The 121,896-nt window shown below is 35.5% G+C and overlaps 25 protein-coding genes and 1 long non-coding RNA gene across 35 annotated transcripts in view; 12 read left to right on the plus strand and 14 right to left on the minus strand.

The window, feature by feature from the left end:
* LOC106345646 overlaps positions 1 to 298 on the minus strand; it is a 639-nt gene extending 341 nt beyond the window's left edge. The window contains exons 1-2 of the mRNA XM_022702954.2: positions 165 to 298; positions 1 to 91 (exon numbers count right to left, since the gene is read on the minus strand). The exon at positions 1 to 91 is cut by the window's left edge and continues 52 nt beyond it. Of these exons, the coding sequence (XP_022558675.1) occupies positions 1 to 91; positions 165 to 258 (185 nt within the window). The 5' untranslated portion in view covers positions 259 to 298. The remainder of the gene's footprint in view (positions 92 to 164) is intronic.
* Positions 299 to 13,567: 13,269 nt separating this feature from the next.
* Positions 13,568 to 15,018, minus strand: LOC106453052 (REF/SRPP-like protein At3g05500). Its single transcript, XM_013895274.3, has 3 exons — positions 14,878 to 15,018; positions 14,468 to 14,692; positions 13,568 to 14,228 (listed from the first exon to the last, which is right to left on the minus strand). The coding sequence occupies exons 1-3, from the start codon at positions 14,914 to 14,916 to the stop codon at positions 13,755 to 13,757; spliced, it is 738 nt and encodes a 245-aa protein (XP_013750728.1). The 5' UTR covers positions 14,917 to 15,018; the 3' UTR covers positions 13,568 to 13,754.
* Positions 15,019 to 17,663: 2,645 nt separating this feature from the next.
* LOC106345645 (protein RALF-like 22) lies at positions 17,664 to 18,296 on the minus strand. The gene has a single exon (XM_013784817.3). The coding sequence runs from the start codon at positions 18,124 to 18,126 to the stop codon at positions 17,767 to 17,769; it is 360 nt and encodes a 119-aa protein (XP_013640271.1). The 5' UTR covers positions 18,127 to 18,296; the 3' UTR covers positions 17,664 to 17,766.
* Positions 18,297 to 19,505: 1,209 nt separating this feature from the next.
* Positions 19,506 to 22,586, minus strand: LOC106453051 (cell cycle checkpoint control protein RAD9A). Its single transcript, XM_013895273.3, has 10 exons — positions 22,368 to 22,586; positions 21,731 to 21,850; positions 21,553 to 21,661; positions 21,141 to 21,392; positions 20,954 to 21,066; positions 20,803 to 20,867; positions 20,406 to 20,653; positions 20,176 to 20,317; positions 19,941 to 19,981; positions 19,506 to 19,857 (listed from the first exon to the last, which is right to left on the minus strand). The coding sequence occupies exons 1-10, from the start codon at positions 22,470 to 22,472 to the stop codon at positions 19,736 to 19,738; spliced, it is 1,317 nt and encodes a 438-aa protein (XP_013750727.1). The 5' UTR covers positions 22,473 to 22,586; the 3' UTR covers positions 19,506 to 19,735.
* Positions 22,587 to 26,116: 3,530 nt separating this feature from the next.
* LOC125587967 (formin-like protein 11) lies at positions 26,117 to 29,788 on the plus strand. The gene is made up of 4 exons (XM_048759441.1): positions 26,117 to 27,994; positions 28,077 to 28,267; positions 28,623 to 28,858; positions 28,938 to 29,788. The coding sequence occupies exons 1-4, from the start codon at positions 26,694 to 26,696 to the stop codon at positions 29,655 to 29,657; spliced, it is 2,448 nt and encodes an 815-aa protein (XP_048615398.1). The 5' UTR covers positions 26,117 to 26,693; the 3' UTR covers positions 29,658 to 29,788.
* Positions 29,789 to 29,915: 127 nt separating this feature from the next.
* On the minus strand, positions 29,916 to 31,631 carry LOC125587968. The gene is made up of 2 exons (XR_007324359.1): positions 30,534 to 31,631; positions 29,916 to 30,222 (listed from the first exon to the last, which is right to left on the minus strand). It is a non-coding gene; the product is annotated as an uncharacterized LOC125587968 (long non-coding RNA).
* Positions 31,632 to 35,325: 3,694 nt separating this feature from the next.
* LOC106453049 lies at positions 35,326 to 36,628 on the plus strand. 2 transcript variants are annotated; one of them, XM_048759443.1, is made up of 4 exons: positions 35,327 to 35,473; positions 35,516 to 35,698; positions 35,774 to 36,142; positions 36,354 to 36,628. In XM_048759443.1, exons 1-3 carry the CDS (start codon positions 35,405 to 35,407, stop codon positions 36,134 to 36,136), a joined length of 615 nt encoding a protein of 204 aa, XP_048615400.1. In that variant the 5' UTR covers positions 35,327 to 35,404; the 3' UTR covers positions 36,137 to 36,142; positions 36,354 to 36,628. The 2 variants fall into 2 exon arrangements, with proteins under 2 accessions (XP_013750723.1, XP_048615400.1); XM_013895269.3 differs by having other exon boundaries at positions 35,326 to 35,698.
* On the minus strand, positions 36,453 to 38,927 carry LOC111206552. The gene is made up of 6 exons (XM_022703725.2): positions 38,669 to 38,927; positions 37,923 to 38,082; positions 37,771 to 37,849; positions 37,461 to 37,675; positions 37,219 to 37,368; positions 36,453 to 37,088 (listed from the first exon to the last, which is right to left on the minus strand). Exons 2-6 carry the CDS (start codon positions 38,064 to 38,066, stop codon positions 37,017 to 37,019), a joined length of 660 nt encoding a protein of 219 aa, XP_022559446.1. The 5' UTR covers positions 38,067 to 38,082; positions 38,669 to 38,927; the 3' UTR covers positions 36,453 to 37,016.
* A 3,271-nt stretch (positions 38,928 to 42,198) lies between these two features.
* Positions 42,199 to 47,163, minus strand: LOC125574946 (acyl-CoA-binding domain-containing protein 4). 2 transcript variants are annotated; one of them, XM_048759445.1, is made up of 18 exons: positions 46,895 to 47,163; positions 46,465 to 46,535; positions 46,012 to 46,075; positions 45,844 to 45,915; positions 45,548 to 45,739; positions 45,375 to 45,452; positions 45,138 to 45,245; positions 44,900 to 44,966; positions 44,745 to 44,806; positions 44,333 to 44,472; positions 44,067 to 44,193; positions 43,874 to 43,988; positions 43,625 to 43,713; positions 43,371 to 43,454; positions 43,105 to 43,287; positions 42,858 to 43,004; positions 42,703 to 42,762; positions 42,199 to 42,630 (listed from the first exon to the last, which is right to left on the minus strand). In XM_048759445.1, exons 1-18 carry the CDS (start codon positions 47,051 to 47,053, stop codon positions 42,448 to 42,450), a joined length of 2,001 nt encoding a protein of 666 aa, XP_048615402.1. In that variant the 5' UTR covers positions 47,054 to 47,163; the 3' UTR covers positions 42,199 to 42,447. The 2 variants fall into 2 exon arrangements, with proteins under 2 accessions (XP_048615402.1, XP_048615401.1); XM_048759444.1 differs by having other exon boundaries at positions 45,548 to 45,742.
* Positions 47,164 to 47,695: 532 nt separating this feature from the next.
* LOC106453047 (psbP domain-containing protein 7, chloroplastic) lies at positions 47,696 to 49,357 on the minus strand. The gene is made up of 3 exons (XM_048759446.1): positions 48,855 to 49,357; positions 48,548 to 48,758; positions 47,696 to 48,066 (listed from the first exon to the last, which is right to left on the minus strand). The coding sequence occupies exons 1-3, from the start codon at positions 49,171 to 49,173 to the stop codon at positions 47,754 to 47,756; spliced, it is 843 nt and encodes a 280-aa protein (XP_048615403.1). The 5' UTR covers positions 49,174 to 49,357; the 3' UTR covers positions 47,696 to 47,753.
* On the minus strand, positions 49,293 to 54,150 carry LOC106453046 (sugar transporter ERD6-like 12). 2 transcript variants are annotated; one of them, XM_022703613.2, is made up of 17 exons: positions 53,675 to 54,150; positions 52,390 to 52,452; positions 52,141 to 52,230; positions 51,969 to 52,028; positions 51,809 to 51,874; positions 51,631 to 51,696; positions 51,479 to 51,554; positions 51,299 to 51,363; positions 51,142 to 51,234; positions 50,946 to 51,026; positions 50,753 to 50,837; positions 50,637 to 50,680; positions 50,500 to 50,562; positions 50,206 to 50,319; positions 49,943 to 50,002; positions 49,720 to 49,834; positions 49,293 to 49,552 (listed from the first exon to the last, which is right to left on the minus strand). In XM_022703613.2, exons 1-17 carry the CDS (start codon positions 53,801 to 53,803, stop codon positions 49,500 to 49,502), a joined length of 1,323 nt encoding a protein of 440 aa, XP_022559334.1. In that variant the 5' UTR covers positions 53,804 to 54,150; the 3' UTR covers positions 49,293 to 49,499. The 2 variants fall into 2 exon arrangements, with proteins under 2 accessions (XP_022559334.1, XP_013750719.1); XM_013895265.3 differs by having other exon boundaries at positions 49,293 to 49,618; positions 53,675 to 53,967.
* A 3,854-nt stretch (positions 54,151 to 58,004) lies between these two features.
* Positions 58,005 to 59,710, plus strand: LOC106345644 (probable methyltransferase At1g29790). 2 transcript variants are annotated; one of them, XM_022703614.2, is made up of 2 exons: positions 58,005 to 58,182; positions 58,262 to 59,710. In XM_022703614.2, the coding sequence occupies exon 2, from the start codon at positions 58,306 to 58,308 to the stop codon at positions 59,698 to 59,700; it is 1,395 nt and encodes a 464-aa protein (XP_022559335.1). In that variant the 5' UTR covers positions 58,005 to 58,182; positions 58,262 to 58,305; the 3' UTR covers positions 59,701 to 59,710. The 2 variants fall into 2 exon arrangements, with proteins under 2 accessions (XP_022559335.1, XP_013640270.1); XM_013784816.3 differs by having other exon boundaries at positions 58,266 to 59,710.
* A 137-nt stretch (positions 59,711 to 59,847) lies between these two features.
* Positions 59,848 to 65,863, minus strand: LOC106453045 (protein ALWAYS EARLY 2). Of its 2 annotated transcripts, none has more exons than XM_013895264.3 (19): positions 65,637 to 65,863; positions 64,921 to 65,036; positions 64,750 to 64,848; positions 64,604 to 64,669; positions 64,450 to 64,527; positions 64,044 to 64,221; positions 63,704 to 63,963; positions 63,326 to 63,611; positions 63,141 to 63,212; positions 62,760 to 63,022; positions 62,611 to 62,667; positions 61,971 to 62,309; positions 61,710 to 61,888; positions 61,350 to 61,626; positions 61,094 to 61,267; positions 60,872 to 61,015; positions 60,732 to 60,809; positions 60,371 to 60,649; positions 59,848 to 60,220 (listed from the first exon to the last, which is right to left on the minus strand). In XM_013895264.3, the coding sequence occupies exons 2-19, from the start codon at positions 65,020 to 65,022 to the stop codon at positions 60,056 to 60,058; spliced, it is 3,096 nt and encodes a 1,031-aa protein (XP_013750718.1). In that variant the 5' UTR covers positions 65,023 to 65,036; positions 65,637 to 65,863; the 3' UTR covers positions 59,848 to 60,055. The 2 variants fall into 2 exon arrangements, with proteins under 2 accessions (XP_013750718.1, XP_013750717.1); XM_013895263.3 differs by having other exon boundaries at positions 61,971 to 62,312.
* A 585-nt stretch (positions 65,864 to 66,448) lies between these two features.
* Positions 66,449 to 70,968, plus strand: LOC106453043 (aminopeptidase P2). Its single transcript, XM_013895260.3, has 13 exons — positions 66,449 to 66,849; positions 67,953 to 68,078; positions 68,163 to 68,282; positions 68,483 to 68,758; positions 68,866 to 69,038; positions 69,106 to 69,339; positions 69,427 to 69,578; positions 69,678 to 69,868; positions 69,948 to 70,056; positions 70,136 to 70,290; positions 70,374 to 70,466; positions 70,546 to 70,626; positions 70,743 to 70,968. The coding sequence occupies exons 1-13, from the start codon at positions 66,541 to 66,543 to the stop codon at positions 70,812 to 70,814; spliced, it is 2,091 nt and encodes a 696-aa protein (XP_013750714.1). The 5' UTR covers positions 66,449 to 66,540; the 3' UTR covers positions 70,815 to 70,968.
* Positions 70,969 to 71,025: 57 nt separating this feature from the next.
* LOC125587969 (pentatricopeptide repeat-containing protein At3g05340-like) lies at positions 71,026 to 74,237 on the plus strand. The gene is made up of 2 exons (XM_048759448.1): positions 71,026 to 73,813; positions 73,895 to 74,237. The coding sequence occupies exon 1, from the start codon at positions 71,141 to 71,143 to the stop codon at positions 73,091 to 73,093; it is 1,953 nt and encodes a 650-aa protein (XP_048615405.1). The 5' UTR covers positions 71,026 to 71,140; the 3' UTR covers positions 73,094 to 73,813; positions 73,895 to 74,237.
* On the plus strand, positions 73,572 to 75,811 carry LOC125587970 (microtubule-binding protein TANGLED-like). Its single transcript, XM_048759449.1, has 4 exons — positions 73,572 to 73,813; positions 74,200 to 74,342; positions 74,446 to 74,504; positions 74,584 to 75,811. Exons 1-4 carry the CDS (start codon positions 73,721 to 73,723, stop codon positions 75,627 to 75,629), a joined length of 1,341 nt encoding a protein of 446 aa, XP_048615406.1. The 5' UTR covers positions 73,572 to 73,720; the 3' UTR covers positions 75,630 to 75,811.
* A 142-nt stretch (positions 75,812 to 75,953) lies between these two features.
* LOC106345642 (cyclin-P3-1) lies at positions 75,954 to 77,765 on the plus strand. Its single transcript, XM_013784815.3, is given in 4 exon segments — positions 75,954 to 76,354; positions 76,446 to 76,480; positions 76,483 to 76,687; positions 76,778 to 77,765. Coding segments are annotated over 4 exon segments (639 nt in total). The 5' UTR covers positions 75,954 to 76,181; the 3' UTR covers positions 77,004 to 77,765.
* A 10,321-nt stretch (positions 77,766 to 88,086) lies between these two features.
* On the plus strand, positions 88,087 to 90,044 carry BNAC05G46470D (O-fucosyltransferase 23). 3 transcript variants are annotated; one of them, XM_048759450.1, is made up of 2 exons: positions 88,087 to 88,171; positions 88,557 to 90,044. In XM_048759450.1, the coding sequence occupies exon 2, from the start codon at positions 88,602 to 88,604 to the stop codon at positions 89,877 to 89,879; it is 1,278 nt and encodes a 425-aa protein (XP_048615407.1). In that variant the 5' UTR covers positions 88,087 to 88,171; positions 88,557 to 88,601; the 3' UTR covers positions 89,880 to 90,044. The 3 variants fall into 3 exon arrangements, with proteins under 3 accessions (XP_048615407.1, XP_013750710.1, XP_013750711.1); XM_013895256.3 differs by lacking the exon at positions 88,087 to 88,171 and adding an exon at positions 88,192 to 88,337; XM_013895257.3 differs by lacking the exon at positions 88,087 to 88,171 and adding an exon at positions 88,195 to 88,379.
* A 4,606-nt stretch (positions 90,045 to 94,650) lies between these two features.
* On the plus strand, positions 94,651 to 96,422 carry LOC125587971 (protein YIPF1 homolog). Its single transcript, XM_048759453.1, has 6 exons — positions 94,651 to 94,826; positions 94,931 to 94,970; positions 95,244 to 95,318; positions 95,441 to 95,630; positions 95,693 to 95,960; positions 96,044 to 96,422. The coding sequence occupies exons 1-6, from the start codon at positions 94,764 to 94,766 to the stop codon at positions 96,248 to 96,250; spliced, it is 843 nt and encodes a 280-aa protein (XP_048615410.1). The 5' UTR covers positions 94,651 to 94,763; the 3' UTR covers positions 96,251 to 96,422.
* A 454-nt stretch (positions 96,423 to 96,876) lies between these two features.
* Positions 96,877 to 100,237, plus strand: LOC106453038 (filament-like plant protein 3). Of its 3 annotated transcripts, none has more exons than XM_013895251.3 (4): positions 96,877 to 97,026; positions 97,272 to 97,422; positions 97,912 to 99,678; positions 99,774 to 100,237. In XM_013895251.3, exons 2-4 carry the CDS (start codon positions 97,312 to 97,314, stop codon positions 99,888 to 99,890), a joined length of 1,995 nt encoding a protein of 664 aa, XP_013750705.1. In that variant the 5' UTR covers positions 96,877 to 97,026; positions 97,272 to 97,311; the 3' UTR covers positions 99,891 to 100,237. The 3 variants fall into 3 exon arrangements, with proteins under 3 accessions (XP_013750705.1, XP_048615408.1, XP_048615409.1); XM_048759451.1 differs by having other exon boundaries at positions 97,016 to 97,047; XM_048759452.1 differs by lacking the exon at positions 96,877 to 97,026 and adding an exon at positions 97,072 to 97,152.
* A 430-nt stretch (positions 100,238 to 100,667) lies between these two features.
* LOC106453036 (glucose and ribitol dehydrogenase homolog 2) lies at positions 100,668 to 102,689 on the plus strand. The gene is made up of 4 exons (XM_013895250.3): positions 100,668 to 100,853; positions 101,060 to 101,433; positions 101,832 to 102,190; positions 102,510 to 102,689. Exons 1-4 carry the CDS (start codon positions 100,740 to 100,742, stop codon positions 102,530 to 102,532), a joined length of 870 nt encoding a protein of 289 aa, XP_013750704.2. The 5' UTR covers positions 100,668 to 100,739; the 3' UTR covers positions 102,533 to 102,689.
* LOC106453035 lies at positions 102,651 to 104,442 on the minus strand. Its single transcript, XM_013895249.3, has 7 exons — positions 104,301 to 104,442; positions 104,055 to 104,149; positions 103,891 to 103,970; positions 103,743 to 103,798; positions 103,445 to 103,557; positions 103,282 to 103,343; positions 102,651 to 103,141 (listed from the first exon to the last, which is right to left on the minus strand). Exons 1-7 carry the CDS (start codon positions 104,407 to 104,409, stop codon positions 102,838 to 102,840), a joined length of 819 nt encoding a protein of 272 aa, XP_013750703.1. The 5' UTR covers positions 104,410 to 104,442; the 3' UTR covers positions 102,651 to 102,837.
* Positions 104,443 to 104,924: 482 nt separating this feature from the next.
* Positions 104,925 to 106,649, plus strand: LOC106453033 (putative pentatricopeptide repeat-containing protein At3g05240). Its single transcript, XM_013895247.3, has one exon. It carries the CDS (start codon positions 104,973 to 104,975, stop codon positions 106,647 to 106,649), a length of 1,677 nt encoding a protein of 558 aa, XP_013750701.1. The 5' UTR covers positions 104,925 to 104,972.
* A 7-nt stretch (positions 106,650 to 106,656) lies between these two features.
* On the minus strand, positions 106,657 to 108,001 carry LOC125587972 (signal peptidase complex subunit 3A). Its single transcript, XM_048759454.1, has 6 exons — positions 107,755 to 108,001; positions 107,575 to 107,622; positions 107,326 to 107,388; positions 107,160 to 107,213; positions 106,999 to 107,085; positions 106,657 to 106,905 (listed from the first exon to the last, which is right to left on the minus strand). Exons 1-6 carry the CDS (start codon positions 107,878 to 107,880, stop codon positions 106,780 to 106,782), a joined length of 504 nt encoding a protein of 167 aa, XP_048615411.1. The 5' UTR covers positions 107,881 to 108,001; the 3' UTR covers positions 106,657 to 106,779.
* A 650-nt stretch (positions 108,002 to 108,651) lies between these two features.
* On the minus strand, positions 108,652 to 111,405 carry LOC106453032 (heavy metal-associated isoprenylated plant protein 34). Its single transcript, XM_013895246.3, has 3 exons — positions 111,091 to 111,405; positions 110,907 to 110,982; positions 108,652 to 110,470 (listed from the first exon to the last, which is right to left on the minus strand). Exons 1-3 carry the CDS (start codon positions 111,118 to 111,120, stop codon positions 108,840 to 108,842), a joined length of 1,737 nt encoding a protein of 578 aa, XP_013750700.1. The 5' UTR covers positions 111,121 to 111,405; the 3' UTR covers positions 108,652 to 108,839.
* Positions 111,406 to 119,318: 7,913 nt separating this feature from the next.
* LOC125587973 (DNA excision repair protein ERCC-1-like) lies at positions 119,319 to 121,606 on the minus strand. The gene is made up of 9 exons (XM_048759455.1): positions 121,299 to 121,606; positions 120,838 to 120,946; positions 120,663 to 120,766; positions 120,487 to 120,586; positions 120,335 to 120,411; positions 120,160 to 120,259; positions 120,013 to 120,084; positions 119,870 to 119,938; positions 119,319 to 119,780 (listed from the first exon to the last, which is right to left on the minus strand). Exons 1-9 carry the CDS (start codon positions 121,559 to 121,561, stop codon positions 119,484 to 119,486), a joined length of 1,191 nt encoding a protein of 396 aa, XP_048615412.1. The 5' UTR covers positions 121,562 to 121,606; the 3' UTR covers positions 119,319 to 119,483.
* Between the last annotated feature and the right edge of the window lie 290 nt (positions 121,607 to 121,896).

The following is a 121,896-nucleotide window of genomic DNA, read 5'->3' on the forward strand; positions in this document are numbered from 1 at the left end:
TAACCCAAACCAGTTCCAAGACCCAGTCCAACAGAGGTGTTAAACATACCCTTAATCACATTGATTCCCGACTTCAGCACAACGTCAACATCTGAAACAGAGTGAACAAGGACCATTCAGCTTCTTTTTCTTTGTTTAAATCCATAAAAAAAAATGAGATATACTATTGTAGAAACTATGCGGCGAAGAGAAATCACGACGACCAAGTGATTTTCCTCGGCGATAATACTGCGTAAGGACGGGTCTCACAAACAGCATGACAGCAAAATTTAGGGTTTCTTCTTCAACAGTTCTTCTTTCTTTGTGTCTCCTCTTTTCTTAACCCGGGCTTAACATCTGTACTATAGGCCTGTTTTGGTGGGCCCACCTAGGCTGTTCTTGGATAATGGTACACATACTCATGTTCCATCATGTTTTCGGTTTTTCGCGTTCAATAATAGGATAAACTAATCATCGACATTTCGGATATTGATTCGGCTCGGTTTATTTTGGTTTTTGATCTAGAAATATAGGTTTAATTTAGATGTTTAAGAAATTTGATTCGGTTTCGGTTCGTTTATTTCAATTTTTTATTTAATTTATGTGACACAGTTGGAAACTGTAAATATTCAAAATGATTTTGAGTATATAATTCGGTTCCAGTTTTTCAATTAATTCATGTTAAAATGTTACATAATTCAAGTACCATGAAAATGAGTTTAACATACATTAATACTAATGTATAATGTGGTTATAAATTTTAAAATAAATTTAAAGATTATATGCTTCAATATATAAAGCATTTACCAAAAAACTTAATATTTTCATAGGGGTTAACACATAGATTTTGAGAAAAAGTCAAAATATGATAATACAGTTTTAATACATAGTTGAATCCTGCAATAACATACGATGAAGGTCAAAGAGGTTTGGAACTTTTGTTGTCTCCGTTTCTCAAGAGAATAACAATTTTATAGTGGTTCGTCCACTAATTTAGAAAGTATATGCAGTTTTACTAAATTAATTGATAAAAAATTAGAACGATGTCCATATACCACGAAAAGGAGTTTAACATACATTAATACAAATTTTTAATTTGGTTATAAATTTTAAAACAAATCTAAAGATTATAAGCTTCAATATATAGAGCGTTTACCGAAAAACTCAATATTTTCATAGGGGTTAACATATAGATTTTGAGAAAAATTCCAAAAATATGATAATACTGTTTTAATGCATAGTTGAATCCTGCAATAACATATGATGAAGTTCAAAGAGATTTGGAACCTTTGTTGTATCCGTTTCTCTAGGGAATATCAATTTTGTAGTGGTTAGTCCATTGATTTAGAGATTATTTGCAGTTTTGCTAAATTAATTGATAAAAAAATAGAACTATGTTCATGTACCATGAAAAGAAGTTTAGCATACATTAATACAAATCTATAATGTGATTATAAATTTTAAAACAAATCTAAAAATTATAGGCTTCAATATATAGAGCATTTACCGAAAAACTCAATATTTTCGTAGGGGTTAACACATAAATTTTGAGAAAAAAATCAAAAAATATGACAATATTATTTTAATACACAGTTGAATCCTGCAATAACATATGATGAAGGACAAAGAGGTTTGGAACCTTTGTTGTCTCCGTTTCACAAGAGAATAGCAATTTTATAGTGGTTCATTCACTAATTTAGAAAGTATATGCAGTTTTACAAAATTAATTGATAAAAAATTAGAACTATGTCCATGTACTATGAAAAGGAGTTTAACATACATTAATACAAATGGGTAATGTGGATATAAATTTTAAAACAAATCTAAAGATTATAAGCTTCAATATATGGAGCATTTATCGAAACTCAATATTTTCGTGGGGGTTAACACATAGATTTTGAGAAAACTTCAAGAAATCTGACAATACTGTTTTAATACATAGTTGAATCCTGCAATAATGATGAAGTTCAAAGAAGATTGGAACCTTTGTTGTCTTCGTTTCTCTAGGGAATAGCAATTTTATAGTGGTTAGTCCACTAATTTAGGGAGTATTTGCAGTTTTGCTAATTTAATTGTTAAAAAATTAGAACGATGTCAATGTACTAATAAAAGGAGTTTAGCATACATTAATACAAATGTATAATGTGGTTATAAATTTTAAAACATATTTAAATATTTTAGGCTTCAAAATATAGAGCATTTACCGAAAAACTCAATATTTTCATATGGGCTTAATACATAGATTTTGAGAAAAATTCAAAAAATATGACAATACTGTTTTAAATCATAGTTGAATACTGCAATAACATATGATAAAGGACAAAGATGTTTGGAACCTTTGTTTTCCCCGTTTCTCTTGGGAATAACAATTTTATAGTGGTTAGTTCACTGATTTAGGGATTATTTGCAGTTTTTCTTAATTAATTGATAAAAATTAGAACTAGGTTCATGTACCATGAAAATAAATTTAGTATAAATTAATACAAATGTATAATGTGGTTATAAATTTTAAAACAAATCTAAAGATTATAGGCTTCAATATATCAAACGTTTACCGAAAAAATTCAATATTTTCTGGTAAACACATAGATTTTGAGAAAAATTCAAAAAATATGACAATACTGTTTTAATACATAGTTGAATCTTGCAATAACATATTATGAAGGTCAAAGAGGTTTGGAACATTTGTTGTCTCCGTTTCTCAAGAGAATAATAATTTTATTGTGCTTCGTCCACTAATTTAGATAGTATATGTAGTTTTACTATATTAATTGATAAAAAAATTAGAACGATGTCCATGTACCATGAAAAGGAGTTTAGGATACATTAATACAAATTTATAATGTGGTTATAAATTTTAAAACAAATTTAAAGATTATAGTCTTCAACAGATAGAGCGTTTACCGAAAAAAAATCAATATTTTCGTAGGGGTTTACACATAGATTTTGAAAAAAATTTAAAAAATATGACAATACTTTTTAATACATAGTTGAATCCTGCAATAATATATAATGAAGGTAAAAGAGGTTTGGAACATTTGTTGTCTCCGTTTCTCAAGAGAATAGCGATTTTATAGTGGCTCGTCCACTAATTTAGAAAGTATATGCAGTTTTACTAAATTAATTGAAAAAAAATTAGAACGATGTCATGTACCATGAAATAGAGTTTAGCATACATTAACACAAATTTCTAATGTGGTGATAAATTTTAAAACAAATCTAAAGATTATAGGCTTCAATATATAGAGCGTTAACCGAAAAAAAATCAATATTTTCGTAGGGGGTTAACACATGGATTTTGAGAAAAATTCAAAAAATATGAAAATATTGTTTAATACATAGTTGAATCCTGCAATAACATATGATGAAGGGTAAAGAGGTTTGGAACCTTTGTTGTCTCCGTTTCTCAAGAGAATAGCAATTTTATAGTGGTTTATCCACTAATTTAGGGATTATTTGCAGTTTTACTATATTAATTGATAAAAAATTAGAACGATGTTCATGTACCATTAAATAGAGTTTAGCGTACATTAATACAAATTTCTAATGTGGTTTTAAATTTTAAAGCAAATCTAAAGATTTTAAGCTTAAATATATAGAGCGTTTACCAAAAAGCTCAATATTTTCGTAAGGGTACACATAGATTTTGAGAAAAAATTCAAAAAATATGACTATATTGTTTTAATACATAGTTAAATCCTGAAATAACATATTATGAAGGTCAAAGAGGTTTGGAACCTTTGTTTTCTCCGTTTCTCAAAAGAATAGCAATTTTATAGTGGTTGTCCACTAATTTAGGGATTATTTGCAGTTTTGCTATATTAATTGATAAAAAATTAGAACGATGTCCATGTACCATTAAGTAGAGTTTAGCGTACATTAATACAAATTTTAAATGTGGTTTTAAATTTTAAAACAAATCTAAAGATTATAAGCTTCAATATATAGAGCGTTTACCAAAAAACTCAATATTATCGTAGGGGTACACATAGATTTTGAGAAAAAATTCAAAAAATATGATAATATTGTTTTAATACATATTTGAATCCTGCAATAACATATGATGAAGTTCAAAGATGTTTGGAACATTTGTTGTCTCTGTTTCTCAAGAGAATAACAATTTTATCGTGGTTCGTCCACTAATTTAGAAAGTATATGCAGTTTTACTAAATTAATTGATAAAAAATTAGAACGATGTCTATGTACCATGAAATAGAGTTTAGCATACATTAACACAAATTTCTAATGTGGTTATAATTTTTAAAACAAATCTAAAGATTATAGGCTTCAATATATAGAGCGTTAACCGAAAAAAATCAATATTTTAGTAGGGTTTAACACATGGATTTTGAAAAAAAATTCAAAAAATATGACAATGTTGTTTTAATACATAGTTGAATCCTGTAATAACATATGATGAAGGTCAAAGAGGTTTGGAACCTTTGTTGTCTCCGTTTCTCTAGAGAATAGCAATTTTATAGTGGTTTGTCCACTAATTTAGGGATTATTTGCAGTTTTACTATATTAATTGATAAAAAATTAGAACGATGTCCATGTACCATTAAATAGAGTTTAGCATACATTAATACAAATTTATAATATGGTTTTAAATTTTAAAACAAATCTAACGATTATAAGCTTCAATATATAGAGCGTTTACCAATTAACTCAATATTTTCGTAGGTGTACACATAGATTTTGAGAAAAATTCAAAAAATATGATAATACTGTTTTAATACATAGTTGAATCCTACAATGACATATGATGAAGGTCAAAGAGGTTTGGAACCTTTGTTGTCTCAGTTTCTCAAACGAATTCGATTTTATATTGGTTCGTCCACTAATTTAGAAAGTATATGCAGTTTTACTAAATTAATTGATAAAAAAACTAGAACGACGTCCATGTACCATGAAATAGAGTTTAGTATACATTAATACAAGTTTCTAATGCAGTTATAAATTTTAAAACAAATCTAAAGATTATAAGCTTCAATATATTGAGCGTTTACCGAAAAACTTAATATTTTCGTAGGGGTTAACACATAGATTTTGAGAAAAATTCAAAAAATATGACAATACTGTTTTAATACTTAGTTGAATCCTGCAATAACATATTATGAAGGTGAAAGAGGTTTGGAACCTTTGTTTCTCCGTTTCTCAAGAGAATAGCAATTTTATAGTCGTTCGTCCACTAATTTAGAAAGTATATGCAGTTTTAATAAATTAATTGATAAGAAATTAGAACGATGTCCATGTACCATTAAATAGAGTTTAGAATACATTTACAAATTTCTAATGTGTTTTTAAATTTTAAAACAAATCTAAAGATTATATGCTTCAATATATAGAGTGTTTACCGAAAAACTTAATATTTTCGTAGGGGTTAACACATAGATTTTGAAAAATTCAAAAAATATGACAATACTGTTTTAATACATAGTAAAATCTCGCAAAAACATATGATGAAGGTTAAAAAGATTTCGAACCTTTGTTGTCTCCGTTTCTCAAGAGAATAGCAATTTTATAGTGGTTCGTCCACTGATTTAGGGATTATTTGCAGTTTTGCTAAATTAATTGATAAAAAATTAGAACTATGTTCATGTACTATGAAAAATATTTTAGCATACATTAATACAAATGTATAATGTGGCTATATATTTTAAAACAAATCTAAAGATTATAGGCTTCAATATATAGAGTGTTTACCGAAAAACTCAATATTTTTGTAGGGGTTAACACATAGATTTTGAGAAAAATTAAAAAAATATGAAAATATTGTTTTAATACATATTTGAATCCTGCAATAACATATGATGAAGGTCAAAGAGGTTTCAAAACTTTGTTGTCTCCGTTTCTCAAGAGAATAGCAATTTTATAGTGGTTCGTCCACTAATTTAGGGATTGCTTGCAGTTTTACTATATTAATTGATAAAAATTAGAAAGATGTCCATGTACCATCAAACAAAGTTTAGCATACATTAATACAAATTTCTAATGTGGATTTAAATTTTAAAACAAATTCTAAAGATTATAAGCTTCAATATATAGAGCGTTTACCAAAAAACTCAATATTTTCGTAGAGGTACAAATAGATTTTGAGAAAAAATTCAAAAAATATGACTATATTGTTTTAATACATAGTTAAATCCTGCAATAACATATTATAAATGTCAAAGAGGTTTGGAACTTTTTTTTCTCCGTTTCTCAAGAGAATAGCAATTTTATAGTCGTTCGTCCACTAATTTAAAAAGTATATGCAGTTTTGCTAAATTAATTGATAAAAACTTAGAACGATGTCCATGTACCATTAAATAGAGTTTAGCATATATTAATACAAATTTCTAATGTGGTTTTAAATTTTAAAACAAATCTAAAGATTATGGGCTTCAAATATAGAGACTTTACCAAAAAACTCAATATTTTCGTAGGGTATACATAGATTTTGAGCAAAAATTCAAAAAATATAACAATATTGTTTTAATACATATTTGAATCCTGCAATAACATATGATGAAGGTCAAAGAGGTTTGGAACCTTTGTTGTCTCCGTTTCTCAAGAGAGTAGCGATTTTATAGTGGTTCGTCCACTAATTTAAAAAGTATATGCAGTTTTACTAAATTAATTGATAAAAAATTACAACGATGTTCATGTACCATGAAAAAGAGTTTAGCATACATTACCACAAATTTCTAATGTGGTTATAAATTTTAAAACAAATCTAAAGATTATAGGCTTCAATATATAGAGCGTTAACCGAAAAAAATCAATATTTTCGTAGGGGTTAACACATGGATTTTGAGAAAAAATTCAAAAAGATGACAATATTGTTTTAATACATAGTTGAATCCTGCAATTACATATGATGAAGGCCAAAGAGGTTTGGAACCTTTGTTGTCTCCGTTTCTCAAGAGAATAGCAATTTTATATTGGTTTGTCCACTAATTTAGGGATTATTCGCAGTTTTACTATATTAATTGAAAAAAAATTAGAACGATGTCCATGTACCATTAAATAGAGTTTAGCGTACATTAATACAAATTTCTAATGTGGTTTTAAATTTTAAAACAAATCTAAAGATTATAAGCTTCAATATATAGAGCGTTTACCAAAAAACTCAATATTTTCGTAGGGGTACACATAGATTTTGAGAAACAATTCAAAAAATATGACAAATATTGTTTTAATACATAGTTGAATCCTGCAATAACATATGATGAAGTTCAAAGAGGTTTGGAACCTTTGTTGTCTCTGTTTCTCAAGAGAATAACAATTTTATAGTGGTTCGTCCACTAATTTAGAAAGTAAATGCAGTTTTACTAAATTAATTGATAAAAAATTAAAACGATGTCTATGTACCATGAAATAGAGTTTAGCATACATTACTAGAAATGTATAACGTGGTTATTAATTTTAAAACAAATCTAAAGATTATAGGCTTCAATATATATAGCGTTTACCGAAAAAATCAATTTTTTCGTAGGGGTTGTTAACACATAGATTTTGAGAAAAATTCAAAAATATATGAAAATATTGTTTTAATACATATTTTAATCCTGTAATAACATATTATAAAGGTCAAAGAGGTTTGGAACCTTTGGTTTCTCCGTTTCTCAAGAGAATAACAATTTTATAGTCGTTCGTCCACTAATTTAGAAACTATATGAAGTTTTACTAAATTAATTGAAAAAAAATTAGAACGATGTCCATGTACCATTAAAGAGAGTTTAGAATATATTAATACAAATTTTTAATGGGCTTCAACATATAGAGACTTTACCAAAAAACTCAATATTTTCGTATAGATTTTGAGCAAAAATTCAAAAAATATAACAATATTGTTTTAATACATAGTTTAATCCTGCAATAACATATTATGAACGTCAAAGAGGTTTGGAACCTTTGTTGTCTCCGTTTCTCAAGAGAATAGTGATTCTATAGTGGTTCGTCCACTAATTTAGAAAGTATATGCAGTTTTACTAAATTAATTGATAAAAAATTACAACGATGTCCATGTACCATGAAAAGGAGTTTAGCATAAAATAATACAAATTTCTAATGTGGTTATAAGTTTTAAAACAAATCTAAAGAATATGGGCTTCAACATATAGAGCGTTTACCGAAAAAAATCAATATTTTCGTAGGGGTTCAAAAAATATGACAATATTGTTTTAATACATAGTTGAATCCTGCAATAACATATGATGAAGGTCAAAGAGGTTTGGAACCTTTGTTGTCTCAGTTTCTCAAAAGAATACGATTTTATAATGGTTCGTCCACTAATTTAGAAAGTATATGCAGTTTTACTAAATTAATTGATAAAAAAAACTAAAACGACGTCCATGTACCATGAAATAGAGTTTAGCATACATTAATACAAGTTTCTAATGCGGTTATAAATTTTAAAACAAATCTAAAGATTATAAGCTTCAATATATAGAGCGTTTACCGAAAAACTTAATATTTTCATAGGGGGTTAACACATAGATTTTGAGAAAAAGTCAAAAAATATGACAATACTGTTTTAATACTTAGTTGAATCCTGCAATAACATATTATGAAGGTGAAAGAGGTTTGGAACCTTTGTTTTCTCCGTTTCTCACTAGAATAGCAATTTTATAGTCGTTCGTCCACTAATTTAGAAAGTATATGCAGTTTTACTAAATTAATTGATAAAAAATTAGAACGATGTCCATGTACCATTAAATAGAGTTTAGAATACATTAATACAAATTTCTAATGTGGTTTTAAATTTTAAAACAAATCTAAAGATTATGGGCTTCAACATATAGAGACTTTACCAAAAAACTCAATATTTCCGTAGGGGTATACAAAGATTTTGAGCAAAAATTCAAAAAATATAACAATATTGTTTTAATACATAGTTTAATCCTGCAATAACATATTATGAACGTCAAAGAGGTTTGGAACCTTTGTTGTCTCCGTTTCTCAAGAGAATAGCGATTCTATAGTGGTTCGTCCACTAATTTAGAAAGTATATTCAGTTTTACTAAATTAATTGATAAAAAATTTCAACGATGTCCATGTACCATGAAAAGGAGTTTAGCATACAATAATACAAATTTCTAATGTGGTTATAAGTTTTAAAACAAATCTAATGAATATGGGCTTCAACATATAGAGCGTTTACCGAAAAAAATCAATATTTTCGTAGGGGTTCAAAGAATATGCCAATATTGTTTTAATACATAGTTGAATCCTGCAATAACATATGATGAATGTCAAAGAGGTTTGGAACCTTTGTTGTCTCAGTTTCTCAAAACAATACGATTTTATAATGGTTCATCCACTAATTTAGAAAGTATATGCAGTTTTACTAAATTAATTGAGAAAAAAAAAACTAGAACGACGTCCATGTACCATGAAATAGAGTTTAGCATACATTAATACAAGTTTCTAATGCGGTTATAAATTTTAAAACAAATCTAAAGATTATAAGCTTCAATATATAGAGCGTTTACCGAAAAACTTAATATTTTCGTAGGGGTTAACACATAGATTTTGAGAAAACGTCAAAAAATATGACAATACTGTTTTAATACTTAGTTGAATCCTGCAATAACATATTATGAAGGTGAAAGAGGTTTGGGACCTTTGTTTTCTCCGTTTCTCAAGAGAATAGCAATTTTATAGTCGTCCGTCAACTAATTTAGAAAGTATATGCAGTTTTACTAAATTAATTGATAAAATATTAGAACGATGTCCATGTACCATTAAATAGAGTTTAGCAATACAAATTTCTAATGTGGTTTTAAATTTTAAAACAAATCTAAAGATTATGGGCTTCAACATATGGAGACTTTACCAAAAAACTCAATATTTCCGTACGGGTATACATAGATTTTGAGCAAAAATTCAAAAAATATAACAATATTGTTTTAATACATAGTTTAATCCTGCAATAACATATTATGAACGTCAAAGAGGTTTGGAACCATTGTTGTCTCCGTTTCTCAAGAGAATAGCGATTCTATAGTGGTTCGTCCACTAATTTAGAAAGTATATTCAGTTTTACTAAATTAATTGATAAAAAATTTCAACGATGTCCATGTACCATGAAAAGGAGTTTAGCATACAATAATACAAATTTCTAATGTGGTTATAAGTTTTAAAACAAATCTAATGAATATGGGCTTCAACATATAGAGCGTTTACAAAAAAAAATCAATATTTTCGTAGGGGTTCAAAAAATATGCCAATAATGTTTTAATACATAGTTGAATCCTGCAATAACATATGATGAAGGTCAAAGAGGTTTGGAACCTTTGTTGTCTCAGTTTCTCAAAAGAATACGATTTTATAATGGTTCATCCACTAATTTAGAAAGTATATGCAGTTTTACTAAATTAATTGATAAAAAAAAACTAGAACGACGTCCATGTACCATGAAATAGAGTTTAGCATACATTAATACAAGTTTCTAATGCGTTTATAAATTTTAAAACAAATCTAAAGATTATAAGCTTCAATATATAGAGCGTTTACCGAAAAACTTAATATTTCTGTAGGGGTTAACACATAGATTTTGAGAAAAAGTAAAAAAATATGACAATACTGTTTTAATACTTAGTTGAATCCTGTAATAACATATTATGAAGGTGAAAGAGGTTTGGAACCTTTGTTTTCTCCATTTCTCAAGAGAATAGCAATTTTATAGTGGTTCGTCCACTGATTTAGGGATTATTTGCAGTTTTGCTAAATTAATTAATAAAAAATTAGAACGATGTTCATGTACCATGAAAAGGATTTTAGCATACATTAATAGAAATTTATAATGTGGTTATAATTTTTAAAACAAATCTAAAGATTATAGGCTTCAATATATAGAGCGTTTACCGAAAAACTCAATATTTTCGAAGGGGTTAACAAAGAGATTTTGAGAAAAATTTTAAAAATATGACAATATTGTTTTAATACATAGTTGAGTCCTGCAATAATATATGATGAAAGTCAAAGAGGTTTGGAACCTTTGTTATCTCCGTTTTTCAAGAGAATAACGATTTTATAGTGGTTCGTCCACTAATTTTGTCAATATATGTAGTTTTACTAAATTAATTGATAAAAAAATAGAACGATGTCCATGTACCATGAAAATAAGTTTAGCATACATTAATACAAATTTATAATGTGGTCATAAATTTTTAAACAAATCTAAGGATTATAGACTTCAATATATTGAGCGTTTACCGAAAAAAAATCAATGTTTTTGTAGGGGTTAACACATAGATTTTGAGAAAATTTCAAAAAAATATGACATTTTGGTTTACGAGTTCAATCATACGATAAACTAAGCATCAACATTTTGGATAATGATTCGGCTCGGTTTATTTTGGTTTTTGATCTACAAATATATGTTTAATTTAGCTGTTTAAGAAATTTGATTCGGTTTCGGTTCGGTTATTTTTAATTGAGGTGACAAAGTTGGAAACCGTTAATATTAAAAATGATTTTGGGTATAATTCGGTTCCATTTTTTTGATTAATTCATGTTAAAATGTTACATAATTCAAGTTTTTGATTAAATATAAAAAAAATAGATTTTCAGATATAAGTATCAAATAATTTAAATTATTTTTGATATTTTGAATAATAACATTTGAGTAATTGGTTTATCCTATAAACAAACACAATAAAGATTTTATAAAATACTCCAAACATAAAAGTTTACATTTTTTTGGTATTACTCAACAAAATATTCAATGAAAACAGAAACACGAAGAAACAAAAGAACCAGAACCAGAACCAGAACCACTAACTTAGAAAGTATATGCAGTTTTACTAAATTAATTGATAAAAACTTAGAACGATGTCCATGTACCATGAAAAGGAGTTTAGCATACATTAATACAAATTTCTAATGTGGTTATAAATTTTAAAACAAATCTAAATATTATGGGCTTCAACATATAGAGCGTTTACCGAAAAAAATCAATATTTTCGTAGGGGTTAACACATAGATTTTGAGAAAAATTCAAAAAATATGATAACACTGTTTCAATACAGAGTTGAATCCTGCAATGACATATGATGAAGGACAAAGAGGTTTGGAACCTTTGTTGTCTCCGTTTCTCAAAAGAATATCGATTTTATTGTGGTTCGTCCACTAATTTAGAAAGTATATGCAGTTTTACTAAATTAATTGATAAAAAATAAGAACGATGTCCATGTACCATTAAATATAGTTTAACATACATTAATACAAATGTATAATGTGGTTATAAATTTTAAAACAAATCTAAAGATTATAGGCTTCAATATATATAGCGTTTACAAAAAAAAAATCAATATTTTCGTAGGGGTTATAGATAGAGAAAATTTTTAAAAATATGACAATACTGTTTTAATACATAGTTGAATCCTGTAATAACATATGATGAAGGTCAAAGAGGTTGGAACCTTTGTTGTCTTCATTTCTCAAGAGAATAGCGATTTTATAGTTGTTCGTCCACTAGTTTAGAAAGTATATGCAGTTTTAATAAATTAATTGATAAAAAATTAAAACGATGTTCATGTACCATAAAAATTAGTTTAGCATACATTAATACAAATGTATAATGTGGTTATAAATTTTAAAACAAATTTTAAGATTATAGGCTTCAATATGTAGAGTATTTACCGAAAACTCAATATTTAAAGAATAACGATTTTATAGTTGTTCGTCCACTGATTTAGGGAGTATTTGTAATTTTGCTAAATTAATTGATAAAATATTAGAACGGTGTCCATATACCATGAAAATGAGTTTAACATACATTAATACAAATTTCTAATGTGGTTATAAATTTTAAAACAAATCTAAAGATTATAAGCTTCAATATATAGAGCGTTTACCGAAAAACTTAATATTTTCGTAGGAGAAATATGACAATATTGTTTTAATACATAGTTGAGTCCTGCAATAACATATGATGAAGGTCAAAGAGGTTTGGAACCTTTGTTGTCTCCGTTTCTCAAGAGAATAACGATTTTATAGTGGTTCGTCCACTAATTTTGAAAATATACGCAGTTTTACTAAATTAATTGATAAAAAAAATTAGAACGATGTCAATGTACCATGAAAAGAAGTTTAGCATACATTAATACAAATTTATAATGTGGTTATAAATTTTTAAACAAATCTAAAGATTATATACTTCAATATATTGAGCGTTTACCGAAAAAAATCAATATTTTCGTAGGGGTTAACACATAGATTTTGAGAAAATTTCAAAAAATATGACATTTTGGTTTACGAGTTCAATCATACGATAAACTAAGCATCGACATTTTGGATAATGATTGGGCTCGGTTTATTTTGGTTTTTGATCTAGAAATATATGTTTAATTTAGCTGTTTAAGAAATTTGATTCGGTTATTTTTAATTTAGGTGACAAAGTTGGAAACCGTTAGTACTAAAAATGATTTTGGGTATAATTCGGTTCCATTTTTTCGATTAATTCATATTAAAATGTTACATAATTCAAGTTTCTGATTAAATATAAAGAAATTAGATCTTCAGATAAAAGTTTCAAATAATTTAGATAATTTTTGATATTTCGAAGAAAATTATTTGAGTAATTTGGTTTATCCTATAAACAAACACAATAAAGCTTTTATACAATACTCGAAACATAAAAGCATACATTTTTTGGTATTACTGAACCAAATATTCGAAGAAAACAGAAAGACCAAGAAACGAAAGAACCAGAACCAGGGACCAGTCGCGAACCAAGATCCGGTTCACATCAAACCAAACAACACACTACAAACACACAAAAATCAATCAAGAGGATGAAACTCCAACGGCTTAGTCTCAGTCTTCTCGTCCCCGAAGATCTTTGAGATCCTCTCTGTTGGAACCAAAGGCATGTACGATGTGAACCTGTACCCTTTCTCTGCAGCCATCACCACCGTATCATTATACTTCTCAGAGCAGAAAGCAGCCGTTGGTACAGCTACCTGAGCCAGCCTCGGGAACAGAGGAAGCTGGTTCAGCTTCTTCCAAGCCGAAACTGCACACTGCTCCGCTTTCGGCTCGTAGCTTGCGTACAACTCCTTAGCGGCAGGCTCGTACTTGGTGTAGACGGATTTAGCCACCCCAGATGCGGTTTCCACAACGCCAGCACGTCGAACCTCAGTGGCTAAAGCACGAGCCAAGATGGGTGCTATCTGAGCAGCTGAGATGGCTTGTGCAGACACTTGTTTGACCGCTGGTGGGACGCGGCGGTCAAGCTCACTCACAGACACGTCAACCTGCAATGATCAAAGACGGTTCAATAGATATTGTCAGCTCAACGACTCTGCCACGTCATCGATCCTGTGTTTTTCCGTATCAAAATGTATATTATAGACAATTCAAATTTTCGGATTATATATCAAAATATTTGAATAAATTAAATATTTCAAATAAAATATTGGCTAATTTGTTTATTTAGAAAAGAAAAAAAAGAATAATGTATATAATAACCAGCAAAATTAAAACTAGGGATTACCTTCTGATCCATGTATTTAAGAACCTCGACGGGGACGTCGTGGTACTTATGGTAGACAGGACCGACCACAGTCTTGACAGCTCCTTCAACGGATTCAACACCTGGTTTCAAAGGACCAGACTTGTCCTTAGCCTTTGCGTAAATGAGAGCAAAGCGAAGCAATGCTTCAACAGCAGCAGCTTGCACGAACTCCAAATACTTCAACCTCTCTTTCTCCTCCTTTGTCTGAAATTTTCACATATTGTAATTAACCAACAGAGATTAGGTTTCACAATTAAATTCGTTAATCCTAATCTTCTCCACATGCATGATAATTAATATGAACTACGATCCTTAACAATCAAATCCTAGAAATGATGAACCAGATATTTGAGACGAGAATCGATAAGACGTTCAGATTAAATAATTACCATGTCTAGTTTCGGCTGATTGATATCGGTTTGTGCCATGATCGTTCGTATGAAGAGACGACGATTCTTCTTAGCGAGATTTTTTTAAGTTGAATTTGACGAACAAAACAATGTGATGGTGATGAGGAATTAGCGTGCTTTAGGTTTGTTTATATAACATGGTTTTGGCACGTGTGAATGCTGTAGACTACGCGTGCACGCGTGTGTTCGGTTTCGTAACCATCCATGTCCTATGGGCGGGCGTTGACGACGTGTGGGTTAAGTAAACATATAAGCTAAGAAAAGAAAAATTATAAACTGTTTTTATATTGACCAAAAAAAAAAAAAAAAAACTGTTTTTATATTTGCCGAAAATGGATTATATAATCAAAATTTTATTAAAAGAAGAAGATTCTACATGTGTATAATAGATCATAAATTACATAATCGTAACGTGTAGGATTTTTTTGTTTCATAACCGCACATGTTTATAATGTGCATCAAAACAAAAGTTGTATTGCTTTCTCTACAATGACTAAGAAAAATGTTACTGAAGAGCATGAAGTATACATGAAATGTTACTGAAGAGCATGTTAGTAGATACAAAAATAAACCACTAGATAAAATTATAAAAACGAAGAATACATATATACTAAGCTTTGAAACCATCCGATCTTTAATGAGATTTTGTGAAGATAAAATAGATATTATGTCTCAGTCAATTTAGAGAAACAGATCAGACTTTGTTTTGTAAACATATTGATGAACCATCAATCCTAAAAATATGGAAGCATCATTATGAGCTACTATAAGAAATGTGTTGTTCCATTTTTTCTGACCCGTCTCTCCGACATATATATAGTAGTGTACTTGAGGTTTGGTTTGCATGATAGAGTAACGGGTTGCTTCACACAGGTTTACCTGCTTGTTTCTCTCGGGGGTGTGTGTATCTCAGTAATAACCTACCAGTCCAAAAAAAACTATATCATGCATGTTTCACTGTTCAGAAATGTTAATCTTCGTGATATTTAACTTTGTGATTGCGACAACAAGTAATAAAGTGAAAAACGGATTTAGGACGTCACACGAACTAGGCCTGGGGGTTCGGAGCCCGTAGGTTTCGGTTGGGATGATTCGGATTTTCGGTATTATGTTCATAAGTCCTGTTTGGGTTTTACTATTTATCAGGTCGGGTTCGGCTCGGTTCCTTCTGGGTTCGGTTCGGATCGGATTGTAACCAGTGTTTGAAATCGTCCAAAAATGTATATTTTAAACCTCAAAAATTGACAATTTTTTTCAAAATATAAAAATTATTCATAAATCTAATTTAAAACTAGTTAAACTATCTAAATTAACTAGAAAATGTTCAAGATAATAAATAAAATAAACTACAAAAATATTTTGAATACTCTAAAATATCTAAATCACCTTAACATATATAAAAACATTAAAATATTAACTAATTTCAGATATCTTCGGATCCTAGTTTGGATTTCGGTTCGGTTCGGATTATAACCAAACCCCAAAGTACTAAGCTCATAAGTCCCGTTCGGATATTTTTGTATAACAGTTCGAATCCGGGTTCGGTTTTTCCGGTTCAGGTTTAAGTACATACTTCGGGTTGGCCTAACACCTTAAACACGAGATACCGACTTGATTAAGTGATCAACGTAGCCCATAATATGGATAAAAGGCCCAATAGAACATACAACCGATTATTTACGCATGTTCGTGAGTGGTTGTTTATGTCACTTTTTTGTGTTGCTAGGAATGGTATCAATCAAAAATAAAAATGTGTAGGTTTTACAAATTGTATTAACAAACTTGTTTAACCTATATCCTGTCCTATGACAAAAAGATGAAAATATAGAAGCAACATCAATGGGTGCTACGTGTGCACCATAGGGGTTATTAAAGAGCATTTTTATACTTGCGAAAAGAATGGTCTTTTAAACAAAAAGTACAGGGGCTCACAAAATAACATAAACCGTATGCCCAAGTCGCCAAATAAGAGACGTTTTCAGTGGGTTTTTTCAACTTGTCGCGGGTCCACTGACACGTGACGGTCCGCAATTGGTTCTTTTTTATTTTTTAATCAGACAAAAACGAAAAGAAAAAAAACGAAAACCCATTAAGGATTTGTGCGATAATAATGTTCTAACACCGCCAATGTAGAATATGCGCAAAAGACTAAAACATGACTCAAAGAAAAGCCCCAATCCAACAAATATCTCGATCAATTTTCTTATGAATGTATGTTTATAGTGTGTACTTGACATTTGCATGCCAAATTGCTAATTACGCATATTTTTATGTTTATGCATTCGTAATCTGGTTAATCTTTGCCTATGGAAAGCCTCAATGTTTATAAAAGTATCCAACTATGGATACTAAAATGTATTGAAAATCCAAAGAACAATGAACTACAGAGAAACGAAGTTTCCAAGAAGCTAAATAATACAATATGAATGAAGAAAATGATTTGAATTCAGCGTGTTAGGCTGTGATGGTCCCATCATTACATTATTAGCAACATGCCACCAACAACTATTAAAGGAATTCATTTCTGTTTCCAGACTATACATAATTAATCATACAGTCGACATATTAATCCTCTATTCCAGAACTCAGATTCAAAATTTTAATTTAAAATGCCACAACACAATACTACGCGCAGATCTCGATAACTTCTTGGACTAATAACTATCTTTAATCTACGCAACTTTGAATTATTTATTTGTACGAACAAGAACAACCAAACAATAACCATTTTGTTTCAAAACGAAGACTATAGTTTCCATTGTGTATAATCAGACTCATATTATATATATATCCCGGAAAATAAATTAAAAGAACAAATAAATCGAAACACAAAAAAAACCAAAATAGGAATTTAAATTACTTTCTCCTTCAACGTCTGCACCTTGTGATGGTGCTGCATCCACGGCGGTAAGGATTCGCCTGAGCGCCACGCTGGCAGTTGTAATACGAAGCTCCACGGCGCGAGCAAGGCACACTGTTCTTCCTCATCGCACCGTAGCTAACGTACTTCTTCTGCGCTAGAATGCGCCGGCTGATATCGGAGTCGAACTCCATCTCCTCTTCCTCAGCTATACACTCAGCGATGGATCCTTTGCATCCGGAGAAGAGCGAAGAAGATCCGGCTCGTACGAAATCAAGGGAGCCTCCGAAGTCGCCGACGCTTGCGTTGACGGTTGAGATTACGATCGCGAGGATGGCTACGACGGCGTAGATCGCCCGAGAGTTCATCGTATTCTTTGACCCAAACCTTTTGTATAAATCAGAGGCTCTGCAGAGTTCTTTAGTCGTCTGGTTTGTTTTCCTCTCTCTCTGTCTGAAACTTGATTCTAAGCTGAAGACAACAAGTTAAGCATTGCTGTCTCGTTTCTTATAACATGAGAAATTTATTACAACAGGCTTCTGTGTGGGTATATTAACGAAAATGCCATTTATTTATTTATTTTTTAAGAACAGGTACGCGTTTTTTCTTTTGTTTATTACTCATGAAAATGATTTATACGCAATTGTCGCATATGCCTTGTATTAATAAAATCATAGGCTTTGAAATATTCGCTGGCTTAATCTCAAGTTTCATTAGATATGTTTTCGTGCACCCATGACTTGTCTAGTTAATTAGGACGGCTTCAACATAAAATCTGAAAATTACAATTTGGTTCCATTGCAACAGTTAACATCATTCTTTTAACAAATAATATGCATTTAACAATAGAAACTTGAGTCTTGAATGGACAAATTATTTGTTATGCAGAGTGTTATTACATGTTTCAAGTAACCCTCACAAATGTTTAATTTGTTTTGTATCAGAGAGCCGAAAAGCTAGATAATGCATTTTACGTAATTAAGGGCATCGCCAGGCAGCAGATGGTTGACCGGTTTGTCCTTTTCATTATCGCTCTATCGGCCAAGATGCAACTTGGTCTTGCAAGTAAAAAAGCCTATGTGAGTGAAGACATGTAAACCACTCTTTAAAAATATTGTCACAGATTATTTTTTATACACTTTGCCATTCATGTGTAGCACTATTTCTAGGTGATTTTTTTTCTTATGAAATCAAAAGGTAATCAATGTGTGCGAGTCAGAGACCGTTAAATGATCCAGAGCTCTCACCCTTTCTGCAGAATGTATTATATAAACATTCTTATCACATAAATTTATGTTAGAACGTTAAAGAATGGTATGGAGAATCTTTACCCAATACCAAACTCATTTTTCAAATGAGCGAACAACGGCTAGCTTGTCTTTTTATTAGGCTATTATCTATCTTTTCCCCTCCACGTCGATGGCGCGTAACATGCGCCGAAACCGTTAAGAACAAAAAGTGGGTCCAAGTCACAGATCACCAAGGCCGGCGCTTACGCGTTACCAAGTTTATCCCAAAAGCCAACTGGCCCATTTAACCAAATTTTATAATCTAATGCTGACAATAAACATTTTGCTTTTATTCGATTGCGTTTTCAAATATTTTTGATAGATACTAACAAATCATATGGTTATTATTTATTTTTTTCAAAATATCGTTGTTAAACATTTATAAAAGTAGTAATGATTAGAAATGACACGACAAATTTTTATACTTTTTTTTTTGGAGAAACATAACACAAGATGTAGATAGAAACTTATCATACGTAATAATTGATGGAATCGACTAATTAGCAAGGAGAAAATGTGATGCAGAGGTAATGCTCCTAAAACAAAGATTCCATGATTACATTTTGTTTCTTTGGATTTGTTGGCCATCTTTTACTTATCTAAGCGTATAAAGAGAGAGATAGTGTTTGGTACCTTTTGAAGAACATTTAAAATGAGATGACTTACAAGGGGGAATAGACTTTTGAGTTTAATAATCTTCATTATGAGGTGGCGTCGCCTCAACACCGTCGTCCTCGTCTTCATCCTCACTTGCGTCTACCCAGTTACTAGGATGGCGCTGGGAGAAGCTTTGGTTGTTCTCAGCTCGTACTGAGGAACAAGTGACAGAGAAATAAATTTTTTTTAGGATAAGTAACAAAGACAAGACTATAGAATTGTTTTTCTGAAGGTACCTCGAGATCCTTCCGCGTGATCCATCTGTGTGGGACGTTGGCTGACAACAAGTCAAAGATAACAAAGAATATACAGAAAGAAGAACAGTCACAAGAGATATGGCTAAGAAGTGCAACTTAGAAGTCAATTGCAACTACACAATTAGATATTAGCTAAGCGGTTATGGACTATGATTTAATGGTTAACAGCTAAACAGGCCAAGTACTGTAGGGTAATCGTGATTGTGAAGGATACGAGTTAGAAGGTCCGGGAGCATTGTCTCCAGCTGGTCCATCTTTTGATATTTCCATATCTCTAATTCTTTGGATATTCACGTCTGGTTGTCCCTGAGCCTGTGGCCTCTCTCCAGAACCGCTAACGCTCTTGGTGCCAGTTCCTTGTGAAAGGCATCGATGTTACTAAGGTGTTAGTTATCAGACAAAACGATGAATACAAATAATCACAACCATTAGATTAGTTACTACCTGAAAGTTCAGACCAAACTCGTGTGTGATCAGATGGATGCTCAAATGCACTCTGTCTAGACCGTTCTTGAGGCTCTGATCCTACTTGCTCGGCAGCAAGGCCGCCTGTGGAGTTCGCTGCCTCCGGAGGTCCTGCCGGAACCCCTTCCTGAAGCTGAGACACAAGCATCGTCGCGAGAACGAGTGTGGCATCAAAACTTGAGCTTGACCCATCACCCAACCCAAATTTTGGAGCCATCAGTATTGGCCTAGCAAACAAATTACATGGCTAATTCAGCTAGCATGTTTGAGAAGCACATCCACTCGTTATAGACCATAAACATTTTGAAAATTTAAAAGATATCAAGGTAACATAGAAAAATGGATTAATTAATGATGGAAAAGAGATGGTTCTTACTCGCCAGCTTTTTCAAAAAAGAGATGAATGTCAGCTTCACAGCCCTCGCAGAATGAAAGAAAGGCCTGAAATTTATTGAAGACATTTCTTCATCAACACAAAGAAAGTTGGATAAAATTCAAACCAGGCTTCAGGTGGAGGAAGGTTATACCTTTAGTTCCTTCAAGGAAAATGTGATGTCAATAGGATCACCTGCGTGAGTATACTGCAAAAATTCTTCCGATGGATCTATCCATAGCTTAGTATGCAACAAAGAGTCACCATCTGCGTTTGAAAAAAAAAAAAAGACAATTATTAGCAGCCTTACACTAGGAGCCTGAGTATTCCATACTCCTAACCTTTGGTTGGATCCACATAGCTCCGAAACTCAACAGCTTTCCCACCAATTTCACTTGCAGCATCAGAGGGAAAAGAAGTTTGGTCTGTAGCGATTATTGTAATCTCTTGGAGGGATGACTGGAAGTTCCCAAGCAACTTGCTCAGATTCCGAGGATGCACAACTAAACTGCTAGGAAACCTACTCCTATCAAGCGACAGATGCTGAATATCTGGTTCCACATTGCAAGTAATCCAATATGTTTTCTTCATACCTGGAAAGAGAAATTCAAATTAAACAAATTCAAACAACGCTCCACACAAATCAACATCATAATCATAGTCTTAAAGGTAATCTCTAAACTGCTAAAACGTTACAAATTAGATAACGCTATTACTATCTAATAAACATGTGTAAAAAACTAAGGAATGTACCACTGTAACACTCCAATGCCCACTTGACCTTAGACGCGTCATGATCTGGCAACTGCACAGTCATATGATCAATGCTGGCGACAGGTGTCCTAAGAACAGAACAAACAGCCTGGAGAAGTAATATCTTAGACCAATGAAATCATCCATCTCCATCCAAAAAAAAACTTCATGAAAGTACCTTCAAAAGGACGCTGAAATGAGCTTGAGGCCCTTGAACAGCATAAGCATCAAAGAAACTTGACTCGAGTGTGATAGACTGATACGCAGAACGCGAAGCGTTCAAAGTGTGCAATCCCAACTGCATAATCAAAAGAAAATTAGTCGCAATCTGAGAATTTATAAACAATCAATATTAGCCGGTTTAGATTGGTTTACTGTACATGTAATTTAATTATGGTTTAGTCCGGTTTAGTACTTTACTTTATATATTTGTAAATGACTCATTTGATAACTAACCAGATTGAATAATATTATCTTTTACATTTCTCTCTGATGATGTTCAAACTCTATTATCATTTACAAGTACATAAAGTTAAATTACTAAACCGGATTAAACCATAATTAAATTACATGTACAGTATACCAATCTAAACCGGCTAATAATCAAACCTATTCAGCTTAACTCTCTACGTCGGCCTCACATATCCCAATTGTAACCCTAACCGTCTGTACTAACTTACGAAATCAACATCTAGTCAAATCAAATTGCAATCGGCTCACCAATTGCTATCCAAAATCGTCTAAATTAGAGTTACGATCGAACGAAAATCGAATATAAACGAACAGGGAAGAGACAGGTCCGGATCTGGGGGCACCTGTGTGGGGGAAGCTTGAACGACGAGCTCGTTGCCGACGCGAGCGAGGCAGATTATGGATCTAGCGAAGGTCTTGAGCCCGTTGCCGCTTATACTGAACTCCATCTCCTATCTCTGATCTCTCTCCCCGTGAAGGAAATCAATTTTGGTTCGGTGATTTTATGGCGGGATTGCCATGGAAGCCTGAAAGCTGCGGCGAAGCGCGAAATGTATTAACAACAAACCAACTGTCTACTATTTATAATGGGCCTTTATTAATGGATATGGGCTTGTAACGGAAACCTTTAATTAGGCCCGTTTATGGATAGTGGCACCATTGTTGGGTGAGCACTCTTAACTAGCATTTATTAAAAGAAAAGGGACAGATTCTATCAATTGCGTACGCGTGAGTCGTGACAGAGACAAATCTCGCAATTGTACTGTAAACCCTTTACCCAATCACGTCTCCTTTTTTTTTTTTCCGTCAAAGTTTTTTTAAAATTAGATAAATGGGACAGACCCAGTAAACGGCCGAAGCCCGATTACAGCAAAAGACGGCTACAAGCCCAAAAGATTACGGACTAAATAAAAAAGCTAAACGGGCCCTCGGCCCAAACTCAGAAGCCGCACGACCCAGTCGGATAGCGTGTCGAGGAGGCTGGCTCGACACGTGGAAAAATCTGCTCCATTAACGTGTCACGCGTCGTAACCGCCTCAACTTGACCACCTCCACTTCTACGCCGCCGGAACAACACCATCGAAATCCTCGTTCGTCGGAGCTCAGTAACTGACAAGCCTCCAACGAACCCATAATCGTTCTTCACCGCATTGTCTTCACGCCGGCGAGTTCAATCGATCACCGAGATCTCCACCGACTTTGAATCACTTCAAACCCTAGACAAGCGAACCGAGAACCACTGCTTTTCTTCCCTTCAAAGTCGTCACCATCGCCGGAGAGCTTCATCGTCTAACGATATCTCATTCGCAGTGACCCAAACACCCACCTTAACGGCAACCTCACCGAACTTGACACAAATCAAACTAGTAACCTTAACCCAAATGACACCGGGTTTCTAAGCGGCAACGCGGAGATTTGCAAGCCTCCACTCTCCGTAACTAAAAGCCGGCGAAGGCGGAGCTGAAGGAGACTCCCCTTCCCGGAAGCTAAAGACGGCGACAGTAGATCTGAGTAAGCCTCCACCTCCCGCATAAAACCGAAGACGACGGAACTAGATTAGCTTCCATCTCCCGGAAAAACACCACAATCGAGCATGTAAGGCGCTCCCTCTCCACCGTGGACCTCCAATCGAGCGCGTCATTACTCCAAGAGCCGAGCCACTGTTAGGGATGGTTGCGGTACCAGAGCTCGGACAAGACGGTCGTTGACAGGACGGCGGAGAAGGAGATAAGAAGAACAACTTCGGCAAAAGAGAAAATACTCCGGCGACGGCACAGGCGCTCACGCGCAGGCCGTACGCCGGTCCCAAAATAGATCTAGTTTCTCTCTCTTCTCTCTGGATTGGATACTTAATTTCACGTCTCCTATATTCGGCAATTATTTAATTTCGATTTTAAAAAAAAGTAATAAATTGATTATTTTATTATTATTTTCTGTCGAATTGAATCTACAACCTCTAGAGCAACCATGTGATACATCCGACAATTCATTTGGTTAGTATATTTGTATTTAAAATTTTGTTTGTTTCTCTGAAATGTTTCTTTACTTTATTCTCAAGACAAAGTAGGTACAAACAACTCTCTGTAAATATGGATTTCCTTTTATTTTTATACTAGATATAGACATAACATAGATTGATAAACTCTTTTGAAATGGCTCTGTTAAATGCTGACAAAAAGTTGTAACTTTCCGCTATCAACTTTTAATTATGACAAAAGGTGAGATACTTTTTGCAAAAATCATCCCCGAATCATGGTTTCACAAGTCACACTGGTGTTCTCGATACGTTGACTTTAAAATCTTTTGACTTCTAAACTCGTTTAGTTTATTTGATTGATAAGTAACACCCACATTTTGAAAAAAATGTAATGACTCACGTTATCATTACGTGATCTACGGTACCATGACCGCGTAGGATGAATGTATCGTCGATTTAGTTCTTATGCTACATAACGTAGATATATATTTGTTAGAGAATCACGTAGTCGAATATACTTATGATACACATATATAGCTGCTAATTATTATGACCGGGAATATATTTTACATTAAATTGATGTTATATTTCTGGTTTATACTATACTGGTGTTTTCAGTTGTTGGTCCCATTGTCTTTTTAATCTTGAATAAAATATACAGTTGCATTGTTTATCCGCGATCGACAGTCTCAAGTGATCTACTTTTATACCATGAAATACGGAGCTAATAAAGGTTATTTTGACTTAATGCAAGTTCAATGTAAATATTTTTGTGATAAAAGAATATGTATATACTTTTTTGAGGTTTGTATATGTTGACGAAAAGAGAGAACCGGGTTTGTATAATATTCGTCGGAAATCGGAAAAAGTATGTATACTATTCCAATAATAACAAATTATTGTATATACGTTGAATATCATTCAAGACAAGTCCATCCAGCTTTTGGCCCCACGTAGGTCAAAGTTGCTGACACAAAGTAGTTAACTGAACCAAATAATAAAAGTGAAAACAATTGGTAACAAACATGGTATAGAAATCTAGTGATCTCAGTTTCAATCTCAATAGTTAAATATGTGGATCTACTACGAATAATTACATTCCCATGTTTAGACGTCTATCATTGAAGTGATGAGAGATTGGACTGAAACACAATTCTCAGAATCTTAACCTCTTAATTTTTTTGAAAAAGTAAATACATTTCTCTAATCCAATCTCTCATCACTCCAATGCTTATTTCGTAGGACACACATGTCATACGATATGTTAGATACCAAGCAATCATTTATCTTACTTCGATCATTTATTTAGAACTATTCTTAAAAGCGCAATCAAAAGCTACCTTTCTAAAAGCAGTTCATTATGTTAAACTAATAGTATTAGAACATCCCAAAGGAAATCAACATCATATCCTACCAAACAATCTTTCACACCTACATTGTGAAACTATGAAGTAACCATCTCACTTTGGGAAGCTTTTTCAATTATTGTTTCAATTATATTTCGTCACCACCCACCTATTGGTCTGTTATACCAGAACCCAATTAAAGTTCTTAGTTTTTTAATTCATCAGAAGCTTCGGAAACAGAAACCGTAAGAATAAATGTAAGATTATAATACATACGGGTGAATTATTTATCTTCTCTTATTGTCTCTGTAGTAAGATATCAATCTTTCATATAGGACTGAGAGAGCCAGAGAGGATGTGCCCAAACGAGACACAATAATATCTTATAACATACTGTTTGATAACTATCTTGTTTCTATACAGAAATTTATGTTCTCATTTAAATATCTTACATATTTCTAACAATATTTTCCAACTCTTAAGTTTGACCTGGAATGCCAAGTTACACATTCTGTCACTAAACTACCACAACAAACAGCTTTCAAAGAGTTATTAAAAACCCCCTTAAATAACTAATGAGAAAAACATATGAATGTAATTAGGTATGTGTAAGAAAAACATGTGAATGTAATTAGGTATGCGTATACACATTCAGATTTTTTTATGAAAAAATATACACATTCATATACAACACAAGAATAAATTCTATACAATAAATACAAATAAATATTTATTGTATTTGCCTCATAAAACAATGGTGGGTTGAGAGGAACAAGGAAAGCTTGTACAGTAAATTACCAAATGTTTCTACAAGCCAACAATAGCCAGGACCCACTTCACACCAACACCTCCATGCTTCTCTCTCCTTTGCTTATCAGATTGTCTCTTTATAAAACTGTTTTTAATCTCCTCCTTAAATAGAAGAGCAGCGTTCAACTTAAACTAAAAAGCTTCTCACTTTAACACACTGCAAAATGCCAAAATCTAATGATGTTAAAACTGACATTAGTCCATTTATTCAATTTGTTTAATAACAAAAGTAGATATTTTTTTATTTAAGAGATTATTAAACTGGTGGGTATGTATAAATTGCAAAAATTAGCAAGTGTTACACTGCAAAGAGAGTTAATGGAGAAAGAAGGTGTTAGCATTACCAGTACAACTACAGTTGCAGAGTTCAGGGGTTCCTTGGAGTAGCATTAAAGTCTGAAACAAAAGAACACCAAAGATTTTATAAATAAAAAGAGTGTTTTGTATAATAAATTGGTTTCCTTTTTGTGATTTATAGACGTGAAGATTTGTCCTTTTTATTACATAAGAAAAGATCTGTAAACAGAGCATAAAAGATGGTTTACTTTCGTCAGATCTTTCTCATGATCATTGTAGTGGCAATATCATTACAATGCTGTAGCATTTGTGCAGATGAGAGATACCGGACCCAGATCGGAAAACTCGTCGGAGAAGACGGTGGCGGGAAGAGAAAGTTCGCGGTTTTTGAAAAGTTCAGAGCTTTACTCGATTTGATCAAACCCTCTACTCCCCCGCGAAGAAACCTCGCCACGTCTCCTTGGCCGGCTCCCTCGCCGTCTCCGTTTCCAAACGGTGGTCCAGTGGAGTCTCCGGCGTACTCTCCAGCTCCTCAGCGGCCAATCCCGCCGCATCTCGGCCGTCCGCTGCCTCAACGGACGCATCCGCCGGGACAACACGAGACTCAGAGTCGGAAACACGAGAAAGGTGGAGTTTTTGTACCTCTGGTCGTTTCAACGGCTTGTGGGATCGGTTTCGTGGTTTGCGTAGTTGTGGTGCTCTGTCTCTGCTCGAGAGTCAGAAAGAAGAACGGTAAAACGCTGTCGTTTAAACGGAAACAGAGGAAGTCTCAGAAGGTTAGCATAAACCCGACTCTCGACTTCTTGTATTTAAACTCGGTCGGTGTCGATTTGGAGAGACAGAGCTCTGTTCCCGTTAAAGAAACGGAGAATAATGATGAGTTGCGTGAAGAAGAGGTTAAGACAAGCGTGGAAACGGAGATTTTATTAGATTCGGACAATGCTGGTAGTTACTCAACGAAAGAGATTGTGTCGGTGCAAGAAAATGGTGATGATAAAACAGAGCACTCTGTTTCTGCTTCAGAGGAGGATGATGAGTCTTTTCATTCAGTTGGTGGTGGCTCTCAGTATTCAAATCCAAGACTCTCGAACGCTTCTTCTTCCTCTGTCTCTGGTATTGGATCCTCTCAACGCTTCTCAGAACGGGAACTAGATATTCCTGAGCATTCAGGAATATCTCATCCGCCGCCGCCACCACCACCACCGCTTCCGCATTTTTCAAACAGAGGACTTCTTCACACTCTGTCTTCGCAGGAAACGGCTAAACCGCAGACGCTTTCGTCGCAGTTATCAGCAAAAGTTTCTGCTTCATCCTCTAAACCTCTGCCGCCACCACCGCCGCCGCCGCCACGGTCGCTACAACAACCTCAAGTAACGAACAAGACGCCGCCGCCTCCTCTGTCTCTTGATTTCTCTCAACGTACACCGTTAGGTAAAGACGGAGCTCCGTTACCTAAGCTGAAACCACTTCACTGGGATAAAGTGAGGGCTACACCGGACAGAACCATGGTCTGGGATAAGATCAGAACAAGCTCTTTTGAGTAAGTTTTACAACTTTCTTTTGGTCCCTTAACCACAATCAACAATGTTTGATTGTGTATTTTGTCTTGTGGGATGACACAGATTCGATGAAGAGATGATCGAGTCTCTATTTGGGTACACAATGCAAACCTCCTCGAAGAACGAAGAAGGGAGGTGTAAGACTCCATCACCAGGGAAACACCTTCTTGAACCTAAAAGACTTCAGAACTTTACCATTCTCTTGAAAGCTCTAAATGCAACAGCTGATCAAATCTGCTCTGCCTTGGGGAAAGGTAAACTAAAATCAGCTCAGATCGATCTCATCGAACTTAATACTCCCTCCGTTTCATATGGATGTAGTTTTAGAGTTTAAAATTTGTTTCATTTTAGTTGTCTTTTATGTCTTGATACTTTTTATAGTTTTTTCAAATTTTACATATATTCTTTTAGCTCATTAATTGACATAATCAAATAAAACAATGTACTAATTGGGGATAAAATATTAAATTTAGTAATTTTTTTAATTTGCATGAAAAACTTAGAACGACATGTAAAATAAAATGGAGGGAGTATTATTTAAAAAAATCTGACTTCCAATAGGACTTAGTGCAGACTTGGTCTGATTGTCAACCGTTTCTTTTGTTTCAGGGGAAGGCTTGTGTTTACAGCAACTAGAAGCGTTGGTGAAGATGGTGCCGACTAAAGAAGAAGAATTAAAGCTGTGTAGCTACAAAGGAGCAGTTGATGAGCTTGGCTCGGCTGAGAAATTTCTCAGGGCGCTTGTGGGAGTTCCATTTGCGTTTCAAAGAGCTGAAGCAATGCTTTATAGAGAAACGTTTGAAGACGAAGTGGTTCATCTCAGAAACTCCTTCTCAATGCTTGAGGTATTACTTCATTTATCTTTATTTGTTGATTGCTTGCATTACAAGGTAGGGTGATTAATACTAAAAGTTACCTAATTAGGAAGCTTGCAAGGAGCTGAAGTCAAGCAGATTATTCCTGAAGCTTCTAGAAGCTGTCCTCAAGACTGGTAACAGGATGAATGTAGGAACCATACGCGGCGGCGCAAAAGCCTTCAAGCTTGACGCTCTCCTCAAGCTATCTGATGTCAAGGGCACAGACGGAAAGACAACTCTGCTCCACTTCGTCGTGCAAGAGATATCTAGGTCCGAGGGAATCAGGGTTTCAGACAGCATCATGGGACGGATTATGAACCAGAGACCAAACAAAAACAGAACAGCCGAGGAGAAAGAGGAGGATTACAGAAGGATGGGGCTAGATCTCGTCTCGGGTCTTAACACTGAGCTACGTAACGTGAAGAAGACGGCAACGATTGATCTTGAAGGACTCGTTAGCTCGGTGTCGAATCTGAGAGACGGGCTAGAGCAGTTGAGGTGTCTAGCGAGCAACGAAGAGAACAGAGCGTTTGTTAGTTCGATGAGCTCGTTCTTGAGATACGGAGAGAAGAGCTTGGAGGAGTTGAGGGAAGACGAGGAGAGGATTATGGAGAGGGTTGGAGAGATCGCTGAGTATTTTCACGGAGACGTGAGGGGCGATGACAAGAACCCGTTGAGGATCTTTGTGATTGTTAGGGATTTTCTTGGGATGTTGGATCAAGTCTGTAGAGAGCTGAGGTGTGTTAGGGTTCCCAACAGCCCTAGCCCTTTGGCTCCATTTCGATGAACAGAGGTTTGAATGTTTGGTTTCTGTAGGATTTTATTAATGAAGTTGTTTATGATGATGACAGAGTAATGTGAAGATCGTTGCATGGATTTGTATATGCTTAAATCTTGATTAAAAAGAATATTTCTACACTGTGGTATTTTTTTCCTTTGAATAAAAGATTTGGTGTGTTTGAAATTACAATAATCTTTGATTACTCGTAAGTAATATTATTATTATGAATATGAAATATCATGTAATTACAAATATGAGAGTAAATACATTCACATTTTATTTAATAAATATCCTATTAGACCTTATCCAATGCCTTAGTTCTATTAACAATTTGGGTTCTCTGGATTACAGGGTTTGACGCAATTTGGATCATAATACGGGTCACAAGGCGGGTCGTGATAGTTCCCGTCGGCTTTATTTGTATCCATGTCACCTTGTTTCATGGCGCAATTTGGATTCTCTGGATTACAAGGTTTGACGCAGTTGGGATCATACGGGTTACAAACCGGGTCGTGATAATTCCCGCCGCCTCTATTTGGAACCAATGCCCTACCCTCCACGAGATCTTGTCCTACAAATGTGATAATATGTTAGCCAAGCAAAAAAAAATTATAAACAAGAAAATACAAAAAGACTAATTAATCTCCATCAGAAGATTTCACATGTAAAACGTGTTTCAAAAAAAAAAAAAAAAAGATTTCACATGTAAAACTTCTTGATCGTAACCTATCACATGAATTTAAAAGATAACATGGATTTTAATTGCATAGATTATCATTTCTTCTTTTTGTAAACATATATGATTCCATCGTTAATGTATTAAACTACAAAGTGAAGAGTGTTTACGAAAATAGCTACAGGCTGGGAAGTAGATTTACTTACGAAAGACAAGAGAAACAAGAGCAACCAAGAACATAAATTTGAAGGAAACGTTCTTCATTCTCCAAAGAAAATATTATAATTTTGCTAACAATTCTTCATCGTTCTTTATATAGTGCAATGGTACGTTATGGTTTGACCAGATATCTTGAAGAGTTAATATTAGATTTGATTTGACCATGAATTTAATCCAATATGGAAAGCATGATTAGAATATGGAAATGTTTGACCATGACTTTGACAACACAAGTTTATTACATTTCAAAAATTTATAAGCTAATCCGTATAGATCTCTTTGGCACATTTTTGGCAACAAAATCTCTTTGGTTTTAATAAGATAAATAAATATTTTCAACCTTTCCATAATATCAAAGCATATCAAGTTGTCACCATTTAATATAGAATTTCGAATATTATAGTGCATCTAAACTTTTTGTTCTTATCTTTGTACTAGATATATGTGACATTAGGTGAAGAAAACAAAACTGTAATACTATATATGTTTTGCACATATAATTAGCCTGCATTGCTGAGATTTTCAAATGTTTGATTTGGATTATTATTATTGATAATTTTATCTTACCATTGTGCTGGTTGGAAGCGATGGACGCTATCCTTTAAAAGAGGTAGCCAAGCTGTTGTATGATTGTAGACTTGTAGTGTATCTACTATCTTGATTTGTACTGGACTAGACTTGTAGTGTATCTACTATCTTGATTTGTACTGTGTTCTATGTCCAAGAAAGACTTGTGTACTACACTAATTTAAGTATCAAGTAACTAAGAATCCGCACTGAGTTTAGATGGAATTTAAGTAATGAATACGATTTATTCACAGATTATGGTTTTCTTTCAAGCATATACATTTTTTAAAAAATTACTTCCGATCCCAGCATCACAATGTGGAGTATCTGGTTCACAGGGACTTACACAATTTAGATCACTTGGACTACTACTAGATCTTTGGAGAAATTCACTTCAACTCATTTTTCATGCCTTATCTTTTCTTCATGATAAACAAAAAAAAACAAAACCAAATAAGTTCAAACTGAAGCAAGATTCCTATATTATGTAACACGTGTTTTGATTCCAAAAAATCATTCTCTTATTTTTAACATACAAATATATGATGTTATATAGTAGTAAACTACAAAATGAAAAAAAATGTTGAATGAAGACTGGAAAATAAATTGCACTTACGAAAGACAAAAGTAAAAAGATAAAAATAGTAGCAAAACTAATCAAGTGGTCTTGCCTTAGTGGTAAATGGGTTTCAGTTGGAACTTTCGTCATGGATTCGATTCCTCTTGGTCACCCATGAACACTTTAAGTGGCAAAAAACCCGGATTTCTATGGACTTCTTAGTGATTAATCATTGGGTCTAGAAAGCCTTTGAGATCACACCAAAGTTATAAAAAAAAAAAGTAGCAAAACTTGCAAGGAAGTGTTTTTCATTCTCTTTCTGAAAATAAATAGTAACTCTGAAAATAAATAGTAACTTTAACGGTGGAGTTTTTTAATTTTCGTCTAATGTTGAAGTTCAAATATTCTTGGTCGCCTTTTGTAGTGCGATGTAGTCATCGAGGGTGATTGGTGTTGGATGCTAGTGTTAATTGAAGCAAACAAGTTTTATTAATATTAATAAAAACTAAAGCTAGTGTCCAAAATTTTTTTAAAAAAATATAATGGCTCTAAAAATTAAATTTTCTACAATTTTATGTTTAGTGTTTTTAAAACTTTGAAATAAGCCTACAACAATAAAATTTAAAGTTAAAATCACAAAATCTACAACTTAAATTTTAAATAAAAAAATTTAAAGCTACGACATTTACCAATCAACTCCAATTATTTGCTAGACAAAATTCAGCAAAAAGATTAATACTTAATATAATAAGATTTATGAATAAAATTTTCCTATTAATACATTACACATTATATCAAATTGTCTTAATTTGGCAATAGAATGGGTTTAAAGAAAAACATCTCTTAGATTTGTTTAATATATATATATATATATATATATATATATATAACCTTTAATACATATTTTCTAACATAGTACATCGATCATTCCATTCTATTTAAAATTGTTTTTGTATATTTTATCTCACAAAAGAAACTCAAAAATTCGTAAAGTGGAAACCCAACCCATATTTTCACACATCCTATCTAAACCCCAAGTTCTAGTCTTCTAGATATGATGAAATATCTTATTTTAATAGCAGACAATAATTTAAATATTAGATATACAGTGAAAATTTGATTTTTATTATATTTGAAAACTAATGCAAGCAAATTTAATTTTACAAAACTCAAATATTCACGACGCATATTGCCGAAGCCACTATTAAGCTAATAGAGAACCAAAAAATGGATGAATGAAAATTCCATAAGTATCACTACTTGATACATATAAACAAATATATGTATATATATATATACATATATACGCATACTCAGCTTATATAAATTAATGTTATTATATGATACAACGTGACATGAAGTAGAAAGTGATGGCATTACCGTGAAATTGTTTTCCTCTTTTTACAAGGAAGAATTGAACGTGCTAAAAATATGATAAAGGTAGGTTGTTATGATCTGCATGTGAAAAGAATTAGGGTTTCACTCTACAGATATGTGAATAAAATACGTTTATATTTATTCAATAAATAAGTTCTATCAGACATATTTGCCACCGTCAATAAATAAATTCTATCAGAAATTCAAATATTTTATAATTTGTTATGGATTTTCAAATAACGTAGTAAACCCACTTTTTTGTTCTTATCTTTGTACTAAAAAAAATATGACATTAGTGAAGAAAACAAAAGTTTAATATAGATTTTTGCACATATAACTAGCTGCACTGCTGAGATGTTTCAATGCTTAGAAACACAAGAGAAGATACTGTTATATATCCACGAAGCTCTCACAACACAATAAAATCTCTCTTCAATCTTCAGCTTGCATAGATGATAGAGCATGTGTTGCTCAAAAAAAAAAAAAAGATGACAGAACATGTATATGATGACATGATTTTTTCACTTCAGTTGTTGCGTTATTTACAATGATATAATATTTTTATTTTATCTTCCAACAGTGACCATCCCTTTGATCCAATCAGGTTGTCACAAACTCACAATAATGGAAAACAGCTAGACAATATTTCGGAGTACAAAAGTGACTACTCGTTTCTACGTTAGTTTTTACATGGAGAGTATTGTCAGTTGTCACATTATCCAGGTCGCTCATCATAAGCCAACATTAGTCGCACATCACAAACGTATATATACATAACATTAAGAGTATCTCCAAAAACCTATTTATAACTTCAAATATAAAATTTTATGTATTTCAAAAGCAATTTTAAAACCTTATTTTTTTTTAAATATTTGTACAGTGAAACATCAAATAATGTTCTTTTTATTTAAGGTTCTTTGTTTTTCTAGTCCTTTTATTTGTATAACTTTCAAATAATGTTAATAATCTTTTTGTTAATCCTTTTTGATACAAAATATTTCATTAATACTAAACCAAATATTATACAAAGGCTAAATAATATTATTACATGGTATAATAACATCGTACATTATTATGCATAACATTATTATTAAAGATAAACGTGATATCAAGTTGCCTTAATTGATTATATATAAGATCATTATGGAAGTAATTATAATAAATAACTATTTCGTTTATTTAAATTTTAATGAATTATTTGGTATGTTTTTATTTAGTTACAGTATTTTACTATAATATAATTTTTTATTTACTAATTTCGTTTATAATACTTTTCTTGTATATATATTGTATAAAATACAAAAAATTTAAGATTTAGTATAAGATTTTGCTTTTGCAGAGAAACATCCACAAACTTTATATTTGAGGTTTTGCCAAACTTTAAAATAAAAGGACTTTTGGAAATGTTCTAACAACTATTTAACTTGACATCAACATGCAATATCAGTTTACATATGTCAGCAGATGCAAACTTAGGATTAGGGGTGAGCACATAGAAAATAATACCGTAAATTTATGATTTGCTACAGAGTTGACAGATATCTAATTTTTAGATTTGTATTATTTTGAAAAATACAAATATCTGAAAATTTTATAGATATTTGCAAATATTTACGGATTACGAATATCTCGTCTATGTTGTTTAGTACAAGTAAATCTAAAAAACTATACAAGTTTTTTTTCATAAAATACCTTATTTATAGTATAAAACAAAAAAAAATTAGTGACACTATATGTTTAATAAATTTTTAAAATTATTTTTTATTTTATAAAACATAAATTTTTTATACAATTGTAGGTTTTATAAAGATTTTATATTTCTTTCTTAATTTCATACTTTTAAAAGTAATTTTATTAATGAAATTATTAAAATTATATGCAAAATTAATAACTATATAGAATTATACATTTACTACTCTCTAATTAATTGTAGATATACTTCTATTCGTAAATAAGCAGATATATGACTTTGTAATTTTTTTTATATGTGATTTGTTTTGGTTTTAACGGATTATTAATTATTAATTTTTGTTTTGTATCAAAAATTTAAGGATATCTAGATTTTTTAAATCGAATCAAAACCAACAACAAATTTATGAACTTAAAACATTAGTTGCATATTAAATAACGATTTTCGACCGCCAAAAAAGTCACAATTGACGTTGGGCCGCTCAAATTGTATTATATTGTCAATATGCAAGAAAGGAAGGGGTTATTATGTAAATAAGATAAAAAAAGTTTGTTTTATTACATAATAAACATGTGTCTTCTTCTGAGCTCAACTTAAAAAGACCAGAAAAAAAAAAAAAAAAACAAATTGGGATCGAAAGGGGAAATTAGGGTTTGACAATCGACATGGATACAAAATCAAGCGAGGAATCGTCGATCGAGACGGAGCCAATGGAAACTTCCACCGGCGTTGACACGTCCTTGCTAGGGAAGCGCAAGTTGGAGGAAACAGACGATCAGGAGGATTCCGGCGAAGAGGAAGTCGACGGAGATGAGGAGGAGGAGGAAGGTAGTGATCTCTATTGGGAGAAGGATAGTTTCGATGGGCGGGAATATCATCCCTCTGACGACAGCGAGTACTCAGACGAGGATCTACAGGAAAGAGCACGTTATTACAATCGCACGGTCATCGAAACCAAGGTAGTAATATTATCATCATTTTTGTTATGTTTTTTTTTTTTTAACAGCTAAAGATCACTGCTTTTTTTTTTTAAGGGTTTCTTTGAGTCATCGGGTAAACTCCCCTTTTACACTTGGTCTGGAATTGTTGTAGCCTCGCATCGGGATCTTGAAACGAAAATGTATGGAGGTATCACGGGTCGGGAGTTCGTCGGGAACATGGCATGTGAATGTGTTGAAAAACACAACCGAAGAAACAATAAGAATGTGAAATTCGAGCATTTATTGAGGGCTAATTTCGACCCAGGAGCCAAGACTAAGTACTACATCACCTTTGCTGCAAGAGAATCTGACTCTCCTGATGCGCCTCCCGTGGAGTATCAGGCTAAGGTGGTTTGGTCTGCAGGCATTACTTATCCCATCTTTTGCAGACCCGCTCCACCATCACCTAAACACTAAACAGGGGTAATGTATAAGCTCTCTTTGTTGGACTAGAAGAGAGAATCACATTTTTGTTGATTTATTAAACATATCATAATAACCTGCTATTGGTGTCCTCTGTATTTGTGATGCAATTATAATTTCTACACTTGGTTAGAAGAGCATTTGATCGTATATAGTGGCAATCGGTTACACAGTTCACATCTGATTTCCTTTTTTACTGTCAATATGGTAGTTATAAAGAGTAACTGAAGCGATGGAAGAGAGCACTTGAATGAGGTAACCAAGTTGATGGAAGGGAAGGAAGCAGTGAAAAGAGATTCAACAATGCTTCTTGTTTATGTTCTACATTTAAACTATTTGCATACTTCGTGGATTTTAAAACTATGTTTTAGTTTGTATGTCAACCTCTACATTTAAATTATTTGCATATTTCCTGGATTTAAAACTATGTTTTAGTTATATGTCAAGGATATCCTATGAAAATTTGTTTAGCGTTGGCTGGACTAATCAAGTCTTGTGACCTGTGTTTTTTTTTCTTTTCTTCTTAACAATGAATATAACTAGCATGTTATCATATTATCATAAGTTTATTCATCCTATTTTCTGAGTCATCAACTATTTGTTTACAAAATACTTTAAATACTATCTCCAAAGATTCTTTAAATAACAGTGAGTTTCACAATCATTCTTTGTGGTTAAAAGAAATTCATCAATACCAAATAGGAAAAACTTTCATGTCTCGCAACCTTAATACTTGAAAAAGTCTGAAGACCCTGCTGATTAATGCTTGAGACAAATGATGTCACATTTTTCTTCAATGACTATTTGGATATAGCCTTCACAACCCCATCCTGTACCCCATGAATTCTGACCAATGAAGTAGAGCTTCCCTTCTTTAACCCATAAGAATAATGCTGTGTAGTCGACTGCTCGGGGTAATGATCTCCTTCCTTGGCAAATAGTAGATCTGCATGAAAAATATTTAACATTTACTATTAGCTTATTCAAATAATCCAAAGTCAGTGGAAAATCTAACACAATTGTCATTCCAGGTCAAACTCATAACTACATAAAATATATGTAACTTCTGTACTAACCTCCCCCTTATTTGATGAAAATTGAAAATCCAACTGTAACCTCAGTGCAACAGGATAGGAGTCATCCAACAACTGTTGAATGTACGCAGCATCAACATCTTCGTAAAGATCAAAGTCAAATTTAATACGCTGCCCTTTATCTCCTCCATCCTTGTAAAATGTAATTACATGGAATCCAGTTAGATAACTATAAAGATGCACTAGCTAATACAAAATAATCACGCAACAATGCAAAAGTTTACCATTGCTCCATGTCTTGTTGTTGACACTTTCAACATTCCAGGGTCTTTAATAAGCCTAAAAGCTTTTTTGAGATTGGACAGTGCTAACTCTTCTTTCTTCTTAGGCTTCACTTGATTGATCAAATCATTGTAAGAGAACTCAAGTGGATTATTGGGATTGTCTATGTTGTGATTAGCCTGTGAAAGGCGAGAAAAACAGACAGCCCAACATATATCTACATTTTAAATTTAACAATTGCTAGTTAGTTTTATTCACAATATAATTTTAACTATTTTTGATTATATGATTCTAAGTAAAGTCACATATTACCTTTTAAACCTTGGTTCATTACGGGTCCAATAATCTGTCCAGTTCCTAAGCTCCAATCTTTCCTTATGTCATGGAACACCTATCACAAATGTAAAACTTAGAACACTTAATTCAGATATCTTAATCAAAAATATTAAAATGGTAAGATATACCTTTCTGTACATTGGTTCTGTGATTATCTTGGAAGATGATCCTTCAGCCTTTTTTAGTTCATCAGCGTGTTGTTTAGCTTGGGCATTCTGATTTTTTCTGCCGGGTTTACCTCCAAGAGAACCTTTGTACATCTTGTTCGACATAGAAATAAACAATCACCTACATAGATAGATCATCGAGTAAGTTTCACTGGAAAAGGTCTAATCTTTAACATCTAAAACCCATAAAAATTCAGAAACGGAAGAGGAACAGTGAAGCTCAGTCAAAAAGAAAACTTAACCGAGAACGAAGATGAAATAAAATACACTTTCGCTGAAAAAGATCTAATCTTTAACATAAGTTTCAGCCCAAAAGCTAACTGAGAAGCAAGATGTCACGCACTTTCACTGAAAAAGTTCGAATCTTTAACATCTACAACCCATAAAATTTCAGAAACGTAAGAAGTATAGGGAACTTCAACAAAAAAAAAGCAACTCTTTTTCGTATGAAAGACAATCTAGGGCTTAATGCATTAATACACATAGACAAGAATGAAAGAGGGACAACAACATCATCTTTTCTTCTAAAAAGATTTTAGCTTTTAACATCAAGAAACCCTTTAGATCTTAGAAACTGAAGAAGAATCATGGAAGTGTCTTAGAAAATACAAAGAACGAAAGCACACTCTTTTCTTGTAACTCACACCAACATTAACATCATCACAACACCCATATAATGAAGAAAAAATAGAAGGATCAAAATCCACCTTTTCCTTGCTTTGAAGAAGTTTTGGAGTTTTAGCAGCACAACCTTTCTTCAAAGGTTCAGTCTTTGACAGTCAAAAACCCATAAAGCAACTAGAGAAAAAACTTGTGTGCAATTCGAAATACTAGGGAAATAATCCGCTGCAACAAGATTTACCATAGTTTGTGTAGTCCCTTCTATTTTAAGTAAATTTGCTTTTGTTGCATAGGTTTTGGTTTTGGTTTTAATTTTAATTTTATAAAAACTAAATTTTCATTTCGAGGTTCCAAGTAGTTCAATAGAGCTATTTTAGGTTAATCGTATATGTATTGTCTACAAGGTTTAATATATAAAGGATCTTGATGAAAAAGACTAGTTAATTTTTGGTTAAGCAGGTCAGTAATTAGGGTTTTGTATTTAGTTTATTGGTGTATATGATTTTACATTGAGGTTAGAGCACATATTTATGCCTCTTTTTTTCTAGTCTTACTGTAAAATTTAGACTGTTGTTTTCAGGAGTTCATATAGTCTTTATCCTAGGTTTATCATATACAATTATGTTTTCAAACTTTATGTTAAATATGTAATTCTTCCTAAAAAATGATTTATTTGATTAAAAAATATTATCACGGTATTCAGTTTGTAATAAATTATATACAACATCCAAGTATTTTTCTCAAAAATATATTATAAACACAGTCTCTCACTTGAACGTGGGTCTAATTGAGTCCAATGTATAGATCATGAAATTTTTCAGCGTTTATAATTAGGTATCTATAATTAGTACATTTATCTTTCACTGTAACACTCTTACGCGTAAAACAATAAAAAGCCTTAAATAGTATACTAATGGTTAACAATGTCAACATCATTTCTCGCAGTAGAAAACGTAAGCTGAATTTTCTTAACAAAGCTTTCTAAAAGTGTTATAGGAAGGATCAATTGAACAATACTTTATAAAAGTCAAAAACATCTCGATCGGATTTCTACTCTTGGGTTGAATTGAACTAATTACGATTCCACTGGTTAATGTGATTTGCTTATTTTGTTCTCTTTTAGTCCTATGGATTTTTCAAGATTAGGTGGAGTATTCAGTTATGTGATTTGAATTTTTTTTTTTTTTTTTTTGTGTTACGTTGTATATATTTTATGAGTTTAGTTTTTCTTTGCTGGAAACTGAACTGCAGAGAATTTCTGGTTGCTTTTAGGACAATGTACATTACACGTTGGGTAAACCGCGAGGTTTACCCTTTAGGTTTTTAGCTCATTATGTTTTCTTAGAAGCTTTGAGTTGACTAGAGGCATCAATGGAGGCAGAAGCTACTGCACTTGCGTGCTTATGTGATGTGTGAATTACTTGGGGTTCATAAATGTCTATTTTGAGAGTGATTTTAAGCAACTAATAAAGGCAATTGGAGTGGCATCGCCTGCAAGTCTAGACAAGGGAAATAAGAGAGCAGCATCAATCACCTATTCCTTTTTTTTTTTTTGGTCGAACCTTTCATTACTTGCATTAAAAGAAAAGAGTTTACACCATAACTGAGATAGGAGAAGCAACAACAAGGGCTGCTTTAGCTAATCTATCAGCAGCTTCGTTCTTAGTACGAGGGATAAAAGAAAAAGAGATAGAATTCAATGATCGACTCATCACGCCAATGTCGTGGAGGATGCCTTGAATAGCAGTCACAGAAGAGTTTCCTGTGATGAGATCCGTGAGACTTTTACAATCTGAAAGACAGAGTAAGTCTGTGAAACCTGCATTAGTAGCAGAGTAGATAGCTTCTTTCAAGGCCAGTGCTTCGGCTACCATAGCTGAGGCCACATAGCGTCGGTGAGAAGAGCCTTGGAGCAGTGTAGTCCCGTCTTGCTTCTTAATGATCCATCCCATTCCTCCCCTACCAGTCGCATTATCCCAAGCGCTGTAAGAGAAACATTGTACCGTTGAAGTTAGGTTGTGTATTAGACGACAGTTCTGAGCTGTTTTGGGGGGTTTTGGAGAAGTTGTCGGGGGCTTAAGAGGCTGAGCCACTTGCCATTCACGACCATCCTTGATTGCCTTTAGGATAACCTCCCTTTCATTGAAGATCTTTTCCTCAAATACCATACGGTTCCTACTAGTCCATAAGGTCCATAGTAACCAAAGAAACAGAGGTTGGGAGATTCCAGACGGAGGGAGATTTACCATTCTTTGGCTTTGTTTGAAGAGCTCTATTACAGAAGCCACCACAGAGGGGTTTGGCTTGAATAGAGCAGGAGTGAGGTCCCATACTTTTACGGCGAAAGGGCAGGTGAGGAAGACATGGAGGACGGTTTCATCGCCACTGCATCGCTTGCATTTCCCATCAGTCTCGATTCCTCTTCTTCTCAGAAGATCTCCCACAGACAATGCATCACGCTTTACTTTCCAAAGAAAGTGTCTAAGCTTTGGGGGACACTTGACATTCCAAATACATTGGTTTCAGTTGAAGCTTTCAGGTGTTGTTTGAGTGATGTTGAGTTTTGAGATAGCATAACCTGATTTTGTAGTGTACTCGCCTGATTTCTCAGGCAACCATGCTCTCATATCTTCCATTCCTAGCGCACTTGGAACCAGTAAATTGATGTGGTCCTCATATTGAGGGAGGATCTGATGTATCAGGGGAGCGTTCCAAACATCCGAGACTACTTTCAAAGCCGTGGATCAAACCATTGGAGACTCGATAACTTTTTTTTCTGGTGTGCACATGCGGGACTCGATAAGACGATAACTATATATGTTGTCTTTCCTTTGTTTCCATGCTATACTTAAACATCTTACTCCCAATTGCGTTTAAGGCGTTTTGTTGAGATGTATAAAGTATAAACAATCGCTGATTTGCTTTATTCATCAGTGTAATCCTTTATATATTAGCATCATAATTGAGTTAAAAAGAAAATAGAATACATGTAAAATATACACAATAATAAGGTATGGAAATATTTGAAATAGTTGTTCTTCTCAAGCATAGATTAGCTGATGGCTTACGTCTAATGATTCCCAAAACTCCTATTCTACAACCCTAACAGTAGTATACCAATCATAACTTCTGACTTCTCCCTTTAAAACATTCCCACATCACTCGGTTATGACCTGATAATTTGTATTTGTGTGCTCGGTTATCCAAAAGCTTTTGAGTATAATATTGTATTTTGTTGGGTCAAATCATCGGTTAGTTTATTTTTTGAATTATGGGATATAATTACGCCAGTAGCCACATAATCGAGGAACGCGGGAGAAGATGAAAAACACGTTTCACTTTTCTTAAGAGGGCATTTCGGGAACTTCGTAACACCATATATGATGGTGGCATGGCCAAACACGTGATATATTTTTTTAGAGCATCTCTAGCTTAAAACTCCATTTTTTTCTCCAAAATTGTGTAAAAGTGAAAATAGAATAAAATTACTATGACCGGTGATGAGATGACCTTAGCACCATCCGTCGCTACCACAAGAATATTACTATGACTGGTGATGTCAAAAGGATGTAAAATCTGGATTAGTTGTTGATCATCCACTATCAAATATTTCAAAAAGAGAAGCGAATACTTTTGTATTACAGAGAATTAACATGAGTCTTAACTTCGTAAGTAATATATATAAAGGTAAACATCAAGTAGTAATTTAAAAGCTCAAAAAAAGGGAAGGGTATAGAAAAATCTTATTGGAAGAAGACCATGGGAGAAACTCGGACCAAAAAAAAAAAACATAATATCTTTCTTTCTTTACTTGGAAGGCAAATATGGAGTGAGGATACGGGAAGAAGAAAAAAAAAACAAATAATCATGGCGAATCATCTTTCTCCTGAGGGCTTCCAGCGAGCCAGCCCCAGACACCACCCGAGCTCTGTCGTTTAGCGTTCATTGCGGCTTGTTCAGAGGCAGCCTTTTGGCGCTGCAGGAGTTCTAGTTCCTTCTGTAGTGTTTCCAGTGTTTGAAGCTTTTGCCTTAGCTCCGCAACATCAACCTGCAGATTCAAACGGAAGGAGATCGAGTTAGGTTTTGCTCTTACTAGGTGATGGATCCAGTGGATTAATACCTCCAGTTTGAAGCATCTTGATTGTTCGGTTGCAAGTTGGCTACGGACAGAATGAAGTTCCTATAAAATGTCGGGACAAAGATAAGATGTATCAGAGAAAAAAATCCTGAGAGACTTCCCGATGTTACTATGTGAAGTATTATTATTATTATTACCTTGTACAAATCTGCATTTCGTGATTCTCCATCTGCTAGCTCTTGCCTTAGTTGGAGAGTCTGCATCTTCTCCTTGTTCAGTGATAACTCCAGTTCTTCCTTCTCGGCTTTAAGAGTCTCGATAATGCGTTCGTTGTTTCCTTCAACCTGGTTGATTCATTACCAGAAAATCAAAATAAGAGAAAAGAGGTGGTGATGATCGCGATTTGGGTAACTATAATCACTACCAGTACTACATCATGTATACCTTTGATCCAGGGTTAACGTTGTCCATGACAATTTCCCGCACTCTGCTTTCTTGGCTCACCTCAACCTCTGACTCGATTTCTCTGGTCGTGGCGTTGTTAACAGCAGAGAGACTAGCTGGCAAAGGCGCTTCTAGAGTCTTTTGTTGAAGTGTTGATTTGTGGCTTGGCTTAAGCAGATTAACCTAAAGCCGAGGAATAATTAGAAGCAGAACTGAATGCAAAATCAAGAGAATGGTAACTTATGGCTTGACAATATAGTCTCTACCTCGTTGTTGTAACGTCCATTGTATCCACCAAAAGCAACTAGCACATCTTCACCATTGTATGAACTAACGACTAAACTTAATCCCTGTCATAAGAAAAATAAAGGAAGATAAGCCCTTAAGTTCTGCAAGATTAAAACGAAATAAGCAAAGACTCTTAAAATGGCACTACCCTGTTTCAGAAATGATTAGGCTAAATTACTAGTTTTTAGCTATCTTGAAAATTGGTACGGATAATAAATGTTCATTGAAGTACCTCGCTAGCAAGAGGTACACGTCCTTGAACTAAAGTCACTACCGACCATGCAAGAGTTGACATGTTTAGTACAACACTTTCAGATGCCCCTACAGTGATTTACCAGGTTGCAGCACAATCAGTCAACACGAAATTGAAAAAGCCAAGCAAATATCATTTTTTTCACAATTCCTATATGTGGTTATTGGAGAGATAAACAGAAATGGCAAGGAAGGAAAGACAACAAGGAAAAAAATGAATAAACCTTACCACTCTTGTTATCACCGCCACCAACAATAAACCAGTTCTCCCCAATTGTCACGCCAGCATGTCCAGATCGAGGAGTTGGTACCTCACCTTGTTGTGCTGGTCTTGACCACTCCATCTATATGTAACAGTTTATATCAGGCGCCGACGTTTGAAAGACAGCTACAAAATACTGTATACGCTTAGCTTAACTTACAGTCTGCAAATCAAGGACATGCAGATCATCGAAACAGGTAGCATGTGAGCCCCCACCAAAGATAAGAAGGTAACGTTCTGCGTGCACTGCAGCAGCATGATCAGACCTCGGAGACGGAGACACACCTCTGCAAGTTGACAACAGTTTAAACCCTGATTGCAATTCTTTCATTAACAATGTCTTTCTAAATGTATTCTGGTTATATCAACTCTTAAATGGGTTACTTCTTCGGAAAAAAAAAATGCAAAAACATCTTAAAATCTTACAGGGCATCTATCTCATCCCAGGTCATAGTTTCTAGGTCGAGTACATGCAAATCGTTCAGAAGTGATCTCTTCGCATCTTGGCCACCAAATATCACCAAAGTTTTACCGACGACTGTGACTGACTGGCCTCCACGTGAAACCTGAAAGCAAGAGATAAATGACAAACAAAGTCTCGGTTAAAGAAACCAAACTGCACATATAACTTCCGAATAAAAACGAAATCAATAATTTTTGGATTCAGATGCAAATCAACCCTGTAGATATATTATGGAAGAGCAGAGGAAAAAATGGCTTCTTTCTTTTTTTTTGCCTTTGATGGCGAGAAAATAAGTGTTTAGAAGACTGGAATATTTCCATGCAAAGGTGACGTGATGAAAACAAATGAAATAACATGCGAGAAGTGAATATATACCGGTGGTTTTCCATATGTCTTCAACATTGACCATGTAGAGGTATGCGTATCAAAGACCTTCACTGTGATAGGAAACAGCAGAAAATTGATTGTAAGAATAAAGATTCCAGAAAGCTCCTTCAAATAACTGTCTCCGAAGGTAAATAAACGCTTACCTTGCATAGATTCTGAGTGATCCTTAGTATGACCACCGATGGACAGCAATTTGTTGTCCCACGGTATCTACAAAATAACAAAGAAGGCATGGGAAAAAAAAGTCTTGTTACAAACTAATATTGCAAGTGGATTTCACGAAGAGACTATTTTCTTAGCTGAACCGCTGTCCTGAATATTTCTAGTCCGGAAAGTCAAAACGTAGAAACCAAAACAAAACGCAAGAAGTTAAATACTAACCAAAGAATGACCAGCACAAGGAGATAGTAACGTCGGAGAGGTTTCCTCTGATTCAGTTGCAACCTTGGTTTCAACTCTCGACCAAGTCCAACTTTTTAAATCTAGAACCTGTATTTTCAGCAGAAGACACGCTAAAGAATTGTTAGCAAAAGTGGTATTGCCAACGTTAGGCTTAAATGAAACTGAATCCTTCAATTAATAATCAGCTTATGCTTCTGAATCATATGAGTTGCTTACATGAAGATCACCAAGGTAACGGCCATTGTGATTTCCACCATATATATACATTTTATCTTGAATAACTGCTGCTCCGTGCTGAAACAAATACAAAAAAAAAAACTTAGAAATTAGAGATGATACATGAATGACACCTTTTTCATTTCTTCCAAAAGAGAAAGATAATATATTACCTCATAACGGGCTTTTGGCCGCTGGCCTGATGTTTGGGGTGCAGTCCACTGGTTATATACAGAAACAGTATTTGGGTCTTCCGAGACTACATCTTTGTCTTGGGTTTCTGCCAAACCTCCATTCTCAGCAGAAATTGTCTTTGTCTCGCTAAATGAGTTCCCATTCTCAACAACAGGCTCATCTTTTGTTGTCTGCTATAGAGAATGAATGCACTAGAAGAGTGAACTACTGGCAAAATATATATGTAGTATCTCCCGTGTTTTGAACACAGAATCCCATGGTATACAAAACTCACATTGATTTGGACATCTACGACAGGATCTGGGATATCTTTAGATGCCCTCGAATACCAGGTAGGATCGTCTTCCTGAATTTATATGAGCAATAAGGAAGAAATCAAGCCTAGATCACCACTCTCTAGTAAAGTCTAAAAAAATTAGACATAGAAGTCTCTGTGTTTTACCTCCAGAATTTTCACAAAGAGACGCATTGCCTCCATGGAAGGCATGGTTCCGAGCCCCTGCCAACTAAGTAAAGATGGAATTGATTCAGAACATTAGGAATAGACTTCTCCCAGGAAAGCTCACAAAAACAAACATCTAAAAAGATAACAAGCTCTGTGATGTATTTGCATAATAACATTACCTGCAATCACATTTCCTCAACATGTCACACAATTTTTGAATTCATAAAAAAAATCATATGCTTGCAAATACAAATCCTGCTTTATTATTTTGTATCTAGCAGCTTACATTACATCTAATATACTCCTTTCCCATTTCCATGATTCATGAGGCATATGGATTCTTCTACTCTAATAACTGATGAAACCTAAGGCATCTACTAATTGCATCCACCACAAAGCTTCTTCCTACTAGTATGAGAAACGTAAGTGTCGGCAGACACCGAATCTAACCTTTTCCACTTGCTTTGCTCCACTGGTCTCCATGCGCTAGGTTTCGGAGTGTTGCATGGTCCTACGGTAGCCTGTATACATTGTTCAAATCCAAAGAGATCATCAACACTGAGCCTAGTCACATATCAAGTTATAGAACCAATAACAAGATCTAATTAAAGCTAAGATTAAACGACGAACGATCCACGAGATCTGATTACTAAAACAGTATCACAATCGCGTTTTCCATCGAATCGATAACCAAATCTCAAGCAACATTCACAGGTAGAAGATCGAGAACGCGATCAAGCTAGGTCATACAGGCGAATTGCGTCATTTCGAAAATCTGATAAAATCTCGACGAGAGGGATACGAATCGATGAATCAAACGAAGGAAACCACCAGATCTCGTGAAATCAACAATAGATCGAGGGAATAGAAGTGTCTTGACCTGCTGGTAGAGCGCATAGAGAAGCAGTGCAGTGTCATTGGAGAATTTCGAGCTGACGTTTTTCGCCGACGATTCAGATCCGTCGAATCCGGCGTAAGACGCGGCGGCGTAGAACCTCTCCGGGTAGGCGGGGCCAGATGTTGCTCTAGCCATAGCCATTTTTGTCTCACCTTCTCTGAGACTTGGACCGCGGGATTTGATCGGAGATGGAGAAAGCCGAAGAAGAGCAGCGATTGGTGTTTTTCTAGTTTCCTTTTACAGATTCAAAGTTTGTTTTTTTTTTTTATAATTTTAAAATATTTGATTTTTAATTAATCGAAAACTATTAATTGCTAGTAGATGCAGTGTTTATATTAGCGGCACGACCAAGACGACATAATCATATTTTCTCACACTTATTGTCACTTCGTTTTTTCTTATCTTAATCGTCCACAAATCATGTCAATTACTTGGTTTAAACGTGATTTTTTGGTTAATTTTCCTGGTAAGTCACTATTCACTAGTTACAATACTCTCTTCATTTCAAAATGATCCATTTCAAAAATTGGTTAAAATATATATTTTTACATTTCCAATGCATATTTTACTAAGTAATAAAGATAATTTTAACTTGTGTTTAGTAAATTTTGATTAACTAAAATTTATGGATACTAGTTAATCATAAAATGTATTTATAATCAAAATTTAACATATATTTTAAATATGTGTGAAATCCCAAAACATATTTTTTTTTTGAAACAGTGTATAATTTAGGACCTTTGAACATGTGTCTAAGAAATAGAAATCATGAGTTCCCAACGATGATAATGAAGAAACAAAATAAGCCTTGCTTTGCAGTGTCTTGTTTTCTTTTTCACATTTAAGAAATGATATTGAATGATTTAGCAATAGTATGAAACTCATGTTTTAACTCTGACCAAGCAGACTCTGGAACCTGAGCATTCAGAGTATAGAGCCGGCCACCGTTAGCGCAACATACAGCCACGTTATGCCGCCGGAAAGATGGTGATTCGACTTTGAATTCCAACTCATAGTACTTCAAGTTTCTCTCTGAATCTTGTCTGAGGTTTGCTTCCAGCAAAGTTCCTTTTAAATCTGTTCTTTGACCAGATCTTGTCACTGTTTTTACTATCGCTTCTCCTACTTCCTTTGGCCCTCCAAATGCTTCAATTCTATATATCATAAACAATAAGAAAAGTTCATAACCATAGCTTTCACTTCGTGAAATAGAATGCTAATTGTTTGTTTCATTGTCTTATACGACATGAAAACATGGATGCTCTAAAAATCGGCCTAGTTGCTTCTACATGATAGATCCTAACACTCGTACGTAGCTAATAGGGTGTCTAGACCAACTTATGTGACAGATAAAAAGTACTAGAGAATGTGTTCATATTTGATTATTTTCGAACATTTACTAGAGTTACACATTTACAAAACTCTCTTGATCAAAACTAAAGATTACAACCTGAACCATGTGAAAATGGAACTATAATTATTTTAGCTAGCTCAAAGTGTTTTTTTTAGCTCAAAGTTTAGTTAGCTAAATCTTTTATACCAATACTGTCACATACTAGTAACCATAGAAACAATGAACCTAATTACCTTCTCATGATGATGCTTAAAATATCTAGGAATGATGTGTTTACTTACGAGAAAGTGGGTGAGACAGGGGAGACAATAACACTGACATTGAGCTCTCCGGTCGAACCGGGTGGTCCAAATGCAACAACCGGTTCATTAACGTTTTTGCGGCGACTGATTCTTGCCGGAGGAAGGTCTAGAGAAGTCTCCCGCTCTGACTTCTCCGCGGCTCTATATAAGAGTGTCTGGTCTCCAACCCACGTAGCCGGATATATAAACTCTATGATTGTAAAATAACAGTTATCATTAAAATATAAAGATTATTAAATTTGATGAGGAGTAAATAAATAAGTGTTAAGAGAGAGGACTTGCTAACCGAACCCTTCAACCGTGTCCATACATCTTCTATAACCACTGATGGGATAAACTACGTCGAGTTTAAGGTTCCGGCCGAACTCCGGCGATAAACCGAGTACAAAGCTCGTGACTCCTCCAAAATTCGCACCGATGGCGAGCACAGAGGACGAGCCTATACCAAGAAGTAACCGCCGGTTGAATTTCTCAGCAAGGGGAGAGAACTCCTCGGCCGGGGAGGTTTTCCGGTCACCGGGGGATTGTTGAGCGATCAAAATGCTGGAGGGTTTGGCATTTTTGAGTGATGATGAGTGAAGAGAGAAGTAAAGTTTTAGAGACATTTCTTGTCCGTTCTTTTAAAGATGTCATCGAGTGTTGCAGACTTCTTATCACTTGCGGAGCTAGTTGTTAAACGACAGCGTTTTACATTCGACAGTGTTTTAAAAATGGAGATGCTTAATTAAAAAAAACAATAATATCATATGATATTTGATAATATCTATGGAAGTTCCAAAAGAAAGATAATAATATCATGTTTTGTTACAAAAAGAAGATAATAAATTCAATCAAACTCTAGGAAGTAGGAACTTTGCACTGAAATGAATCGAATAGGTGTGGAGCAAGAAGTATAAATCAACATTTATACATATACTTACTATAATTCTAATTAAGTACTAGCAAATGATAGTTGGATTTCTTCTAAAGTTAATCCTTGAGTCTCTGGCACCAAACACCACGTGAATACAATTGTTACTCCACAAACTATTGCTGATATAATAAAAGTTCCTACAAGTTATTTAAACAAAGGTTAATAAATTTTAGCCATATTACTTCATTTAAATAACTAAATCGAAGAAAACCAAAAACATATAGTTTAGGTTACTTACCGGCTGGGCTCCAAACCAACATAAAATTGAAACAATAGTTGGCAATCCAACCAGTGAACCAATTGGCTATGGTCACTAAACTCCCTGCTAACACCTTTATATCCATTGGAAATATCTGCCAACAAAAAAACAATTAGACATATAATAATTAAAAATATATGCAATTTATATTATATATTTGGATAAAATGAGAAATAATCTCCACAAAGAAAAAAAGAATCACCTCAGACATTATAACCCATGGCAACGCTCCCATTCCAAATGCAAACATCATCGTGAATGACTGTAGAATATAAATGGTTATATCTTTACATTTTGATAAATTAACAATAATTGATTAAAAATCATAGGATACAGTTGTGTAAGTATACGTTGATAGAATACCAATTAAATGAATTAAGTTTTCTTTTGATAAACTATATGATACAGTTAAATAGAATGTACCAACTATCAATTAAACCAAAAATCAAATTGTGAAGAACTTACCAATATTCCGATGAAAGTGAAAACTGGAGTAATGTTTTGAATCTCGGGAACATCTTTAACTCCAAAAGCTACCGCCAATGTAATACAGCTTAAGCATAATCCAAATGCTGAAGCCTGCAAATTCAATCCATTAAATCTATATTTAATCATTGCAGAAAATCGACTGGTTAGCCGTTTAGGCAGCTACGCGATCACTTGAGGTTAAGAAAAATTATAAGCACCTAACGCTGGGCAAGATTATTACACCAAAGCTCTAATATGAACAAACAAACAAAAAATCAAAAAGTTTCTAACCATAAGAAGTGGTCGTCTTCCCCAGCGATCCACGAGGATTAAACCCATTACAGATTTTGGTACCTATGCATGAACGTTGATAAGATATTAGGGTTACGGTGTGAGGAAAAACCCGAATTAAGATTTATTATACGTACGACGATAAGAGACAACACCGTCATCCCAATCCGAGCAGAAAATCCTGGAAAATAAAAGTGTGAATTTTAAAATACTATCTATTAAAATCTAAGAACATAATAGATTATATTTTTACCGCCAAGTTCAAAAAGAGTGCTTCCATAAGAGCCTATTCCTGACATTCCACATAATTGTTGCAGAAGCATCAAACCTATGCCGATCTGAACATATAATTAGACGAATCCAAACAAAATTTAATAATGTTTTACAGACTTTATATCCAAATCTTTAATATATATTTTTGAACGAATGAAAACAAAACTTCTTACTGTAAGTTGATGAGCATATCTCTTTCTGAAAAGACTACGAATGCTGGTATTCGAATTTTGTTTTGAAACTTCTACGGAAATCTACAAAAGTTAATTCTGAAAAATGTGAGAATATATATTTACGTGAAACAAAAAGAAACTTTGGTGTGGATGAATATAAAGTGATTCCAAAAGTAATGATTATATATATGGATACCTTGATTGCGCGAGCTTCAAACATAATATCGTGTCCTTTCCCCCTTAATTTTTGAAGAACAACTTCAACTTCTTCATCGCGACCTTTTTTCGCCTATAAAAATACTTCCATTAATATTGTGTGCTTAAGTAGCATATGCTCAAGTTATATGACTAACCAGCCATCTTGGAGACTCAGGTATGAAGAACAAACCAATAACTTGTATCCCACATGGAATAATACCTGGTTGGAAAAAAACTTTAGTCAGATAAATAAATTTCTTATGATAAAATAATTATGGAAAAATGAAACTCGAAGGTGAATGAATAAAGATGAAACTCGAAGGTGAATAAATCACCGATTAAGGCTAGACTTCTCCATGACAAGAAATTTCCAAAGTAATATGCGATTGCTACTCCACAGTTTTGCAACAACTGAAAAGTATTGAAATTATAACTCAGATATAAAAATGACTATATCTAAACCTCGAGCTTTGAATTGGTACATTACCTGATTGCTAAATGTAAAAGCGCCTCTAATATGCTTGGGTGTTATCTCTGCAACATATACAGGAACCTATACAATTTTCAATTCAAGAAAATTAGAATATTTAATGGTCAGGGCTAGAGATTCTTTTCATTGCTTAGATAAGTTTTCTTTTTTGTTAAGTCAGAGAAGTTTCTTTTACCACATAGCTAATGAGACCAACTCCAATTCCAACAAAAAATCTTCCTAAATCGAGCAAAACGATATCCTGTTGCCAAGCAAATAAAACGGTGATAAATGTATGTATAAGTGTATTAAGCTTTCAAAAGTAGAAAGTAAGAATAGATGAGTTATGAGGAAACCTTGGCTAGTGCAATTGCAACCCAACCAGTTATGCAGAATAAATCGGCAAGCCACAACGTCTAAGAAAAGAAAAACGATGGTGTTTTAGTATTTACTTTATAATAGTTAGAGGCATATATAACAAACATATAAGAAATAAAAGGGTGATTTTCAGAATAGTAGATACTTAACCATTTTATTACCCAAGGCAGATGCAGCTTTGGCGCTGAATATGGCACCGATCATTCCTCCAAATGTCATGAGTGAACCAAACAGTGAAAACTGTACTTTTAAACAGTTATATTAGTAAGAGGTAAATGCATTTTTATGATCGTTTTATTTTTTGTCATGTAACTAGCAATTTTACCAAATATATGTAAATGTTATTTTAGTTTATCCCAACTCTTATTACTAGTTAGATATAATTAAACATGTACTCACTTGTGCTAGAGAAAGATCCAAGTCTCTCATAATGGAGGACATTGTATCTGCAGTATATCCCGCCTGTGTACCACAAAATGAATCAAGTCAAGTGGAGTATATGAATATAATAAGATACAAGCGTGACTCGATTTATTTGCAAAACCACCACGAGTTGACCTATAGTTTACGTATGTTGAAAACCTTTTGTCAAAAAAAAAAAAATAGTTTTCTATGTTGAATTCGGTAAAAAAGTCAGTATCTAGGTTACTTCTGAAAAGGTTAGTAATTTTAAAAGCATAACCAAAAAATCATAAATCGATGCAACACTCTAAACCTGTTAATGTCACTAATGTAATTCTAACACAAAGTTGGTATATAAGCATATATATATGTATATATGTATATATTGTGACCGTAAATACTAAATATTATAACTTCAATAATTTAATAGATTAAAATTATGGTCTAGAATTGATCCTAATTATTCAGGAGGCTATAAAAAATATATTAATAAAAGATTATAAATTTGGAAACTTATGTTTAAGTAAATTATTTTTAAAATTTTAGAGATTATAGGTCAATGTTTAACTTGTCTATGCCCAATACTGGATTTGGTGGAGCCACACATAAATAATAATGTTTGATTGGTTTATTTTGAAAATTCCTTCAACTCCAAAGACTATTAATGAACGAGACGATGGGAGCTGGCATTGGCAAGGCAACCCAAGGTGTCGGTATAAGATAACAAGACAACCACACACACGTAAGATGTTTTTAATTCTCTTTTTGGTTACTTAGCAACGAGTGCTAGACTTTCTGAATTTATATATATTATATCTGTAGATGCTATGATGTAGATTTCTAAACCCTTTTAATTAATTTATATATATATATATATATATATATATATATATATATCTGCATGTTGACAAGAGAAGAAAATATTTATTTATTCACTCTTTCTATTTTGTTATTTTTATAATTTTATTTTCATTTTTGCTATATGAATTCACTAATCCAAATAGCAATATTGTTCCCTATCCTACACGGCTGATATAGACACAAGTAAAATAAGTCACGGCTCTAATTGAAACTCGGATTTTTATAACCAAAGTTTGGAGAAACTTTGTTTTTAGTTCTTTTTGCATTAACAAAAAATATACGTACGTACCTCCACTAACTACGCTAACAGTTGAAAAAGTGACCACGCGGCTAACGCTTTGGTTCTAATAAGAGCTTGCATACATACATATATAGAAAGATAGAGAGATATAGAGAGAAATAAAGAGAGATGGGAACATACGGAAACGCCAAAGGTGAAAGAGGCGCAGACAATGATGAAGGTGGAGAAGACAAGAAGCAGAGTTGTTCTTGCCGTCTCTTCCTTATTTGTCAGTAGTAATCCTTTCTCCATATTATTATCTCCCTCCATTTTCTTCACTCAAAACCCTAAAGAACCAGAACAATAGACAAAAATTTCGTGCGGGAGAGAAAAAAAAGAGAGAAAATTTTGAGGAGAGGAATGTGTTCTCTCCTTATCTATATATTGATAAAAACTAACTAGTATTGGTTAACCATGGACCAAGATGAAAACAAATAGAAATATCATGCTATGTTGTGATGTAGACGTATCTACCTAATATTGTGTCTAGGTTCATGTTCATTGTTTGTATCAACCAATAACGAGCATACAGGTCTACACATTTTTCGGTTATTTTCTGGTCTACGGCTTTGGTTTGTTTTGGCTACAATAACTATTAGCTCATCTAAATATTTGAATAACGTTGTTTTTTGGTGCAAGTGATCAATAACGTTGTTCCATAATAGATTGTATCAAGTTGCTAATTTATTGACTACAAGACGAGAAGATATCAACTTGAGATACCGTAAGAGTCGAATAAATCAAATGTTAACAGTTTCATGAAGAGTAACGTAAAAGAAGAGAAGAACCATCGAGTCACTCAATCTATATATAGAGTTTGAGATACTCACGTAACAAGTACATATATGTGGCTTTTTATTAGTCTTGGACCGAACTTAGCATTTATGGCGTACGTCGCTCCGATCGGTTGGATAGAAGTTAACGCGATTCAATCTAAGGGTAACATTATTGGTGGGACAAAAAAAATTCTTTAGGATATTTTATTAAAATTTTTAAGTTAGGGACAAAGTTTAAGGACATTTGTAATTTTGTAGATTATTAGTAGAACTTGTCTTGTATCTTAATAAATAAAATATTTATTTTAATGTGTAATGAGATATAAAGAATAACTTTTAAATAAAACATATAAAAGAGAAGTTTGACATCTAGCGAATTGTGATTAAAATTTAACATGTTGATACTCTATATGAAAAGTGTCACGAGCTTACAGTAAGATGTTACTTGAGTCACGAGCTTACAATATCAAATTACTTGAGTCACGGACTTAACACTTGAAACTACTTTTTTGAAACTCTAAATGTGTATCAGTTTTTTCTTCTTACAAATTACAAGTGTATGGATCGTTTCCAAAAATACAAGTACACATTCTAATACAAATACACATTACACATAAAATGTTAATTTGATTCTTGTGGTCAAATGATCCAAATACACATTCCACATAAAATGATCCAAATACACATTACACATAAAATGATCCAAATACAAGTACACATTACACAAGTACACATCCACATTCCCATTAGTCATTACACATTACACATAGGTCATTACTAATCCGAGTCATAACTAAACCATAACCATAACAAATTAGATAAAGATGAGGACAATACCTATGAAAATTAAGACCATAACCATAACCGCAACAAAGTAATCAAAGCTAGACAAAAGTTCAGAGAATCTACCTTCTCGGCAAACTGAAGTGTGTGTCTATCCCTGACTCTCATCTCTTCCATTACAGCCTCATCCCACAATTTCCACACATGGCACTCTCCATCATCAACATTAGTACATGTGTAGTATCTGCGACCTGGATCGGTTGTACTGTAAGACGTAGCTATCTGAGGTTGACTCGCACAGTAGCATGTATGTGGAAAACCGAATTCAACCTTAGGCTGCGGAGGGTACACAAACTCCTGAGCGTTCACGTAGTCTAACTGAGCTTGGTCTTGCTGAATCAGAGCTTTTATTTCATTGTAGTCACTGTCCGACTCATCCCCACCAAACTCCTCAGACTGGGAAGGTTGGCTATAGTTGTAATCACGACCCATGTTTAATGAAACCTGAAAAAATTTACAAGGTAAATATTAGAGAGTTATTTAACAAAGATTCACATGTATTTATAAAGATGGACATTCATTATAATTAATCAACGAGCAAGTAAACATAATAGATTAATTTATAAAGGTAGACATACAAAGCAACCAGGAAGTACATTAAAAACATAGACATCGTTCACATTAAAAACATAAAAAGCAAAGTACTTAAGACACAAATAAAAAAACAAAGTTCTTGCACAAAGGTTTTAGGACATGTTGTATGAGATATTTCTCTAGATATACTCGGCGAGGAGCTTGTTTTTGGCTACTTCTTCAGCCTCACTGAGTGGTTCGGTTTTGGCTAGGAGAGTGTCTAAGATGGTAAGCTTTGACGGTTTCTCTTTCCTCTCCAAATCCTCCTTCCTCATTTCTCAAACCGCCATATACTCAGCAACAGACTTCCCCTTTGCATTACTCCGTTTAGCTTTTGCAACCTTTACACCTTCCGGTCGTATCTCTTGTAATCAAAGCAATGAACGAGTAAAAATTACTATCAGATTAATAACACAAACGAAAAAAAAAATGCAAATCCCAACAAAGTAGATCAAAAACGAGAACCAAATACATGCAAATCATACGGAGGAGGAACACCTACCCTTTCACCTTTGAATCGCGGAATACGATTTTGATGAGAGAGGAGAACCATCGACAGAACCGTCAACAGATCCATCGAGAGAATCATCGAGAGAACCGCCGAGAGAACCGTCGAGAGATCCGTCGAGAGATCCAGAGTCGGGAGGAGATGCCTCGGGAGGAGATTCGTCGGGAGGAGAACCGTCAGAGAGGAGATGCGCCGTTGAGACAAAATCCCCCTTTCAATCGCCGCGAGAGAGAACGAAAGAGACGAGGAAAGTGAAACTCGATCCAAAATCGATTTTACCCTTACGAATTTTCATCGTCCATTCCCACGACGCCACGTATCTCCTAAGGACGAGACAAAACACTTCTTAGTTAAGCGCCTTCATGATATTGGCTAATTTATATTTAAATTAAATACGATTAATGCTAAGTTATGTCATTAGCATCACCGATAATGTTGCCCTTAGTTTTTCATTAGTAAAACTTTGACCCTCGTATGTTGAAACGCCAAGTTTTCAATCGCTTGATTCATTGAACGAAGACGCAACACACAATAGGTCTATCAAGAAATGCAATTCAAATCAAATCCCACCTAATTATTAAAATTTCTCTTTGTTTCAAAAAAATGTACATTTTAAAATTTTCACATATATTAAAATAAATATTAAATTTTGATTATCAATGCATTTTTTTTGCAATTAAATATTTCATATTATTTTTAACCAACATAATTTTAGTTAAACACAATTATTGTTTTTAAAATTCAAAAATTACCATTAGTTAATATATTGAAAATGTTAAAAAATATATTTTTTTGAAACGATTTTTTTCTTTCTAAAAAACATGAACATTTCGAAACAGAGAAAATGTTAATTTGGTTCGGTTTCACCAGATTCCTGTCATTCCGGTCAATTGCAAAGGTCGGATCCGGTCAATACCAAAATTTTGCAAATATTATATTCTTATCAGTTAATTAAAAATTCCACGAGATTCGTGTCACTGAAAATAATATTAAAAATTTGATAAAAAAATATTATTAAAAATTTCTTCCAAGAAAATATCAAAAGTGCATACATGTATACATACATTAGAGCATCATTAGTGGTAGATCCTCTACTAAGAATATCTTATCAATATTATATTAATATTATGGAATAACAGAAATAAATTTTAAAAATAAAAGAAGATGGACTAATCTCTATGTGACAGCTAGAATAACAGTTTCTTCCCAAAACTCAAACGCTTCTTACTAACGAGACGTCTCTGTTATTTCTATCATCTCTCTTTTCTTTTTTTGATTTTTCTTTGTTATTTTTGGGGTTGATTAGTAGATGTTGTAGGTGCTGTTGACAGCCCTATTTATTTCTACAACACCAAATTCAGAGCAATCAATATTTAAATTTTTTTTTGAAAACACAGCTCTTGAAATAAACTACAGCTGTACAAGTGCTCTGCATAGCCAAATATCCAAAGCAATTTTTTAGTGTTTTCCATAAAATTCTACGGCACTAAAATCTAAAGCCACAACAAAAAGTCTACAGATTTTTTTCTACAACAAAAATTTTAAATTTACAACCATTACCAATCGGACCCTCCGTGGGAAGAAGCTGTGATAAACCTCCACTTCTAATGCTCTTAGACACGTGGGTACACTGTATACTTATAGTTGACTTTTGGACACCGAAGATTAAGGGATTAGGCACGTTGGTGTAAGAGAAGTCACTTAGTGGATCTTGTCCTAAAAAGAACTAGCAGTCAACATTTTAGTCTTCAGCTTGAAGTATCTCCAGCTCTTTACTTCTCCAAGCAGACACAATAACACTCTTTTCCCCCGCAGCTCTCGGATCTCAAATACCGTTTTTAACTTTAGAGGTTGCAAAAGCAAACTCATGAACATCTTCAACTTTTCTGGGAGAAACCAAAGAGGAAAAGGTTTCCATCAAAACATCAAAGAACATCTCTTCTTATCTGGTAATAATGTCTCTCTTCACCTTTCACTTCTGTCTTGGTCTTAGCTTCTGTCTTAGATTTACATTTTCCTCTGTTTTAGTCAGGTCAAGTTAGAGCCAACCACTGAAAGAACTTAGTTTTCGTATGGGGAGATCTTGTTTGCCGAGATGGAGAGTAGGAAGACTAATGGCAGGATTACAACTGATCCTAGGGTTAGTAGTGATCACTGTGAGCCTCTCATGTCTCTATAGATTCCATTCCGCTGGTTACTTCTTGCAAAACGAAGACATTTGCCGCACCATCTACACAATCAAACAAGTCAAGAACAACGAAGGATTCGATCTAAAAGCGCTACACGACCGTGTCGATGATGTCCTCGAAAAGATGGATAACTTGTACGACAAGCTAGAGAAGACGGTAAAAGAAATGGAGAAGAGCAAAGAGGGAAGCAAAAGAGAGATCAAGAAGTTTCTTGAGGATGAAGTAATGAAGCCGTTTTATCACGCTCACATCGGGTTGAGACAAATCCGCTTACCAAACCCTCAAGGAATCAGAAACTCAACGGAGAAAGAAGATCCCTTGATCAACAAGTTTCTCGTCGAGGAGATAAGGAAGTACATAACCCCAAAGGAGAATCATGTTGGGAAGATGAACATGTTTGGAACAGAGAGAGTTTACAACACGATAGGTCACGCATGTGTGTTGATGAAGACGGAGCTAGAGAAGTACATGGACTACGACGTTGGAGCGTATTGTGATGATGATTGGAGCTTAGCACAGAAGCTTATGGTTAACGGGTGTGACCCGTTGCCTAGAAGACGGTGCTTGACAAGAGCTTCAATGACTTACCAGAAGCCTTATCCCATCAACGAGTCGTTATGGAAGCTTCCTGATGATAGAAACGTGAGGTGGGGGAACTACCAGTGCAGGAGCTTTGCGTGCTTGTCAAGTAAAAACCCTAAAAGGGGTTACACCAAATGCACTGGATGTTTTGAGATGGAGAAAGAGATTGGTAAGTGGATCACAAACAGTACTTTGTTAGCTGATTTCAAGATTGATGATGTTTTGAGAGTGAAGCCAGGTGAGATTAGGATTGGTTTGGATGTCGGTGTTGGGACAGGAACATTTGCAGCGAGAATGAGAGAGAATAATGTGACTATTGTCACTACTGCTCTCAACTTGGGAGCTCCTTTCAATGAGATGATTGCGTTGAGAGGTTTGATCCCTTTGTACATCTCTTTGAACCAGAGGCTGCCGTTTTTTGACAATACCATGGATATGATTCATACTGCTGGGTTAATGGATGGTTGGATCGATCTTCTGCTGATGGATTTCGTGTTGTATGATTGGGATAGAGTGCTGAGACCGGGTGGGTTGCTGTGGATTGATAGATTCTTCTGTAAGAAGAAGGATCTTGATGACTACATGTACATGTTCCTGCAGTTTAGATACAAGAAACACAAGTGGGCTATATCACCTAAGTCAAAGGATGAGGTTTATCTCTCTGCATTGCTTGAGAAACCTCCTCGTGCAATCTAGCTACACAAGTTTAAGCTTATATGTTTGTATCAGACATTCTAAATTCATTTGATTGTCTAATATTTGTTTTAATTTGAAAACAATTAAGAGTGTTTCCAGCTCTGTTTGAGTTTTACTAGTTGAGGATTATCTGACTGAACTTGAAACTGGCGAGAAATACTTTTATGGAAAATTATAATAAAAACCATAAACATCAGCTCAAGTTACAGAACCAATGGTTCACTACTTAATATACCTCTGGTCAAGCTGTTATCTTGCTCCCATGAACTCATAACACCCTATCATCATCTACTCTAAGTTTAAAGGAGAATGGACTTTTCTAAAAAGACACCAACCCACATGAGTTGTTGGCCTTTCAACTTGGTACTAGAGAGAGGATTTGAGTCTTGATTCGTCCCATACACATTTGGATTTCTCTGTAGATGGGTAGGTTCTGGGGGCATCGAGGCTGCAGGCTTGTAACTGCTGTGTCTATAAGCTGTGCCACATCAGATGGAGGGTACTGCCTCTCTGTGCACATCTGCATGTCACGAGAAAGAAAAGTTCAATGAAGTACTATGATGATGATGCAGTTTGATCCCAGTTTTGTGATGAATGATTATAGATTCATAAAGTGCTTCCAGATGATCTCGTTGGGTATGCAAATCCATCCAAGCAAATTTCTGATTACCTGAATCATGAGCCAAGAGGCAACACAGGATGTGACTAGCTCTGAAGGCATTTGAGCCTCGTTTTTCTCTGAACCATCTTGCGAGATGAAATCGTTGTTAGCCATAGGCTTTGATGCGTCTGAGGAGGGAGATGGGTTTTGATGATGCTCTACGCCGCCGTTTGCATGCTCTTCATGTTTGACCACAGAGCTGCGCAACGGCTGATGTTTGCCAACCATGTCCAAGGCTTCTTGAATCATTTTGATGGCATCTTCTCCTTCCTTCACAGATGATGCAGCCTAGAACCGTAGAGTGATACCAACTTAGCAAAACATATGTATGTAAACAAGAGATTATATGACAGCGGCTATAGATCAACACCTTGATAGCTGCATCCACCATTGCTTGCGCTCTTGTCTTTGAGCCCTTGACAATCTCTACCATCTCAGGCTCCATTTCCTGTCAGACAGCACATTTATTAAGCTAGTTCAAGTTAATCAGAAGGCAGAGTAGTGCAATACCTTTTCATCTAAAGCATGCTGTAGTGCAAGTACTCGTTGAATCTCAGCTTCTCGTCCTTTGCTATAATTTATGATACATGGCTGACTAGTCTGATGTGGGCTTGCTAACACTTTACCGTGCAGAATGGGAGCAACCATATCACCCTGTCGAGAAACAATGTGTTATCCACAAGATAGACAGAGCATGTGTGACAAGAACTAGTCAATTCCATCTTCATTTACCTGGTTCAGAGATTGATTCATGGAGAAGTCGACATTCTCAAGTCCGCATGGAGGGAATATAACAGACACACCACTTAGCTGTGCTTCTTTCTTTATGGACAAGCACTTATCAACTTGCCTCCTCAGACCCTCTGGCATGTATTCCAATGGATTTGAAGGCATACAATCAATGTCCTGTTGAAAAAAATGTGACGTTCAAACTACCTGAGACTTTTATTTATCTATAAATCAAAATATTTTGGAAAGTGTGATTTACCTTAACTAACTCAACGCCCACGTCGTCGAACAGAACGTTGCATTGGCTATGGTCAACAGTGAGGATTTTCCCATCATGAATCTCTCGTGTTTTGGGATGGATGGCAATGACTCTATTCCCAACTGCTAATGGCCGAGCCAAATCTGTAGGAAGCCCTTCCCTTGCACCTGTTCGAAGCTCTGTGTAATGCTTTCTCACAGACTCACGGTACTGTTTGAGTTTCTCCCTCTCTTCCTGTAAAAATCTCTCAGAGAATCTTCGCGGTCTACCAAGAGAGCTGCAAGAAAGATAGAAAGAGCAACCTGTTTAAAATCTACCTACATTCTCTGGGAGCATGTCTATCTACAAACTTGAACAAACCTTTTAATGACGCTCCATTCAAGACGAGTAAGTCTAGGAATGTGACCAAGTCCTACGTGATTTAGGTAATCGACAAACTCCATCTTTGCAAACCAGGGATGGTCGATAGCACTATAAAACCATTCGAACATGCACCTTCGACGTGCCAAGGGATGCGTTAGAGAAGTACGAAGCTTATCCTGACAATGGAATAAAACAAATATCAGAACAAGATTTTGAATGCGCATAAGAGAAAACGAAGTTACAGGCCTACTCCTCCACCTTTAATAGCAACTCCTGTTCTGAAAGAGATCTTGAGCTGCGCGAAGCTTTATGAATGGTTTCAGAAGATTTATTATCCCTTTCCTGTAAGCTTTTCTTCAGACTCATCTTACGCCTGTTTGGAGGCTTCTGCGGTATACTGGCTGGACCCGAATCAGAAACTTCTTTAGTTGTTGCCACTTCTACTACATCCATCGCAGATCTTTTCTCATCGCTCGTTGTTGTAGTAGATTCCTCCAACTCCTTGACAGCGTTCAATTGTTTTGACTGAGGGGGGCCTTGACCAGAGCGTTTTGTTCTAAGCGAAGACTTCATATTAAGGTCTTCTTGAGCCAATTCCTTCTAACACAATAAACCAAATTATATTAGTTAGTGTTTTCTTCAGAAGCACAAACTTGAATATCTCGAACTTGATTAAAAGGATAGTAATCACAAGATCCGAGGTTTAACTATGATTAAAAGCTAATGCACAAATGAAGCAATTTAGAAGCACTAACTCAAATTATATGAGTTTAATATTTTCTTCAGAAGCACAAACTTGAATCCTTGTCAAGGATCTTGAACTTGATAAAAAGGATAGTAATCACAAGATCAGAGATTTAACTGTGATTACTAAGACAGCGTTGTTTATGGATAATACCTGCTTTTTTATGGATTTCTTCCGAGTAGATTCAGCTGGAGTTTCATCCCATAGCTTCTGAAAATTAAAAACACGATTCATATATTTAGCTCCAAGATACCTATAGCGGAAAGTGAATAGAAAACTGAGAGAACTATCTTCTTGCTGACCTTTGGTTTCCGCTTTCTTCTTGAACTGCCACTAGTAGGCTCCGGTTCAGGCTTCTCCATGGGAACAGCGTTACAATCAGTGGACGGTTGCCTTGAAGATTTTGGTTTTCTACTGTAAGCAGCGTTCCCAATAGCAGAAATTGCATGAAGGAGACTATCATCTGGTTCTGAATCTGCTTTTTCCCCATGACTATCATCTGGAGAGCTAGATTTCTCGTCCATTTCGTTTTCTATCCTCTCTTCCTTCAACTGAGCAGATGATTCTGGACCCAATGCAATATAGTACAACTTTATGTGAGCCAATCCGCATACTCATTGAGAAAAAAAAGATAAATTTTCAGTTAAAATTGGGTGCAATGGTTAAAATTGCACAAAGCTCACCTGATTCCATCAAAGCTCCCGGAAGCAATGAAGCTGACAAATCGGCTAAGGCTTGCAGAGCATCAAATTCATCTACACGGGAAAAACACATCCCATCATATGTATAGCACTTAGTTTAAGTGAACAATGCATAAAACATAATCAAACAAATCTCACAACAGTAAGATTAATGTTTTTTTTAATACCTCCGGAAGTAAATTTGTTGTCTTTTTCTTTTGGGCTGCGAGGTGAATATGTCCCTCTTGAGGCTTCAGCACCTGCCTTGCGTCTCTTTGATTTAATTCTGCTCCCCTCAGTGGCGCTGCATGCTCCACCGTTGTCATCAGAATCATTACACTCTGCTTCTTCGACTTTAACTCTTTTCTTGTAGACCCTTTTAACCTTCCGTGGAGCCTCCATTTCGCCAACTCCTTCCACATCCTCTCTATCAGATTCAAGCTTCTTTTCTCGGCTAGCTTTTCTCGTTCGCGACTGGTCAAAGGACAAAGTTGAGTCGTGTTTTTCAGTAAATCAATAAATAAAAGGATAACTGCTGTAAGCTTCTAGGGGGCTAGAGAGTTAACCATTTTCCCCCAGGTCTTTATTGGCGAGTTGTCGCTAGGTTCTGTTCTTTTATTTGGTGATTCAGAAACTTGTGGAGACCCTTCCCATCTGGATGCGTCTGTTAATGTCAATTCTAAAAAATGTGCAGCAACATCATCATTAGCATCAATTCGTTGCTTTCTGGCTCTTTTATTTGGTGGAGTAGCGCCTTCCCCATCATCCCGTGAAGTCTGTACAGGAACCCGAGGTGTGCGTTTGCCAGTGGCACGTCGATGAGTTCCTACATGAATTTCATAATCAAATTTACACATTTCTTGAAACATATACTAGTGATGAGTTAATGCAGCGTAGGAACTTTACCATTAGCTCGTGCTTGTTTCAAAAACTTGAGACATCCATCAGTTGACGCAACGGGATGTTGTTGTCTATCATCTTCCTCTCGAGAATCACTAAGCTGAGGTTTTGCACGTTTGCGCTTTTGCTGTTTCCTCGGTGCTTCTGGAACATCAAGGCCCTCTCCTTCACTGCCACTCCCTTCCTAGAAGAACACCATAAGATGTGATTACACACCAGTCCACATAACTTTTATTAAATACAAAAACTGACCCAACAGATTGCCACATAGGGTAACACAAAACTCAGAGTTTGTTAGTTTTTTCACTGTCTACTCGCGCAAATTACTGGAGGGGTTATTTCATTTTCTCATGTACATTCACTTCAACGAATGTCATTGTTGTGCCATCCACAGTTAAATAGAATATCTCACCATGACGCTGTAATGATCGGTCATCATAGCAATGAGACCAGCTACAGAGGCAGTTCCTTCCGGAAGAGATAAATAAGCCTGTAAGAGGAAGCTAATCTTATGAATCCAAAGTTATCTAAGTCTAACTGAGATAAAAAGAAGTATTGACTCGCACCTTATTCATGTTAAAAAGAGCTTCCACCATGTCAACAGACCTGCTATTCCGAATTGCAGCAGCCACCTAGACAAAAAAAAAAAAGTCTTCAAAACTCTGAGACCAAGTAAGATAAAGGAATGTGAGTGAAGGAGTTATAACTTTACCTTTCTCCAGTCCTGCCCGTACTTTCGGTAGTAGTCATAGAAACGCTCGAGCTCTGCTTTGGTCCACTGAGGTCCCAGTTTGTCAGAAAATTTCGTCTTCTACGATGAGCAAAAGCAAAACCATAACACATCTGAGTAATAACATGTCGTTCAACATTCAAGAACACTCACACGCTGCTTAGATTTTCTGGAGCTCCCAGCATCTTTTCTCGGCGAGGGCTCGTTGGTGAAACGCTTGTTCACACTCCTCGACTTCCTAACCGCCGGTGCCATCTGCAGGTGTTTCTCTGACCAAAAGTATTTTAATTAGTTAGAAACTAATAAGAGTCAATATGCAATTGTTTAAAAAAAAAAAAGACAACTTTAAACTGATAAACAAACTTGTCTTCCTCTAAAGCATAAGCCAAAAATATAGAGACTTAAAAAAAAAAAATCAAAATTTTAGTTTAAATTAAAAAAAAAAAAATCTATAACTAAATTCTTGGATCATGCGGGAAAGATAAATAGTCTCGGCAGTATCGAGAATCGGAAAAATTAACGGAAAATCAGAATCAGATTCAACATTGGGTGTTTCAAAATCAGTAATTAATATTCATTGTGGCGAAACACGGAAAAAATAAAAATCATTCACAAAGGAGCAAACTTTCGATGATTCCCCAACAAAAAAAAAAAAAAAAACTGAAAGTAACTTCAATCGAGTGAACTTAAAAATCCCAGGTGAGGTAAAATGGAACAAGATTCGAAACCCCCCCCCCCCCCCCCCACGCGGGGCTATACAACGAAGAGCTTACGCAGAAGTGTAAGAGAATCGATTGAAGGAGAAAAAAGGAAAACACTTTGAAAAACCCTAATCGAAAACAGATCCATCCAAAGACGATTTCACTCACCAATTACGTGACTTGGAGAAGGGATAGACTCTGAATACACATAGAAAGCGAAACGCAGTAGGTTTTGGAGTCGGAAAAGCAACGAGCCTTTTACGATTGAGAAATTTGAAACACCACCAAGGGTTTTAGAGAGAGAAGTTTTTTTAAACCAAAAAAAAAAAAAAAGGATAAGAGAGAGAGATAGAATTAGGGGAAGAAAATGAGTAAAGAGATGTTGCCGCGAAACTTGAATAGACGGACGGCTTCATCCAATAAGCGTTCCCCATTTGTCATTTTTCTTATTTTTTTTTAATTTATTTTCCTCCTTTATTCTGTTTCACTCTGTTTATATCAGAAGCTATGTGTGATCCTGAACGTCCACGTGGACAATGAGTTTAATACACCATTCGATGTCTTAATTTTACTTGAGTGAATTGTGCCATTATTGTGGTATCTGAAGCAGAGGATTATATTTAAAAACATGGGGATTTTTAAAAATATGTCAGACAACTTAATTTAATCAAAAGATAATTTGTGGTTAAAAAATCTTTAGTTGATTGGCAGAATATAACATATGAAGGAAAACAATACGTAATTTTAAAAAAAAAAAGTTATATCATCTAGAAAATTTATGAAATTGATGTTTTGGATGCCAAAATATATTATTAACTCAGTGGACATGAACTTCAGAAAATTAATTATAGTATCTATTTCTAGTTATGTAATACTGTATGGGCTCAATTCTTGCTTAGTTACTTTAAACAGTCAAATATAAATGGGCCGGGCCTTTCAGTTTGTATTGCACTAATAAGATTTTTTAAATAATGTGAGGGTTGATTTGCAATATGTCACTAGTTAGTTATAGACAATTCATTATCTATCTCCTCCTCCCAGTCGTTGTGTGATTCTCCTTCCATCGCCGGCGATGACTCCTCTAACCCTTTCGTCGCCGTCCCTGAACCGCGTCCTTTTCCTCACCTCCCGTTACTCTCGCTCTCCGTTTCTCCGCAATTTCAAATCCCTCCCTTTGATCCACCGGAAACTACCTCACAACCATCTTCTCGGCGCGAGGTGCGAAGCTAGCAGCAGCTTTACCGCGAAGTCTTCTAAAGAGATTCGAAAGGCTCGAGCCGAAGCAGTTGTGGACGAGAAGCTTACCGCGCTCCGGCAACAGTTTTCTAAGCCGGGCGTTGGAATCGATGCTTACATCATACCTTCGCAAGATGCTCATCAGGTTTGATTTTTCTTTAAACCAATTCTTGATTCAAACGAGAACTTGAAACTAAGTTTCCTGCTGCTTCTGCACGTTATTACAGTTAACTCAATGTGTTTCATGAACATATATGTCTTTGTTTCTCTGGACATTGGTGTGTTGTTTCTTCTGCGGTTGATGTTGTTGTTTGAGATATCTCGTTGAAAGCTTAGATCTTTAGGAGCTTAAGATCTTCTATGTATGTATTTTCTGTGAAATTAAAGTTAGCGATGTGATGTGAGTTTGATTAGCTTTAGATTACACATTGGGATGTGATTACTGATGATTCAAACGAGAACGTTCTGGTAGATTTTGAAATTAATTTTCGTGCGTTTTTTCTTGCACGTTATTACAGTTAGCTCAATGTGTTTCATGAACTTATGTATTTGTTTCTGGACATTAATGTGGTTGTTCTTCTGCGGTTTATGTTGTTATTTGAGATGTATCGGGTGAAAGTTTAGATATTTAGGAGCTTAAGATCTTCTGAGTATGTATTTTCTGTGACATTAAAGTTAGCGATGTGATGTGAGTTTGATTAGCTTTAGATTACACATTGGGATATGATTACTGTTGATTCAACGATAACGTTCTGGTGGATTTGAAATTAAATTTCCTGCTGCTTATGCACGTTATTACTGTTAGCTCAATGTGTTTCATGAACATATGTCACTGTTTCTGGACGTTAATGTGTTGTTCTTCTGCGGTTGATGTTGTTATTTGAGATGTCTCGGTGAAAGTTTAGATCTTCTTTATATGTATTTTCTGTGAAATCATTGATTAGCCTGAGATTAGACATTGGGATTGTGACTACTGATGATTCAACGAGAACGTTCTGGTAAATTTTGAAATTAAGTTTCCCTGCGTTTTTTTTTGCACGTTATTACAGTTAGCTCAATGTGTTTCATGAACATATGTCACTGTTTCTTGACATTCTGCTATGAGTAGTGTGTTGTTATTTGAGATGTATGTGTAGAGTTTAGATCTTTAGGATCAAAAATTTGTCCTGCTTCTGAGTTGGATCCATAAACTTCGTGGGTGTTTCATTTAATGGCTTGAGTGTGATTTTGTCTTCATATTGGTGCTAGAGCGAGTTTATAGCAGAGTGCTATGCGAGGAGGGCTTTTATATCAGGGTTTACAGGAAGTGCTGGTACCGCTGTTGTCACTAAGGATAAGGCCGCTCTATGGACAGATGGCCGCTATTTTCTTCAGGTTTTTAATCATAATCCATTTGAAAATCTCTGGATTGCCGTCTTCTACAGACATTTGAAAAGGATAGTATTTCTTTGTTTAAAGGCGGAGAAGCAATTAAACTCTAGCTGGACTCTCATGCGTGCTGGTAATCCGGGAGTCCTTACTGCAAGTGAATGGGTTGCTGATGTTTTGGCTTCTGGTGGAAGAGTTGGTATTGATCCTGTAAGCTACTTCGAACCTTCTAAAGGCTTTTCTTTTTCCCTTGCGTCCTTGTGGTCTTATTAATTGACATAGAGCGTGCGATAAAGTACCAACCATTGAATTTAGAAAACATTATTACAAATTAATTATTTTTAAGAAAATTTGGTGTTTTTTGTTTGTAATTTGTATTTACAATACTTTGTGATTCATGAAGGGAGCAGTTCCTTTTTTCTGCCGATGCAGCTGAGGAATTGAAGGAGGCTATAGCAAAAAAGAACCATGAGTTGGTTTACCTATACAATGTAAACCTTGTGGATGAAATATGGAAGTACTCGAGGCCAAAGCCTCCAAGCAAACAAATAAGGGTACATGACTTGAAGTATGCTGGTGTAGACGTGGCGTCGAAATTGTCGTCTCTGAGAAATGCAATTATGGATGCTGGCGCATCTGCCATAGTTATATCCATGCTTGATGAGATTGCATGGGTGCTTAATCTGGTAATACTACAGATCTGTATAGTACCGTTGTCACTGTACTAATTGCAGTTTTTTTTCACTTAGTAACCAAAGCATTGATATTGTATTGTGCCTCTTTTTACTTGCAGAGAGGGAGCGATGTTCCACATTCACCTGTTATGTACTCATATCTGATTGTAGAGGTTGACCAAGCCCAACTCTTTGTAGATGATTCCAAAGTAAATGAGGAGGTGAAAGATCATTTGAAGAACGCAGGGATTGAACTTAGACCTTATGATTCCATTCTTCAAGAAATAGATAGGTAAGACTTTGATTATACCTTAGAACTTAGACCTTATGGTACTTTGCCTCACTTTGAGTTTTATCAGTCTGGCAGCGCGAGGAGCTCAGCTCTTGATGGATCCATCAACCCTCAACGTAGCTATCATTAGTACCTACAAATCTGCGTGTGACAAATATTCGAGTAAGCCCGAAAGCAAAGAAAAATTTACTGATGGCTCCAGCACGAAACCCTCTGGCATTTACATGCAGTCTCCTATCTCCTGGTCAAAAGCCATTAAGAATGATGCCGAGCTACAGGGAATGAAGAACTCTCACTTGAGGTAAACAGACTCGTTGCAATACCATGTTCCCTAATTCAACTTCCTTCAGAGGATTTCAGTGATCTATTCTAAGCACATATTGTGCAGGGATGCTGCTGCTCTAGCTCATTTCTGGGCCTGGCTGGAAGAAGAAGTGCACAAGAATGAGAACCTTACGGAGGTTGATGTCGCTGACAGGCTCCTGGAGTTCCGTTCAGTGCAGGATGGGTTTATGGATACAAGCTTCGACACGATAAGTGGTATGGTTAATGTCATCCTTACTTTTAGAGCTTACTCCACGATACAGAGTCATTATTATTCAGTGAACGATGTGCATTATTGTCCTCATACTCCTACAGGTTCAGGTGCAAATGGAGCTATTATTCACTACAAACCAGAGCCAGAGAGCTGCAGTCGCGTAGACCCTCAAAAACTTTTCTTACTGGATAGTGGAGCTCAATACGTCGATGGAACAACAGATATCACCAGAACAGCACATTTTAGTGAACCTTCTGCCCGAGAAAAAGAATGTTTCACCCGAGTTTTGCAGGTGTGGGATTTGTCTCTTCTTTCTTGAACAAACAGAGATGTGTGAGATGCCTGTCTGATTGTTTTTTTTTGGGTTGTAGGGTCATATAGCTCTTGATCAAGCCGTGTTCCCAGAAGGTACTCCTGGTTTTGTATTGGATGGGTTTGCACGCTCTTCTCTATGGAAAATCGGACTGGATTACCGCCATGGTAACACCTCTATTCTGCCTTTTGAACTTTATTCACAGGAAGGAACTCATGTTGATCTGATATGTTGTCTGCCTAACAGGGACAGGACACGGTGTAGGTGCTGCACTCAACGTGCATGAAGGTCCTCAAAGTATTAGCTTTCGGTATGGAAACATGACCCCTATTCAGAGTGGTATGATAGTAAGCAACGAACCGGGATATTATGAAGACCATTCTTTTGGAATCAGAATTGAGGTGCGACTTGGTCACTAGTCCATGATTGTCTATAATATGTATCAGATTAGTTAGCTAACAACTATATCGGCTTGCTTTTGCAGAATCTCCTTCATGTGAAAGATGCTGAAACACCAAACCGCTTTGGTGGTGCTACGTACCTTGGATTTGAGAAGCTTACATTCTTCCCCATTCAGGTACAGAGTGACTTATAAATCATTCTAGCTTTTCTTTGTATATTTATCTCACGCAATTCTCGCTCACTATATGATGCAGACAAAGATGGTTGATGTTTCTTTATTATCTCATGCTGAGATTGACTGGCTTAATAGTTACCACGCTGAAGTCTGGGAAAAGGTTAGTCCACACAAGACTTGCATCATGTGCTTAGCAAGCCAAGATCATATCAAACATGGCTTTACTTTTACTTACATCATCAGTTGTTTAAACCGTTTGAGATATATCCTTGGCAGGTTTCACCTTTGTTAGAAGGTCCTACTCAGCAATGGCTCTGGAACAACACTCGTCCATTAGCCAAACCATGATCGAACCAAACCAAATGTTATTCCCACTTCCAATGAATGAATATAACCAAAATCCACTCATTTGCTGGTTTGTGTAAAATTACAAAACGTAATACTATTCATGTAAGTTTACAACAGAAGGCCCGCTTTTATTAATAATCTCGGATTAACACAATAACTCTTCCAAATGTTCAATTTAAACCCAAAGACCTCACCTGAGCTATACATTGCACAATTTTGAAATTGACATAGTACTTGGTCAATCTCTGCTTCTTCATGGAGGCATAGAGAGTAAGTTCTATCGAAAACAGAGCAAATTAGTGTTTTGAATTACTCTGTTTTGGTGAATGAATTCGAGATGGGTGATTCAGAAACTAACCTCTCACATTCCCTCTTGCCTCTCTACCATCTTATGCACTTCGAAACTCCTAACCCAGCAGAGCCCAAGTTGCAAAGTCTCGACCTTTCTCCTCAACCACGTCGATATCAGCCTCCTCTTATCCATCTGCGGCAGAGAAGGCTGGTTTCCTCACCTGGGTCCTTCCCTCCACGCCTCCGTTATCAAAAGCCCCGAGTTTTTCGAGCCCGTTGATGCTGACATCCATCGAAACGCTCTCGTTGTTTGGAACTCTCTGCTCGCACTGTACGTTAGAAACGGAGAGTTAATTGATGCGCGCAAGTTGTTCGACGAAATGCCCATGAGAGATAATGTTTCTCGGAACACGGTGTTTAATGGGTTTATGAAGAACAGAGAGATACAGTCTGGTTTTGTGTTGCTTAAGAGAATGCTTACACCCGGTGGGTTTGATCAAGCGACCTTGACGATTGCTTTATCGGTTTGCGATACTCCAGAGCTCTGTTTGGTGACCAAGATGATCCACGGTTTAGCTGTTTTAAGCGGTTATGACAATGTAATCCCCGTGGGGAACAGTTTGATCACGTCTTATTACAAATGTGGGTGTTCTGTTTCTGGGAGAATGGTTTTTGATGAGATGGTGCAAAGAAATGTTATAACTTGGACGGCTGTGATTACTGGTTTGGTGCAGAATGAGTTACATGAAGATGGTTTAAGATTGTTTTGTTTGATGCGTAGAGGATTGGTTCAACCGAACTCAGTAACTTATCTGAGCGCTCTATCTGCTTGTTCAGGCTCACAGAGGGTAATAGAAGGGAAACAGGTTCATGCTCTTCTGTGGAAAGTTGGGATTGAATCAGAGCTACGCGTTGAGAGTATGCTAATGGATATGTACTCCAAATGCGGAAGCATTGAAGACGCCTGGAATGTTTTTGAGTCCGCTGAAGAAACTGATGAAGTTTCGATGACTGTGATGTTAGCTGGTTTAGCACAAAACGGGTCAGAGGAAGAAGCTATACATTTCTTCATCAGAATGCTGCAAGATGGTGTGGAGATAGATGCAAATGTGGTTTCAGCAGTTCTTGGAGTCTCGTTTGTGGATAACTCTTTGGGTCTAGGCAAGCAGCTTCATTCGTTGGTTATCAAACGAAGATCCTCCGGTAACACCTTTGTTAGCAACGGACTCATCAACATGTACTCAAAATGCGGAGATCTGGATGATTCACTCAGCGTCTTTAGACGAATGTCGGAAAGAAACTACGTTTCATGGAACTCAATGATTGCATCATTTGCTCGCCATGGTCATGGATTAGCTGCGTTGAAGCTATACGAAGAGATGATAAGGCAAGACGTGAAGCCCACGGACGTTACCTTTTTGTCGCTACTCCATGCTTGTAGCCATGTAAAGCTGATCAACAAAGGCCAAGAACTCTTGAAACAGATGCGAGATGTCTACGGAATCGAGCCTAGGACAGCGCATTACGCCTGCATCGTTGACATGTTGGGCCGGGCTGGTCGTCTAGAAGAAGCAAAGAGTTTTATAGACTCATTGCCTACGAAACCTGACTCTCTGGTTTGGCAGGCGTTGCTTGGTGCTTGTAGTTTCTACGGTGACACTCAAATAGGGAGATATGCAGCTGAGCAGTTGTTTCTCTCTGCACCTGATAGCTCAGCTCCTCATATTCTGATGGCTAACATATACTCATCGAGAGGACAGTGGAAGGAGAGAGAGAAGACGATCAAGAGAATGAAAGCAATGGGAGTGACTAAAGAAACAGGAGTAAGTTGGATTGAAATCGAGAATCAAACACATAGATTTGTTGCTGACGACAAGTTGCATCCACAAGGAGAGGCTATACATGATGTTCTCTCTGAATTGTTTGTTGTTATGATAGATGAAGGTTACATACATGATAAGAGGTTACTCTTCTGCATGAATACATAAACAAAGATTCCAATTGTTGTCAAAAAAAAAAAAAAAAAAGATTCCAATCTCACGAGGTCTATAAAATTTTGATTTTTGTAGTTGAAGACCAGAGGCAAAATATTGAATATGATGCATCCACTAATTATGACAAAAAAGGATATAATAATATTGAGATCTTATTACATATGGTTTTGATATTAATTGAAATAAAATCACAAATTAAACACTTTTTGATATACAAAAATTAAACACTTTTGTAGCCTAATTAAAGACTAAATAAACGGCTGATAGTGTATTTGTAACCCCACATGCCACTAAATTCCTCTCGAGTTTTTGAAGATTAAAAAGTAGAATTGGCACACAAACAAAAGGTAGCCGTTATGTAAAAAAAAAAAAAAAGACCGTTGTGGACCAAAGAATACAAATTAAATAAAAAACAATAAACGAGAGATCCGTTACGAAAAGAAGAACCTTTATCCTCTCTCAAACCTTCATTCAGACAACCAAAAATAAGACGGGAGCCCTGTCCGAAGCTGAGAAAGATTCATCTTGTTTCGCGTTTATGTTCTTGTCTGAAATTTTTTTTTGTTTTCTAAAGTCTAGAGAAATAGAGAGATCTGGAATTCTAGAAGCTGTTTTGTGAGAATGGTTGCAAGAACCCCACAAAAGCAAAGGAAAGTGGCGATGGTGGTGGCGCCTCCTCTCAACTCAGAACTTCTCAGGGAAACAATCAACAAGGTATGCATGTTGGTCTATTTAAACTAACATCATTAGCATAAAGTTTACAACTTTTTTTATTTTTAATCCACTTCTTACCAGAATCTGCAAACGCTCCAGCTCTCTCAGGCTCCTTCCCATTATGTCTGAAACTTTACTTAATTAGTACAAAACTTGAACCAACTGTAATGAAATTGTCTGTCTTTTGTGGCCCCAGGTTGTTAAAAAGATCTTTCTTTTAATGGATTATAAGTAATCTCATGTTAGTGTCCACCATTGATGAGATCTTCTTGATACCTGAGGAACATAAAGTCTGTGAATTAGACTTTTGGGAACCTAACATTTGCGTTTTAGCTGATTTTTTTTTTTTTTTTTTTGTCAATGGTTGGTTTGTGATATGGTGAAAGGTTGATAAATGTATGGAGAGACTGCAAGAGCTGCAATACACAATAGCAGGAGGAACCAAAGTTGTCTCTGGTGTGAACCTTAGTCCTAGAAGCACTAGAACTTACTTGAAGACTAGTCTTAGATGCAAGCAAGAAACTTTAAGGTAAAATCCAGAAGTAACAAAAACTTTAACCTTTTTTTTACTTAGTGTTCATTTTCTAATTTTAATTTCTCACTTGTTATTATTATTTATTTGTTACCTGTAGGATCAAGAATGCTAATAACAAGAAATCTCCAATAGGAAAGTTTCCAGCTTCCTCACCAGGTTAATTTCTATTTCTGTTTCAGGACCAACCAAGTTGGTCCTAGTTTCTGTGCCATTTATAATCTTTTCTCCAATGCAGGAGACTGGAGGAAAATGTCACTACCAGCAATGCTACTAGGAGAGACTGTAAACGAAATCTTACAAGCCTCACAGGTGACCAGAGACATTGTAGACGCCCTTGCACCAAAGAAGCATAGAAAGTCCAGGAGATCAATAATGCCAGAAGAAGATGAAGATGGCCCTAAAACACCTGGGACCCATCAGAAATCCAAAGAGCAGAACCATGAAACTGTCAGCAGCAATATCAAAGCGAGAAGGAAGAAAGAGAAGCAGAACAAACGGTCAGAACCAACATCTCCTAGGGCTCGTTCAAGAATTGTGTTCAAGATTGTCTCTCCACATAAAACAGCAGAGAAGGTTCAAGTAAAGGCTAATAGGGTTTCGCCAAAGCATAAACCTTGGGGGAAAAAGGCGGTTCTGTTTCCGAACCCTTTGTTTATTTCCGGTTCCTCCATGCAACAAGCTAAGTTCAGTAGAACAATGTCTCCTGTCATAGCAAGCAGCAAGGACACTAAGAAAGAGACGCCACACAAGTTCTTGATCAAGTCTCCTTCCAAATCACCGTCGAAGTTTCAGGTCAGGATCAAGAGCCCGCCTAAAGTCTCGGTTTCTCCCAACAGAAATGGAAGTAACTTGGCTCGCAAGTCTCCGTTAAGAAGCGCTTCCTTGGGAAAGAAGTCTCCACCAAAGCTATCAGCTGCTGGGAAGCTCAGAAGATCATTTACTCCAACGAGAAACGGAAGTAACGTGGCCGGCAAGTCATCTGTTTCTCCCAAAAGAGTCACGCTTCAAGCTTTTATATCTCCGGCAAAAAACTGTGACTTAGGAAAGAAGTCACCTTCTCCCACTAGGGTGGGAAACAAGACGCAGAAGCTATCAACTGCAGCAAAGCTGAGGAGGTCATTTTCACCATCAAGGCTACTAGCAATGAGGCTGGTGTCTCCAATGAAGAGCAGGAAAAGTGTAGGGAGGTGTGATGATGATGAGAAGGGGATGATGTTGAGTGGCTTGAGACAGCGTCCGGTTATAGTTCCTAAGAGATTCTCGATGGGGAGAATCTCATAAGAGAGAGTTTGACATGGAATAATAATTGTGAAATCATAAGATAATGTATTACTTCTATTGAGTATGGTCTTGATTGTGTTGTTATCTTATACATATTGCAAAATGAATTGAATGTGTTACCTTGATTGTTTAAAAGAAAAAAAAATAATGAAATGCTAAAATGATTATGGTCTTGATTGTGTTATCTTATACATATTGCAAAATGAAGTGAGTATGTTATCTTTGATTGTGTAGTGTATGTTCAAAAGATAAAAATAATGAAATGCTAAAATGATTCAAATGGCAATTAATACTCTTTTTGCTTTATATGTTCTCATTTCTAGGGATGTCTCTTGCCTTTTCATGACATATAAAAGCATTTTAAAGATGAAACTTGACTAATACTTTTTTCCTTATTATTTTCACTCGAAGCAAAGAATCTAAAGTTGCAAAAGCTTTAACAAAAAGCTTCTACTTTGCTTCTCCCATTCCGCTTACACTCAATGTGCTAACTCAAGCCAAGAACAACCGGAGAGATTATTAAAGTCCTCTCAATTTGGCTTCAAGGCAGAGATGGAAACTTCTATAAACTCCACCACCTCATCGCTCTTCCAATGGTTAGGTCTTATAGAAGATTATGATCAGCCTTCTACTTCTACCCTTCCTAGAGTCATCACCCTTGTCGCTTTAATTCTTGGGAAGATGATCCAAAAGAATGAAAAGTCACTCCACACAAGACACAACAAGTTATGTTTTGTCAATATATAAAACTGAGATTTATCATATATAGTTTCTCTGTACTCTGACCTCATGTTGGAATATCGTGGTGATTGACAGGGAGGGAGAGATCACTATGTTCCATGGATCAAGAACACATCGATGAACATTCATCGCTACACAGAGAGAGTCTATAGGTACGCTCACTGTAGCCATGCGTGCTTCGTTGCAGCCTTTGCTTATATCCTGAGGTATCTAGAAAGACCAGTGGATACAAGCATGACTTGTCGTCTCACATCACTCAACGTTCATCGCCTTCTCATTACCAGTCTCTTGGTCGCAGCCAAATTCTTGGACCGCAAGTTAGTATCTTCTTACTTAAAACCTAAAATCTCTCCCTACTATATTTGATTGTAATGAGAGTTTGTTATCTTGTTTTTTTGGGAGTTTAGGTGTTATAACAATGCGTATTATGCAAAAATTGGCGGAGTGAGCACTGAAGAGATGAATAGGCTGGAGAAAACGTTCTTGTTCGATCTTGACTTTAGACTAAATATTACAACAGAGATGTTTGAGAAACATTGTCTCGTGTTGCAGAGAGAAGCGGTGCCTTATGATTCAAGTAAACTTATATCAGTTCTTGGAGAGGTGGTAACTTGTAGCTGCCAAGCGATTTAATAAAACAAAGTCCATAATATTTGCTTAGATCTTCTTTTCTTCACCACATTTTCAAACTAATTTGTGTATTTCTCATGATTATATGAAGAAACAGATTAATGAAAATAAACGAAACAAGAAGTAAACCTCGTTAAGTTTGGAATCAAAACTTTTGTTTTTTTTTCCTAATTGAACAAGGCACTTGAAAGATATTTTATTAATTAGAAATGGTCCATTCAGAGCCAAATTTGGCCTACTAAATGTCGACCTAAAATAAGCTTATAAATATTTCTCTCTCACATGGTGGTGCTTCCCAAGAGAAAGAAGGAGAATCATCGGTGTTAGCTGGTTGGAGTCTTGGAGAGAAGGGTTAGTACCTTTTGAGAAGAAGAAGCTTGGGGTTAAAGAGGAGGTTTACGGCAAGTACTCGTATTTGATTCAGTCTGCTATTGATTATGAGGTGTGTTTAAGAGCAGATGTTTTTGTTGGTAATAGCTTTTCTACTTTCTCTAGTCTCATTGTTCTTGAGAGGACGCAGAAGGCGAGGAGGTTAGGGTTTGTGAGTACTTGTGAAGATGGTGGAAACGTGTGGAGATCTTATGCATATAATCTGGCTGGAGAATCAGAGGGGCTTCCAAGGAGACGGATGACGAATATGACTCATTCGAGCTTGCAAGCTATTAGCTAGGGCTCAAATTCTGTTTCTTGTTCAAATGAGTGAAGTTGAGACATTTTAGAATTAGTTTTTTGGTCTTTTTTATACAATTTGTTTATTTGTGGGGTACAAAGCTGTGTAGATTTTAGATCTCTTGTTTTTCAATTTTTTCTTCTATTGGTAAGAGACTAAGAAGTGAAATCTATAGAAACCAATTCTTTTATTTGTCAGACAAGACATTCATGCACAAACAATCTCTTAATTAAAAATTCAAGAATTACAATGTAATCTATAAGTTTGGATATTTCTTCAGCTGAAGGTTTAGCTATGTTTTTCTTGTTGTTGTTATTGTGAAAAAACATTTTTGTGAATCCATAAATATTATGATGACATTCATAATCAACCTAATATTTTGGAATCTAAGAATTGAACATACTTGATACATCAATTAGAGATCCCTTATTTAGTTTGCACATATTTTTATTCTTTGACTCAATCTATAGAGTACACAAATGAGGATGATTGGCTGCAATTAAGATCTTTTGAAACAAGTTTTCGAAAATTCACATATATCTTGTGTAGTCTGGAAAAATCAGTACATGAATTTTCATTTTAGTTTATGATTTACAAAATATTTTGATGATTACTAATCAAGAATAAAAATCTATAAATGACAAGAAACATAGTTTTTGAAACTTGAAATATGTAGAGACACTATTCAACGGACAATCACAACTATTTTTAGTGATATCATGAAATTTTTGAAAGTAATTTAAATACAAATATTAATAATTGCACAATTTCTGACATGGCTAGTTCTTCCTTTCTAAACAGGGTCTGGGTCTGAGTTGCAGTAAATATTTCATTGTATAGGTATCCTAGAGGATCTTGTGGCTCACTTGCGTTGAACCTCTTATCAAATGGGAACTTCTTTACACTTTGTCTCAATTCCATGTATCTTTCCACTGGACCTTTCATCTTCTTCTTCTTCAAGCACTCTAAGATTCTTCAAGAAAAACTGAAGGTGGAGAGACATTGAAGATCATCTTCATCTTTGAACAATCTTCAAAGACCAAGGTAATGATATGTTAATACAATGGAAGATACTGAAATAATCAAATGTTTACTTTGGTCATCTGCAGGTGTGAAGACATGCTCGAAGTTTGCAAATTTTGAGACATTCTAGGAGGAATTTCCTGCTGTCAGAGCAATCTTGGGCCCTTTTCTCTAGGTCAGTTGAAGGTCTGACCCTGCAGAAAAGTTTCATGTCCATGGTTCCTGTGACATGAAAGCAAAAAAAAATCACAATCCTAGCTAAAATCCATCTACTTATTCAACATGTCAAAAACAAACACAAACAGTCTTTAATAAACCTTAATAAGAAGCACACATAAGAAACTAGCTCATCTAATGAATGAACCAAACAAATTACAAGTTAACACAAACCACTGAGAAACATTAAGTAAACAAAATCGTAAATCATTAACCCAACCCATCAACAAGCCTCTAACATTCTTGAACACAAACACAAGCAAATCCAGTTATTAGCTTTGTAAGCTTTACAGACACCTAATCGTGTCATATAATGTACTAAAACAAGTCATATAGACTTTTCTTAGTTTATAATTTACAAAATATGTTGATGATTACCAATCAAAAAGAATTATCAATACATGCCAAGAAACATAGATTTGGAAACTTGAAATATGTAGATTAATCATGGCTTAGAGTTTCACCAAGAGACGCTATTCAATGGACAATCACAAATGTTTTTAGAGATATCATGAAGTTTTCGAAAGTAACTTAAATACAAATATTTGTAATTATACAATTTTTGGGAATGCTATTGTGAATTTTGTTGTGTCAACACAGAATAGACTAAATATAGATTGTATTTGTGCTGACAATTTATCTTTTCACTATCAGTGTATGATTCATTTGCTTACATCATGAGGTATCTAGAAACACCAGTGGCTACAAGCATGACTCATAGTCTCACATCTCAACGTTCATCGCCTTCTCATCACCAGTCTCTTGGTCGCAGCCAAATTCTTGGACCGCAAGTTAGTATCTCCTTACATAAAACCTAAAATCTCTCCTACTCTATGTGATTGTATCAAAAGTTTCTTATCTTATTTGGCAAAAAAGAATTATTATCTTATTTTTTTTGGAGTTTAGGTGTTATAACAATGCGTATTATGCCAAAATTGGAGGAGTGAGCACTGAGGAGATGAATAAGCTGGAGAGAACGTTCTTTTTCGATCTTGATTTTAGACAAAATATTACAACAGAGGTGTTTGAGAGACACTGTCTCATGTTACAGAGAGAAACAGTGCCTTGTGATTCAAGAAAACTTAGAACAGTTCTTGGAGAGGTGGTAACTTGTAGCTGCCAAGCGATCTAATACAACAAAGCCAATAAGGTTTGCTTAGATCTTCTTCTCTTCACTAACTAATGTGTTTCTCATGATTATTTGAAGAAACAGATCAATGAAAAGAAACAAACAAGAAGTAAACCTAGTTAAGTGTAGAATAAAAACTTTTTGTTTTTTTTTTTTCTAATTGAACAAGGCCCTTGAAACATCCATTCGTTTGACACAAAAAAAAAGAGAGTGTATTTTCTTAATTAGAAATGGTCCATCCAGAGCTAAATTTGGGCTACAAAATGTCAACCTAACGCTCTTATTTAGGGTTGGCCCAAAAAAAAAAGCTTATAATAATACTACGAGTACGATGGAGGGCAACTTGTCTGATCAAAGTCAAATGGTTACTTCATATATCTCCAAATTTAGATGATTATAAACTTAATATTAGGCTTATTAATTAACACTTGTATGTAGTTTTAATAGTTAGTTAGACCATGATTAACCCGGAATTCTTAAAGTGAAGTTCTTAGCGGAAGTTAAGAAACTGTTAACTTTTAACTAAAAAAGCTAAGAACCGGCTTTTAAAGTCTTTATTTAAGAACCGGTTCTTAGTTTTTTTAGTTAAAAGTTAATAAACAATTTCTTAACTTCCGGTAAGAACTTCGTCCTAAAAACCCTCAGTAATCATGTTCTTGGTGTTTGCCTTAGAGTACTGCTTGTTGAAAAATAAACTTTTTTGTTTTTACTGGACAGAATCAGAACTATCAAAGCTTTACTCCTTAAATATTGTAGGGTCAGACCTGCTCGCCTAAACACGTACCCCATAATGCGTGTAGAATATATGTACCACATGGATTCCACGGTGACGTACGGCTACGGCTTACCGGTGGGACTTGGGAGGCAACGTACGCGGTACGGTACGCGAATGAAAATGGTGGACAACTATTATGAACGTATTAGAAATGTTATGTGTGTTTTCTTACTGCAAATAGATTTCTCACTTTTTGACTTTTATAACATATAAAAAATCCTTTTAACTATTGTTTTAATTAAATCGACTTCGTTTAGGATGGTGTGCCCGATCTCGCACCGATTTTCTCAGGATTGGCCAATATATGTGCACGTTACATAACCTGTAAAACTATAATATATGTGTGGGTTGGGTTGTAGAAGTTGACTTCTGAAGTTTTGAGTTTCCTCGTTGGTGCTCATCATGCATGTTGCAAGCAATTAGTGGAAAGAAAGATACATACAGATACTCATTTGTCCACGCTATTTAAAAATTGTAGATACTTGCATGTACACCGTATTCAACTCTCTTTTGTTTAGCTGCACATGGTATTTCATTTTCAGCTCCCTTAATGGCACCCAATATGAATATACAGACTAATAACTGAAATCGACACTAATGCACAAAAATAAAATAAGCATCCTTGTTCACCTTCGCCGATGGAAGATTTTATTATATTGACTTATGATATATACTGTATATCTGATTTTTTGAAAGAAATAGCATGTTACTTTGTGTGTGTGTTTGAATTTGAAACTACAAGATTGGTTTATTTATAGCGACTTTTTTTGGTAAAATACGAATATAACGACTTGTTCGAGGCCACTGTCAAATAAGAAAGAAACTAGTGATATTTTATTTCCTCGAGTGATAGAAACTCTTTTAAAATTTAATGATATTTTCAATACCCCATCTGTATCATTTTAGTCGGTGTTTAAGATTTTTACACAAAAATTAAAAAAGTACAAATTTTATGTAATTTATCTTGGTTACATAAAAATAACATTAAATAAAATTAGTTTAACCAATAAGAAAAAATACAATATTTTATAATTGGTCACAACTTTTTAATGACATTAAATTTTATCTAGAATAATGAGAACATCACATAATATGAAAGAAAATTAAAATTTTTAAATACCACTTAAAATGATACGGAGGAAATATTTTATTTCCTCGAGTGATAAGTTCAGTACTTCAGTGTTAGCAAAAAAAAATCATACGTTCAAAACTCATAATTAGACTGAATGCGTGAAGCTTAAAAAATATAGATTCCACCAAACTCTTACCAAAAATTCTTAAATATTAAATTCAGTCTTCACCTAAATTTAATTATTTATTATATATTCACAAGAAGCTTCATCATCACCGTTCAAATATTTCCCCCTTTACACTTTTTTCCGTGATTATGTTGTGATTCGGTTCAAGAAGCTTCATTATCCTCCATTTTTCAAATATTTTATTCTTTATACAAAACAACAATATTAATCCATGGAAACCTCAGTTTGTATGAGTCAGGTGACTACGATTGGCTCGATTATATTAATCAGATAATTTTTTTCTTATTATTAGCCTTTTCGATTCCAGCTTTGCTTTGCTTTAAAGCTTTCTCCAAAAAAAGAAAATAAAAACTCATAATCCGTGATTCGAACAATTTCTCGTCCATTTTTTTTCTACTTCTATTCTTGTTTTTATTTGTCTCTCAAATTCATCACCATATTGATAATTTGTGAGATTATGAGAGCTTCTAAGTGTTTTAACCGTGATGAAGCACACGAACAAAGTAAAAAGGAGTGAAGTAACCGTAAGTATTTGAGAGAGAAGAGAAATTTGAGAATTTAAGAGAATGAGAGGATTTGTGAGATTGAGAGAATGAAAGAAATGTTTGTATTGAATTGTGTGTTTAATTGTGTAACATACATGGTGTATTTAAAGGAAACAAAAGCAATAAGCACTCAATGGTGGAAGAATAAATAACTAGTAGTGGACTAGCCACTCCTCCCCATTTGGTAAGTGATATGGCCACTCCTCCCACTTCCTCCACTAACTAGTAGTGGACTAGCCATTCCTCCCCATTTGGTAAGTGATATGGCCACTTCTCCCACTTCCTCCACTAACTAGTAGTGGACTAGCCATTCCTCCCCATTTGGTAAGTGATATGGCCACTTCTCCCACTTCCTCCACTACTTCCCTTTGTTTAATTCTTCATGTCAACACTCCCCCTCAAGCTTGACAGTAGTGAGTGTCAAGCTTGGAAAGCCATGAAGTATTCCCTCATTAAAACCTTTTCTTGGAAAAACCACTTGGGATAAAAACCAAGCAAAGGAAAAAGAGTAGAATACTCCACGGTGAGGAGATCATTGACATGGAAGGTTTATGAGTCCAAGTCTTGGAAGAATGGACTCACAAACTTTGCTACTGGCCGCCTTGGTGAAGATGTCAGCCAGCTGATCCGCACTTCTTGTATAACATGGGAGAATCACTTGCTGCTCCACTGCTTGTCTGACCTTGTGGCAGTCTACTTCTATGTGCTTTGTCCTTTCATGAAAGACTGAGTTGGATGCAATGTGTATTGCGGCTTGGTTGTCACAGTGCATGGTCATGGGAGAGGTGATCTCAATTCCCAAGTCGCCTAAAAGCCCCTTTATCCAGATAAGCTCACTGGTTAGCTTCCTCATTGATCTGTACTCTGCTTCTGCGCTTGAACAAGATACTACTTTCTGTTTCTTGCTCTTCCAAGTGACAAGATTCCCTCCAATGAATGTACAATAACCGGTGGTTGACCTTCTGTCTACTCTATCTCCAGCCCAATCTGCATCACAGTATCCTATCACCTCAGTGTTCTTGTTGCAAGCCATCCATACACCTTGTCCTGGCGCTTCTCTTAAGTATCTTAGAATCCTCTCCACCATGTTCCAGTGATGAACCTTGGGAGTTTGCATGTGCTGGCTCACTTGATTAACTGCGAAACACACATCTGGCCGAGTGATGGTTAGATAGATCAGCTTCCCAACCATCCGTCTATACTGCTTGACATCTTCAAATGGAGTGTCTTCATACTCCCCCTCTCGCAATACCTTGTAACCTTCTTCAAGTGGTGTCTTGGCATGTCTTCCTCCAAGATCTCCTGCCTCCTTTAATATGTCCAGGGTATACTTTCTTTGGGACATGAATAATCCTTCCTTTGATCTGCACATCTCAATGCCAAGGAAGTACTTCAGTTCTCCCAGGTCTTTGATGTCAAATGCGGCCTTGAGAAATGTCTTGGTTAAACTGATCCCCTCCTTGTCACTACCCGTGATGATGATGTCATCCACATAGACTAGAATTACCGTAATTCCTTGCTTGCTGGTGAGAGTGAAGAGTGTGTGATCCGCTTGAGACTTCACAAATCCCCTTCCATTCAATGTAGTGCTTAGCTTGTGGTACCAAGCTCTTGGTGATTGCTTCAAGCCATAGATTGCCTTTCTGAGTCTAAGAACATTCCCTGGTTTCACCATTTCTTCCATCCCCGGAGGTGGTTTCATATACACTTCATCTTCTAGTTCTCCTTGCAGGAAAGCATTCTTCACATCCATTTGCCAAAGGTCCCATTCTAGGTTCACTGCTAATGAGAGTAGAATCCGGATTGTATGAAGCTTGGCCACTGGTGCAAAGGTGTCTAGATAGTCCTCTCCATACACTTGTGTGTATCCTCTTGCCACCAGTCTGGTCTTCTTTCTTTCTGGCTTCCCATTTGCAAGATACTTAATGGTATGTATGAGTCTGCTGGTCACGGCTTTCTTCCCTTTTGGAAGTTCTGTCTCATACCAGGTGTTGTTCTTCTCCATGGCCCTCATTTCATCATCCACCGATTTCCTCCATTCATCATCTTCCATAGCTTCTGCATATGTTCTTGGTATCCATTCCAGGTCCAATGAACTCATAAAGACTTGATGTTCTTCTGGATAGTGAGCTAGGGAGCATAATCCACTTTCTGGATGTGCCACAGCTTGAGCATTGTAGTAAACAAAATCATTTTTAACCCAATCTGAGGCTGGTCTTCTGATCCTTGTACTTCTCCTTAGGACTTGTGTCTGCTCAGGTTCATTACTGCTGCTTGGTTCTCCTTCTTGAGCTTCAGTGTCTGGTTGTCCCATCTCATCTTGATCATGAGATAATACTGGGTTTTCTTCAGGTTGAGCTTGCGCCGGTTGATCTTCATTCCCCCCTTCATGGTCAGGATGAGAGTCTTCAGTGTTATGAACCATGGTCTCTTTATAAGGAGTAGTGTCCCGGCCTTTCTCTGGTTCCTTTTCTAGGTTAATGCCGAGTCTTTCCATAAGAATCTTCAGGTTGTTAGCTCTGTCCGAGGCAGAATGAGATAGATCTTTGAGTTCCTCCCAACTCTTCTCATCATAATAGGCCTTGGATTCCATGAACTTAACATCTCTGGATACTAGGACTCTCCTTGTCTCTGGTACATAGCATTTGTACCCCTTTTGGTGCGTAGAGTATCCAATGAACATTGCCTTTGTGCTCTTTGCCTCCAGTTTGTTTCTTAGTTCTCCTGGAATCAAAACAAAGCACACACACCCAAACACACGCAAATGATCAATTGATGGTCTAGATTTGTTTAGTACCTCATATGGGGTGGCATCAAAGAGGACTCTTGTAGGTGTGCGGTTGATTAGGTAGGTGGCTGTGACTACTGCATCCCCCCAAAACCGCTTGGGTACATTTGTATGGAACATCATACTCCTTGCCACTTCCATCAAGTGTCTATTCTTTCTTTCAGCCACACCATTTTGTTGGGGTGTGTAAGGACAGCTGGTTTGTTGAATGATTCCATGTGAGGCTAGATGTTGTTTGAAGGCTGTGCTAGTATATTCACCACCATTATCTGATCTAAGAATTTTAATCTTAACATTGAAATGGTTAGTAATATAGTTCTGAAAATTTTTAAATGCTTCTAGCACCCTATCCTTAGATTGCAACAAAGTGATCCATGTGTATTTAGATTTTTCATCAATGAATGTCACAAAATATTTATGTTGTTCTCTAGATACACATGGAGCAGTCCACACATCAGAGTGAATCAAATCAAAGCAGTTTTCATATTGGGTTTTTGATTTAGGAAACACAGTTCTGCAATGTTTTCCTAATATACACGCTTCACACTCATTTTTAAAAGAAATACTAGGCAACAGGATGTTCAAGGCACGAGAATGGGGATGTCCTAGTCTAGCATGCCAGATTTCATCTTTAGGGAATTCAGAAACAGAATGAAACACACACGATAATTGAGATACAGGTCTTGTGTCCTCAAGTAAGTACAAGTCTCCCTTGGTAACACCTTTGCCAAGCAACTTACTAGAATCAATATCCTGAAAGTATACACTGTTAGGCGTGAAAGTAACTTGACAATTGAGATCATTAGTTACTTTTTTAACAGACAGTAGGTTTGAGGCAAATGTAGGCATATAGAAAGCTTTAGATTCTTTATCAAACAATCTAAGTTCACCTACACCTTTTATTGGAATTTTATCTCCATTTGCTATCATCACATTTCCTAAAGCCGGTTCTATGTTCTTAATCAGTTCTAAATCACTTATCATGTGATGAGAAGCACCAGAGTCTATAACTAAGGGCTTAGCCGATTTAAAATTATTCATAGAACCATTTGCATTGTGAGAAGTATTAAGGGAGATACCAAGAGTTTTAGATATACCAGATTCCTTGAGAGCCTTGATGAGAGCGGTTAAGTCAGACTTCTTGATGGTCTCATCTAGATTGGCTCTTGGCGTGGCATAGCCTGATGTGGAGGCAGTAGCTCTTCCCACACCTAGGTTGCTTATACCCATGGTGATTGGTGTTGTTGGCTCAGCACCATCAGTTGAGAAGTTGGCTCTTGCATCTTGGTATTGAGGGCGGTTGTCCCTAAATTTGTTGGGCTTGAGGTGCGGATGTAGTATCCAGCATTTGTCCTTCATGTGGCCCTTCTTCTTGCAGTGATCGCAGGTCAAGTTTTTCTTCTCATCTAGCTTGTAAGCTGCCTTGTTTGACACGGCTCGTTCAGCTTGATGTGCCATGTTTAAGTCTCCCTTGCCTCCAAATAAGCCCACAGAGCCTTCTTCCTTCTGAATTTGAGCGCATACTTCATCCAGGTCAGGTAACTTGTCAGCTCTCAGGATGTGCTTGATTAAGCTCCCATAAGATGGATTAAGCGTGAGCAGTAGTCCAAACACTCTGTCCTCTTCACGCCTGGTTAAGAGAGTGGCGGGGTCGGTAGTATGTGGTCTGAGTAGTTCCATCTCTGCCCAAAGAGACCGGAACTTGCCAAAGTGAGGCTGGAACTCCATATCTCCTTGGTTGAGGGTATTGATAGCTCTTTTTACTTCAAAGACCCTTGTAAGGTTGGAGGTATTTCCATACACTTTGTAGAGTGTATCCCACAGCTGCTTGGTAGTTTCACAGTAGGAGTAAGACTCCATGATGGCGGGTTCTAGGGAGCTAAGGAGCACTGTGAGAACCATGAGATCTTCCTGAGCCCATTTGTCTTCATCAGTAGCTACCACAATCTCCTGTCCATCTTCTCCTTGGGTGGTTTGTTTTGGAGCTGCTTCTGCTGAGACATGACTCCACAAACCCTTTCCTCCAAGGGCAATCTTCACCATCCTGGCCCACAAGAGGTAGTTAATCCCCTTCAGGGTCACAGGTATGCTGATGCGGTTGTTGTTATTGTTGTTGTTGTTCTCCATCTTGGGGATTTACTTGGTCAGAGGTAGAGTTTAAGAACTAGAAACAGAGTTTTGATTTTGCGGAATTTAGAAAGGTTTCAAGATTGAACCTTGCTCTGATACCATGATAATTTGTGAGATTATGAGAGCTTCTAAGTGTTTTAACCGTGATGAAGCACACGAACAAAGTAAAAAGGAGTGAAGTAACCGTAAGTATTTGAGAGAGAAGAGAAATTTGAGAATTTAAGAGAATGAGAGGATTTGTGAGATTGAGAGAATGAAAGAAATGTTTGTATTGAATTGTGTGTTTAATTGTGTAACATACATGGTGTATTTAAAGGAAACAAAAGCAATAAGCACTCAATGGTGGAAGAATAAATAACTAGTAGTGGACTAGCCACTCCTCCCCATTTGGTAAGTGATATGGCCACTCCTCCCACTTCCTCCACTAACTAGTAGTGGACTAGCCATTCCTCCCCATTTGGTAAGTGATATGGCCACTTCTCCCACTTCCTCCACTAACTAGTAGTGGACTAGCCATTCCTCCCCATTTGGTAAGTGATATGGCCATTTCTCCCACTTCTTCCACTACTTCCCTTTGTTTAATTCTTCATGTCAACACATATTTGTTAGAACAATATCAGAAATTAAAATAAAAGGGTAAGGCATTATAACTTCCTCTTTTAGTTTTTATTCCTTTGTAATGTTCGCCTGCAACTTATGTACCTAAAAAAAAAGATGTGATTTTGATTACTTCCCCATCTTTTAACAGACTCGAATCTCTCTGGGTTTCTTCTTATTCATCTCTTCTATAATCGATCTGCATGTAACGTTCTAAGATTTTGCATAAAGTCTCAATTTTTTTAAGGTTTCTTATCTCTGCAATTGCATGCATGTCACTCTCTTGGGGGTGTGATTACTGTTAAAGCTCTGTTCTTTCGATTCACCCGAGCCCAGATTTTGAATAAAGTTTCAATTTTTAGGGTTCTTAACTCTGCAATTGCATGCATGTTACTTAAAGCTCTGTTTTTTTCGATTCGTGCAGGTCTCTTTCATTGGTGAATCTGAAGCTATTGTCTCTCTCTATCGGATGAATTCTCCGTCGAGTTACAAGAATCTGAGACTCTTTTCGAAACCCATCGCTTTCAAATGTCTTGTTCTCGTTGGTATTGCTCTGTTTCTCTCTTCCTCTCCCAGAAACCTTCTCTTGATCCGAACGCGTTACACGTCAGATTCCTCCTCGACCAGTGGAGTTAGAACCGATAAGTTTCTCGAGGTTCCTCAGATCGTGTGGGGACTGAACAATCAGAAGATCGCTTTCGCCAGAGCTTGCTTGACGGCGAGAACCATGAACAGAACGCTTCTCATGCCTAGCTTAAGCGCTTCCTTGTTCTACAAGGAAGTAGACAAGCTTCTTCCCTTTCCTTTTGATAAAGTGTTTCAGTTCGAAAGGTTCAACTCTCTGTGCGGTGGGTTTGTGCAACTAGCTCGGTTCTCTGACGTTAGAAACAGAACACAAGTGTTTGATTTGGAGAAAGGTAGTGGAAGAAGATGGACGGTGGAGAGAGACTTGGAGCAGCTGAAGCAGTCTGTATCCGTTGATGAGTTTGAAGTGATCCGTGTCAAAGGGAAGAACCCGTTCTTGTGGCACGATCACTGGCCGGTTAAGGACTATGCTAAGGTCTTTGAGTGTATGGTTGTGGTTGATGAAATCTCGAGAGAAGCAGATAAAGTGGTGACAAGAATCAGACAAGCAGGGGGAGATAGAATCATGACGGGTCTTGTCCCTTTTGTTGCGGTTCACATGAGGATAGAGATAGATTGGATGATACATTGCAAGAAGCTGGAACAGAGGCAGAAAGTTTCAGAGATTTGTAGTAGTAAAAGAGAGATTATGGAGAGAGTAGGGAACATTTCAGGTTTAAAGACTCCCACAGTTCTTTACCTAGCGGTAGCTGATAGTCTCTTGGAAGAGAAAGAAGGAGAATCATCGGTGTTAGCGGGTTGGAGAGAAGGGTTGATACCTTTTGAGAAGAAGAAGCTTGGAGTTAAAGAGGAGATTTACGGCAAGTACTCGTATTTGATTCAGTCTGCTATTGATTATGAGGTGTGTTTAAGAGCAGATGTTTTTGTTGGTAATAGCTTTTCTACTTTCTCTAGTCTCATTGTTCTTGAGAGGACGCAGAAGGCGAGGAGGTTAGGGTTTGTGAGTTCTTGTGAAGATGGTGGAAACGTGTGGAGTTCGTATGCATATAATCTTGCTGGAGAATCAGAGGGAGTTCCAAGGAGATGGATGACGAATATGACTCATTCTAGCTTGGAAGCTATTAGCTATGGTTCAAACTCTGTTTCTTGTTCAAGTGAGTGAAGTGGACACATTTTAGAATTAGTTTTTTGGTCTTTTTTATACAATTCGTTTATTTGTGAGGTACAGAGTTGTGTAGATTTTAGATCTCTTGTTTTTCAAATTTGTCTTTCTATTGGTAAGAGAGTAAGAAGTGGAATCTATAGAAACCAATTTTTTATTTGTCTACATTCATGCACAAACAATATCTCCTAATTCAAATTTCAAGAATTACAAATGTAATCTATAAGTTTGGATATTTCTTGAGCTGAACGTTTAGCTATGTTTTTATTGTTGTTGTTATTGTGAAAAAACATTTTTGTGAATCAACTAATATTATAATGACATACATAATCAACCTAATATTTTGAAATCTAAGAATTGAACATACTTGATACATCAATTAGAGATCCCTTATTTAGTTTGCACATATTTTTATTCTTTGACTCAATCTATAGAGTACACAAATGAGGATGATTGGCTGCAATTAAGATCTTTTGAAACAAGTTTTCGAAAATTCACATATATCTTGTGTAGTCTGGAAAAATCAGTACATGAATTTTCATTTTAGTTTATGATTTACAAAATATTTTGATGATTACTAATCAAGAATAAAAATCTATAAATGACAAGAAACATAGTTTTTGAAACTTGAAATATGTAGAGACACTATTCAACGGACAATCACAACTATTTTTAGTGATATCATGAAATTTTCGAAAGTAATTTAAATACAAATATTAATAATTGCACAATTTCTGATATGGCTAGTTCTTCCTTTCTAAACAGGGTCTGGGTCTGAGTTGCTGCAGTAAATATTTCATTGTATAGGTATCCTAGAGGATCTTGTGGCTCACTTGCGTTGAACCTCTTATCAAATGGGAACTTCTTTACACTTTGTCTCAATTCCATGTATCTTTCCACTAGACCTTTCATCTTCTTCTTCTTCAAGCACTCTAAGATTCTTCAAGCAAAACTGAAGGTGGAGAGACATTGAAGATCATCTTCATCTTTGAACAATCTTCAAAGAGCAAAGTAATGATATGTTAATACAATGGAAGATACTGAAATAATCAAATGTTTACTTTGGTCATCTGCAGGTGTGAAGACATGCTCGAAGTTTGCAAATTTTGAGACATTCTAGGAGGAATTTCCTACTGTCATAGCAATCTTGAGCCCTTTTCTCTAGGTCAGTTGAAGGTCTGACCCTGCAGAAGAGTTTCATGTCCATGGTTCCTGTGACATGAAAGCAAAAAGAAATCACAATCCTAGCTAAAATCCATCTACTTATTCAACATGTCAAAAACAAACACAAACAGTCTTTAATAAACCTTAATAAGAAGCACACATAAGAAACTAGCTCATCTAATGAATGAACCAAACAAATTACAAGTTAACACAAACCACTGAGAAACATTAAGTAAACAAAATCGTAAATCATTAACCCAACCCATCAACAAGCCTCTAACATTCTTGAACACAAACACAAGCAAATCCAGTTATTAGCTTTGTAAGCTTTACAGACACATAATCGTGTCATATAATGTACTAAAACAAGTCATATAGACTTTTCTTAGTTTATAATTTACAAAATATGTTGATGATTACTAATCAAAAAGAATTATCAATACATGCCAAGAAACATAGATTTGGAAACTTGAAATATGTAGATTAATCATGGCTTAGAGTTTCACCAAGAGACGCTATTCAATGGACAATCACAAATGTTTTTAGAGATATCATGAAGTTTTCGAAAGTAACTTAAATACAAATATTTGTAATTATACAATTTTTGGGAATGCTATTGTGAATTTTGTTGTGTCAACACAGAATAGACTAAATATAGATTGTATTTGTGCTGACAATTTATCTTTTCACTGTCAGTGTATGATTCATTTGCTTACATCATGAGGTATCTAGAAACACCAGTGGCTACAAGCATGACTCATCGTCTCACATCTCAACGTTCATCGCCTTCTCATCACCAGTCTCTTGGTCGCAGCCAAATTCTTGGACCGCAAGTTAGTATCTCCTTACATAAAACCTAAAATCTCTCCTACTCTATGTGATTGTATCAAAAGTTTCTTATCTTATTTGGCAAAAAAGAATTATTATCTTGTTTTTTTGGAGTTTAGGTGTTATAACAATGCGTATTATGCCAAAATTGGAGGAGTGAGCACTGAGGAGATGAATAAGCTGGAGAGAACGTTCTTTTTCGATCTTGATTTTAGACAAAATATTACAACAGAGGTGTTTGAGAGACACTGTCTCATGTTACAGAGAGAAACAGTGCCTTGTGATTCAAGAAAACTTAGAACAGTTCTTGGAGAGGTGGTAACTTGTAGCTGCCAAGCGATCTATACAACAAAGCCAATAAGGTTTGCTTAGATCTTCTTCTCTTCACTAACTAATGTGTTTCTCATGATTATTTGAAGAAACAGATCAATGAAAAGAAACAAACAAGAAGTAAACCTAGTTAAGTGTGGAATAAAAACTTTTTGTTTTTTTTTTTTCTAATTGAACAAGGCCCTTGAAACATCCATTCGTTTGACACAAAAAAAAAAGAGTTTATTTTCTTAATTAGAAATGGTCCATCCAGAGCTGATTGGCTGCAATTAAGATCTTTTGAAACAAGTTTTCGAAAATTCACAGTTTTGAATTGAAAGTTTTCGAAAATTCACAGTTTTGAATTGATTGGAATTGGAGTTTCAATCCATATATCTTGTGTAGTCTGGAAAAATCAGTACATGAAATTTCATTTTAGTTTATGATTTACAATATATTTTGATGATTACTAATCAAGAATAAAAATCTATGAATTACAAGAAATATAGTTTTTGAAACTTGAAATATATAGAGTAATCATGGTTTTGAGTCCACTAAGAGACACTATTCAATGGACAATCACAACTATTTTTAGGAAAATTTTGAAAGTAACTTAAATACAAATATTAACAATTGCACAATTTCTGAGCTAGCTAATTTTTCCTTTCTAAACAGGGCCTGTTGCAGCAGTAAGTATCCCAATGCATAGGTATCCTAAAGGATCATGCGGCTCACTTGGTTTGAACCTCTTATCAAATGAGCACTTCTTTACACATTGTCTCAATTCCATGTACCTTTCCACTGGACCCTTCATCTTCTTCTTATTCAGAATTGAAACCCTTTACCGATGAGAAGAAAAAGATGAGTCTTTGGGAAAAAATTCCAATAGGTTCCACAATTGATCCACCCTTTGAATAGGTAGAGTGGTCAAACCCATAACTTTCCCTTCTTTGATCTGGAGTCTTCTTGAATTTGATACCAATAGATCCTTTATCAACTCTTGGTGCACTTCAACCAGGCTGACAAAAGGACTCTTGGAAGAAGCCACAGGTCTTCAACAACATTGTGGAGACTTCTATGTTCCATTTCTCCACTGATTGTGAATGATTTTCCTGAACCTCCTGATCCATAGGAGATCAAACAGACATTATGTCCCTTCAAAACTTGATTGACAATAGGATTAAGGTGAGAGAATATAATATTTGTCAACACACAATAAAATAAATATAGATTGTATTTGTGTTGAAAATTTATCTTTTCGCTGTCATTATATGATTCATATAAAAGATATTAACATTATCTCTTTATATATATGAAAGTTTATATACTGTTTTTACTGTTACTGTTTGATTCATAAACGATCATCTCAATATATTGTTTTCACTATTACCATTTCGGAGTAATTATTGTGCATCATGAATCCAAGTGTAACCAAAACATGAATCCTCACATATGACTTGTATAGCCAAACTAGCAGGCTCTATTATGCATAATAGTAGCTACTACATTGCATCTCTTTACAAAGTGAATGCTATTTGGATAATATATCCTAAAGGATCTTGAGGCTCAGTGGGATTAAAATTCTTGTCATACGGGAAGTTCTTCGGTTCTTCATCTTCATGGACATTTCAAATGGTTCTTTTTCACGCGCTCAGTGATTCTTCTAGCAAAATTGAAAGTGCAAATGATGTCACTGAAGTTATGGTAAGTTGGAGAGACATTGAAAATAATCTCAATCTTTGACCAATCTTCAAGCATGTGGGTAAGCTAAGAGTTCCTGGTAATCAAGATATAGAGATGATAAAAGACAAACACAAAAGCTAAATGCATGATAAAATAATTTGAATTCTTTCATTTCGCAATTCATCTACTTTTATAAAAGCTAAATGCATGATAAAATAACTATTTCAAAAGAATGTATAGTGAAATAAGTGGTTTAAAATAAATTGGAGCAATGGCAAACTTGATCATTGCTCATGATGTTGTTGTTTGTACTTACTTTTAAGAAATTTTTTAAAAGACACTCTATGATTTCAAATATAATTTTTTCCTCTCCAAAAAGAAAATTATTTCATATTTTGATTTGCATACATGTCTTTAAAATTACACATTACATTTATGATTTTTAAATATTTTGTCTTTTATTGTTTTAATCTTTAAAATTTTTATATCCTAAAAAAATCAGATTTCAAAATAAAAAATTTTCATAGCTGATGATATAAGAAAATTAACTTCTAATTCGAAATGCACTAGTTAATTATATATATGAGCATTACATAAATAGTTTTATGGAATAATGTGTTATTCTGCTTGTAATTTAATATTTAATTATGTAAAACTTTATATTTTACTGTAACATTTTATTAATTAATACTTCTGTAATGTTTTTATACAAGTGCTAGTTATCTATAAAAGTTTTATTCAAAATAAACATCTAATGGGAGAAAGCTTCTAAATGAAGGAGAAGGTTACGCTCTGGTTACCGTCAAAACCCATTGGGCCGGGAAGTGTTAGTTTCAAAGACCCAAATTTGGATGAGAGAGAGAGAGAGAGAGAGAGAGAGAGACGGAGGAGGAGAGGAAGATGATGACCGGCGGGAACTACACGACTATCGACGACAGCCAAAAAGTCTCTGGATCCGTACCTGTAAGCTCCTCCTCTCTCGATTTACGCTTTCTCACGATCTCGATTGTGTTATACATTAGTGATTCTTCCGAGCTGATCTAGTTTCCATGTGTGTTTAATCGTAGTCTGTTCCAGATCCAGGTCACACCACCGTCAAATTCGCAGGTAACATTGTCGTATTCTCTGAAATTGCGTTTGATTAGATAGAGCGGTTTAGGAAATGACGAATTGATTTTGGAATTAGCCATTAGATTAGCTGCATTAGAGTGTTAGGTTTTAGCTTAGAACATTTATGAATTTTGAAAGGATCTCTAGTTTAAACAGATAAGGGCTTAGCGAATAGAAAATGAATGAATCCTTTTTTTTTTTTTTCTAAACGGAGTGTTATGTTCATGTTGAGCTCTGACGTTGAAGGATGATGCATTGTTTGTGTTGCAGAATCAAATCTTCAAACCTTTCCTCCATCTCAGGGCAAGATCTCTGGTGGTAGTAATCCTCTTCGTGATGCTGACGGTATTAATGATTATTCTCTCTTAGTTTCTTTATTCTACTATACTAGTTGAGATGTGGAAACGTTATCCTCTGCTTCATATTGATAAGTATGATAGTTAGCTTAAGTTTGAACACTGGTGCAGATACATTTTCTGGGCCTGGTAACGGTAGCACAGATGAACCTCACTCTGGTGGTTGGCTCCATAAGTTCACTGTTGGTGCGTACAAGCCCTTCTTTGATGTCGACACTTCGGATGTTATGGACAGACTCAAAGAATCTCTCTTCCCATTCCGTGGAACTTTTACAGAGAAGACTGCCGATAAGCCTGACTTGTAAGACTTGTAGTCTTTCTTTTTGACTTCTCCTATGTAACTCGGTTGATTGTATTTCGTAGGTATGGTCCGTTCTGGATATGCACGACTTTGATATTCGTGGCAGCATCCATCGGCACATTTGTCACGTACGTAGCACACAAATGGAAGAAACAAGAATGGAACTACGATATTAACCTGGTGACTTGGTCTGCAGGAGTGTTCTACGGCTATGTCACGATCGTTCCTCTCGCCTTATATGTCGTTCTCAAATACTTCTCTGCACCTTCAGGCCTAGTTCAGCTCTTCTGTCTCTACGGCTATTCCCTTTTCATCTTCATCCCTGCATTGGTACTAAATTTTCTCCTTCGAAACATCTGAATATGATAGGATGACACTTTGGACATCTTTTGATCTGTTTGTCTCTCTGGCAGTGTCTCTCGGTCGTGCCAGTGGAGATCTTCAGATGGGTCATCGCAGGTGTAGCAGGGTTCATGTCTGCGACTTTTGTTGCTCTGAACCTCAAAGCGCATATCAATTCCGCTGGGGAGAGATCGATCCTGATCATCGCAAGCATCTTTCTTTTGCAGCTGGGGCTTGCGGTTGTCTTGAAGCTCTATCTGTTCACTGTCACAGTATGATCCATATTTTTTTCTGATAATCTGTAGATTCATTCATAAACGTTTTCTCATCCTCAGAGATCTATCCAAAATTTTCTTACTGTTTGGAAAACTGAGCTCCAGGATTCCATTTCATTTAATTTACTTTGTAGAAAACAGTGTAAGAATAATAAAATCGATTTGTTTGCTTCTCTGTATGCGACTCGGAACAATGTGAAAAGAAGAATAAAAGACGAGCCTACAAATCTCTGACACGAGCAAAACATGTTTGTTTACTTCAACCAATCGTAAGATATGTACGGATACGGCGATCTCCACTGGAAAACACTGACAAATTCTTCTTCTACATTACGTCAATAAACAAAATTCGATTTTTCTATCCTATTTTTGGTAATTGAAATAAAAATTACAGATAATGATTATTCTCTTTTTTTTTTTTTGAACAACAATGATTATTCTCTCCAATAGGCTTTTTTTCTTTGTTGTATTTAAGTGTTTGGCTGTAATAGTAATGGAGAATTTTCTCTACGGATAATTAAAAGGAAATAAGTATTTTAGCTACTTGGCGTTTATTCAGATTTCCTCCTCTCCACATTATTACCATCATGTGGTGGGTCTCAATCATCGTGACTTCCACTTTTTTTTTTTTAATTTCCTTTTTTTTTATAATTTTAATTTAATCTGTTTTTTTTTTTCTTTTTCTTTTGGTGAACATGGACGTTGAATATGATAGCCAGATTCACACACTAATCTCCTTTCCCTCAATTATTTCTTCTCCTCTTGGCGTGAGATTTGAGGTAATGATCTGGTGGTGTTAGGTACCTTGTTACCTTTCTCAGTTTGCTCATCTTTTACATCTCAAGCAATCAATATCACCTGCTCCTACGCTTTCTCCAAAAAAAAGATTAAAATTAGACATTTTGGTGATTTTCTAGTTGGGGGAAAATTGATTTTTTTTTTTTGACAGAGAGTGAATTGTAAGTGAGAGTTTCTTCGTTTATTTATTGCAAAGTTAAAAGCTTTGTTTTTTTATTTGTGGCAGATGAATTGTGTTTGAATGTTTGGTGGTGGGTGTGGAGGAGATGGACCGGAGAAGCTGGTTATGGCGGAGAAAGTCATCTGAGAAAAGTCCTGGCGAGACAGAGAGTACAGGCTCACTCTCTTCTCATTCTGAAAGATTCTCAGACGATCAGGTAAGACTTTCTTTCTTTTTCTTGGTCTGCCTTGGTCTCCCTGAATCAAAAGTTTTGAGCTTTATGTAGCAAATGCATCTTTCTTCTTCTTCTCTTTGTATCTTTTGCTGTTCCTCAGCTTGATCAATGCATTTACTGTGAGAATAGAGACTTTTGTCTAAAGAACTTGATAGATTTTGTAATGGTAGAATGTGATTGAAACTACAAGAAGATTAGTTGTTGACTTGTTTGTTGTTTATGTTCACATCTCCTGAAACCTTTGGTATTGTGTTACCATTTTGATCTGTTTCTAGCAATAATGCCTTTGTTTGAGTTTATGTAAGAGTGTCTTTGTTTGATTGTTGATTCCATCTAATGTGATTTAAGAGAGACTTGTGTGGAGAATTTAATATGATTTTGTTATGGTTTCTTCTTGTTTTCTTTATGGTCCACATTTGAATAAACCTTTTGTGTTGTGGTTTTGATGTGTTTGGGTATGTGAAAACTCAGAGATCTCACTCACCGGAATTAATATCTAAACCTGTAACAAGAGAAGAAGAAAAAGAACTAGAAGAAGAAGAAGAAGAAGAAGAAGAAGAGGCAACGGCGGATATCAAGATTCTAACGGAGAGGCTCTCTGCAGCTCTTTTAAACGTCAGTTTAAAAGACGACCTTGCCAAGCAGCATGCCAAAGTCGCAGAGGAAGCTGTCGCAGGTTGGGAGAAGGCAGAGAACGAAGCTGCGGCTCTGAAGCAACAGCTTGATGCTTCTTTAACCAAGGTCTCTGCTCTTGAGGATCGAAACACTCATCTCGATAGTGCACTCAAGGAATGTGTGAGGCAACTCTGGCAAGGAAGAGAAGAGCAAAACCAAAAGATTGAAGAAGCTATAAACAAGAAATGCACAGAGTGGGAAGCTGCAAAGTCTGAACTTGAATCCCGAATCCAGGAGCTCCAAGCCAGACTTGGAACTGCTTCAGTTCAGGAAGAAGACCTCTACCCGAAAATCGAGGCTTTAGAGAAAGAGAACTCAGCTCTGAAGCAACAACTACTCTCAATAGCAGAAGAGGTTAAGATACTAACTCTTGAGAGGGACTTGAGCACTCAAGCAGCTGAATCCGCCAGTAAACAGCACTTGGAAGGGATTAAAAAGTTGACTAGACTCGAAGTAGAATGCAGGAAACTGAGAGTCATGGTTCAGAGATCTGTCAAGTCAAATGAGCTCAAGTCTTCTACAGACAACCAATCAGACTACTCAGGGAGATTCTCTTTTAGTGATAATGAAGTGCAGAGTCCTACTCAGAGGTCTATTGGGAAGACTACCATGGCTCCTCCAGTAGATATCGGTTTAATGGATGATTTTCTTGAGATGGAGAAGCTCGCTTCTATGCCGCATTCTGAACCTGGAAGAAAACATTCAGAGAGTAAACCTGATGCGCAATCAAGGCAGCTAAAACATGAACTTGAAACCTCACTTCAGAGAATTTCTGAGTTAGAGGAAAAAGTAGAAATGGTAGAGGTGGAGAAACTGCAGTTGGAGATGGCTTTGAATGAATCCAAAGAGCAAGTGGAGGCACTGCAGAGTCAACTGATGGAGACTGAGGAGAAGTTATCCAAGTTGAAGAAACTGGAACCAAGAACTCAAGATCTAGAGTTGTCATTGGATGAATCTAAGAAGCAGATTCATGATCTTCAAAGACAGCTAAACAAAACACAAGCGGATAAGTCAAAACTAGAGACCACAAGAGCAGAAAACAATGATCTAGAGCTGTTGCTGAGTGAATCCGGGAGTCAAATTCAAGATCTCCAAAAGCAGCTAAATAAGGCACAGGTGAATCTGTCAGAGCTAGAGACTATAAGAGCAGAGAAGCTGGAACTGACCATATGTTTAAACGGGACAAAGAAGCAGCTGGAGACATCGCAAAGCCGGTTAAAGGAAACAGAGAGAAAGCTAACGGAGGTTCAGACTCTACTGCGTCTGACAAAGGATGCAAAAGAAGCGGCTGAGGATGGTGTAAAAGCTGCAAACGCTAAAGCAGAAGCGGTTGAGTCCAGACTCAGAGATGTTGAAGCAGAAGCGGAATCTTTGATCTTGAAGATCGGATCTTTGGAAAAGAGTATAGAGAAGGAACGTGTGTTATCAGCAAAACACATTTCAAAGTGTGAAGAACTACAAGATGAGATCTCAAAGCTAAAACATGAACTTGAGTATCATGGAGAAGGAGAGCATGAGCCTAATCATGTGAGAGCTTTTGATGATGATTATAAGCTGAAGCAGGTAAGACTCTCTTGTCATCTATATGCAATATTACATAACACCTTCTATGTAAACATATGTTATGAAACTCTTTTGTGACATTGTGGCTATTACAGGAGAAGGAACTAGCAGTGGCTGCCTCAAAATTTGCAGAGTGCCAGAGAACTATTGCTTCACTGGGTCAGAGATTACAGTCACTTGCTACACTTGAAGATTTCTTGATTGAACCTTGAGGAGAAGCCCTATGATCAGAATCCTGATCATTCCCATGAATAGACAGTGAAGTCTGAATGAAGAGAAGTTGAATCTCTCTGCTAAGGAAACTTGGAACCATATCCATGAATACAAGTGTAGAGGACACATGAACAACTGGGAAGGCTAAGCCAAAAGAGGGTTGAGATACATATGTCAATAGAACACTAAGGGAAAGAAAATGGATATAGTTTTTTTTCTTTCATTTTATTTTTATAAATTATCCATTCAATATCTATTGTTTAAGATCATATCAAATAACAACAGAACTATGTGCAAATTACAAGCTAATACGTATAGTAAAATATAGTAGAAAAATATCTCTTCCTTTTGCATGTATACTTGAATCCATTCCATTTTTTTTACTAGGTTAATCAAAATATAAAAATTGATTCCTGAATCTGTTGTGTTATTCTAAACAAGAAAATAATATAATAATGGAGCAGTCTTTATAAATAAGCTGTATTCATTTGCTTTAAATAAATTCTATGAATATTTTTTTCCCAACTAATAAGTTCCAAATAAGCATTTTGTGTTTTTCTTGTGACAGGCTAGCTTTCATGCAACTTTGTATATATCTTTAAATGGGACTAATAGACTAGTTATCCAAATAAGCTCATCTTAACCACGTGGACTCCTCTGTGGCTGCACCGTTGAAGTAGCTTCCTCATGTCAACCATTGTAAGATGCAACGTGGCACATCATTCAAAATGCTTCATGGCTTTAACTCGTTCTTTTGCTTATTTGTTTGGATCAATTTTCTCGGTCCCCAAAACACAAAAACACTTTCCCTCAAAATTTTCAGTGAAAAAGAAAAAGAACAACTAGAGATGGCTAGTGGGTTTCCACCGCAGAAGCAAGAGACACAACCAGGGGTACAACATGTTATGGATCCAACTCCTCAGTTCTCCAGCCCTAACTACAAACCCTCCAACAAACTCCATGTAATCAGCCTTGTGTCTATATTTACATATTTAAAATAAAACCTTGTTTTGTGTTTCAGTCATGTTTTAAAAATTATAAAAAAACAAAATATATAAAAAAACTTACGTTTACATTTTCTTGTGCTAGAAATATATATCTTATCAAAAAAAAGTTTATAAGCATTTAGAATACTTGTATGACAAGCTACCTTTGAAATTTCTGGCAGGGAAAAGTGGCGCTAGTGACAGGAGGAGACTCGGGAATAGGTCGAGCAGTGTGTCACTGCTACGCGCTTGAAGGAGCGAGTGTGGCTTTCACCTACGTGAAAGGCCGAGAGGACAAAGACGCAGACGAGACGCTGCGTTTGCTTCACGAGGCTAAGACAAAGGAAGCTAAAGAGCCGATCATGATCGCTACCGATCTAGGGTTCGAAGAGAACTGCAAGAGGACCGTTGATGAAGTTGTAAACGCCTTTGGACGCATCGATGTGCTTGTGAACTGTGCAGCTGAGCAGCACGAGGTTTCCATTGATGAGATCGAGGAGGCTAGGCTTGAGAGAGTGTTCCGTACCAACGTCTTCTCACAGTTTTTCTTGGCCAAGTAAGTAATTACATGAAACAATGAAAGTGGTTCGGTACGGTAATGATGATCCGACCAAAGTGACTAATGAATACTCCCTCTGCACAAAGATAATATTTTTGAATTGTTCACACCTATTAAAAACAAATTAATTTTGTATCGTAAATGCATTATTTTTTTGCCATTATCAATTTTCAATAAAGTTACACTTATAATAACCTAATAAATTCAATTATTTTTTACAAAATTACAATTTAGTATTTTTTAAACAATTTACTATAATTAAATAGTAGAGTTTATAAAACACCTAAAAATAAAAATTTATTTTTCTAAAACTTTTATACAAAATTAAAAATAAATAATTTATTTTTCTAAAACTTTATCTAAAAACTGAGGGAGCATATTTCATGTCTATATAGGTATGCGTTGAAGCACATGAAGGAAGGAAGTAGTATCATCAACACGACGTCGGTTGTTGCATACGCAGGAAGCTCGAGTTTACTAGAGTACGCCTCTACAAAAGGAGCTATCGTTTCCTTCACACGTGCATTAGCTCTTCAGCTTGCATCAAAGGGGATACGTGTCAACGGAGTAGCTCCAGGTCCGGTCTGGACTCCACTGATAACAGCTTCCTTCTCTGAAGAAGCGATCAAACAGTTCGGGTCAGAGACACCGATGAAAAGAGCAGCTCAGCCTGTGGAAGTGGCTCCTTCTTACGTCTTCTTGGCTTGTGAACATTGCTCTTCTTACTACACCGGCCAGATCCTTCATCCGAACGGTAAGTTTCTAATTGTAGGTGTGTTGGAGCCTCGGCTAGTTTCTCAAATTGGATCTCTTAACATTAAATATATATATATATTTTTTTTTTTTTTTTGGTTAATGAAAATTTAGTGGTGGAAAAAAAAAATACTATTAGTGGCATAAGAATCTTTCACCATTTTTTAGCTATCAAATGAGACTAACTTTTTCTTTTCTTTTTTCCTACTTTTTCTTTTCTTTTCTTTATTAATTATTATTAATTTTAGTGAGAAACTTTTGTGAGAAACTACCAGTGTCTTTGTTGTGGCTACTGTTAACGCAAACGTGATTTTGTGCAGGTGGTTCTATCGTGAACGCTTGAGCTTGTCTAACGTGTCTCTCTCTGTTGGTATGGATGGTATATGCATCTAGGAAGTTGGTACAAAGAAACAGTACGGTTTATATAAAGTAATGTAGCATGTGTGTTGTTGTATGATGAATAATGTAAAAAAAAAATATCTGAATAAATGTTATGTTGTGTGTTTGGTTTGGTGAGGGCAAAAAAACGTTAACTTTACACACAAGTAATCAGTAGAGTACACTTGAAGCCATATGAGTTGTGTGTTTCTTTACGCACAAGTAATCAGTATAGCAGAAGTAACAAGTGATGAGTATTTTTTTTTGCCTTTAGTCTGAGTCTTCCTCAAAAAGGAACAAGTTAGGAGTCGCTCTTGTTCTTGTGCTCTCTTCTCCTTCTCTTGCTTCATTAGCTACACCGTTCTCTCTTGAGTTGTTCTTATCTAACCGTTTCTTATAAACTGCGTCGTAAGCCTCCATGTTTAGCCCTGATGCTAGGAAGAGTTCTAACTCGTCCACAAACCGGTCGGTTCTCGCCATTAAGAAAGGACGAGCCGCCTCTGCTACGACTGACTTGAACTGTTCTTGGAAGACCTCTCCGCTTCTTGTTTCCTGCTTGCGTCTCTGTTCCGTTCTGAAAGAGACAAGATTAATGGTGGTTTCATTTACATCTCTAAACGCGCATAACGTTGTTGGCAAGAGATAAAACTTCTACTTTGATCAATTAAGCCTTAAGCAAATCAAAAGAAACTTAATCCAAGAGAAGAGTTTTACCTTTTGCAGAAGGAATCCATTACACCGACCAGATGATGCAGAATGATATCAACATCTTCCTCCTACGAAAAATGAAAGAAAAAAATGATATTTTTGAACAACTATGCAAGAAGATAAACATCATTAATTGGGTAATATCCATTAAAAGGAACTGCAAGCGTACCTGCATCAGAGCTTGAAGCTCCCTTCTTAACCAGGATTCAAGCCACCGATTTGGCTGGAGGAACTTCTTCAGTTTCCAAAACCGAGGAACGTCAAACACATCCGCCAACAAACCTGGTTAATAGTATCAAAAAAAGAAACATATAACTTTAGCAATTAGCATTCTCTATGGATCAACTGAACACATTGTCAGTGTGTTATATCAGCCATATTCCAAACTAAAACTAGGTCACAGATTCGAAAACATAACATGAACAAAGCTTAATCAGTTACATTGTTAGAGGGATGAAGCTACAAACCTGACTCGGTGTAGTAACATTGCAATCTATACCTCTGTTCCTTTGTTAGGACAAAGCTGCACAAAGAAAGATGTATATAAGCTCTTTGCTTTACTGTCAATGAGATCAAGCTTGATATCAAAACATTCACACAAGAACAGGAACTTACCCATTTGTAACGTTAGGGTCAACATAATGCCGGTCAAAAGAGTGTCCATCGAAGTTGTAGATGATTGAGATGTTATCCGTCTGCACATTGTCATAGTCATTCCTCTAAACAAGTGTTTGAACCTGTACTACTCAGACAAAAAGAGCGTTTTCAAGGAAGCAAACCTTACAGAGAGGACACTTAACAGAAGACAAAGGCTTAGAGACCTTGCTGGAAACTACTTTGATCCATTGTTTGATACATCCGAAACAAAACTTGTCTGCCAAAGACAAAAGGAACAGACTTTTCAATTTCATTGTCAAACTTGCAAGAAGCTATCAGCTATTCCCTAAACCATAAACCTATGTCTTAATCTCAGATACACACAGGAGCTTAATCAGATTAAGAGAAAGAGAGAGAGGGAAGCGTACGGAAACATGTATCGAGATAGGATTCTTGGAGTATGGGTCCGAGGCAAATTGGACATGGATCTCCGCCGGAGAAGGAACTGCTCCCCACGTCGATCTCCTTCGCCGCCATACCTCAGGCCAGTGTTCGCCGACTTCGTGTAACCGAACACCTTTTATTAATATATTTTTTGGTTAAATTGCAAATGTAGCCTTAAATCTTTTTAAAATTGAAAATTAAACCTATAACTATTTAGTTTACAGTTGAATCCAATTTATAAAGGAAAAATAAGCCTTTTATTAATAGATTTTGTAGTAAATTGCAAATGCAACTTTAAACTCATTTAAAACCGGAAAATAAACCTGTAACTATTTATTTTTACAATTTTACCCCAGTTTATAAAGGAAATAAGCCTTCTAATTAATAGATTTTGGGGTAAATTGCAAATGTAACCTTAAACTCTTTTAAAATAGAAAAATAACGTATAACTATTATTTTTTAACACCCACCTATAACTATTTATGTTTACAATTGTACCCAATTTATAAAGGAAATCTTTTATTGGTCAATTGCAAATGTAGCCTTAAACTCTTTTAAAATCAGAAACTAAACCTGTAACTATTAAAACTTTATAATTTTACATTTTACCCAATTCATAAAGGTGTAAGCTTTGAAGAGTTTGTACATTAACACTGATGAAGAAGCACTACAAAACACTTCTCTCCCACCTGGAGAACTGCAGAACAATGACGGAACTAAACCAACTCCACGCCCTCATGATCAAATCCTCTGTCATCAAAAACATCATTCCCTTAAGCCGTCTCATAGACTTCTGCACCACCTCCCCGGAGACCACGAACCTCACCTACGCGTCCTCAATTTTCGAAACCATCGATTCCCCGAGCGTGTACATATGGAACTCCATGATCAGAGGCTACTCAAACAGTCCCAAACAAGACAAAGCATTGACCTTTTACCAAGAAATGCTTCGTAAAGGGCACTCTCCGGATCACTTCACGTTTCCTTACGTCCTCAAAGCTTGCTGGGATGTTAAGTTCGGGAGGTGTGTTCATGGGTTTGTTTTGAAGACAGGGTTTGTTGTGAACATGTATGTTTCCACTTGCTTGCTTCATATGTACATGTGTTGTGGAGAAGTGGAGTGTGGTCTGAAGGTTTTTGAGGGTGTGCCGAAGTGGAACGTTGTGGGTTGGGGGAGTTTGGTGTCTGGGTTTGTGAGTAATAATCGGTTTAGGGATGCTATTGAGGTGTTTAGTGAGATGGAGAGGCATGGTGTGGAGGTGAATGAGACTGTAATGGTGGATCTTTTAGTTGCTTGTGGGAGATGTAAAGATATTGAGAGAGGGAAATGGTTTCATGGGCTTGTTAAAGAGTTAGGCTTTGATCCGTTTCTTCAGTCGGGAGATGATTTTAATGTGATTTTGGCGACGAGTTTGGTTGATATGTATGGGAAATGCGGAGAGATGAGAACCGCGAGGTATCTGTTCGACGAAATGCCTGAGAGAAGCTTGGTTTCTTGGAATTCTATTATTACAGGGTATAGTCAGAGCGGTGATGGAGAGGAGGCAATGCGTTTGTTTTTGGATATGATTGGTTTGGGTGTGTCTCCTGATAAGGTTACGTTTTTGAGTGTCATAAGAGCTTCCATGATACAAGGATCGGGACGAATGCTTCACGGTTATGTATTGAAAACCGGGTTTGTGAAGGATGCTGCTGTAGTCTGTGCGCTTGTGAATATGTATGCTAAAACTGGCGATGCAGAGAGCGCGAAGAGAGCGTTTGAAGATCTGGAGAAGAAAGATACGATAGCTTGGACGGTGGTGATCATTGGGTTAGCGAGTCACGGGCACGGGAATGAAGCGTTGAGCGTGTTCCAGAGAATGCGAGAGGAAGGTAGTGCTAAACCTGATGGAATCACATTTGTTGGGGTGTTGTATGCGTGCAGCCACGTGGGTTTGGTGGAGGAAGGGCGAAGATACTTTGCGGAAATGAGAGATGTTTACGGCATAGAACCGACGGTTGAGCATTATGGATGTATGGTTGATATCTTGAGCCGTGCTGGTTGTTTTGAAGAGGCGGAGAGATTGGTAAAGACTATGCCGGTACAAGCAAATGCTAATGTATGGGGTGCGTTGTTGAATGGCTGTGAGATTCATGAGAACTTCGATCTGGCTGATCGAATAAGATCTGTGGTAAGTGAATCTGAAGAACTCGGTAGCGGAATCTATGTTCTTTTATCTAATATCTACGCTAGAGCTGGACGGTGGAGTGATGTGAAGGTGGTTAGAGAATCAATGAACAGCAGAAGAATAGCTAAAGTTTTAGGTCATAGTTCTGTTGAAACAACGTTCTAAACTCTCATGGTCAATGCTTTTATTCTTTCTATTTAGAAAAGTTCTAATAGATCAATAGTACTTTTACAGAATCTTTTCCATGAAAAAAACGAAATTCAAAAACGCTTAGATGCTTTCTTCACAGCCTTCATCATTTGTATGCATCTGGTAAACTGTAACCAGGCATGACGATCTTGTCAGCAAGCATCTTTCCGGTCTTGGGCATGACATGCCAGTGTAACGTCAAGTTGAACTCTCTTCCGCGAAGATTATGTCCCTGAAAGATCCCAAACGATGATCAATTCAATCTTCTAGTTCTGAATAAGTAAAAGAACGCAGAAGACTTGGTGGGGGTTTGTTTTTAGTGTACCTGATCAATGAAACGGTACTTGTTTGAGGTTTGAATCCTAAACTTGGCATGTTCCTTATCAGGGATAATCACATCCCATAGAGAAACCTGCAAAAGAAACGTCAATATCATTTCAAGTCAATCCCCAACTTGTCCTGTGTGGAGTGTTGACTATAGTATACCTGATTCAGGGAGTTCTTTGAGGTTTCGTATTCCGCTGCCACGAAAGCGAAAACCTGCAAGCATTTTTCATAAAACGAATATCCAGCAAGAGCAATGCAATTTCTACAAGTAATAGTAAAAAAAAGACAAGGACTCTTTTTAAGTGTTTTGAGAAGTTATTAAAACCTGTTTGGTGTTCCAAGTAAACAGTGACTGCAAGTCTGCCGATATGTCCAGTGTCAAGCTGACCTGCGTGACTCAGTATGTATAAGCTGAATGATATTCATAAACCAGATTCGAATAACGCCTGTGAGTTAATCTAAATCAAATTCGAAAGCTTGAAAGATTCATGAACTACTACTACTACTAGTTGGAAGTAACTTGAGCAATTCATAAACAGAGGTGAGAGCCTTATGTAAAGATCGAAACTTTTACCTCATCATTGCCGTAAGATTGCTTCTTTAACCGATTGATGTTAAGTATCTGCAGTCACATCACCAAACCACAATCCATATAAACAACTTCAGACATTTTTCATTTTTAAGTTAACTCACATCAAAGCATTCATTCGCAGATCCATCACATACGGAGACGATCAATACAATTAAAACATACCTGGATCTCAGCAGAGGGATTCTGGTTGCTGAATTTGTCTGAGAAGGACGCGATTGCGCAGATGAAGGCGAGCGCCGTGACGGAGAACGTGAGCAGAGCATTCGCTCTGTATCCGAACGAATGCATCTCGTGAACCTTTTTTTTTTTTTTCTCTTTACGATTTAGTTCTTTTGTGATTATCGATCACCGGAGTGCGGAGGAAGAAGACGACGACGAGCGTTTTTATTTTATTTATTTCATATAAATTTCCATTTAATTCTCTAAATACTGTAATGTGATTGGCCGAGACACGTATGATCTACTTCGCAAACCGAAATTTCGGTCTATGAATACCTTTTTATTCCGGTTCAAACTCGGTCTAAGAATATTCATTCAATGAATTTTGACTATTATGAGTCTTATCACACTCAAAATTCTACATTTGGCATAATAATTACTAGTAATAAACATCGGATTATTATGGTTGACTGTAGATCAGTTGACTGATTAAACCGGGATTTAGTTTACTAGGCCCAATGGGTAAGCAAAATATTGATGGTTCATTTAAAAGCCCGTCATTGTGAGTCACTCGCACAAGTTGTTTAAGATAAGAGGACCGAACGTTTTCTGCCGCCAAACTATTGATGTGGTTTCTCAGTTCACACACTAGTTTCACTTTTGGAGAACACTATTTGATAGAAACACCAGAGACCTAATTCTGAAATATTTTGTCCACACTTTCTTATTGAAAAAACATCATAATCAACTCATAAATCTCTCACGGATTTGGTGCTCAATGGGTCAAAATTAATATGTGGTGTGTACATAAAGTTAGTGGCACACTATAGGAGTTAGTGCTCTTGTGCCCTACTATAGAGGGCGGCTGCACAATCCTTTTCACACAGAAAAATAAAGATCTTAGTTTGTAACCATCTTCAAGATATTATAAACATCATTCCACTTAACAAAATTAAAGCACATTTTGTTTTCAATCCCCTCAAAAGAGTTTTAAAAGAGAAAGTCATCCCAAAAAAATACATAATAAAGAGTTCTAAGACAAACATATTCATATCCGTTTTTTCTTCTAATTAAAACATTACAAAAGATCACATTATACTACAGCTACCTGGATTCTCATCGCTGAACATATGAGTATATGAATCCGAATGTGGAGGCGGCATTGGCGGTGGATGAGCATAGTTCACCGACGGATAAGGTCGAGCATACATCATTGGGTGGTACATGTCTCCACCGTGACCACCACCATATCCTCCATGAGCTGCAGCTGCAGCTTGTTGTTGTTGCTGATGCATCATCATTTGCATATATTGTTGTTGGTTCATTTGATGACTTGCCTGAGCTGGTTGTGGATAATATCCTCCACCTCCACCTCCACTCATCGGCAAGCCTTGAACCGCCGGGTAAGAGCCACCTTGATGTCCCATAGGACCCATCTGACCACCTTGGTGTCCCATCATACCCATCTGACCACCTTGACCCATCATGCCCATAGGACCTCCTTGACCCATCATACCCATCGGACCGCCTTGACCCATTGGGCCACCCATCCCCTTAGCACTATGATTACCCTTGTTACCTCCTCCTCCGCCTGCTTTGTGGTGTTTCATGAGCTCATCAATATCATGGGCCCCATGGCCTCCTCCTTTTGACCCACCACCTCCACCTTTTTTAGGCCCACTGTCATAATGATGAACTCCTCCTCCCCCACCACCGGAGGATTTGACCTTATCACCTCCACCGCCTCCTTCTTTCTTACCACCTCCCTTCTTCTCATCTCCTTTACCACTTTTACCATTTTTGAAAAACCCTAGCAGGCCACCACCACCACTTTTGGCATCTGTTTTTCCATTTTTGCCCCCACCTCCTTTGTTCTTTTTTCCTTCTTTATCACCTTTATCTCCTCCTCCTTTCTTGCCTTCTTTCCTCATTTTACCCTCACCCATTCCCTTCATTTGCACCGGAATCTCAAACCCGCCACCACCTTTCTTCCCCTCTCCTCCGCCACCACCACCACCGCCGGCTTTGAAACCATTCATCATCATCATCATCTCATTAGGTCCCTTAGCTCCACCACCACCACCACCCATTTGAGGCATCATCTTGTTAGGCATCATCATCATCTTGTTAGGAGGCATGTGATGATTACCACCTCCTCCCCCACCATGACCATGTCCTCCTCCCATATCATCATCCTCATCCTCATCATCGAACTCATCATCATCATAATCATCCTCACTGAACTCATCATCGTAATCATCATCACTAAACTCATCGTCCTCCTCTTCAGCAAACTTAACAGACTTCTTCTGATCCTTGGACGCCACAGGAGGCATCATCATCTTCATATCCTTCCCGCCATGACCACCACCACCACCACCACCACCTTGAGCTTGAGCAGCCTTCATCATCATCATTTGTTGAATCTGCTGTGGTGTCAATTGCATTGGTTGACCTCCATGTCCCCCACCAACACCACCACCACCACCATTAGGTTTCCCCTTAGCTTGGTTGCTCTCTTTCCCACCTTTCCCGTTCATACTGAGATTACCAAACTGCCCATTCAGATTAGGAAACCCTTTTCCTCCGCCTCCTCCGCCGCCTATGATCTCGGCGTGTTTCCCTGACTTGCTCAGTTTCTTAACGAGGATAGCTGGGTCAACGTTTCCTGTTACAGTGACTTTCCCCTGTTCCACATCTGCTTTTACAGAGTACACTCCTGAAAAAAAACCAAAACCATGTTAGGATCTTCCCAACATGTTACCATTCCAAAAAAAAATTAAACAATCAACGCGGTAATTATCAAAACTTTTAACTTCGTGGTAAATTTTTTATGTCAGATCATTCAAAGCAATTCTAAGAATGCTTTATGTAATTCTTGTGAAAATGTTTTAACATAAAAATAAAAGAATAGCCTCAGTGGTATAAATCTCAATACTTTGGACTACTATGCTCCTCATTTTTTTAAAAAATATTACATTATCTGAGCTGAAAACTTCAAAATTAACAGATCCACAGCTTTTGAGAGAGAAACTCACTTCATATATCTCTGAAAGCTATGTTTAATTAATTATTTAGTTTCACCAAATTAAACAATTTAAACCATACAAAGCTTCCCCTTAAAGAAATGGGGAAATAGCAAGAAGAACACAAACCTTCGATTTTCTGCAACTGTTTCCTCACTTTATGCTTACATCCTTCACAGTGTACGTTCACTTTCAGAACACATGTCTGTCAAAAACAAAACCAAATCCCAGTAACACAAAATTAGCACCATAATATAATATATATACTTCGCAAATCTTGAAGGGAGAGACAAGAAGAGAAGGAGACGTATACCTGAAGCTTCATAACATCTTGTTTATTCATAGTTAGATTTTGTGAGTTGTTTTCTTCACAGTTTGACAAAACTCTGGGTAAAGAGAGAAAGAGAGTTTCTGTCTCAGCTCTTCTTTTCTCCTATGTGAAGAGAAGAGATGGTGGTAGATAGAGATGATAAGGAAGAGGGGTATTATAATGTAATAAAGTCGGTTGTTGCTGTGTTTTTAAGGACAGAGAAAGAGAGGGACACTAATAAAACACGCTCAACACTTGTGTTTTGTTTTTTATCTCTCTGTTTCAGGGTTTTCTTATTTATTTATGTCTGTAAAACTTAAGAGAGAGAGAGGGCGGTGGCACAGGTAGCAAGGATATCTTTCATTTTGATTTGCAAAATATCTTCTTCTTTTTTTCTAATTTAGCATTTTAATAGTATTGTTTTGTTTTTAAAATTTTAAAGTGTCATACTTTTTCTGGTACAGAGTAGAGGGAAAGAAGCAGAAGAAGAACACTTTGGCAGCAGAATTAAGTACAGCCTCGCTTCCTCTGTATTCATCTTCAGGAATACGATTGATTAACACACTAATTCGAATTTGCCCAAAAAAAAAAAAAAAACACTAATTCGAATATGTTAAGGTTCCCTTAACTACACTACTTAGCTGTATTCGTTGATTAAACTTGCTTTTGCATATTTAATGTGTGGTTTAGATGTAAACCGACTATATCAAGACTCGACAATCTAGGTGTGATGTTGTTATCATGTAGTGGTTTTATCTACTATTCTAAAAAAAAATCAACTATTAACAAGTTTTTCATAAATCGGTTACGTGTTAAGTAATTACGAGTTTTAGATCTTAAAACTTCTCTTAATCGTCATAGAATATAAGTATATCATTTGCGCGCAAATCAATTTGACTTCAATAATTTAGATATGACACTCATATTAACATGAAAAGTTTCAAGATCATAATAATGGTTTGTGATCAATGATTTTAATGATCGTTGACTAGAGTGTATAGGATCCAATCGCAAGCAAGAATAGCGTGTTTGTCAACAAAATGGACTTGTTTAACGACAACATCACTTACGCAAACAATGCAACCATTATTTTATGACTCCTATATTGGTAAGTTATGCGATCTAGATCTTACGTTCTATACTAATAATACCTCATACAGAAATGTTTCTCATAAACTGTTTGATTGTCAATCAAAAAACTTTGTTGAGAGTCACCATTTAAAAATCACATACTCAATATAATTCGGTAGTACCGAAAGATTGAAAACTTGATTATAAAATGAGAGAAAACAAACAATAAATGTATTCGAGTCTGATTTCAACTTACAACTCTAATACTTTCAATTTAGTTTTTGGTTCTAAAACATTTATATTAGAAAAAATGCAACTTAAAAATAGAAACAAAATTAATAAATTAAGGGAAAAACTAAATTATCGAATAGCTGTCTCAAAATACTCTGGAATTTCATTCATAAAATATTTTGATTCTATAAAATACTTTTGAAATAGATTTAAATATTTAAGATAACCATTCAATACAGTAATGTTGAATCTTTGTAAAGATATTCAAGTCGATAATCCATGGTACTCTTCCACCAAAAGAAAGTAGAAAATGAAAACTAAACACTTGATTTGACACCTTTGGTTGTTGTGAATAAGTTTATATAATTAGAGAAATATACATACAATATATTTTTTTATCTAATATGTATATATAATAATAAGAAAAAAATTGATAAAAGGGATGTATTCAATTGAGATTTTTAGGTGATTTGTATTAAAATGACAAATTCGTTGTTATTCAAACATAAATTTTAAAAACTTATTTAAAATCCATTGTTATTGAATTTAACATTTCGTAAAGTACTTTAAAATCCACTGTTATTAAAAATATTATAAGTTGTGAAGTTTAAAGTTTTCAGGTGATTTTAGGATGTTTGGGTGAAGTTTCTTAGTTTAAAAAATTAAAATCTAAATCCCATAGTTTTAGGTTATATTCTAGAGTGGTTTAACAAAAACCACCTAAATCTCTGCAACTTATTGAAATCATCTAAAACTCTATTAAAAGACAAATCACATCAAATGTTATATTGAATACACCCCCGAAAAGAATAGTTTCTTTGTTTTAGAATGATCTTTGTTTCAGAAAAAAAATTTGTTTCTGAAAGATCCATATTTTAATTCAGTGTATGTAATAATCGTAAATTGTAAATTTTAAATAAATTAATTGTATTTATTGAGTTTTGATTGGTATTAGAAATAACTAAACATGGAAAACAATGCATTTATTGTTAAAATTTTAAGTATTTTCTTAGTGGAATTTACTGAATCAAGGATTTGAGAGAAGTAAATCCAAGAAAATAGAAGATTTAAGTAAATCTCAAAAAGATTTATTACAAGTTTTAAGGTTTTTTTGAAGAAATCTCAAAGTTTTTGAAAAAAAAATTAAAAATTAAAAATTTATTTAAAATAATATTTTTATTTTAAATTACTATAATTTGATATTTTTATCGTTTTATGAAAAATATAAATATATAATAGTTTTCAAAATCGATTTTTCAAATATATATATTTTTATTATTTTCTTTTCAAATATTTTGATTTTATTTTTAAAAATGTGAACTAGATTTTTTTTTATTTTTTAAAAAAGTTTCAAATACCGTCATAAGAGGTGGTATTTCAATTATTTGTTTCTCAACTATAAAATATCATCTAAAACCTACCAAATTTCATTTAATAGATTTTATTAACAAAATCCATATTTTTCAATAAGGTGGGATTTGAGAGAACTTATACAAATGACTAATCTAATAAGATTGGATTTTATATGAAATTTGTAAATGTTAGATACAATAAGAGGGGATTTGAAAAAGAAATGAAATCCTCTCAAATCCTTGATCTAATACAATTTTCTAATAAGTGTAAAAACTTTGTAATATATATTATTTTGAAACAAATAGAGTATAATAACAAGAAGAAGAAGGGAGAAGGGACAGTAATGTTAGATGAGTTTTAATGGGTCATGAAGACAGGTATGTCACTTCCAGTCTTTGCTGTGGATAGAGTTCTCTAGGGCCAGCTTTCAACCACCAATTAGTTCGGAATTAATAAAAGTTGATCTATTTTATCGTCTTCTTGAAATATACTCTCTCTGTTTTATTATAAGTATCGTTTTAGATTTCGACACACAGATTAAAAAAATAATTAATTTTGTATATTTCTTATAAAAACACTATTACATATACACCTAATCAAATTTCAACCAATAGAAAAATAAAGCATTGAAATCGAAAACAATACTTATTTTATAACGAAAAAAATTCTCTAAAACAACATTTAATATGAAACGGAGGGAGTATTGACTTTCTGAGTTAGAAAAAAATACTTCACTTAATTGCTAATGCATGTTACGCATGTGCACCACTTCAGTGAGACTATCATAATGTAGTAGACGATTTTTTTCAAACATATCTCTATAACAGACGTGTACATAAACATGAAGGGAAAGCACTATTACTAGTTTTTCGGCTGTTATTAAATCACATCGTGCAGCTTTACATTTCGCATAACTCTGACTATTTTAATTAAATTTATCGATATGCTAGCTTACTAGCATAGACAATAGCTTTGCTAACACGTGCAGGTCCGTGATAAGTAATCTTAAAAGGGAAAAACTGAAAAGGATTAAAAGTCACCAGATTTAAATAAATGAAAGTTTAAAATGATTCATGGTTCGACCTGAACTAACGTTTAGATGTGACAATACTCTGCTATGGACCTAGCAGTTAGACACACTAAGCTTATATAGATCGAACCGTGTACGTCGTTGGTCGGTCCATGGCAACCTAGAAGTCAATGATTTTTCTCCGACCATAGAAGTCAAACTAAAATACAGAAAAAGCTGTAAGAAAAATCGAAAATGAGATAGAATTGTTTAAAGAGGGGGTTTCGAGCAATCATTTTCAGTGGTACATTAGACCCTTCTTTTTCTAGATAAAACCAACCTCGTGAAGAACATTGCTGTCAGCTTAATTTATCTTTGTCAGTTTGCCTATTTTTTACACGCTTTTGATCAATAGTTTTACTCTGATTGATTAAATTTGGTGCTCTCAAAAGAAAAATTTAGAATTCGTTAAGCAGATTATAGAGGTAGTTTAACTTTGCATGTAAGACTCTCCGTTTAAAAAGATAACAAAACTCCAGCATGTAGTATGCATGAATAAAATATATATTAACAGTTGGAAATGAAGACAAAAATGATACAGAATAATGCCATCGTCATGTTATAAGAAAAGATATGATCATAGCACTGTTCCTACAAGATTTCTACAGTTGAATTTCTTTATGTAAGGAGAAACCAGGCTTTACTTTTCCTTTATCTTTTGCATACAATTATCGTAAAAATTATATTTTTATTTGCTTTTAGTACCACTACTATACACATTTGACTAATCAATAAAATCGGAAATTGTTTGGACTCATTATAAGATGTGGGGTATTTTTGAAGCACATGCCATTATGCCAATGAGTATCCAAATCAAACTGTTGTTGTTTTTTGGCTTTTTTGGACTCTGGACCTAATCGAAGTTCTCATTTCTACTAAATTCAAATCCATTGTAGTAAATATTTATTCTCTTGATTTACTTTGAATAAATTGCTATAACTTGAAACTATATGTGTCATCATGGCTTGTGTTTATATCCATTGCTCATAGGTTTAGCTTCTACCAAAAGTGAGAATATCCCACCCAGTGTGTGTGTTACAAAAGCCAAACAAAAACACACTCGCAGCTTATCTTGATTGGTAACATAGATACATCATACATCAATGAAAACATATTCGTTCCGTTTAAAAAGATCTTTATTCAAACCTTTCACAGATCACGACTTTATAGGAAAAACATTAACAGTTGAAAACCACTTTAAACAAAATTCCCAAGCATGTCACGTTAGGAGGCAAAATTCAACTGAACATGTGTGCAAAGTAACTGGCCTAAGAAATGACCATACAAATTACTGAAGAGTTTTCTTACTGCAAATTCCAAAGTACCTGAATTTGAAAGGAAAAGAAGAAAAAAATGTTTTCAGAATAGCTTTAAACTATTTGGCAGCAATTTGATTTCCTTACCATCATCAGCTTTTATCCATGTACGAGCCATGCTTACATATCAACTATCTGCAGGTTTTAAATCTTCTGACTACTAATCGAAGTAGAATATCAATTTTATTTTTGCATAGTTTTCGTTTTAAAATGTTCTGCCGTTCTACAATATTACCAGCTAGAGCTGTAACTCTGATGACAACTGACATCCAAAACAATTACGTAACTTTATATATCTCTTTCGTATTCTAAGATATAGTTTTGAATATGCTCATGTTTGAATTGGAGTAGCTCATATTAGCCGACCCTAACCAGATACAAAACTTTCTAATAAAAATTGATATGAACATTATATGATAACATTCCCACGAAAATAGGGAATTGTATACTGACCAACAAAAAAAACAAACATAAGAACTAAAAGTACTATCACGTGTTAGGTTTGATTTTGAAGGTCAAGTGACGAATGTGAAGATACGTGTGTGAGAATGCAGACGAAGTTTGTTAGTAGTCGAAGTCTCGGAACAAGTTATAAAAAACAAGTTTGTCAACACCTTTGACTTCATTTTTTCAAAACTATCTCTCAGAAGTAAGTTGCAAAATGAACCTACGTTAAACACATGTATTCCCTTAAAAACGTTTTCGTCTGGCGTTTAAGAAATTATTTGTTCTTGCAGATATAATAAAAATCATAATAAATGTGTAAATTTTTTTGTAAATTGATTACTCCACAGTACAATAGTCAATAGAGATTAATGGAGATCAACATCGCCTAAGAATTACCGACCATGTGTGTATTGAAAAAGACTAAAGATATTATATTTTGATGAAACCATCTATAAATTTACATAATCAGTTTGTAATAGATCAACAATTAACATCTATGGTACAAGAAAAGAAAGAGTGAGAGCGATAGTCAATAGTTGAAGATGTATTGTAAGGATGTCCACAGCTGGAGTCTTTGGACTTCATATCCAAAATTGGGTCACAAACTTATGTACATGAATCATGACATCTATCAATGTGTCTATATATTGTTTAAAGAAAGCTTTGTAGTGTTTGGTTAGGTACAATTGCGATCAACTTTATATGCATGTACATATATGTGCAATAGACATATATACCCTTGTTTGCAAAGACACCTACCCTTACACACACATAAATGACAAATCACTAAAATATATACAGCATATGATCCATTATTGTTGATGATAAGATTGTGATGTTAGTGGTTCTTGTTGGTTTTAGTTCTTTTCTTTTTTCATCTTGCGTTAGTTTTAATAGTTTCTATTTCATGTAGTAAATTCACATGAACGTAACTGCATTATAAATTAACAATTTTATAAGCAAGAAAAGGTATTGTGCAAATTATATATATTATCGACCTAAAAGAGTTAAAACCATAAAAATGGTTGGCAACGAGCAATAGCATGAAAGTTAGGTGATACCAAAAGTTAGTACGTATGTCGCTTCAATTAAAATGTCAGAAAATGTATTCTTCTTAATCAAATTCACAGAATTTTAAATAATTCTGTGGACGTTAGAACAAACTGGTTATAACACACGAATCAAAGCCTCTTGTTTCTTCGAGCTTTGAGTAAAAAATCTCGATATTTTATGGGTCAATTCCATAAGAAGAAAAAAGAGAGTATTGGGGCATGCTCGGTAGTAGTGAAAAGAGAGCAAATCCGAAGGATCAAGAAAAGAAAAAGAAAAGTTAGAGGAAAATGCTTTATTGGGCTTGCTAAGAAGAAATGAAGCAAATTGAAAATATCTGCTTTCGTCCCAAAAAGAGGGAAGCCAGATTCCAAAAACTGCATCTACATTGTTTACATACCACACACATTCATGTACCCACTGTTATGTGATAATTCATAACTTATAAACAGTTCTTGTTTATAATACTTACTTTCGCTTTTGTCCCCCTCATGTTCCAACATCCTCAGTAACTTGATTTACTTTTCATATATACCACTATACCATATATATAAAAATACATATGCACATTCACATTTTTTTTTTTCTTTTGCACATTAATATCATAAGTTGTTTCTTTAGAAGAAAATTCAACTTTTACTTTTTCAGGTTAATTTATTTACCTGTTTACCCAATGTCTCTCACGACCGGTTTACTTACACTTCAAATATTCTCTGCCTTTTTCTTTTACCAGTCCTTTGCAACTTTACTTTATTTTTGTTGATTGCAATCTAAAACCGTTTACACCGAAAGAAGTTTCTTTTGTGTTCAGAAAAAGGAAAAGAAAATTAAAGGGAAGAGTGGTGCACAAAGTTCAAGTGTTTGTGTCTCTGATCGACAAGACATCGCCTAAATCATTTCCAACATATGTCAACAAAACTACAATTTATAAAATACTCTCTCCGTTTCATCATAATATAAGTAGTTTTGGGTAAAAATGCGAAGATTAAAAAAATTATTATGTTTTTAAAAAATATTTTATAATAAATATAGTAGATATAATTTAACCAATAAAAAATAAGTCTATTTAATTTGATTGGTCACACTGTATTCAATAAATGTAAATGTTACCTAAATACGAAAACTAATTACATTTTGAAACAAAAATATTTCTCCAAAACTACTTATAATATATGAAACGGTTAATTGCAAAAAGCTGTTAAAGGGTCGAATTAAATTAAACACGCAAGTCGCACTCCATATCTCTGAACCAAACGGAACTCAACAAACCCAATTCTTGTCCGAATCCAAACTTAAAACCAAACTAATAATAAACCTATCCTATACTCCATTTAATTATCGTTCTATTTTTAAACGCACAAATTAAAAAAAAACATATAATTTTGTATATTTCTAAAATAAAAATACAATTATATATACACCTAAACATATTTCGACTAATAAAAAAATAAAATAGAAAATCTTATTAATAAATTTTGCACTGAAATTTTAAACAACACTTATTTTCAAACAATTTTTTTTTTCTACAATGACAATTAAATCGAAACGAAAAGAGTATTATTTATAAAAATATTAATTCACTGGTGAAAATGTTACCACATCTAATCATTTCAAGCTTCAAGCTAGTTTTTATCTTTCAACTTTAAAATATATTTCTGTGTGACTTTATTGGTCCAGAAAATTAATACTACTGGTAGTAAGAAATTAATCACATAGGCTTCAGTAACTAACATACTCAACACTACAGAGATCAGCAGTCACACCCAACAAACAAACACAAAGCTAACATTATACTCCTATTACATTTCTAGAAATACGCTCACAGTTAACAATGACCTTGGCCAGTGATCAAACTTGTGTTAATCTTGGTGGGTTTCAGCATCTGAGTCTGTTCTTGTACCTTTCTCCTTTTTCTTGCAGAGCTTATCAGAGTATCTAGCGAAAACAGTCGAGAGCGCAGTCTTCACACTTTTCTCAGGCTCCATCTTCTTGCGTTTCCTCGAGCCCTCCACAAAATCCTCATCTGCCTCAGCAGGTTCCTCTGAGTTCACATCCTTCTGAACTTCAGTCTCCGGAGCTGTCGGTTCTATAACAGACGGGTAGCTCGAAGCTGCACGCTTGAAAGGTTCGTGGAACGTATCGTACAACCGCTTCACCTAAGGTTTAAAAATGATTCTCACATCAAGACACCCTCCTATATCACATGATCATGGAGTTTTTGGATTATAGGCGAAGAAAAATGTACCTTGCGTTCGCCTATACCAGGACAACGAGCTAGATCTTCCATGGATGCATCCATTATATGAGCAAGAGACTGCATAAAATCATGTTTTTGAGTTTTCCAGCTTAAGTTGAATCATATAAAACATCGAGATTCTGAAGATTAACCCCAAATGTAGAACCAAGCGTGACTACATCGCTCTTGTTCACATGTCTGATGCTTGTAAGAGAATGGTTTAGCTGCAATTGCAAACAACACTTACCCCCATGAGAATTTAATAAAATTAAAAAGAAAGCTTAGCAGAGTTTCCATACACGTGAGAGATAGTCTGTATCCATCTGTCCTTGGATGAGATCCGCAGGTTTGTTTTCATAGACTTTGATCGTCTCCAAGTAACGAGCACATTCCGTCAAGCTGCAAGAGAGTTTACACAGAACGTTGTTGTAGCGTACAAACGAGAAGCAGAGTGATTGAAATGTGTGTTGATACCTCCAGGCGCACAATAGGGTGCAGTCATGGAGAAGAGCGGTTTTGGTGACTTCAAGCAACGGTTTCACAGAATCTTCCTGTCCAAGAAACCACAAGGACATCACAAGAACAGCCAACAGACATTTTAGCAAAGAGCAAGGATATGAACTTACAACGTCGACATGGCAAAGAACAACACGGAGTTTGAAGTTCTTCTGTAGCTCCCTTATGCGGAAGTAGAGATAATCCGGGTGCAGTAGATGATACCGCAAGCTGGAGGGGAAGAGAATCAGCCAGCGTGAAACTTAGAACACATTAATGCAACAGAGGAAAGTTGTAGAGTGTTCACCTTAGATACAGAGCGCAAGTGGATTGACCAAGTAAGTAGTCAGGGATGATTTCTGAGAAAACCCATTTCACGTTCCTGATATGTTTAAGAAGCGGGTTTCCTTTCTGCAAATACAATGTCAATTCGAACTAAGATGGGTTCCAAAGAACATGGAGGTTGTTTGAAGTCAGCTCACCTGTCTATTGCTAACGAGAATTGCGTTACGTGGTTGAGTAGTGTTCGAAGATAGAGAGCCAGTAGCTACAGGAGTTGAAGATGAAGCTACATCGGTTTGAGGAGTTTGGCTATGGTGAATGCAACATACACCAAAAACACACCATGGAAACTTAAGTATGCGTCAAACAATGCAATCATTATAGTGACTGATGGTAATAAACATTCAAAGGTTTCAACTTTTCAAAGGCAATCCATCTTCAGAACAGTTTGATAAAAAAAAAAACAGAGGATGACTGATGTAAATGAACATTAAAGTTTTCGACTTTACAACGAACAATCAATCTTCAGAACACTTTGATCAAAAAAGAAACAGAGGATGATTGATGGTAATAAACATTCAAAGGTTTCGACTTTTCAACGAACAATCAATCTACAGTAGGCTACAATGTCTACATTTTGTTCATTAAATACTCGAAATACCTTGTACTGGGCACATGAGAAGCGCCGGAAGAAGAAGTCAGAGGAGGAGGAGCAGAGTAGACGTCGGAGGATTTGACGAAAGCGAATGCTTGAGAGAAAGTCTGGGAAGGCTTGAAGAGAGATGGTGGCGTGGACTTAGTCTGTGAGCTTTCCACCACTTCCTGGTACGAAGGAACACCAATTACGATCTGGGTTTTGGGTTTGTTACCAATCTGTTGTGGCGTGCCTCGTGATTTCTCTCCATCGTCGTCTTCGTTCGCCATGAGTGATTGAATTTCCCGAAGTATTTGTTTTTTTCTTTCTCCTTCTCAACTTCCCAAGTAAGAAGATAGCCTTTGTTGGGCTTTAGCGGTACAAGCCCAAAGCCCATTAGATGGTAAATATAAATAATGTTAACGCGTTTCTTTTAACATCAATTTTTCAATCAAAGGCGTCAAACTAGACATGGTTGGTCGATTTCACTGTATTAAAATCAGTCGCATATACGTAAATATGTGATCAATTTTTGAATTGATTACACTAACACACTTTTTGACTTTCTATCACACCTATAGACATTTTTTACATGTGACACACTTTGTTGTGGGTCAGCAACAGA

The sequence above is a fragment of the Brassica napus genome, chromosome C5, assembly GCF_020379485.1.
Source record: "Brassica napus cultivar Da-Ae chromosome C5, Da-Ae, whole genome shotgun sequence".
NCBI lineage: Eukaryota > Viridiplantae > Streptophyta > Magnoliopsida > Brassicales > Brassicaceae > Brassica > Brassica napus.

Bases quoted from the DNA above. Each gene is read 5' to 3' on its own strand.
- LOC106453052 (XM_013895274.3), bottom strand. From the start codon at position 14,916: ATGGCACAAACCGATATCAATCAGCCGAAACTAGACATG. The intron at 14,693-14,877 runs GTAATTATTTAA...TGAAAATTTCAG, and splicing joins ATCAGCCGAAACTAGACATG to ACAAAGGAGGAGAAAGAGAG. The intron at 14,229-14,467 runs GTAATCCCTAGT...TGATCATTGCAG, and splicing joins TTAAATACATGGATCAGAAG to GTTGACGTGTCTGTGAGTGA.
- LOC106345645 (XM_013784817.3), bottom strand. From the start codon at position 18,126: ATGAACTCTCGGGCGATCTACGCCGTCGTAGCCATCCTCGCGATCGTA.
- LOC106453051 (XM_013895273.3), bottom strand. From the start codon at position 22,472: ATGGAGTTCAGTATAAGCGGCAACGGGCTCAAGACCTTCGCTAGATCC. The intron at 21,662-21,730 runs GTACTTTCATGA...TTACTTCTCCAG, and splicing joins ATTTCAGCGTCCTTTTGAAG to GCTGTTTGTTCTGTTCTTAG. The intron at 19,858-19,940 runs GTACCTTCAGAA...CTTGTTCCTCAG, and splicing joins TCACGCGGAAGGATCTCGAG to TACGAGCTGAGAACAACCAA.
- LOC125587967 (XM_048759441.1), top strand. From the start codon at position 26,694: ATGGTTTACTTTCGTCAGATCTTTCTCATGATCATTGTAGTGGCAATA. The intron at 28,268-28,622 runs GTAAACTAAAAT...CTTTTGTTTCAG, and splicing joins CTGCTCTGCCTTGGGGAAAG to GGGAAGGCTTGTGTTTACAG. The intron at 28,859-28,937 runs GTATTACTTCAT...TTACCTAATTAG, and splicing joins ACTCCTTCTCAATGCTTGAG to GAAGCTTGCAAGGAGCTGAA.
- LOC106453049 (XM_013895269.3), top strand. From the start codon at position 35,405: ATGGATACAAAATCAAGCGAGGAATCGTCGATCGAGACGGAGCCAATG. The intron at 35,699-35,773 runs GTAGTAATATTA...TTTTTTTTTAAG, and splicing joins GCACGGTCATCGAAACCAAG to GGTTTCTTTGAGTCATCGGG.
- LOC111206552 (XM_022703725.2), bottom strand. From the start codon at position 38,066: ATGTCGAACAAGATGTACAAAGGTTCTCTTGGAGGTAAACCCGGCAGA. The intron at 37,850-37,922 runs GTATATCTTACC...CATTTGTGATAG, and splicing joins CAGAACCAATGTACAGAAAG to GTGTTCCATGACATAAGGAA. The intron at 37,089-37,218 runs GTTAGTACAGAA...TTTTTCATGCAG, and splicing joins TTTCATCAAATAAGGGGGAG to ATCTACTATTTGCCAAGGAA.
- LOC125574946 (XM_048759444.1), bottom strand. From the start codon at position 47,053: ATGGCTATGGCTAGAGCAACATCTGGCCCCGCCTACCCGGAGAGGTTC. The intron at 45,453-45,547 runs GTAATATATTAT...TATTTGTTTCAG, and splicing joins GGCCAAAAGCCCGTTATGAG to CACGGAGCAGCAGTTATTCA. The intron at 43,005-43,104 runs GTATACATGATG...TGAATCAACCAG, and splicing joins ACGTTAACCCTGGATCAAAG to GTTGAAGGAAACAACGAACG.
- LOC106453047 (XM_048759446.1), bottom strand. From the start codon at position 49,173: ATGTCTCTAAAACTTTACTTCTCTCTTCACTCATCATCACTCAAAAAT. The intron at 48,759-48,854 runs GTTAGCAAGTCC...TTACAATCATAG, and splicing joins GGACACGGTTGAAGGGTTCG to AGTTTATATATCCGGCTACG. The intron at 48,067-48,547 runs GTAAGTAAACAC...TATGATATATAG, and splicing joins CCTGTCTCACCCACTTTCTC to AATTGAAGCATTTGGAGGGC.
- LOC106453046 (XM_013895265.3), bottom strand. From the start codon at position 53,803: ATGGAGGGAGATAATAATATGGAGAAAGGATTACTACTGACAAATAAG. The intron at 52,231-52,389 runs GTGAGTACATGT...TTAAAAGTACAG, and splicing joins TGGATCTTTCTCTAGCACAA to TTTTCACTGTTTGGTTCACT. The intron at 49,835-49,942 runs GTGATTCTTTTT...TTTTGTTGGCAG, and splicing joins CATGGGTTATAATGTCTGAG to ATATTTCCAATGGATATAAA.
- LOC106345644 (XM_022703614.2), top strand. From the start codon at position 58,306: ATGGGGAGATCTTGTTTGCCGAGATGGAGAGTAGGAAGACTAATGGCA.
- LOC106453045 (XM_013895263.3), bottom strand. From the start codon at position 65,022: ATGGCACCGGCGGTTAGGAAGTCGAGGAGTGTGAACAAGCGTTTCACC. The intron at 64,670-64,749 runs GTAAAGTTATAA...TTTTTTGTCTAG, and splicing joins ACGGGCAGGACTGGAGAAAG to GTGGCTGCTGCAATTCGGAA. The intron at 60,221-60,370 runs GTAATCAGAAAT...CGTGACATGCAG, and splicing joins CCTCTTGGCTCATGATTCAG to ATGTGCACAGAGAGGCAGTA.
- LOC106453043 (XM_013895260.3), top strand. From the start codon at position 66,541: ATGACTCCTCTAACCCTTTCGTCGCCGTCCCTGAACCGCGTCCTTTTC. The intron at 69,579-69,677 runs GTATGGTTAATG...ATACTCCTACAG, and splicing joins AAGCTTCGACACGATAAGTG to GTTCAGGTGCAAATGGAGCT. The intron at 70,291-70,373 runs GTGCGACTTGGT...TTGCTTTTGCAG, and splicing joins CTTTTGGAATCAGAATTGAG to AATCTCCTTCATGTGAAAGA.
- LOC125587969 (XM_048759448.1), top strand. From the start codon at position 71,141: ATGAATTCGAGATGGGTGATTCAGAAACTAACCTCTCACATTCCCTCT.
- LOC125587970 (XM_048759449.1), top strand. From the start codon at position 73,721: ATGGTTGCAAGAACCCCACAAAAGCAAAGGAAAGTGGCGATGGTGGTG. The intron at 73,814-74,199 runs GTATGCATGTTG...ATATGGTGAAAG, and splicing joins TCAGGGAAACAATCAACAAG to GTTGATAAATGTATGGAGAG. The intron at 74,505-74,583 runs GTTAATTTCTAT...TCTCCAATGCAG, and splicing joins GTTTCCAGCTTCCTCACCAG to GAGACTGGAGGAAAATGTCA.
- BNAC05G46470D (XM_048759450.1), top strand. From the start codon at position 88,602: ATGAATTCTCCGTCGAGTTACAAGAATCTGAGACTCTTTTCGAAACCC.
- LOC125587971 (XM_048759453.1), top strand. From the start codon at position 94,764: ATGATGACCGGCGGGAACTACACGACTATCGACGACAGCCAAAAAGTC. The intron at 94,827-94,930 runs GTAAGCTCCTCC...GTTTAATCGTAG, and splicing joins AAGTCTCTGGATCCGTACCT to TCTGTTCCAGATCCAGGTCA. The intron at 95,319-95,440 runs GTATTAATGATT...ACACTGGTGCAG, and splicing joins TCCTCTTCGTGATGCTGACG to ATACATTTTCTGGGCCTGGT.
- LOC106453038 (XM_013895251.3), top strand. From the start codon at position 97,312: ATGGACCGGAGAAGCTGGTTATGGCGGAGAAAGTCATCTGAGAAAAGT. The intron at 97,423-97,911 runs GTAAGACTTTCT...GTGAAAACTCAG, and splicing joins AAAGATTCTCAGACGATCAG to AGATCTCACTCACCGGAATT. The intron at 99,679-99,773 runs GTAAGACTCTCT...TGGCTATTACAG, and splicing joins ATGATTATAAGCTGAAGCAG to GAGAAGGAACTAGCAGTGGC.
- LOC106453036 (XM_013895250.3), top strand. From the start codon at position 100,740: ATGGCTAGTGGGTTTCCACCGCAGAAGCAAGAGACACAACCAGGGGTA. The intron at 101,434-101,831 runs GTAAGTAATTAC...ATGTCTATATAG, and splicing joins TCACAGTTTTTCTTGGCCAA to GTATGCGTTGAAGCACATGA. The intron at 102,191-102,509 runs GTAAGTTTCTAA...GATTTTGTGCAG, and splicing joins CCAGATCCTTCATCCGAACG to GTGGTTCTATCGTGAACGCT.
- LOC106453035 (XM_013895249.3), bottom strand. From the start codon at position 104,409: ATGGCGGCGAAGGAGATCGACGTGGGGAGCAGTTCCTTCTCCGGCGGA. The intron at 103,799-103,890 runs GTAAGTTCCTGT...TTCTTTGTGCAG, and splicing joins GACCCTAACGTTACAAATGG to CTTTGTCCTAACAAAGGAAC. The intron at 103,142-103,281 runs GTAAAACTCTTC...TGTCTCTTTCAG, and splicing joins ATGGATTCCTTCTGCAAAAG to AACGGAACAGAGACGCAAGC.
- LOC106453033 (XM_013895247.3), top strand. From the start codon at position 104,973: ATGAAGAAGCACTACAAAACACTTCTCTCCCACCTGGAGAACTGCAGA.
- LOC125587972 (XM_048759454.1), bottom strand. From the start codon at position 107,880: ATGCATTCGTTCGGATACAGAGCGAATGCTCTGCTCACGTTCTCCGTC. The intron at 107,623-107,754 runs GTATGTTTTAAT...ATGTGACTGCAG, and splicing joins ATCCCTCTGCTGAGATCCAG to ATACTTAACATCAATCGGTT. The intron at 107,086-107,159 runs GTATACTATAGT...TTTCTTTTGCAG, and splicing joins CAAAGAACTCCCTGAATCAG to GTTTCTCTATGGGATGTGAT.
- LOC106453032 (XM_013895246.3), bottom strand. From the start codon at position 111,120: ATGAATAAACAAGATGTTATGAAGCTTCAG. The intron at 110,983-111,090 runs GTATACGTCTCC...TGTTTTTGACAG, and splicing joins AAGATGTTATGAAGCTTCAG to ACATGTGTTCTGAAAGTGAA. The intron at 110,471-110,906 runs GTTTGTGTTCTT...GTTTTTTTTCAG, and splicing joins ACAGTTGCAGAAAATCGAAG to GAGTGTACTCTGTAAAAGCA.
- LOC125587973 (XM_048759455.1), bottom strand. From the start codon at position 121,561: ATGGCGAACGAAGACGACGATGGAGAGAAATCACGAGGCACGCCACAA. The intron at 120,947-121,298 runs GTATTTCGAGTA...CATTCACCATAG, and splicing joins TCTCATGTGCCCAGTACAAG to CCAAACTCCTCAAACCGATG. The intron at 120,412-120,486 runs GTAAGTTCATAT...TTTCTTGGACAG, and splicing joins TTCTTTGCCATGTCGACGTT to GAAGATTCTGTGAAACCGTT.